Source organism: Balaenoptera ricei, chromosome 14 (assembly GCF_028023285.1).
Source record: "Balaenoptera ricei isolate mBalRic1 chromosome 14, mBalRic1.hap2, whole genome shotgun sequence".
In the NCBI taxonomy this organism is placed as follows: Eukaryota; Metazoa; Chordata; class Mammalia; order Artiodactyla; family Balaenopteridae; genus Balaenoptera; species Balaenoptera ricei.
In genome coordinates this window covers 24,395,079-24,516,974 of record NC_082652.1, presented here as the reverse complement: position 1 = coordinate 24,516,974, position 121,896 = coordinate 24,395,079, and the positions used below count along the sequence as shown (strand labels likewise).

The 121,896-nt window shown below is 50.3% G+C and overlaps 3 protein-coding genes and 1 long non-coding RNA gene across 10 annotated transcripts; 2 read left to right on the top strand and 2 right to left on the bottom strand.

The window, feature by feature from the left end:
• Nucleotides 1-264: 264 nt before the first annotated feature.
• On the bottom strand, nt 265-56,903 carry TPST2 (tyrosylprotein sulfotransferase 2). Of its 3 annotated transcripts, XM_059893755.1 has the most exons (7): nt 56,822-56,903; nt 21,272-21,343; nt 15,965-16,858; nt 11,739-11,937; nt 6,253-6,303; nt 2,333-2,381; nt 265-753 (listed from the first exon to the last, which is right to left on the bottom strand). In XM_059893755.1, exons 3-6 carry the CDS (start codon nt 16,792-16,794, stop codon nt 2,340-2,342), a joined length of 1,122 nt encoding a protein of 373 aa, XP_059749738.1. In that variant the 5' UTR covers nt 16,795-16,858; nt 21,272-21,343; nt 56,822-56,903; the 3' UTR covers nt 265-753; nt 2,333-2,339. The 3 variants fall into 3 exon arrangements, with proteins under 3 accessions (XP_059749738.1, XP_059749735.1, XP_059749736.1); XM_059893752.1 differs by lacking the exon at nt 21,272-21,343 and having other exon boundaries at nt 56,822-56,881; XM_059893753.1 differs by lacking the exons at nt 6,253-6,303; nt 56,822-56,903 and having other exon boundaries at nt 21,272-21,337.
• Nucleotides 56,904-63,860: 6,957 nt separating this feature from the next.
• CRYBB1 (crystallin beta B1) lies at nt 63,861-76,782 on the bottom strand. Of its 4 annotated transcripts, none has more exons than XM_059893678.1 (6): nt 76,537-76,782; nt 74,643-74,851; nt 72,718-72,836; nt 68,840-68,972; nt 66,150-66,292; nt 63,861-64,229 (listed from the first exon to the last, which is right to left on the bottom strand). In XM_059893678.1, the coding sequence occupies exons 1-6, from the start codon at nt 76,613-76,615 to the stop codon at nt 64,046-64,048; spliced, it is 867 nt and encodes a 288-aa protein (XP_059749661.1). In that variant the 5' UTR covers nt 76,616-76,782; the 3' UTR covers nt 63,861-64,045. The 4 variants fall into 4 exon arrangements, with proteins under 4 accessions (XP_059749661.1, XP_059749662.1, XP_059749664.1 ...); XM_059893679.1 differs by having other exon boundaries at nt 74,643-74,832; nt 76,537-76,606; XM_059893681.1 differs by having other exon boundaries at nt 74,643-74,822; nt 76,537-76,587.
• CRYBA4 (crystallin beta A4) lies at nt 74,369-86,731 on the top strand. Of its 2 annotated transcripts, XM_059893682.1 has the most exons (6): nt 74,369-74,504; nt 80,987-81,037; nt 81,696-81,814; nt 82,701-82,842; nt 84,713-84,855; nt 86,448-86,731. In XM_059893682.1, the coding sequence occupies exons 1-6, from the start codon at nt 74,493-74,495 to the stop codon at nt 86,593-86,595; spliced, it is 615 nt and encodes a 204-aa protein (XP_059749665.1). In that variant the 5' UTR covers nt 74,369-74,492; the 3' UTR covers nt 86,596-86,731. The 2 variants fall into 2 exon arrangements, with proteins under 2 accessions (XP_059749665.1, XP_059749666.1); XM_059893683.1 differs by lacking the exon at nt 80,987-81,037.
• Nucleotides 86,732-112,527: 25,796 nt separating this feature from the next.
• LOC132347465 (uncharacterized) lies at nt 112,528-113,642 on the top strand. The gene is made up of 2 exons (XR_009497200.1): nt 112,528-112,673; nt 113,123-113,642. It is a non-coding gene; the product is annotated as an uncharacterized LOC132347465 (long non-coding RNA).
• Nucleotides 113,643-121,896: the final 8,254 nt, after the last annotated feature.

The following is a 121,896-nucleotide window of genomic DNA, read 5'->3' as shown; positions in this document are numbered from 1 at the left end:
CCCTTGCTGATTTTAATCCATATCCTTTCACTGTAATAAACCATAACTCAGAAAACCACCAGGTTTTCTGAGTTCCGTGAGTCCTTGTAGCAAATTGCCAAACCCAAGGGTGGCCTTGGGGCTCCCTGACACAGGAGTTCAGCTGTGCCCTTGCGTGGACCTATTCTCCAGCCTTTGTTCGTCATCAATCCACCTGACAAAACTCTACATGGAAGAAAAAAATCTATTCACTCTGTAAAGCAAGGCACAGACAAATGAGTCCCTGTTCAGTTTATTCAAATAATATATATATATTTTTTCTCTGTGAGTAGACCCGAGGAGCAATCAAAGAAAGCCTCATATATTAAATTCTTAAATAGATTCTTTGAATTCAAAAGTAAGGGTCAACAGGAGAGGCACGGGTGGTGGGCCTTGTCCCAGAAAACAAAGCCACCAAGGCAGTCCTGCAAATTAAGGAGAATGGAAAATCCATTTCTTAAAAAAAACTTCTCGAGGGGAAAAATATAAAATACCTAAGTTTCAAAAGCAGGACTACCTCCACACTCTTGGTTCTCTACCCCAGACTATCCTAAGATAGAGTGTTTCAAGGTTAAGTTTTCAATGATTCAGCTTTTGCAAACATATGCAAATACATTCCTCGTGAGCAGTCCTGTTTTGGCGATTAATAGCAAGCAATATGCTTGGATTAGAGGTCCGATTTCCACTCAAATGCAAAGTTTCTTCTCTTCTGGCAACAAAGCCACTTGCAAAGATCTGAAAGGGGAGAAAACGGGTGTTAGGCCCAGAGTCGCAATTCTGAAACAGATCTTGTATATTTATATGTGTGATTGCAGGACAGATGGTCTTCATGCATTCATGTAAGCATGTAAGATTTTCTATAGCATCCAGATGGCTGGAGAGAATTTACCTTTAAAAATGTTTCTTGGGTCCTTACCCACATCTCAACCTGTCGCCACTTGACCTCAAAGATATCACTTTTCTGATTTATGAAGAGCAGATGGCAAAGATTAGCTAAAGTACCCTGTCTCTGGGACCTCATCTAAAGAGTAAAGCGAGAAATAGATCTGGCTTTCGTCAACGAGAAGGTTCAGGATTCTACTAATGAACCTGCAGAAAGAGACAGAGGGAAATCGAGTTGGGGAAAAACTTGGAAAAAGACTGCTTTCAACGTGAGACTTCTTAGGAATTAAATGGAAGTCCTGGATCTTAGCACAACTCAAGATGGGAATGCTGATAGTCAGGGTGACTTCGTGTCTCCAGCCTTGTGGGCTGGTGCAAAGTGGATTTCAAGAAAAACTAAAAAATATGCTGATTATTTAAAAATAAGATAAGGAAACTAAAAATAGACTCGAGGCTAGAAGCTCTTTTACAGTTTAAAAGAATAGGCCGAATACCCAGGCAAGTCGGTCCTGGCCTCTCTGACTCCCCCAGGTTTCCCTGAGCCTGATCAGAGAGGCTGGGGAGCGTAAGGAAGTGAGCTCACTCGCTGGAGCCTTAACTCCAGTGCCCACGTCCACCGCGAGGTCCCAGCACTCCCACCCGGGCCGGCCTCACTTCATCTCACGACCACCCTTGGAGGCGGACAGTGATGAATCCCCATTCTCCAGATGGGGAAAACAGAGGCCAACAGGAGTTGAACCTCGAGTGAGTTCTTAAATCTTTGACTTCCCAAGTTCAGACCCTGTTTCCCTGCCCCTTGGCAAAACGTGGATGGATAAATATGCACTTAAAATCGTTTGTTAAAAGCAAACTCTGGGGGAGATGACTTTTGGTGGCTGTGTGGCCTTAGGCAAGTCAATGCCCTTCTCTGGGCTTTGGTTTTCTCCTCCATAAAATGGGACAGTCATGTCACCTGCCTCCCAGGGATGCTGAGGGTTAAAGGAGTAACACAGGAAGAGCACTCAGCCCAGTGCAGTAGGGGTTATTCTTAGACCAGAACTGCTTGTGACTATTATTACAACGTTAATTGCTTTGGGCCAACCTGATGTTGTTTATAGAAGCTGGGTTGGCAGACAGCATTCTGTGCAAAATGGTTCTAGAATCCCCCCATCACACCTGTCCTCTGTACCCCCTCCCCAATGCCAGATAAACCTTTTTCTGGTTGGTTCAGCATTGATCCCTGCCCACACCCCTGATCCAGAGCTAGGAGACTAAGCCTTGATTCTATAAACAGCTCCCCAGGCTGGGGCCAGGGAAACCTCCTGATGGGGCTGGGTCAGCCCACCTTGGTGGCCACTCCTCGCCAGGGAGGCTCAGGAAGGACAAGCTTTTCAGAAAAGTGACTCCTGGGCTCAGAAGTGTCAGAAGATCCCGGCAAAGTCCGCAGGCCTACCTGGAAATCATGAGCTTCCTAGGTGGGAAGAGGTGCTATTCTGGTTCACCTGGAGGAAGACAACACACAGAGGAAGGGTCACAGCCAAGTGGGTGCGCCAGGGCCTCACTGCCCTGAGCTTCAGCCCTCAGCATCACTGAATCGGGCACACTCCCTCACCGAGTAGTTACCGCACACCTACTATGTGCCGGGTGCTGGGGCTACTGTGAACATGATAGACCCCATCCTATCCCCACCCAGCTCACGTTCTAGTGGGGCGAGCCTGCTCAACAAACACATCCGTAAGATACTATCAAGTCCAGGCAATGCAGTGGGCTGATATGGGTGACTGGTGTTGGGGCTCCTTCAGATAAAGTGGTTCGGAGAGGCCACTACAGGGGGATGACATTTAAGGTGGAGCGTAATGAAAAACCTACATGTGATCTCTGCCTTGGGTTCCTGGCACCAAGCTCCTAGAACCCTTGGAATCTCCCTAGTGATAAAAAGCATCTTTTGTATGCAAATGAGATGACTGATGGCTGGGGGCCCCTAGCTTCAGGATCGGGGGGCTTGGTTACCAAAAAGGCCAACGCATGATTAAAGGGTTGGAAATTTCAGCGCCCTCCACCCCAACCTCTGGGGAAGGGAGGAGGCTGGAGATTAATAACCAACAGCCAATGATTTAATCAACCATGCCTACTTAATGAAACTTCCATAAAAATCCATAAATGATAGGGTTCAGGGAGTCGGGGTGGGTGCACACAGGGAGGTGCCGGGAGGGTGGTGCACCCAGAGAGGGCACGGGGCCTCCACGCCCCTCCCCCATACCTCACCCGACACACCTCTTCCACTTGGCTGTTCCTGAGTTACAGCCTTTATGATAAACTGGTGATCTAGGAAGTAAAGTGTTTTCCTGAGTCCTGTGTGTTGTTCTAGCGAATTACCAAACCTGAGTGTGGGGGGGAGGGGGGCATGGGGACCCCGCAAATGTGTAGTTGGCTGGGCAGAAAGGTAGGTAGCCTGGGCATCTGAAGTGGGGGCAGTTTTGTGGGACTGGGCCCTTAACCTGTGGGGTCAGAGGCTATCTCCAGAAATCAGTGTCAGAATTGAACTGAATTACGCAACACCTAGTTGGTGTCCGGATAATCAGAGAATTAGTTGTTGGTGTTGGAAAACACCCCATAAGCAAAGAGCTAAAAGATGAAAATGAAGCCAGCCATGCACGGATGTGGGTAGAAAAGCATTCCCGGCAGAGGGAATAGCAAAGCCCTGGAAAGGAGAGGGTGCTTGGAGTTTAGGGATTGAGTATACATTTTTGCATGAGTTGCCATTCTAAGGTGTGAGCAGCTTTGTTTTGTTTGCTTCCTATCTTCCCATTTTTGGGGGTTTCACGATTACCATTTTGGATGACTACATAGCATTCTATACAATGTACACACCACCATTACTCAACTGTTGCCCTAAGATTGTTTCCAAGTTTTGCAATATCCTGCACGAGATCATGTGCACAGTGGGGGACAGTGGAGGAGAAGAGGGCAGAAAGTAGGGGTCTGACGTAATTTGTGGGGCAGCTCTCCAGAGGGTGGGACGGCTCACGATGACAGAGCATATGCCATTCCTCTACATATTGCTCCTAATAGAGCAAAAAACAGTCCCAGGCCAGCTTGAATACGCCACACAGTGCAGGAGAGTGTAAACTGGTCCAACTCTTCTGTAGAGCAATTTTAACCTTGTAGTTCAAGAGTCTCAAAAAAGACCCTCCCATGGGGAATTCCTTGGTGATCCAGTGGTTAAGAATCCACGATTCCGGGCTTCCCTGGTGGCGCAGTGGTTGAGAATCTGCCTGCCAATGCAGGGGACACGGGTTCGAGCCCTGGTCTGGGAAGATCCCACATGCCACGGAGTAACTGGGCCCGTGAGCCACAATTACTGAGCCTGCGCGTCTGGAGCCTGTGCTCCACAACAAGAGAGGCCGCGATGGTGAGAGGCCCGCGCACCGCGATGAAGAGTGGTCCCCACTTGCTGCAACTAGAGAAAGCCCTCGCACAGAAACGAAGACTTAACACAGCCATAAATAAATAAATAAATAAATAAATAAAAGAACGTGAATTTCTAAAAAAAAAAAAAAAGAATCCACAATTCCACTGCAAGGGGCACGGGTCTGATCCCTGGTCGAGGAACTAAGATCCCACATGCCACCCGGCCAAAAAAACCAAAAAACAAAAAAAGACCCTCCCATCCTCTGATTCCACTCCTTAAAAATGTATTTGGGGACTTCCCTGGTGGTGCAGTGGTTAAGAATCCACCTGCCAATGCAGGAGACACGGGTTTGAGCCCTGGTCTGGGAAGATCCCACATGCCGCAGAGCAACTAAGCCCATGCGCCACAACTACTGAGCCTGCGCTCTAGAGCCCGTGAGCCACAACTACAGAGCCCGAGTGCCACAACTACTGAAGCCTGTGAGCCTAGAGCCTGAGCTCCGCAACAAGAGAAGCCACCGCAATGAGAAGCCCGCGCACTGCAACGAAGAGTAGCCCCTGCTTGCCGCAACTAGAGAAAGCCCACGCGCAGCAATGAAAACCCAATACAACCAAAAATAAATAAATAAATAAATAAATTTATATTAAAAAAATTGTATTCGAAGGGAACAATTCCATAGAGGCCCCCCCAGCCCTCGCCCCACAGAAGACAGGCAAAATCAGGATGATAGGTGCATGACATCATTTGAAATATTGCAAAATATTGCAAAAATTACATAGGGCAACAGTTAAGTAATTGGTGGCACATAATGCATTCCAGAGAAAACTATGTAGCCATCCGAAATGGCCACAGTGAGACCCCCAAGATGGAAAAGCAGTAAGAAACTAAAACAAAGCAGCTCATACAATGGAATTGCAAGGAACACAAAAATGGATATCCAGGTGAGCAAAAAAAAAAGACTGTATGTAAAAATGAAAAGAGTTTCAGATTGTGGCTAATTCCCCTTACCCCACTTCTGTTTGTTGTTCTTGTTACATCCTCTTTGGGTTAAAACAAATAACAAATTAGTGCTAATTCTGGCAATATTTTTTCACAGTGGCAAGAGATGGGTTTCTGATTCCCACAAAGGGAGTGTGGACTCATCCCCAAAGAACCGAAATCTCATTGCCCGACCCATGAGAGTCCGTGAGTTTGATGATTAAACTGGGCATTAGCATAGGATGGCCCACCCTTTCCTGGCCAAGTTAAATAAAACACACACACAAACTGAAACTACTGATTGTAGCATCACCACCCTTCATTTAAAAAGGAGCACTTTGGCACCAAAAGCAGGATGCTACAACGTCAGTCCTGGGAGCGGTTCTTCTGGACAAGATTCAGGGACAGCCTCCATGGACACGCCCAGGGTGCACGGGAGGCCAGCCTGTGGGGATGCGTGCGGGGACCCAGGACCGTATTATGTCTACACCTGCACACATACCTGCATCACATGACCCTCATTTTTTGGTAGACTGATGAAATTTTTGTGCTGCGTTGGGAACTGCCACTTTATACTTTTTTTTTTTGGCCACACGGTGCAGCACGCGGAACTTCCCTGACCAGGGATCGAACCCACGCCCCCTGCAGTGAAAACACGGAATCTTAACCACTGGACCGCCAGGGAAGTCCGGGAACTGCCACTTTAAATGAAGCTGAATTTAAGGCTAGAGGCAGAAAGTTTGACAGAAAGTCCCTACTAAGTTCCTCCAACTGCTTTCAAGCCAGGGGACAAGGAAGGGGCTCAGGCTGAAGGGCTACTGAGATGTGGCCCCAGGTGGATCAGACACTTGAGAGCCTCTGACCGGAATCCCACCCCCTCTGATTTTCTGATGGGGAAACCATCAACCATATGAGAGAAGTGAAGTGGTCAAGGATACAGAGCAAGCTAGTGGTGCCGCAGAATTTCCCCTGGGGTTTCTGACCTGAAGATAGCCTTTCAGATTGGCTGGTGTTTTATAGTCCCCTTTCAAGACCTAGGAAAGAAAAAATTATCGCTATTGTAGAAATGATCAAAAAATAAAATTTAGTCCATCACTTGCACACCCACCCATCCATCCGGGTACCCACCCATCCACCTCTCCATCCACCCACACCACCCCCATCCACCCTCCCATCCATGCCCCCCATCCACCCTCCCATCCACCCCCCCATCTACCCTCCCATCCACCTACCCTCCCATCTACCCTCCCGTCCACCTACCCACCCATCCACCCTCCCATCCTTCTACCTCTCCATCCACCCACACCGCCCCCATCCACCCTCCCATCCACCCCCCCCCCATCTACCCTCCCGTCCACCTACCCACCCATCTACACACCCATCCATCCATCTATCCTCCCAACCCACCCATCCACTTATCCAACTGCTCATCCATGCATCCATCCAACAAACATGTATTAATAAGCTCCTCTTATTCCGGGCATTATTCTAAGCTCGGGGGTGGGGAGGGGGTTGGGGGCCATTACAACATTGCCCAGACAATTAGAAGTCCCATCCTCCTGGAGCTTCCATTCTGGAGTGGGGAGGGTCAGACAATCCACAAGTGACAACAAACACAATTAAACAAGAACATATCAAACCATGGGAAGTACTACAAGGAAAATATGTGATTAGGAGTGCCCAGGGGGCTTCTTCTGAATGGGTGGTCAGAAAGGGCCCCTTGGAACGCATGGCCTTTGTGCTGAGACCTGAGTGACAAGGAAATCCTGCCAGGCTAATCTCTGAAGGAGAAGCATTCCAGCCAGAGGGCACAGGGAGGGCAAAGGCCCTGAGGTGGGAACCAGAAAATTCCAGGCCTTTCCACTATATCCCGAAATACAAGGCACTGGATAGACCAGCGCTGTCCAACAGAATATAATGTGAACCGAGTCAGTAATTTAAAATTTTCTAGTAGCCACATTTAAAAAAAAAAGTGAAACAGGTGAAATTAATTCTAGTGGGTTTTTTTTTTTTTTTTTTTTTTTTGGCTGCATCGCACAGCTTCTGTGATCTTAGTTCCCCGACCAGGGATTGAACCTGGACCCTCAGCAGTGAGAGCGTGGAGTCCTAACCACTGGACCTACAGGGAATTCCCTCTAGTGGTATTTTTTATTTAACCTGATATAGCTAAAATATTAATACTTCAACATGTAATTGATGGGGTTCAGGGCAGGTCGCCCCCAAATCTACCACTTTGGCATATTCATTATTTTGAATTAAAGTTATTTAAGAAACAGCCGGTGCCAGAAGGACACTCTGACCCTCCTTTGTGCCCTTGAGAGCAGGGAATAAATCTCCCAGGTGAAAGGTACCCTCCATGCAACAGGAGGTAGAGAGCCATCCTTATCACCAGAGATGGAGAAATCAGGGCCAAGAGGGCTGTGTACACAAGCCTTGTTACTTCTTCAGTAATTTACTACCCCAAGCCCAAATGTCTTTGTCTTATCAGTACTTCACAAATGTATTGTTTCTTTGTCTAAAAGGTATGAAAGATGCCTGCTTTGGCCCCTTCTTATGAATCTCCTATTTTTATGAGTCCCTGTATGTACGATATTAAATTTTTCTCTCCTATTAATGTCTTATGTCAATTTCATTATCAGACCAGCCAAAGAACCTAGAAGGGAAAAAGGGAAAAGTTTTCCTCCCCTATGTAATCAATATAAAAATGATTAAGGAGAAGTTTTACATGCTTTTTTGGGGTATGAGGACCTCAAAATCCAGTGTGTGTTTCACACTTACACGGCACCTTTCAATTTGGACTCATCACATTTCACTGGTCACATTTCAGTGGTCACACAAGCCTAGTGGCTGTAATGGACAGCACAGGTATAGACAGTTTTATTAGCACTGGGATCCTTTCAGAACTGAGTGTACTGCCCAGGATCCAGTACAGGAACATTCTGTGCCTTCAGTACACACACACACACACACACACACACACACACACACACGTGCACACCCTTGTGGCTTTCAACGAGGGGACTTATCTTTGTAGTTACAGCAAAACCACTGTAAAGACTAAACAAGGTGTCTGGCACTTGTTAAAACTTGTGGAACCCCCAAGGAGTAAAGCTCTTTTGTTTTGTTTTTGTTTTTCCTTTTTTTGCTTTCTTGATTTTATTTTAAAAGTACACAGGGTCACAAAACTAGAGCAAGTTTTTGGCTTTTTTTAAACCAAATTTAGTTCTCACAAATGTAAAAATCTGCACCGTTGGATATTTAAGCCAGAAACTTGAAATACAAAGAATCATTTTTGAAAGTGACCCTATCAATTCTCTACTTGCATAGATAGATGAAGTGTCAAAATATTTCTCCTCAGTAGTACAAGTGTATTTGTCACAAAAATTCACAGTTAGGGATAAGAATAAGTGAATCAGGGAATTGTGGTTCTCTTAACACTTGTGTCATTAAATAAGTTAGTAGAAAACAGAGTTTTTCTTTGGGGAGTAAACCTCTTTGGCAGAAACCCAGAGACATCTTCTGTTTTAAATAAACAACAGAGCTCCAAAGAGCTGTTCTTACCCATCACTGCTCATCAGAATTTTTTTTATACAACACCCAAGGTCAGGCCTTACTCTGGGAGCTTCTGACCCATAGTCTAGGACCTGCCAGGGGTCTCTGCCTTTTAGAGAGACTTCAGACGAGCTGCTGCTGGGCCCCTGGTTAAGAAAGCAGGTAAGGAGAGGCCAGCTTTCTCTGATGCCCTCATCCTGTCCCAGCCACCCCTTCTGAGAAGCATTTGGGGGCTGGATTTCAAGGTCATCACCAGTTGCTGCTGCTTCTTTTTAATCCCGTTAATTAATTTTTTAAAAAAATAAATTTATTTATTTATTTTTGGCTGCGTTGGGTCTTCATTGCTGCGCGCGGGCTTTCTCTAGTTGCAGTGAGTGGGGGGCTACTCTTTGTTGCGGTGCGCGGGCTTCTCATTGCGGTGGCTTCTCTTGCTGTGCAGCACGTGCTCTAGGCACGCGGGCTTCAGTAGTTGTGGCGGGGGCTCAGGAGTTGTGGCTCGTGGGCTCTAGAGCGCAGGCTCAGTAGTTGTGGCACATGGGCTTAGTTGCTCCGCGGCATGTGGGATCTTCCTGCACCAGGGCTCAAACCCGTGTCCCCTGCATTGGCAGGTGGATTCTTAACCGCTGCGCCACCAGGGAAGTCCCTAATCCCGTTAATGAATTTTTTATTATGAAATATAGCATATATACAGGAAAGTATATAAAACACCTAAGTACAGTTTAAAGAATAATAACTATTATTAAATAGTAAACATTAAAATTAATAATAAATATTTAAAACAAAAATAATAAAAATAAGCCACATCCAGGTTGCCAACACCCACGCTCTCCATGCACTCTGGGTATCTACCTTGGATCCCTGAGTATTTCCACAAGTAGACGTTTACAAAATCAACTGATGTTGGGGGAAGAGGAAGTAATAAGACCTATAGATGGGCTTGCATTTCAAGGACAAGGGCAGAGCCGCCTACGCTCAGTGTTAGTAAATTCTCTCCGTTAAAAAGAAAGCTTGCAGGAATTCCCTGGTGGTCCAGTGGTTAAGACTCCTCACTTCCAATGTAGGGCACATGGGTTCGAGCCCTGATCAGGGAACTAAGATCTCACATGGCGCACGGCGTGGCCAAAAAATCGAAAAAGAAAGAGAGAGAGAGAGAGAGAGAGAGATAAAGAAAGCAAGCAAGCTTACACGTGTTAAGGACTTGTTGGCATCAAATGGAGTCTTTCTCCTTGAGTCCACTGAAGAATTAAAGGAGAATAAAGAGGAATGACTCTCTCCCTTTCTGATTCAGTACAAGAATTGTTGGGTTGGGAGGGGGGGAGGTGAAATGGGTGAAGGGGGTCAAGATAATATAAAATAAATAAGCCACAGGGATGTAATGTACAGCACGGTGATTATAGTCGGTAATATTGTACTGCATATGTTGTAAATGTGTACGGTGACAGACAGTGGGTAACTAGACTCAAATTGTGGTGATCGTTTTGCCATGTGCACAAATATCAAGTCATTCTGTTGTACACCTGAAACTACAATAATATAATACGTCAGTTATAAGGCAATAAAAAAAAGAGAAAGAAAAAAAGGAACTGTTTACTTTCTAAAATCAGCATGTGCTCAGAAATGCCAAACTCGGGCTTCCCTGGTGGTGCAGTGGTAAAGAATCCGCCTGCCAGTGCAGGGGACACGGGTTCAAGCCCTGGTCCGGGAAGATCCCACATGCCACAGAGCAACCAAGCCCGTGCGCCACAACTACTGAGCCTGCGCTCTACAGCCTGCATGCCACAACTACTGAAGCCCATGCTCCGCAACAAAACAAGCCAACAAGAGAAGCCCGCGTACCACAAGAAGAGTAGCCCCTTCTCACAACTAGAGAAAGCCTGCGCGCAGCAATGAAGACCCAATGCAGCCAAAAATAAATAAATTAAATAAATAAATTTAAGATGTGTGTCCTTTCTTCTCTAGTTCAACAGACCAAACACAAAGTAGTTCTCTGAAAGTAGAATCAGAGGACTTTAGAATTAATTTTAAAAAAAAGAAAGAAAAAAAGAAATGCCGAACTCAGCTTAAATTAAAACTCTGGCTCTCAATGACATAAGGGGTAGGAGGGCTCTTCCTCAGGCCTGGGTCCCATTTTCAGATATTTTCATTAACTTAGTGTCTCTGAGGAAGTCAGAACACAGCAACCAGAGTAAAGAAGAAGCTGTGACAGTGACATGTAAATAATATCGACTTGTTAACTGTTCCACCCAGCATTAGCCTACTTCTATGCTCCAAAATCATCTTCTCAAAGTCATTTCCCCTTGACCACCTACACTAAGGAGAACTTCAAAAGTAATTTAAACCACCCTAAACTTACATTTGTCTGAGAAGTGAACATTAAACCTTATGGGGGCAGGGACTTCCCTGGCGGTCCAGTGGTTAAGACTCTGTGCTTCCCCTGCAGGGCGCATGGTTTCGATCCCTGGTTGGGGAATTAAGATCCCGCATGCCTCGAGGCAGGGCCAAAAATAAAGAAAATTTAAAATTAAACCTTATGGGGGCAATAAAGGGACCAATCGTTGATTTATTCACACCCAGTCTCAACAGAGACTTGAAGTGCTTTACAAACAGACGAACAAACAGCCAGGAAAGCAGGGGGAAAAAGGTAAATCAAAGTAGAGACATAGGATGGAATCAGCGCACAGATGGGCCTGCCATGAGATGTTATACAGTGTGAGAGGCAGGCTACCAGTTGGTTTCGAGCTTCCTTGTGGCCCAAGCAAAAAGGGAAATACAAGCAGCCGTACGAATCACCGTGTCCCTGAGACAGAAACAAATCAGCTGCATAGGAATCAAGAAACTAAGTGTTTTCTGGGGTAGCTGGAGCCTCCACCCCCACCGCAGCCTGAGCACACATCTCCCTGTGTGCACGTGCACTCACCCGGTGTGTGTTGTTGATGACGATGGGATCGGGGTTGCCGTAGTTGGGCGGGTTTGCATAGGGGTCATAGCCGAGCCGAGCCAGCATGGGGGCGATCTGGGCCATGTCCCTCAACACATCCCCAGGGATGTGGCCAGTCCACTTGGAGAGAGCTTCCAGGTTCACGGGCTTGATGACCTGGTCTGTGGATCGCTCGATCCTGGGGAGAGAGGACGGGCTGGATGGGGCACAGGCAGACCCAGGTGGTGCTCAGGCGGGCTCCCTGCTCAGGGACTCTGGGGCAGCAGGAAAGGTTGCGGGGACTGGTCCCCAGGGCCCACTTGGCTCTTATCAAGTATAAGAATGCAGGCAAGTCATATGGCCTCATCATACCTGCTCTGTACAATGGGGATAAAAGCCCAGGGTGGGAAGCTGGGAGAAAGGGACTAGACAGTGCACACCACTTCAGTGGTGCTGAAATTCTGCTTCCTTGACCCCTCTGACTTTTTTAAAATTACTTTTTATTTATATGACTAAGATGGACATTTTGTTCTTCAGAAGTAATTCTAAGACACAAATGGTAAGGCGAATAGCCCCTGGGGTCACCACTCCGAGTCCTTTAGCTCCCTACAGGGACCTGACCGTAGCATTCTGAAGTGTACCCTATCAATCTGTTTTCTGTGCATTTAAAAATAGAGTGGGTAAGTGCAGACTCAGGGGCCAGACTGCCTGGGTGCAGATGCCAGCTGTATCAACACCGGCTGTGTGGCCTTGGGAGACTGACTAAACCTCTGAGCCTCAGTGTCCTCACCTGTAAAATGGGAATCATAATAGTACTTACCTCACGGGGCTGTTCTGGGGAGTAAATGAGTTAATAATAAAAGAGTATTTGGTACATTTTAAGGTCTCAGTGTTAGCTCTCTCTCTCTCTTTCTCTCTCTTTCCCACACGTATACATACTGAAAATCTATGGTTTTGCTTGCAGATTTAAAAACAGAAATTATATGCTATACATAGTACTGGTTTGTAGGTGGGGTTTTTTTTTTTTCCCACCCTCTCAATACCTCATTCTTTCTCCATTCCCCTAAAGATGGACATTTAGGTTGTTTTCATTTTGCTGTTAGGATGAAACAGTCATCATCTTATATGTGCTTCCTTGCTCTCCCATATAACAGGGTTACCAAGCTGTGTGAATCATGACGATCTTACCAATTATAGTTCAGAGGCTTTATAGGATAGAGGGTGGGGAACTCCTAGGATCGAGGACCTATTTCTAGATGCTTCCATCCCAACTAAGCGATAACTTGGGAACGAAGAACAGAAGCAAACAGATGGAGCAAAAGAAAGATGGGAAGGGGGGTGAGGGGAACTGGGGAGGGGAAAGGGTGTGGACTGGTGGGGAGGGCACAGATCTGGAGTCTGCAGACCCGGATTTAAATCTCAACTCTAGCCAGTGTGTCAAAAATCACAATACGGTTCTAGGTATTTTCACCATAAACAACTTTGCTGCAAGCAGTTTCACCCCACAATTGGCCATAGGCCATTCTGCCATAAAGGATAAAATCACTGGTTGACAGCTACATTACACGAGAAAATGATAACATATCAGTTTCTGCAAATCCTTCGGTGAGCTAATCTAAGCCAGATTCTGTTAGAATTTTCACCGTTTTCAAGACACATCAGGAATCAAATAACCATTCCTTTTTGAGGGGATAGGAGGAGCCTGATTCTTCTTTTGCCTCTTTTTTTTTTTTAATTGAAGTATAGTTGATTTACAATGTTGTGTTAGTTTCTGGTATACAGCAAAGTGATTCAGTTATACATACGTGTGTGTGTGTGTGTGTGTGTGTGTGTATTCTTTTTCATATTCTTTTCCATTATGGTTATTACAGGATATTGAATATAGTTACCTGTGCTATGCTGTAGATCCTTGTTGTTTACCTATTTTATATACAGTAGTGTGTATCTATTAATCCAAAACTCCCAATCCATCCCTCCCCTACACCCTATCCCCTTTGGTAATCCTAAGTTTGTTTTCTACATCTGTGAGTTTGTTTCTTTTTCATGAATTAAGTTCATCTGTGTCATATTTTAGATTCCACATATAAGTGATATCATACAGTATTTGCCTTTCTCTGTCTGACTTACTTCACTTAGTATGATAATCTCTAGGTCCAACCATGTGGCTGCAAATGGCATTATTTCATTCTTTTTTATGGCTGAGTACTATTCTATTGTATATACACCACATCTTCTTTATCCACTCATCTGTCGATGGACACTTTGGCTGCTTCCATGTCTTGGCTATTGTGAGTAGTGCTGCTATGAACATGGCCTCCAATGTCTAATACTGTGTGATAAATCTGGTAAAGATGGCAGGAGAGAGAAAGTAAGTGTATCTAAATTAGCTAAAGAATCATCATTAATGCTCTCAAAGGCTGGTGAGAATTAGCAGCTGTCCCCTTCCTATGAACCACAGCTCAGTACCCTTCTGGTTTTGACAGGTGGGAGGAGTAACTGTGCTCACTGAAGTATTTGCAGAAACTGATACGTTATCATTTCCTAGAGTAATGAAACCAGAACTGTCAATCAACCAGTTACTTCATCTTTCGTAACAAAATGCTTGCCACAAAGATGTTTACAGTGAACATACCAGACACAATCAAACATGTGCCTGGCCTTTGCCACAACCCTTGTGTCTCCAGGACTTCACAGGACAGAAATCACATAGATACATCCCAGAACTTGGATAGGAGCCAGGCTTGATACGAGTCAATAACCAAAGTGTCCAAAAATAGATGTTAAATAGAATATGGTGATTGTGTAGTGGAATATTATGCAGCCATTCAAAACGATGTCACTGCAGAGTGCTGGGGGCCATGGGCAAGTGTCCCAAATACAAGGTGAAGAAAGGTTACACAGGAACATGACCAGCAGGACCCCAGTTTTATCAATATACCCTGATCAAGGACCAGCAAGCCACAAATCAAAATCTGGGTGTTGGGATTGTGGGTGGTTTTTCTTTCCTGTTTTATGTATTTTCCCAATTTCCTGCAATCAGGATGTATTCCTTTGGTCATCTGATGTCTTGTCATGATGATTTACAAAAATCCCAGCTCCAGCACCAACTGGTGGGGGTACCCAGCCCATGGGCACTTCGCTGCCAGGAGCTGCTGAGAGCCCCCCACTCTGCTCAGGGATCAGGAGCTCTTGGGGGCAGAGCCTGGGAGGGTCCAGCCATGAAAGAAATGGGAGGCGCTGTCCCAGGAAGGACCGCCCTTCCACTGGGCTGTTAAGGATGCTTGCAACTGACCAGGATGGAGACACGGGGATGGCACACTCTGGTCTTGCACTGTCTCAGGAAAGGGACAGCCTCCTCAAAGGAGGAAGGCAGACAGCAAGGGACAGAAAGAGAGGGAGGATGGGTCCCAGCCACGGAGAGCTTGAGAACACAGGCACTGGAGTCCAACAGACCTGCGTTCAAATCCTGGCACCACCCTTTGCTAGCTGTGTGGCCTTAGGCGAGTAACTTTCCTGAGACTCAGTTTCTTCACCTGTAAAATGGGGATAAGAGCAGTTCCTATGTTCTAGGTGGCTGTGGGGATTAAAGGAATAATGATTGTTTGTGGCTTCACTCAGTGCTGGCCACACAGCAGACACTCAGTAAATGAGAGTGAAGGTGAGCCTGATGAGTATTCCAATAAAAGCAAGATCAACACTGAAACGATGATAACGGGAATAAACCACCTAATGTGTATTAACCCATTTGATGTTCACACGTGAACATAGGTAGATTCTATCCCTATGCTACAGATGAGGAAATGGAAGCACAGAGAGGGAGAATTTCTTGCTCAAGGTGACACAGCTAAAAAGTGGCAGACCTGGGATTCAAACCCAGACAGCCTGGTTCCAGAAACTATACTCTCAACCTTTACCTGCTACAGCTCAAAAGCATATTCACAGTTTGGAGAGGAGTGACTGCCCCATTTTTTGGATAATAAAGCCGAAGTTCAGAGAGGTACAGCGACTTATTCAATGCCACAGAGCTATGAGGTGGGAGATCTGGTTCAAGGCTGTGCTCTTAACCACTCGCTTCCCAGATCTTCTCCAGTACAACAGAGGAGGCTCAGAGAGGCACAGTGACTCGCCCAACGCCACACAGCTTGGAGGGGCAGAGCCGACCTTCCCACTGAGCGCTTCTGACTCCAGGACCGGGGGTCTGAGCGGAAGGCGGGGGCTCCACTCACTTGGACAGGGAGACGCCGCCGGGCTTGCCGATGAGCTCCTCATGGTGCAGGACGGCGTCGCTCCAGGCGATGCCGAGGAAGTCGAGGATGAGCTTGAGGGAGCGCCGGGGGTGCAGCACCAGCTGCTCGTAGTACACGGGCAGGCACTTGTCCTTGCCCACCTCCATGCACTGGGCGTACATCACCTCAATGGCCTTGTTCCACTTGGCGAGGCAGTCACGGTAGCTGCTGAGGTCGAAGCCGGCAATGGTGACCTTGCGGGTGATCATGGAGTGCACGGAGGCCCGGCCGTCCCGCACCATCAGCAGGAACTTGGAGTTGGGGAACAGGCGCGACAGGTAGACAGAGGACTTGAGCGTGAAGGGGTCTTTGTTGCAGAGGATGCGGGCCGGCTCTCCGTGCTTGGCGATCACCTCCAGGATGAAGGCCTGCATGGCGGCGTCCAGCACCTCGTCTGTCACACCCGCCTCGTCCAGCCGCAGCTTCTCCCGGCCCGACTTGGACCAGGCCTGGCGCATGGCCAGCACGCGGGGGATGATGCGGGTCTCCTCTCCACAGCGCACCTCGGGGTGGGCGTCCAGCATTGCACGCATGAGCGTGGTGCCACTCCGGGGCACGCCCCCCACGAAGATGAGCGGCATGGCCTTGCCGTAGCGGTACTCCACGTGGTTCGTGCCCACCATCACCAGGTCCTCCTGCTCCGGCCGCATGGCCCGCCGGGGGCCCAGCGCCGCCCGGCACTCCAGCACCTGCTGCCCCAGCTGGACCGCCAGCACCAGAGTCAGGGCGAAGCCGGCTGCCAGCAGTGCCCTCCGCACCGACAGGCGCATGCTGGGCCCGGGGCGGGGGGCGCGCTTCAGTGACAGGTGGGCGGGAGCCCCGCCGGGCTCACATCTGGGGAGAGAGAGGGACATGGGAGGTCAGGGAGGCCTGTGGCCTGCAGGCGCTTTACCATCCAGACCCCAAGAGCGGCAAGTATGAGGGTGCTGACATTCAGAGCAGAACGCTGCGGGGCACTGCATCCATCTTAACTCATGAGAGCCTCCAACAACCCTAAGCGTAGCTGCTATTATTACCTCAGGGGGCCCGATGGCCTGGGTTCAAATGCCTCCTGGCTACTTCCTAGCTGTGAGATCTTGCCCAGTTCCTTAACCACTCAATGCCTCAGTTTCCCCAACTGATAAATGGAAAGAGTAATAATTCTTTCAAAAATGGACTCTCTTGAAAAACATTTATGTGAAATTCTTTAAAATGTGAAAATAATAAAGCACTAGAACATCAGATTTCAGCAGCACACTCGTTTGATAAAGACAGGGGTTTTGCCTGTTTTGTTCATGGCTGTCTCCCCAGCTCCTAGCACAGTGCCTGGCCCCTAGTAGATGCTTAACAAATATTTACAGAACGTGCTTGGGTCCAATGAGCGGGGCCTGGCACAGAGTAAGTGCTAGGAAATGATTATGGTACAGCGAGCAGGAAAGCAAGGCACAGAGGGACTGTTCACTGCTGTCCAGCTGGAAAGGAGCCAGGCCAGGGTCCGTGATTTTGACCCAGGCCAGCAGGCCCATCAGCCGGCTCCGTGTCTGCTCTGAGTGACCACAGTCTGCCTCTGCAGGAGAGGCTTTGCAGAAGGTGCAAAATATCCTGGTCTGGGCTTCTTCCAGAATTGCCGTCCATTCATTCAGTCTTCACTCAGAAGCAATAAAAGGTGTCAGGCACCTGCTCGAGGCTGGAGACAGGACAGTGGGCGAGACAGCCAGGCCTCTGGCCTCAAGGAGCTTACAACTGAGTTGGGGATGTGGACGGTACACAAGCTACCGCCAGACCGTGATAACGGCTTGCGAAGAAATAAGCTGGACACCATGAGAGAGATCAAGAAGGGGAAGGAAGAGGGAGGTTAAGGAGGACTTCTTGGAGGAGGTGACGTCCAAGCTGAGACCTGGATGAGAGGGAGCTGGCGGTGTGAAAATGTGTGGAAAAGGTGCTCCAGGCAGAGGGAACGGAGGGTGCAAAACCCCGAGATGGAAGAGGGTTTGGCGTGTTCAAGAACCTGAGAGGAGGCTTCTGGGGCTGGAGGGGAGAGAAGGGGAAGATGGGGCGCAGCTGCCAGGCATGTCCTCAGGGGATGGGGAAGGAGCTGGACTGATTCTAAGGGCAGCCCCTGGGGAGAGGGCCTGCAGGGGTGGGAATGGAGGCGGGGAGGTCAGTCAGGAGGCTCCTGCCCGTGTCCTGCGGAGACGTGGGGATGCTGAGACTTGGGGGGGTGACGTGTGAACAGGGGGAGGGGATGACTTAGGACATGAATTATGACCCTGAGCCTAGCTCCTCACCCCTCCCAAATGTCACTAATACAGATGATGAGACCTCAAGGCCAATTCTTTAGGTAGGGGCTGGTTTCAAAAAGTAGGGGTCCACCCAGCCCAGCCACCCCTTCTCAAGTCACTCAAATGTCAGATCTGTCCTCCTCCCCAGTTTACCCTCGAGGCCCTTTGATTATGCAACCTCAGCCCAACGCAAAAGGTGCAGACTCAGATGCTGGACAGACAGCCCACCTCTGACCACCTAGCCCTTCTCTGGCTCACCTCCGCTGTGTTTCAGAACCTTCGTTTCCTCTCTCACCTCTTTCTAGAATCCAAGTGAGGGCTTGAGGTCTCTGGGCATTCAAGGAGTCAGATAGACCTGGGTTCAAATCCCAGCTCTGCCACTTCCTGTGTGGCTGTGTGAGCTTGGGCAATAGACTTCACTTCTCTGAGCCTCATCTGTAAAATGCGTCTAAGAGTGTCCACCTCAAAGGGCTATTATGAACATTAAATGACCCCCTTTAAGAACTTAAGAATGTGCCCGGCACATAGGGAGCATTTGAAAGAATATTAGCCATGATCACTGACTGGTTATTCATTTACCCCAATATTTCATGAGTTCCTACTGTGTGCGAGAGTTGGGCTATGGAGTTAAGAGACACAGCCTCAGCCCCCCGAGTCTACTCATACTGTGGACCCACACTAGGGAGGGGGTGACAGGTTCGACTTGTGTTCGTGAGGGAAGGCTTCCTGTAGAAGGTAGCCCTTGTGCTGAGTTCTGAGCAGTGGACAGGGAAGAGTTTTGAACAGCCAGGTGGAGAAGAGAGAGAAGGGAGTTCCTGGCAAAGGGAACAGCCAGTGCAAAGTCACAGGCAGGAAAGAGCCCAGCATGATGGGGGCTTCAGGTGGCTTGGCGAATGGGACAGGGTCTGGAGGGAAAGGAGTGGGAGGTGGCTTTCTTCTTTGGATGGGAGGTTCAGCTGAAACCACTAAAGGACCCAGTTGGCAGCTGGACCAATCCACCCACAAGGGCCTGGGCTGCCTGGGGCCCCTCAGGCCATAGCAAGTGGAAAATAAACATCAAAGCTGAAGAAGCACACAGCCTCGGGGCCTGGGGTCGAAACTAAGAGGCCCTGGCATTTCCTGGCCATGTATCTTTGGGAGAGTCACTTCCTCCATCTAAGCCACAGTTTCCTCAGCTGCAAAGAGGCGTGGGTCCACTGACCTCAAAGGCTGCTGTGAGGGTTCTAGAAGCAACTGACAAAGCAAAGATGCGTCTCATCCGGGGGTTGCTGGCTTCTCTGAGCATCGGAAAATAGCTGGGGACCCTCTCCCCAGAAACCTGAGCCTATCATATACTGCTGAAACTGTTGGCAGTTCATGTGTACACTGGATTCATGTCTGGGATGGGGAAATCTAATACCAGGGCTACTTTCATGGGGGAGGCAGGCTGGACAGGACACAAAGTCCCTCAGAAATCCCTCTATGGGGCCCTCGGCTTCTTTAAATGCTCACTGAAATTCTCCCCTTAGACCTGAGAGTAGAATTCTGCCAATGATTATTATTTCAGCGTCAAAACCCTGGGGGACTGTCAATCACACTTTAGCTTGAATTAGTACAATCACCCTTTCTTCCTGACACTTGGTGGGGAGTGAGAGACTGAAGCTTTGGGGAACAGATGGCGATGGGGGATGCAGAGAAAGGGAGAAAAGGGGATAATTTGGGAAAGTGGTTTCCAAAAAGGATAGACACAGTGTGCCTGCCCGTGTGTGTGTGTGTGTGTGTGTGTGTGTGTGTACGTACTCTTCGAGCTTCTGTTTGGGGTTGGAAGTGATTTGGATACTAAATACCAGGGGAAAAGGCCTGGAAGAAGGGATAGACAGAATTTTTAAAAATGTTATCAACTCATGAGTTTTGCTTAATACTGAGCATTCATCTGGCTACAGCACTTCAAAACAAAGCACTGAGTTGTGTGTTTTACATTTACAGAGCACGTCCTCTGCTAAAGCTTATTCCATGCCTCACGTAGCGGGATGCTCTCCGCCACCTCCGGGGTAGGGACGCCTCCTGCCCAGCAAGCAGCTCCGAGGGAAGAGGCAACTTGCCCGAGATGGATGGCATGGCTGGAGTGGCAGGCCTGGGTCAGGCCAGGCTGAGGCTGAACTGTCCACTGTCCTTGGACAGGACCCAGCAAAGGGCTCATCTCAGTCGCCGGGAGAAAACAGCTCAAAGCGGGCAAGTCAGCCGTGAGCAGGAGACGGCACAGACCGGGAGGATGGTTTGAGAAGCAACGCAGGGCCGCTTGGCAGAGGGAGAGCAGCTGGGAGCCGAGAGAGCAGAAGGTGGCTCCGGACCCGGAACCAGAGACTCCGCCCACTCCAGGGAGGGCCAGAGGGCCCAGCCCAGGGGCTCCAGCCTGCCCTCCGCCCCCACCACCCTGCTGGACGCTGTGGAGGGAGGTGTCCCGGCATCCTGGCAGTGAGGATGGTGGCTAAGACCCTCAGACTTGGAGTCTCACAACCCCAGGTTCAAACCCAGCCCCTGCCACTTGCCAGCTGGAGAGCCGGACAAGGGACTTCGCCTCTCTGAGCTTCTGTTTCCTCCTCCAAAAAAGGGGGGATGATAAGAACCTTTTCTCAGGGAGCTATTATGAGGTTCAGGGAGCTTTTGTGTGAAGCGCAAAGCAAGCACACCAAGAACACTGACGCTGGAAGGTGGCACGCAGAGGGTTTGATCCTGGCCGTGCCTTGAATCTGCTCACTAATGCCGGGTAAGTCCTGCCTGCTCTGGGACTCAGCCTTCTCCCATCACCAGGAGAATCATTTTCCTAAGGGATGAGGAAGAGCAGAGGCCCACCCTCTCCACGCTGCTGGGATCCAGCTTTGTCTGGCACCGGATTTCTAACAGAGGAGAGAGCTGCCTGGGGGAGTTTGCTCGGCTGCCCAATCAGGAGGCTGGGGGCTGTCCCTGGAGGGGCCGGGTCTCTGGGGGACCTTGGGGAAGCACTTACCTCCCCTGGACACTCTCATCCCTGGGATCTAGCCCTCGTGGCTGCTTGCTAAGACTCTCCACGGGTTGAGCCCTGCAGAGGCAGAAGAGACGCTGCATTAGGTGCGTTAGGGGTGGGTGCTATGGAGAGGGGCTGGGCCCCCTCGGAGGGGCAGACGGGGATGCTGGGCTTCCCAAGGGTGCCCGTCAGTGACTCTGGGGGATGAGCGGCAAGGCAGGGACAGGCCACCTCAGCCCAAGATGTTGAAGCTGGGGTCTAAATTCACTGATTCAGCCAGGGAGTGAACTGGCCCACTTCTCAGGCAGAGGGGTGTGAGCTGAGAATCTGAGCTAAGGCACTGCTGCCTTAGGAAGTAATGGGTCTCTTACAACCGGGCTCTCCCTTCTTGGCCCAGGGACCTTGGACTTCAGGAAAAGTAAATATAACAAGAAGCAACAACCACCACCACTGTACCACTAATCACCATCTGGAACTGCTGGGTATGGTTGAACAGGCTGTGCACTGCCCAACTGCAAAGGGCACTGCGTACCCAGCCTATGACAAATATGGCGCCCCCTGGAGTTGGACAATGCCGTGCCGCCACTGCCACCTAACACTGACCAAATGCCTGCTGTGAGTGCCTTGTGCCATTTAATCCCCCAACGAGGAAGGTACGATACTCCCAATTTTACAGGTGAGGAAATGACACCAAGAGGAAGAGCAACTGACCCGGGGAACCAGGATCGCCATCCACATCTGTGAGACTCGGACGCCAAGCTCTTAACCACTGCATTAAAGGAATGGGCCGTGAACTCATAGGGTCTGGCATGAAGCCTGGCTGATGTGGAACCGAGGGGATCCTGGTGTGCATGTCACTACTATGTCCTTACCATTTACTGGGGGAGGGGGTGGGTGGCAGATTTTTAGTCCAATTCTCGCCTTCTCCCATTTTACAGATGTGAAAATTGAGGCTTGGGAGCAAAAATCTCTTCACAGAGTCACAGAGTCTGAGGCTCAACTTCCCTTTGCTTCATCCCAGCCCAAGAGGTGGGGTGGGGGTGGTTTAAGGATGCAGCTCTGGAGTTGGATGATTCCCTGACTAGGTAGATTGTTGTTCTTCTGAGCCTCGGTTTTCCTATGCTGTAAAATGGGCTATTGGGAGGTTTAAACAAGACAATAGCAAATACTCAAAAATCTCAGCGATTATTTTATTTGTGCCATGATGCAAATACATTGGGCGTAGGACCATTTTTGTGGTCCTTTCTCCCTTCCTATTCGCCCTCTCCTTGCCGCTATACAGTTTTTTTTCCTCTCCCTGAAATACCAGGGATTAGTATATCTAACCCCAGGAGGAGAAGGGTTCCCAGCCCCTCCCCCTCCTCGCAGCTACAGAATACGCAGGCCTGGCATTCCCAGGGCATATGGGTGGCCAGTGAAGAGAAGCCTGGTTCTTGGAATAACAACAACAAACACAATTAGGGACCAGGGCCCTTGAAGCTTTTCCGGAGACGAGATGGCTCAGGCCCAGCTGCCCTCAGGCAGCCCTTGAAATGCCAGAGAGTTCAAGAGGCCTGCCAGGCGGGCAGCTCCCACGGCCCCTTTCGGGGTGGTGAAACGGGGCTGTCAGAGCCTTCAGTCACTCAGAGCTGCGATGCCAAGACTCCGACATGACGCATTTGCCACAGGTCAGTATTTAAATTTAAATTAAGTAAAATAGGGACCTCCCTGGTGGCGCAGTGGTTAAGAATCCACCTGCCAATGCAGGGGACACGGGTTCGAGCCCTGGTCCGGGAAGATCCCACATGCCACGGAGCAACTAAGCCCGTGCGCCACAACTACTGAGCCTGCACTCAAGAGCCTGCGAGCCATAACTACTGAGCCCATGCTCCACAACAAGAGAAGCCACCGCAATGAGAAGCCCACGCACCTCAACGAAGAGTAGCCCGCGCTCACCGCAACTAGAGAAAGCCGGTGTGCAGCAACGAAGACCCAACGCAGCCAAAATAAAATAAAATTTAAAAAATTAATTAAAAATAAATAAATAAAGTAAAATTAAATAAAATTTAAAATTCAGCTCCTCATTGGCACTGGTCACAATTCAAGAGCCCAGTGGCCCCCTGGGGGCTACCATACTGGGCAGAGCAGATTTAGGATGGAGTCAGCACATGATGGCCCTTGGGCGAAATCCACCCCTCAGCCTGTTTTGTAAGGCCTGCAAGCTAAGAATGACTTTGATATTTTTTTTTTTTAAGGGAAAGAGAAGGAAGAGGATGCGGGGCGGGGCAGGGTGGGGGAGGGGGAGGGGGAAGCAGCAGCAATAAGAAAAATTCTACGTGTTCCGCAAAACCTGAAATATTTACTATCTGGTCACTTATAGAAAAAGTTTTCAGGCCCCTGATCTAGAATATTCCCATCATTCACACAAAGTTCTATTGGATAACACAGACTTGGAAGACACATGAGAGGCATGGGGAGGGGTCATTGAGCCCTCCTTCTCTTGTAGGAGGAACATCAGCATTTATTAAGCACCACTGAATATTTAACACCAGACCAAGGGTGTTCCACACCGCTACCTCATTTTATCCTCACGACAACTCAATGGCAGGGCGGAGCGGGGAGGGGGCGCCTTGGTTCTCCAATTTACGGATGACAAAGGCCCATGGGGGTGCAGGGTAAGCACGACTATGCCAAAAAGCAAAACCACCAAGTCAACCGAACCAACCAGCAAACACAAACCCCATGTACGAAAAATGAGAAGGGAACAGACTCAAAATGCCACAGGGGTGGTAGGTGGTAATATTTTTCTCCTAAAAACACATGGTGTTGTTATATTACCTTGATCTATATAATAATAAAATGGCTAGTATTTTTTGAACTGTATGCCAGCCATAGTAGGGGGTCAGACTGCTTGGGCTCAAATCCTGGCTCCACCAGTTACTGGCTGTGTGATCTTGGCAAGTCACTTAACCTCTCTGAGCCTCAGTTTCCTTCTGTAAAATGGAGATGACAACAATACCTCCTAAGAGGCTCACGTATGGCACCAGGGCACTAGAAATGTGGCCAGTGTAAACGTGGAACTAGCCTCATATGAGTATTGGGAAGTATAAGTGTTAGAACATGTTAGAACAGAACCTGGCACATAGCAAGTGTGCCTTACTAAGAGGGAAAGCCAGTTTCCAAATCTGGTTCTGACTTAGCAATAACATCCTTGGTCTCGTGTCACCTGGCTCATAAAATGGGGGCAGCAGGAGAGGATGGGAGAGGACTTCGCTCCCTTCCCACTGACCCATGGGCTGCCCTGAATGACCACTGGAAGGAAGGGGAGGGGAGGGGGCTGGTCAGTCTTCAAGATGCCCTTAGGCCAGATTCATTCATTCCCCAAATGTTTACTGAGCATGTACTATGCTTGGAAGTAGATGCTGGAACACATCAAGGGCAGCACACCAAGGCCTCTGCCCTTACGGAGATGATGTTCTGGTGGGGACCCAGGAAACCAGCATGTCAGATAATCACAATTGTGACTGTGTAATGCCCCTGGTGGGGGGGAAGACATGCCCTAAGGGGTCAGACTCACTTGAACTTTCCAATTCTGCATGATTTCTCCAAGCTCGGCACATCAAGAGGTTCCCAAGATTGGGGGGCAGGGGTGGGGGGCTGGAGCACAGGACGCCAGCTCAGGGGGCAGGTCATGGCACTTGCAGAGGAGCCTTGGAGGGGTACCTGGTAGCCACATGCCCAAGCTCAGCTATCAGCCTTGCAAGCCCTCTCAGTGGGAACCAGCTCCCAAACATTCCATCACCATGGTGACCACCTACCCCGCTGGGCCCTGCGACCTCACTGCCCCAAGCCTCCCGAGCAGAGTAGGGGAGACCGGAGTTCCCCCTTCAGGATCCCTGGGGATCAGAGACCTCCAACCCACTCCGGAGGGAAGCCAGCCAAGAAGAGCCTGCCAGAATCCAATGGGGCAAGAGGAAGAGGCAAAAGAATAATTCCGAGATTTTGGATGAGGCTTGAGCATAAGAAGCACCATGGGGTGGCTCAAGAGGAAAGAAGAAAAGCCAGGCTACAGCGCAGCCTTCGAAATATTAGCTCATACTTACCAAGCACTTTCTGTGCACCAGGTACTGAGCTAAGGGTTTTACATGTATCACGGAATTTTGTCCTCACTACCCTGTCCATGACCCCATCTGACTCTTCCTTATTAACCATCTCTTTACTGGGGCTCAGAGAGGTAGGTTCACCTGCCCAAGGCCACACAGCTGGTAAGTGGGGGAGCTAAAAGGAAAACCCAAATCTTCCTCTCTCTCCATAGCCCATGCTCCTAGATCCAGGATCTCTCTTTCCTGACGAGCTTTGCATTTTTTTTTGACCTAAAATGATCAAAGCTGGACCCCCACGTGCCACCCTGCCTCCCTCTCAGAGGCCCAGTTCAGCACCCTGTTGGCACAAGCTCAGGGTGGGGAGTGATTAGGGCGGAGGTTACTTCTTGGCTCTTGTACTCAGAGGCTGGGTGTCCTGCGTCAATCCAGCTCTCCAAGCCTCAGTGTTGCCATCTGAGAAATGGGAGTAACACTTGGGACAAAGAGAGTCATGAGGAATTCCATAACTTCATCGTGCCCAGCACGGACGTGCAAAAACGTTAGCACTGAATATCATGATCACTGTCATCACAGCACGCAGATGAAGACCGGAAGGAACCCGAAGACGAAGAAGCCAGTGGCCCGGTGAGGTGGGGTTGGCAAACTTCTGTGAAGGGCCAGGAAGCCAACGATTTTGGCCCCGTGGGTCAGAGGGTCTGTGACAGCTACCCACTCTGCCTCTGCACCGTGAAAGCAGCCGGAAACAACACATCCAGGAACGCACATGGCTGGGTTCCAGCCGAGACTATTTACGAAATCAGGCGGCAATCTCGATGCGTCCCTCAGGCCATCGTGGGCCAGGCCCCTGCTCTGTATGAGCTCCCAGGGGAACTGGGACAAACCCACAAAACGCAAATGCTGCGGGTGACCGTGGAAGCTGGTGTATATTCGGGTTCTGGGCCCAGTCTCGGAAGGACTAGTGAGAGGACTCAGGCAGCCGGCCTCTGGTGAGAAAAATGGGCAACTCAGGAAAATATTTGATATTTTTTAGAAAAACAAATGCACGTGCGCACACGGAATCATCCGGTGCCTGGCCTGTTGCCAAGTAAAGATTTAAGGAGAGAGACTTGTGTGTGCCTGGCACTTTGCTGTGCATTTTGCCCCTAACAACCCGGGGAGTAGGGGGAGGCATGCTTATTAGCCCCGTTTGACAGAGGCGGAAGCTGAGGCTCAGAGAGGTGAAGTGTGCAGCCCGAGGTCACACAGATAGGGACAGTCTGAGCCTGAGGTGGAACCCAGCTCTGTCTGATGCCAGAAGCCAAGCTTTTAACCATCACCCCCAAACCGCTACCCTGCCCAACTCATGGATGGGGGCGATGCATGTCCAAGGTCATGCAGCTGCCCGGGGCAGTAACCAGCTCAGCCTCTTGGCTCCCATGTCCCAGCCTTGCCCCCAGCGCCTGGCACAGCCCTCCCTCTGGGCTTCCTGTTCGGGAACACACGGGCCCCTGCCTGATAAAGAGTATAAACAGGAAAGGGCCAGGGTGACCTTGCAAGGCCCGGGCTTCCTGCACCCACGCCACACAACACACACACACACACACACACACAACCTGTCTCCATTCCTCTGTCTAGAAGCTTCCAGAAGTAGGGGTGGGGGGGTGGGATGAGCACTGTAGTGGGAGCTGTACACACTGGGCTTGGAGTCCCGGTTCTGGTGGTTACTAGCAATGCAGCCTGGGTTGGAGCAGGGGAGGTAAAGAGCGATGCTACCTATCTCCTCTGTGCCTCAGTTTTCTCGTCTGTGGATGCTAATATGAACTGAGAGACAGCGCTCAGAGCTTTGTTACTGTATCCCTGTTATTTCTCCCCTTTAAGGTGGTTCGAAACCTCTGCGCACATCAGAATCACCTGAAATTCTTAAAAGGCAGATTCCTGGGTCCTGCCCCCAAATATTCTGATTTGGAAGTTCCCCGACGGAGCCCAGGGATCTGCATTTACCGAGCGCTGCCCCTCCCCCCTGAGCTATGAAACACTGCGTGGGGCACTGAATTCAGCATTTGAGGGCTATTTACTGGCCAGGCTCGGGGACTGCAGTGGTCCCAGCATGGAGGCCAAGAGCCGGACAGGCCCAGGTGCAATCTGGGCTCACCCACCCACCAGCTGTGTGACCTTGAGCCAGCGACTTCTCCTTTCTGGGCCTTACTTGCCTCCTCTCCAGAATAAGGGTGCAAAGCGCACCCGCCTGGTGGGCTGTCGTGAGGCTGGCACATGGCGGGAACTTAGTGACATCGTTTCTTAGGAGGGACACAGGTCTGCCAGTGAGGAGTGTCAGGGCAACAGACACAGGACAGACAGACAAGCCACCCAGAGGGGGATGGACCCCAGGACAGGGGGTGTACACATCCGGGTGCTAGAGCTCCCAGGGCCACACCCAACGGTCAGCCGGACGGACCCCGCACGGGGCAGCGTCCAGCACCATCACTGACTCTCCCACAACCCGGAGGGAGAAAGCACCTCTCTGATCAGGGCACAAATAAGAAATGCAGACTAGGGAAGCGGCTGCCCATGCTCTCAGGGTGGTGCCGGGCAGCGGAAGGACTTGAACGCACGCCCAATCGGGTCTTTGACCTTTCTGCTGCCATGGACCCCGTCAGCCATCTGGTGAAACCTATGGACCCCTTCCCAGAAGAGTGTTTTTAAATGGAATCAATTACGTAGGAGTAAAAGGAAACCATTTATAGTCGAGTCTGGCTAAGAACACACTGATGAAGACGCTGTGATACTGTCACCTATACGCGGCTTGATTAAAGCCATGAATAACCAGATCGAGGGGTGGGCCTCATAACGACTGTCATTTGCGTGTTGTGATGGGTAGAGGTGTCTGCGGCAACAGAAATATGATATGAAGATACATATGGTTTCTATTGGTGACCAAGGCCCAACTGCTGCTGCTACTATGATTGCAATTTGTCACCTACACTGATGCCTGGAGATGCTAATTAGTGTAAATAGAGATGTCATTTTTTTTCCTATCCAGATTCCTGGGCCCCTGGGAATCAAAGACTGTGACTCGGAGAGCCAGGAGCTGCACCCCTGCCTCAGGAGGGCCCTGGGCTCCCATTCCTCCCTCTCCCTGCCCATTTCCTCGCTCCACCATCGAACAAGAGCATGGGAAGGGTGTGTACCAGGAAAAGCTCGATGGCATATTCTGGGGTGTGGTTTAGTTGTTTTGATTTTATTTAAAAAATAAAAGGGACTTCCCTGGCGGTCCAGTGGTTAAGACTCTGCGCTTCCACTGCAGGGGGCCCAGGTTCGATCCCTGGTCGGGGAACTAAGATCCTACATGCCATGTGGCACGGGGAAAAAATAAATAAATAAATTTTAAAAATAAATAAATAAAAATCAGAGACAATAGAACTATTATGAAGGGCATGTGACGTCCACCCATGCTGGCCTCACACGCCAGCATGTGACCTTGGAGAGTAACTCCAGTCAGAAGTGGGTGGAGGACATCAGGGACCGGAGTGGGGGTGACCTTGGCCTCAGACACTGCACACAGGGCCCTGAGGGGAAGCAGAACAAGGCGTCTGCATCTCCGTCGCCAGCAGAGGACAGAGTCCCAGGTATGTGGTCAGTCGGCCCGGGTGTACACCTGCCTCTGCTCCAGGCCCCTAGCGGTGTCCTCTCCTCTCCCTGGGCCTCAGTTTCCTCATCTGTAGAACGGGTCCACCAACTCTCACTAGCAAGGCTGCGGCGAGGATTTAAGTGAGATGGAGGCTTAACTGTGAGAAAGCACAGAGGGCTGAGGCTGATGCTGTAGCTTTTGGATAAATATGGGTTCCACACGAACCTGTGAGACAGAAGTCAGCAATGGGGGGCAAGCGGGTGGGGAAAGGAGGTTGGCGGGGGCCCAGGCTGTAAGTAAGGAGCTTGGGGTTATCCTGGGGGCAGTGGGAAGTGGTGAGTGCTGGTGAGGTTGGGGCTCTGGGGGTGGACCCGGCTTTTTCTAGTGTAGGATGGCTTAGAAGGTGAGGGCTGGAGGCCAGGTGAGAGGTGCCGGGGGATCCAGGGACCACCTCAAAGGAGAGGAGACGGAGGACAGAGGGAAGAAGGTGGCCAAGAGGCCAAATGCTCTGGGCCAGAGGAGGTGACACGGAGACTCCACTCTAGCCTCAGGCCAGGCAAACTCACAGCCTTTCTTGCCATGGGCCTCACCGGCCTCATCTGTCCAATGGGAGTCGGAAGGGAGAAAGTGGCCAGGGAGCGCCTGGCGACTCAACGGAGAGCGAGAGGTTTGCCTGGCAGGGCCGGGATGATGAGGCCTTGACCGCAAAATTTAAGGGGGTGCCCCCAACTCAGTAATCAAGATCAATAACATTTTAATGCAACGTTTAAAAACGAATGCCCAAAAACAATGACGAACAAAACATCACATTTTTAAATAGGATAAATAATGGCACTATGCTAAGCTGTATTAGAGCCTGAGGCAAAAGGGAAACAAATCAGTAATACTGATCCTGTCTTTGTTTAAAATGTGGACATATTGTTCATCATGGATATTTTTTCATGGATTTAGATTTTTTTCTGCTAACGGCTTTACTGAGCTCTAATTCATATATTGTAAATTCACCTATTTAAAGTGTACAATTCCACGGTTTTTCGTGCATTCAGAGTTGTGCAAATATCACCACGATCAATTTTAGAATATCTTCATCACCCCACGGAGAAGCCCCGCACTCAAGCTACACCCCCTACCCCTCCTCCCCCCAGCGCCTGGCAACCACTAATCTATTGGGTTGGCCAAAAAGTTCGTTCTGGTTTTTCATAACATTTTAGGGAAAAACCCGAACAAACTTTATGGCCAACCCAATACTTTCTGTCTCTATGGATTTGCCTCTTCCGAACATTTCATATAAACGGAATAACATAAAACGGGGTCTTTAGCTTCTTTCCTTTAGCATAATGCTTTCAAGGTTCACCCGTTGGTTTTGATTTTTTTTTAATTTGCATTAAAACAGTATTTATCTTGATTGCTGAGCTTTGGGGCACTCCCTTAAATTCTGTACCCAAGTCAAGTGCCTCATATACCTAATCTCAGCCCTGGGTCTTGGGATCCCTCCAGACTAAACCCGGGTATCTGCAAATCCTAAATTGAGAACACAGTTCTGTTCACACTGTACCCAGGAGCTGGGGAGCTTGGGACCCCCCCCCAAACCACCCCCGGCCTTGACAGCAAAGGATGCTGGGAGTCCCTTGAGGAAATCCATGTGGAGTGGTGGAAATGGGTCCCCACAAAGCCCCACTCCTCCTGGAGTGATTCTGTCTCCACCTGCCCTGAGAAATCCTACTGCAACTTCTGCTTTGAGATGAGCATTTATTGAGCTCTGGCTGTATACATCATGTGTCACCTCTCCACACACTGGGCTCAGTGGGCAGCCACTTCATTCCCTTTCCTTGGACAGTCACAGCGCACCCACCTCAAAGACACAGGGCATCTGAGAACACGGGAGGTGAGGCACATGGCAGGGTGGCCCAGTGGTTAAGGGCCTGCATGGAGGGCTCGGGAGGGGCTGGGGCCGCATCCGGCTCTGCCAAGGACAGGCCAGGAGGCCTGGGCCTGGTTAACTTCAACAGCCTCAGTTTCCTCATCTGTAATATGGGGTTGAACTGCCCACCTCAGAGGGTTGCTGTGATGACCACTGAGGCAAGTGCTTAGGGCAGGACCCGGCAGGAGGAGGATTTCAGTAAATGCCAGCTCTTAATTTATCATCATCTCTAACTAGACACCCTAATTAAATATTCCACAGTACAACAATAACAGACCTGTTATTTTTTACGGATATGACCGTAAAAAAAGGAGGATTCATTACCCTATGGGTCATCTGGGATGTGATGTTAGGTGATAAAAAGGTTATCTGATTCCACTCTGGTAGATATTTATGTTGGGAAAATACTCCAGAAAGGTATACCCTAAACTGCTAACTGGAGCTTCATTAATTTCTCCTTTTTTCCCTCTGAATTTTCTAACTATTCTACAGTGGGTATTTATCAATGGTGTGATGTAAAATAAAAGAATGGAAAAAAGAAATTGGGTGATTTCTAGGTTTGTTGCACAATATTGAGACCTCAAGCCTCGGAATGTAGAGCTGGTCTTGGAGGAAGCCTGGTGAAAGCCCAGAGTCTGGTCAAGGTCACACAGCAAGGTCATGGTACAGCCAGGCCTGGGCCCAGCTCTCCAGACACCCGACCCAGGCTCCTCCCTGCTGGCATCATGCTGGTTCATTCTCCTAGTAAGATGAGGTAGGCTGGCCTCCTGGTTAAGAGCCTGGCTCTGGAGTCAGGCTGCAGATCCTGGCGGGGCCATGAGCTACGTGACCCTGGGCAAGACGCTTAACTTCTGTGGGCATCAGTTTCCTCCTCTGTACAATTAGAATCAGACTTGCAGCAGTGCCATAGGGCCTTTGTAAGGGTTAAGTAAGATAATGCATGAAAATGCATTGTACCATGCCTACCAAACAGTAAGTACTCTAGGCCCTATTATTATTATTATTGTTACTATTATTATTACTACCAGTATTAGTATTTGGAATCTAGCAATGTCATAGAGAAGCTATTGTAGGGCATGGAATGCTAACTCAACAGGAAGGAAAATTTCGACTTGGGTACTAGGGAGCCATGGCAGGTGTTTGAGCAGGAGAGGAGCAGTACGACTCTGCAGCTGCACAGGGCTGGCTGCCAGCGCCCACCTACAGGGACTGTCTCCGCCAAGGTCCTCATCACAGGCTCCACATCCTTGGCAGTCCTCCCAGTGCTGCTGGGCCAAACCACAGTGCAACTGCCACAGGCTACAGCCCTGCCACCTCCGGCCTTGACTGCTTCCTGGGTGCCAGTTGGGCTGCTGAACATCAAGTGATCAACAAGCTGGGGGACTTGAAGCAGCCCACACAGCCTCACATGTGATGACCAGGAGGTCCAGATGCCCGGCAGGGAACACAGGGTGGCACAGGAGAAGTGGTCCCTACATCAGAGCCATGAAGACCGATTTCCAGTCAAGCCTAGCTCCTACTTTGCTGTGTGACCTTGGGAAAGTCCCTTCCCATCTCTGAGCTCAAGTTTGCCCATATGGAAAGAAGAGCTTAACTGCTTCATATGCTTAGGGGCTGCCAGAGGGATGCAACACAATAAAACAACAATCGTTTCCTCTGACTGCGCTCCTGCTAGGTGCCAGGTGCTGTGCTGAGCACTTCAGGTGTGTACTCTCACTAAATCCCTGCACTCTAGAAGTGGGTCCCTGGACCATCCCTGTTTTTTAAATTTATTTAATTACTCAAGTCACAGTTATAACCTCCATATTTAAAAATAAGAGAAAAGGCTTAAGTCTCCTTGGAGCAAAATCTCCAGTCTTGTCCTCTTCCCTCATTTCTAAGAGGTAACCACTGTCGATCATCTTAGGGAGGAGCCCCCCACACCTGCTTTCTATGAAGTTACAGCCAAAATCATATCTGAATGGAAATTACATAGGGCCTCTCTCCCACCCTCCCAGACACCCATCCTTTGGTCCTTCCATTCACCCTTCCTCCTTCTAGCCACATACTGGGCCTGATTTTGCCCCTCTGGGGCAAACTGGCGATGTTTGGAGACAGTATGGGCTGTCACAACTAGGGGTCATCTGATGGGTAGAGGTCAGGGATGCTACAATGCCCAGCACCCACCACAAAGAATCATCCAGCCCCAAATGTCGGTAATGCTAGGGCTGAGAGGCCCTGGATCACACGTAACCTGAAACTGGCTCGGTTCACTCCACACCAGATTGGGGAGATCTTCCCATGTCAGCATACTGATTCTGTCATTCAGTAAACACTGCGTGAGCACCTACTGTATGCCAGGCCCTGTTTAGCATGGGGCCACATCAGTTAATGACACAGGCAAAGCCCTGGCACTCAGAGTACTGCCATCCTCTCCGGAGACAAGACACATCAACGTGCAGGACCCCAATGGGTCTCCCTCCCTCTTTTTAATTGCTCCAGAGCATCCCCGGCAGGGACGGCTGACCATTCATTTGGCCAAAGCCTTCCTGATGGACATTTAGGCTATTTTCATCTTTGACGCAACACGCCCCATCACAAAGGGACATGCCTCCTTGTGCTCGTGAGTGAGAGGCACCCCACGGCCTTGACAATGCATCAGCAGGCTTCCCTGGAAGCTTGCTAGTCCCACTCCAGAGGTACAGGATCAGAGTCTGCATTTTACCCAGCCCCCAGGCATCCCCACGCACATTACAACTTGAGAAGCACGGCTCCACTCTAAGTAGCCGCCTAAAAGCAGTTGGCTGACTTGGGGGCCAGGCATCCTCTACGTTTCAGCAGAAGTGCCTTCCAAAGACCCTCCTGCCAACGGTCTGCAATTCCCCCATCTGCACCAACTCTGTATTGTCAGATGTTACTGTTTTTGCCGAGCTGACGATTCCTCCCATTTTCCAGATGTGGAGACTGAGGCTAGACAACCAACACCCGGGGCTGATGACTTCTAAGGCCTCTGCCATCTCTGGCTTTTAGGATTTGGCCACATCCTGGGCATGTTCCATGCCAGCTTCCTGCCCAAGCACTCTGGCTCTCAGAAAGCAAAGCTGCTCACCTAGCAAAGGAAGACATCCTGCGGGAGAGCAGCTCTGTAGAGGGAAGGGGAGCTTCTGTAAATACCACCGGGGAGGCTGCCCTGTGCCCATTCATGTCCAGTCATCCAGGACAAAGGACCAGCTGGATCCTGGTGCCCACCTGTCCTTTAATGCACAGGAGGTGACGCCAGGACTCCGGGATAAGGGCAAGGATGGGGGAAGGAAAGGGCTCTGGAGCCAAGGAGCTGGTGCGGACCCCAGCTTTGCTCTCACTAGCTGCACATCAGTTTCCTCTCCTGAAAAATGGGCTCATGCCACTCACTTTGGAGAGCTGCCGTGAGGACTTATGTGCAGATCAGTCAACAAACAGTAGCCGCCATCTGGAGCCCTGCCTTGGGCTGGCACTGCGCTGCTGCACTCAACTTACTACCGCTACACGGCAATCAGCTGTGCTCAGCGTCGCCATCCTCCCCACTTGACAGATGAGGAAGCTGAGGCTGAGAGAGGTGCCGCACCCTGCCCTTCATCACACACTGAGCTATGGCCATGGGAGCAGTGGCCTTGGGCCTTATAGGGTCAGACTCCTCATCAGAATCCTGCCTCTGTTGTGTCGTGTGACACTGGGCAAGCTGCTTCGCCTCTCTGAGCTTCAGCTTCCAAAGCTGTGAAATGGGAACGTAGTGCAGGGATCGGAGATGGGAAACCCATGCAAACTGGAGAACGTACGAGATGTTCCTCCCCCCGGGCTCCATGCTGTCATCCCCAAGAGACCCAGCCCAGGAAGACCCGTCACCTGTCAGCACCCATAATCTCTCCTGTACTCTCCGTACAACATGGGTGAGGCCAGGCAGAGCCGGTGGCCCGCTGGGAGGGAAAGCCACCTGCTCAGGGTCGCACAACTGGTAAGCAGTGGAGAGCAGGGCCAGGCAGCAAGAGGCAGGGTATCCAACCTGAGTGGGGTGCAGGCAGCAGCCAGGGTAGGGTGCAGGCCAGGCTGGGGCTGGCAGGTGTCTGGAGCGGTGGCCACCAGGAACAGGTGGACCTGTACCGGCCGAGGTCTCTCCTACCGGCTCTTAGCAGTGAGGCCCCTCTGAAGGACTGGTCAGTCCCAGTATGTGCCCGCTTCTCCCCAAACGCTCCTCCTCCCTGGGGGCCCAGCCTGGCCACCTGTTCATGGATTGGCAGTGGACACGACCTGTCTGGGACATCACAGCTTCTCTCTGCGGCCAGAGCTCAGGCCTTCCAGGCTATTCGGTCTCCCTATGGCTGGTCTTGACCTGTCCTCTGGAATCTTCTCTCGCCACTGTGGCCAGAGGGTGTAGCTGCCACAGAAACCTGACCACGTCACCCCCTGTCTAAACCCTTCCACGAGCCCTCAGCCTCGGCACAACGCTCCAGCTCCTCCCCACGGTTTATAACAGCAACATCCAGTAGAAGTTCAAGGTCAGCTACATGTGAAAGTCAATTTTCCAGCAGCCACATTAAAAAGGTAAGAAGAAAAAGGTGAACTTAAACTTCATAATAGGTTTTATTTCACCCAGTATATCCAAAAATATTATTAATCAATATAAAAATGATTAATGAGACAATTTACTTGCTTTCTTAGTACTAATTCTTTGGAATTGGGGCTGTATCTTCTATCATCAATGCATCTCAATTTGGATGATCAACTGTCAGTAGAAATACCCAATCTGTAGCTAAGTTCATAAAATTCACAGATGGAAAAGTACATCCACATCCCCGAATAGTTCTACACATATTTAAAAGTTTTCCAAGAATGGAATGGAGTATCTGTTTTGAAATCTAAATTTAAATTATATTAATAGAAAATTCAGTGCCTCAGCTGCATTAGCCACATTTCGAGGGCTCAACAGCCACAAGTGGCTTGTGGCTCCCGAAGCAGACACACAGGTTCAGTCCTTAACTGCCTGGTCCCCACAGCCCTCTCACACCTCCTTTCCAGGCCTGGCCTAGACACGAGTGGAATCTCCAAGCACGCCCTGAGCTCCCACCACCGTGATTCATCCGTGTCCTTCCTCAGCATCCCCCATCTCCTGCCAATTCCACTTCCTTCATCCGTGTCCTTCCTCAGCATCCCCCACTTCAAGCCCTCTCTGACATCCAAGATCACATTCCTGGTCCCTCTGTTCATCCCCCTTATAATAATTTCACATGGCATTGGCATGGTCCATCTAGAGGTTCCCCAACCTCAGCGCTATCGACATTTGGGCCAGATATTTCTTGTTATGCGGCTGTCCTGTGCACTGTTCAGCAGCATCCCTGGCCTCTACTTACCAGATGCCAATAGCATCCCCTCCCCAACTGGTGACGGCCAAAACTATCTCCAAGTGTCCCCTGGGGACACAATCATTCCTGACTGGAAACCAGTGCCTGGTACACAGAAGGCACCCAAGCGTGCACCTAAACAGAAGAGGCTTACCCAAGTATACTCTACTATGAAGCTCGCCTACTCTGGGAAGCCTTCCATGATGCCCTAGCCCGGTTCGTGTTCTTCTGGGCTCCCACAGCCCACTGCACTCACCCCGGTGCAACCTCCTCCAAGGGCAGGAACTGGGTCTTGTTCACTGCCATATTTTCAATCCCTAGCTCGGCGACTGGTATAGAGTAGATGCTTAATAGATATTTATAGAACTGACCCAAGAAACAGGGATGACTTATGCTGAAAAGCCCCACGGGGCTAGTTTTGCCTGTTTTAGTTCAGGGCTTTCATCCCTGCAAAGATGCTAATAACAGTGCCAGCTCCGTTTACACACCAAGCACTAGGCTAAACACTCTAGCCTAGCAGAGTGTTGAGAGAGGGAAACTGAGGCTCAGACAGGTGAGGGCTTGACCTGTGTTCAAATCAATGACTTGGAGGCTCAAAACTCCTGGTTCTACCCCTTACTGATCAAAAGAAGTTACACGTGGAAGAAGATATTTGCAATATATATGGCAAACAAGATATCTGTATCCAGAATATATAAAGAACTCTGGGAAAGCAATAAGAACAGGAGAGGCAACCCATTAGGAAAAGGGGCAAATTTTAAGAGACATGTCATCCAAGACGTTATCTATATAGTTAATAAGCATGTGAAAAGGCGCTCAATCTCATTATCCAGCAGGGAAATAAATGCAAAATAAAGGTACAACGTGGGGCCACTATACCTCTGAATGGTTTAAAAAAAGAAAAAAAAAGAGGATAATACCAAGCGTTAGCAAGGATGTGATTCGATCAGAACTTTCAAGTTCCACGGGTGGGAGAGTAACCTGGCACAATCTCTTTGGAAAAACTCTTTGGCATAAGACACAAAAGCTGACCTTGCACCTACCCTATGACCAGCAATTCCACCGTTAAGTGTATATCATCAGAAATGCATCTAACTGTTCACCGCAGAGCACATGTCATGTTCCTGGCAACATTATTTGCAACCGCCCTCAACTGGAAACTACTCAAATGCTCATTAACAAGAAGATGGATAAATAAGCAAATACAAATAAGTCCATCCATACTGAACAGCCAGGAGAGAAAACGAGCCAGAACTTCACAAAATATGGGTAAATCGCTCAGATAGTATGCTGAGATATTAGCCCCAAAAGCCAGTACAAAAGAGAACATAAGTTTTTATGTATGTAAAGCATTTTTATGTATGTAAAGTACTTTGTATGTAAATAAAGTACAAAGACAGGTGAAATTAATCTCTAGTAGGAGACTTTGGGATGGTGGTCACCCTTTGTGGAGCCTGGAGGGGGCATAGGTGTCTTGGGGGGCGGGTGCTGGGCATGTGTTTTTCTTGATCTGGGTACTGTCACAGGGGCATGTTTATCTTTTGAAAATTCATCGAGTGGTCCACTTATGATGTGTGCACCTTTCTGTATGTCTGCTTGACTTCAATAAAAATAGTCTTAAAGAATCACACTTCGCCAAATGCAGCTGGGCACCCTCCCACCCACACACCTTTGCTGTCCGTTCCAGAGGAACACACAGGACTCCATTCATTCATTCAAGGACCTCTGGCTGCCAGGCACTCTCCCAGGGCCCGGCTTGGTGCCAGGTGCCAGGGACAGAAAAGTGGATTGAGCCTCGGCCCCCGATTTTGCCACTCACATCCCAGTGCCTGGCACACGTACCCCCCAAACCCACATGCAAAAAAAATGAGCCACCAGGCTGGGGTGGCTTCTGATCAGGGGCCAAGGAGGTGATGTCTGCTTGTTTTGCTCTCTCTCTCCCGCTTGGTGTGAGAAAGTTTTCCGCTTTTTCCTTATGCTGGACCAATCCCGGCCATTCTGGCACAGGTAGAAAAGGTTTCGTACTCTGCTACTTGTCTGCCACCGTCTTCCCTCCCGCCTGCCAGGCTTTCCTCTGCTCCCCACAGGCTGATGACTCCTGTGTTGTCATCTCCAGCCCAAATCTCTCTCCTCGACACCAGACTTGGCCATCAACTGTCTCCGCGTCACCTCCACTTGGCGTTGAGCTGGGACCTCAAACTTAAACGTATCCAAAGCTAATCTCCTCGTTTCTCCCCCTAACTCACTCCAGTTGTGCGCAGCTCATTATGCCCGCGCCAAAAGCCTCAGAGGCAGCAAGAAGCCCTGACCCCTCTCTGTCTCTTCCACCCCAACCCAACCTTGCAGCCAATCCTGTCAACTGCACCTTCAAAACAGAGCCAGGCAATGATTTCTTGGATCTGACACCAAAGGCATAGGTAATAAAAGAAACGAAATAAACAAACTGGACTTCATGAAAATGAAAACATTCTGTGCTTCAAAAGACACTACCCACAGAGTAATAAGGCAAACCACAGAACGGGAAAATAATATTTGCAAATCACAGAACTGATAAGGGATTCATATCCAGAATCTGTAGAGAACTCCTAAAACTCAACAACCAAAACCAAGCAACCCGATTCAAAAATTGCTAAAGGACTTGAAAGAGCATTTCTCCAAAGAAGATACACAAATGGCCAACAAGCACATGGAAAGATGCTCAGCATCACTAATCATCAGGGAAATGCAAATCAAAACTACAGTGAGATGCCGCCTCACACGGATTAGGATGGCTAGTGTTAAAAACAAACAAAACCCAGAAAAACAGAAAATAACAAGTATTGGTCAGGATGTTGAAAAACTGGAACCCTTGTGCACTGTTGGTGGGGATGTAAAATGGTACAGCCGCTGTGAAAAACAGTATGGAGGGTCCGCAAAAAATTAAAAATATAATTACCATATGATCCAGCAATTCCAGGTCTGGGTATCTACCCAAAAGAATTGAAAGGAGGGTCTCAAAGAGGTATTTTTACTCACAGCATTACTCACGATAGCTAAAATGTGGAAGCAACCCAAGTGTCCATCGATAGATGAATATATCAACAAAATGTGGTAGTTTATACAACGGAATATTATTCAGCATTAAAAAGGAAGGCAATCCTGATACGTGTTACAACATGGATGAGCCTTGAGGACATGATGCTCAATGAAATGAGCCAGTCACAGAAAGACAAATACTGGATGATTCCACTTATATGAGGTCCCTAGAGCAGCCAAGTTCATAGAGACAGAAAGTAGAATGGTGGCTGCCAGGGGCTGGGGGACGGAGGATGCGGAGCCAGTGTTTGATGAGTACAGAGCTTCAGTTTACAAGACGGATGAAAGAGTTACTGGGGTGATGGATGCTGGTGATGGTTGAACAGCAATGTGAAGACATTTAATACCACTGAACTGCACACTTAAAGATGGTTAAGATGATAAATTTTATGTTGTGCGTATTCTAACACAATAAAAAAAGAGAAAAAAACCCCCACCAAACCAGAGCCAGAAGCCACTTGCTCCACATCACTCACACTTGCTGGGCGTTTGTATTTTGTGTATCCACGTCTCATCACCCTGGACCAAGGTACCCAGGTCTCTTGCCTGCCTAATTGCTAACTGGCCTCGCTGATTCTGCCTTAGTCTCCTCCGTCCATTGTCAGCGAGCAGCCAGAGTGACTGGATGAAGATGGAAGTCAGGTCTCGGCCCTCCTCTGCTCTGAATCTTCCCGTGGCTCCCACTTCACTCGGGAGAAGCCAGTCCCCACACAGCCCACAGGCTCTAGAGGCTCAACCCTGCCCACTGCCTTCTGTCCTCATTCCGCACCTGCCCTGCCTCGCTCTCCTCCAGCCACACGGCCCCTTTGCTGGTCCGTACACGCACGCGCATGCGCGCGCGCGCACACACACACACACACACACGCACACTGCCTGGACGCCCTTTCCCCAGACATCCACTTGGCCTTCCTGTCCTCGTTCACGCCCCCTCCCCAGCACCCATTTCACACTGCACCCTGCCCCCACCAACACAGCACCCCAGACCCCCCTAACCTGCACCATTTGTCTTTTCTCCCCAGCACTTCCCAGTAGCTAACACGGCCCGTAACTGACTTCCTGTACTTACTGTCTGGGGTCCTTGAGTGCTTTGCTCGCCAGAGTGGAGCATAGTGCATACTTAGCACTAAATGCTTACTGAACAGAATTCTCGCCCTGGGCCCCTCTCCGGGCCCCTCTCTGCACAGCAACCATGAAAATACCTGACTTCCCAGGGCGACCTCAACTCACCACGTTATCTCCTGACCTTGGTTCCCTTCCAGGCTTCCCTGTCGTACAAGCCAGAGAATCCAGATCCCTGTGAACCCCCTCCCCTCCATGAGCCTGATCCAGCTCACCACTCAGCCCTGTCCAGCACCCCAAACCGCCATCACCTCCGACCTGGCCCCCTGCTCTTGCCCCTCTCTGCACAGCGGGCCTGTCACTTTCTGCTTGTACGACACTGCTGAGACTCTCCAAGGCTCACCACTACCTTCAGGAGGTAATTCTTCACATGGCTTATGGGGGGCCTTGCAATCTGACCCCGAGCTCTGGCCAAACAGAACTACTATCAGCCTGGAGGGTGCCACGCACCCCTGATTTTCCTATCCACATTCTCAGGCTACCTTAGACTCCAGGTGCGGACACCTGACCCAGGCCTGGATAATGATAGCATTCTGCTCCCAGGTCACAGTACTGGTTCAGGGATGGATACATGACTCAATCTAGGTCAATGGCACTTGGCTAGAGACTCTTGCAAGATCCTCTGGGGAGGCGAAACAAGTAGGGTACGGGGCCATTTCTAGTCACCACTTCAGAGCCTTCCTGAGACTGAAGCCAACCCAAGAATGTGGAGCTGAGAGATAGAGACATGAATCTCTGATATTAGTTGGGCTCCTGGATCCAGCCATGCCTGAAGCCATCACTACCCCTCAACTTTTTACATGAGCCTATAAATTTACTTTTTTGCTTAATTCCATGGAACTGGGTTTCTGTCTCTGTTACTCAAGAGCCCCAACTAACTGGTACCTACATACCCTCTCCTCATCCTTACCTTGGCCTGTTTGTTATTGCCTTTGCTTAAGCATCACCTTTTCCAGGAAATCTTCCCTGAACACCCAGCCTGTAGTAAGCACTCCACTATGTCTCCCGGTCCCTTGTCTACCCCTTACCATTCTCTATGATAACTGCTGTTTGCACCTCCTTGAATGTCGGGAGCTCAAGGGCTGAGGGGTCTTGCAGTCTTAAAAAAATTTTTTTTTCTCTTCCCAACCTTAACACAGAGCTTGGCCCACCCAAAGGCATTCATATTTTATTTTTTGAGCTCACTTTGCAGGTTACTAAGTTTCCCCAGGTATCAGGGAGCTGTGGAAAAAAATGGGTTTTGCAGAAAGATGGAGGTGAGTTTGAATTCTTCACCTGTCAGCTTTGTGACCTTAGGTGAGTCACTTAACCTCTCTGAGCCTCATTTTCTTACCTGTGAAAGAGGAGAGCAGCTAAATACACATAAAGGCTTTCATACCATATTGGAGCAGATTAAATACTCCATTAAGGGCAGTGCCTGCTTCCATTTTCTCCCCCAGGACATAAACCCTGCCTTTCCCTTTCATTGCTGCTCCACCACTGGTGTGGGCATCTGTCAACCTGCCTGCTGAGAATGCATTCTCGTCTTCTGGGATCTGTCCTTGTGACTGGGGTAGGGCTGACCCCATGCCCAAGACCAGCAGCTGAGGTCTGGTCAGTAAGAGGGTACAGATGCTCATGGATGGGTAAGAGACTCCAGGTGGATGAATAGGAATCAATCCCAGGATTTGCAAGAATTATTAGAGAAATAGTTCTCTTATAGCTGAGATAGCTAAATTAGCAGGATGTATGCCTGGAGATGTTACTGGGGAGAGCATGCCTGAGAAAGAAGCCGTCACAGAAGAAAGCCCATCTGAGAGACAGAGAGCAAAAGAGAGAGCGTTCTGAGACAGTGGAGCACCTGGATACAGCTGTACCTGAAGGCAGTCTACCTTTGGACTTAACCATTTACCTAACTCAATAAATTCCCTTATTTTCCACCTTAACTATTTTAAATTCGGATTTTACCACTCAAAGCCAACTGATTCAGACACATAATAGACTCTTTTTGACCTTTGCACACTTACCTCTCAAGTGGTCTTCTCCCAGGCCCCAGCATGACTTTTTAAAAAATTTGTTTTGACAATCTAAGCAACACTGATTTCCAAAGTCTTATTTGAAGACTCACAGTGATGGCTGGAGCCAGCTAACCACTCTCACTTCTGCCCCAAGGGTGTGGATCTGAGTTTTCCTCAAGCGAAACTAACCGGAGAATATCCTTACCAGAGGCCAGAAGGTTGTTCTGATACTTTATGCTTAGAAAGTCTTTGATTAACTTCCCCCTTCCCCTGCCCCTTAATTGTAGTTTATGGCTTTTCTGATTGCACTTCTTTGGTGTAGAGGTTTTGCAGTGGCGGACAGCCAAAAAGGTAGAAAGGCTTGACCAAGAACAAAGCAAGCAGGTAATAAATACTTGCTGATGTAATGTTCCCAGATAAGACAGGTCTTTCGTCCAGGTGATCTTTAGGACATCTGAGCGGGGGACAGGGGTGGGATTTGGGTGGGGGTCTTAAGAGCACAATTTGCAAGCAGCACATCCCTGGGAATCTAGTTTCCTGGGACATCAACCTGCCCTGCTGCTTCCCTCTTGGACAAACACAGCCCAGGACTGGGAGACCCTCCTCCCTCTCACGTGCTCCTGAAGCAGGTGGAAGAGAAAGAATTTCAAAGAGCTTCACGAGCTGCTCAGAACAAGAACACTTAAAAAATCAAAGGGAGGAACCCATGAGGAGAACCGTCTCCTCACAGTTCACTGACTTCTGGAAGCCAGATTCAGAGTGAGTGAATGGCCTTTCTTTAAAGGAAAATGGTTTGGGGCTCTGAGAGGGCCTGGGACCTTGTTGGAGAGTATCTGAATCTGCAGACTTGCCCAGACATCAGTAGGAACAGAGCCAGGGAGCAAGATGCTGTGGAGAGAGTCCCAGAACTTCTCTGAGCCTCAGTTTCCTCATCTATAAAGTGGGTGAACAACACAATCCTCATCACTGTGAATTACTGAGCAAGTCTATGCATCAGGCACCACATAACCTATCTATAATCGTGCCAGGAACTCAAGAGATGGTCACTAATATGATCGCCATTTTACAGGTGAGGAAACTGAGGCCCAGAGAGGGGAAGGGGCTGGCCCAAGGTTTCACAGCTTGTGCACGAGCCAACTCAAGTGCGTCTGACCCCAAATCCCCATCTTTCCACCAAGTAAGGGCTCCTCTTGATGCCTGCCTCATGGGTCATTGTGAGGTGTCAATGACATCACACACAAAAAGATAAAGATGCAGCTGTTTGCTCAGAAACTGGCAAGACATAGGGATTTAGGTATTTGAGAAATGAATGGATGGAGACACAGAGAAATCTCTTGAGTCCTCATTACTCGCTTCATCTGGGCTCCTGATGTCCTTAGTCCTAAGTGGAGAAGGTCCCAGACAGCGGAGCTGGGAGACAGTGACAGTAAGCAATCACATCCTTTCAGTAAAGGTGCACACACCTGGGTGTCCTCACCCTCCACAGTGTGGGCTTTCCGCCATGGGTCTGGCTGTGCCCACCACTTCCTGCCACACCCCCGGCCCAAGGGGAACTTGCCACCCACCAGCCGACCTCATCAGAAGCGGGCCAGGGAAGAGCCATCCCTTCTCACCCATCCGTGTGGGGCTTTACCCCACACTGGTTTTTCTGGACCATAAGGTGAGAAGATGATGTGCTGTGGACCTCCCCACGCCATGCAGCCCAGGACCGCCCAGGGTCTCCAGCAGGAAGACATGCTAAACGACCTCTGGGGTCCAAGGCGAGAGTCCAGCCTTCCCCACCTGCCCCGGCCCCACCAGTTTCACCTCCCACCACTCACCTATGGAGCCCGCAGGCCCCCCGAAGAAGGGCCAGGTTCAAATCCCATCCCTCCACTTCCCCAGATAAGAGGCCCAATTCCCCTCATCTGAAAATGGGGATAAAAATGCACCTCCCTGGGGAGGGTGGGAGGGAGGGAGATGCAAGAGGGAAGAGATATGGGAACATATTGTATATGTATAACTGATTCACTTGGTTATAAAGCAGACGCTAACACACCATTGTAAGGCAATTATACTTCAATAAAGATGTTTAAAAAAAAAAAAAAAAATGCACCTCCCTGGAGGGTGAGATGACTTTTGTCCCTAGGAGGCCCTTAGCGGAATACCTGGCACACACTGGGGCATCAGTAAACACTGGCTACGAATATCATGATTGTGACACCAAATGCCTTCTTGTCCCTATACTGTCACTGACACTATAACTTCTTCCTATGACACCTCCCTTCCCTTCTCATCCCCTCTCTCTAATAGTTACGGTAATAACAATAGTAATAATCACAATTACCAATTGCTGAGGGCCTCTTATTTGCCAGACTGTGCCCAGAGTTCTTCACACGGACCACCTCCTTCCCAGCACATCCTCCTGGAACAATGCCACTGTGATTCCTGTACTTCTCCTGTGATGGTTAATTGTATGTGTCAACCTGTTAACTGTATGGGCAACCTAAGGGATGCCCACATAGCTGGTCAAACATTCTGGGTGTGTCTGTGAGGGTGCTTCTGGAAAGGATTAATGTCTGAATTGTTAGACAGAGTAAAGATCGCCCCCAGCAATGTGGGTGGGAATCGTCCAATCCATTGAGAACAAAAGCATGGAGGAAGGAATCTGCTCTTTTCCTGCTGGAGACGCATGCTTAACATCCATCTCCTGCCCTCACACACAGATGCTCCTGGTTCTCAGGCCTTCAGACTCAGACTGAATTACACCAGCAGCGTTCCTCGGTCTCCAGCCTGCAGATGGCAGATCATGGGATTTCTCAGCCCCCATAACTGGGTGAGCTAATTCCTGCAATAAATCTCTTAAAATACATCTGTCTCTCTATCTATGTCCCATTGGTTCTGTTTCTCTGGCGAACCCTAATACGTCTCCCTGTGCGTCCGTCTTTCCCCCTAAAACGTCAGTGCCCCAAGGACAGGGATGGTGTGTCTCGCTCACTGCTGGATCCCCAGTGCCTAGCACGGAGTCTGGCATACAGAAGGTGCTCAATATTCGCTGCGTAAATGAGACCCCATTGAATCCTCACAAAAACCTACTGACATCAATGATGGTAGATAGTGTCACTTTAAACTGAAGATGTGAAGCGTACAAATAACTAAGAAAATTACCCAAGGCGGCACAGCACTAAATGGTAAAACTCAGATTTGAACTGGGGCTTTCAGACGCCAAGCTCATGCTCTTACGAATTAGGGAAATCCCACATCCCAAACAGGGCTCCACCTCGCAACCCGCAACCCGGGAGGCTGCCGATGGGGCCGGCCTTCTTGAAACACATCAAGGCTGTACTTTGGGGGTAACGTTTCCAAGGGGACCTTCCTTGTGCCATCAAAGCCTGGAGAAGTTGGATCTGAAGGAACTTGTGGGTCACCACGGGAGACTGATGCCCAAGTAACTGGATGATGGGCTGAATGAAGTGAGAGCTGGATTAGGGAAGTAAGTCATGTGATCAGGGAAGTCAGAAGGCTGTGGATTCTGGCTGGGGTAGGGCGGGGGGGGCGTGGTGAGGCCCAAGCAGGAATCTGTGCTGAGTCTAAAAGGATGGGCAGAGGGGAGGGGAAGCACCCCAGGGGGAGGGCAGAGCTTGATCAGAGAGTCCTGGAGGTGTGAATGTGCGCTGGAAATTAGGAGACCAGCAAAGGATTCCTTGTAAGCAGAACAGTCTGGGGGTGGGGGTGGGTGAGAAAGGAAATTATAATGGTAATAAAAATAACAACAACAGTAATGGTAATAACAGCAAACACAGATATAGCGCTTACTCCGTGCCCGGGCACTGTTCTAGGCAGTATACATGTATTAGCTCATTTAATTCTCACAGCTAATCTACGAGACCAGTGCTGTTATTATCCCATTTTACAGACGAGGAAGCCGAGGCACAGAGAGGTAAAGTCCTCGCCTGAGAGCTCAAGGCAGGGAGATAGTGGAGCAGGGTCTTAAGCCTACACTGCCTGGTTTTAGAGCATGCACTACTATGGTGGTTCTCAAACTGGGTTCCCAGACAGCTGCATCCTGTAGCACCTGAGAACCGGTAAGAAATGCAAATTCTCGGGCCCCTTGCAGACCTGCTGGATGGGGGATTCTGGGTATGGGGTGCAGCAAGCTGTGTAGAACAAGCCCTCCAGGGGGAGCTGCTGCTTGTTCAAAGGCACTGCACTACCAGGAACCCTCTCACAAGGGGTGGGGAGGCGAGAGGCAGGCGGGGGCCGATCTCGGGGCCTGGAGTTGGGGGAGGAGGAGTACCCCTCCATCCTCTGCAGGCAATAGGGAGTTATGTCTTCTCCTTCTGGGTTTCCCCAGCGAACCCACAATAGGCCTGTGATTACAACAGCATCCTCCGTGTGACCCAGACCAGGCAACATATAACCAGAGGACTGAGGTTCCCAAGGCCACGGCAGCCACAGCCCCTGCTGAGAACAAGCACGCTGTCCACCCGCTGTGAGGTCAGCGGCCTCCGACCCCAGAGACCTGACCCCGTCTGCAATCCTCAGGACTGTGCATCATCACCTAGAGGGTATGTAGAGACCGACAGGACGTCCAGGGAGGAAAAGCTTACCCAGGGTCCCCCAGCAGGAGGGCAAGGTGGCCTCAAACCCGAGTCTCCCGCCTCCTAAGAGGTGGTTTTCACAGGACACCTACGGAGGGCCACTAGAGCACCCACCTGCTCTCCCTGTCTTGCTGGGGGTCGGGGACCCAGACTCTGCTCTGTGCTCCAAACCTGTTTGCACGATCCTCAGCAAATCACCTCCACTCTCTAGACATCAGTTTCCGCACTGGCGAAAGGAAGGGGCTGGACTCTATGCTCCTTGGCTATGCTCCCCCAAACTCTCAGCCCTTAAATATGCACTGCTGGCCTACTGTGTGCTCAAGGGGAGCCAAGGACACACTGCGTGGTGCCTGCCCGTGGAGCTCACAGCCTCTCGGTGGCCCAAGGAAGGGCGACGGCGACATCCCGTGGGCCTCGCACCTACTCCTGGGAGCCAGGATCCTCGATCAAACCCAAAGCGGCGCTCAGCCCTCTTGCTGTCAACCCAGGCTTCCTCTCCGCACCCCTGGGCCCCACGGCCCTGGGGCCAGCTGGGCCGGGCGAGGGGCCCGGGGCCAGGGCTGGATTCCAAACCCTGGACTACGGCATGGCCTCTGCAGACCTCCTAATCTCCCTCTCTTCACTGGGGAAGTGGCCCACACCAAGTCTCCCACACCTCCACTGGGGATGCTTAGCCGGGTCCCCGGGCTCTGCAAGGGCTCTGGTGATTCTGAGGCAGGATGTCACTCACAGCCAAAGGAAGTGGGATGGAGATGAAGAAAGGGAAAGCAAGGAAGAGAGGTGTTAGGGTGTGTGCGTGGAGGGAGGAGAAGGGGAAGTAGTGCAGGTGGGGGAGGGAGACAACAGACAGACAGACAGGGATAGAGATGGGGGAACCAGGGATGTGGAGAGACAGAGGTGGGAGAGAGACGTGGGGAGAGAGAAACAAGGAGAGACAGAGATGAAGGGAGACAGAGACAGGGGAGACAGAGTCAGGGGAGAGACATACACAAGAGGGAGACAGGGATGGGAAAGAGAGACAGACAGGGAGCAACAAAACTAGAGACCAAGACAGACACAGGGCGTGGGGGAGGAGGAGCAAGACGGGGAGAGGAAGTAGCCTGGAACAGGAACCTCAGCTGCCCAGCGAGAACCAGGACCCACGCCTGCACCACCATGGCTAACGGAGTCCTTCCCCACCCCCACCCCAGGTCAGGGCCCCTGGGGCTTCAGAGAAAGAGCAGAATATTAAGAGGAAGGCTGCTGCTGGTCTGGCCCCCTCCTGCCACGGGGCTCCCCAAATTCCCACCTGCTGAAGACCACCTTCATGACGCTGGCTACAGCCAGAACCCTCTTTACTCTCACCTACTTAATATTTTTGTTAAATGGATTCAATATCGTTAAAACATTTTCAAAGGAAACTCTAACCCCCCCAGCTTAAATTAAAAACACACCCTAATTAAAAAGTAACTGCAAAAACACACGCAAAGGAAGCGATCCTTCTGCCTCCTAGCTGGAGACTGCCGCCTGCCCAAGGACCCCAGGGGGGCCCAGTGGGGGTCTGCTCTTTGTTAATCCACAGGACTCTGGAGAGAAACACTGAGGTAGCACCTAGTGAAGACTCTGTCCAGGAAGTCATCAGAGGGTAGAAGGGGACTTGGAGAGGAAAACTCTTTCATTCTCCAGGGTAAAATCCAGGTTCTCTGACCTGGCCAATTTTAACACCCTCCCACCCCCAACAAACACACGCAAACATACTAAAATCTCAGTGCCATGAACTCTAACCTACAAAGCCCCCAGTTTTGTGGATGTGGTTCCCTTCCCCTAGAAAACCTTTCCTGCCTTCTTCTACCCAGCTAACTCCTATTGGTATAATTTATACCCCCTCCTCCAGGAAGCCTTCCCTGACTGCCTCCCATCCCTGTGTCAATGTCCCTCAAAGCGCTTAGCAGCCTGTATGGCCTCCTCCACCGGAAGGCAAAGGGCTGGGCATCCCCCACATCTTCTCAGGACTCAGCAAGGCCCCCAACTCCCAGCATGGGCTGCGAGGATATTTGTTGACTCAACGGAAGAACAGACAAATAAAGAAATGAAGGTACCTGAGCACCCTTGGACGGGTTGAAATCAAAACAAAAGCTTCTCTGTGCTCCGTGAAAAATGTCCAGGCAGAAGCTCTCATGTAAAAAGAATGAGCTGACCTGGTTCCAACCGGCCTCACCCAGCTCCTGGCCCCCCCGTCTCTGCGCCAGCGACCCAATCCCTATGAGCCTCAGTTTTCTCACCTATAAAATGGATACAGCAGTGAACTAACTACCCGTAAAGAGCTAAGTACCCAGGAGGCCCTCAAATGTTAACTGCAATCATTCTTTTTATTACCACCTTACACTCACCAAATCACAAAATATTATTACTTGAAGGAACCCAAGAGATGAGTAGATTGAGATGGCCAGACTTTCTGTAAAGGGCCCAATAATTGTTGTATTTTCAGTCCTGTGGACCACAGGGTCTCTGTTGGAACTACTCTACTCTGCCGTTGTAGCACGGAAGCAGCCAGACAAAATGTAAGTAAAAGCGTGGCTGTGTTCCAATAAAACTTTACTTACAAAAACAAGCAAATGGGCCGGATTTGGCCCAGGGGCTGTAGTTTCCTGACCTCTGACACAGGCTGTCACTGCTCCAAGTGTGGTCTTTAGGCAAGCAGCACTGGAGTCTGCTAGGAGCTGGCTAGAAAGGCAGTCACAGGCCCTGTCCCCACCCCACTCAATCAGAATCTACACTTTGGCAAGAGCTCTAGGGGATTCGTGAAAGTGTTTGAGAGGTGTGGTCCCCAATTTCCCAGCTCGGCACCTCGGGTCAGAGATGTGATTTACCCTTTTTCTTGTTTGCTGCCTCCACCAGAAGGTGCACTCTGGAAAAAGTGGGACCTGGTGGCTTCCTGAATCCTGCACTCAGCCTCTAGCTGAGAACCTGTAGCATGTCCCTATTCAGCAAGTTACTGAGTGCCCAGTATGACCCAAGCCCAGGGCCAGGTGCAGGGGACACGCCAATGACTGCAGACATCACTCCGTGGCTCTCTGTGCAGTGATGGGATGGATGGATGACTCCCTCGGGCAGCCACTGGAGTTGGGCAGATCTGGGTTCGAATCCCGGTGCTGTCACTTCAGGCCTGTGTGACCTTGGGAAAGTGACTCGAGTCTCAGTTTCCAGGAAATGGAGTTGTCAATAACAAAAAATGTCTCCCTGGTACCCTGTGAGGACAGGGAGAGGGAGTGGGATGGTGTCCCAGCAGCTGTGCAGGCGGTGTGGATGTGCTGGTACACAGACACACACCCGCCAGTGCTCACGGCGGAGGGGCCTCGGCTGGCCCCGAATACCTCTGTGGGTTAACCAGGGACCTGGACCAGGTAAGGCGGGACCCTGGGGCCCAGAGACAGGGGCTCCTCACCCGGGGAGTGTGGGATGGGGACAAGGGTGTGTTAAAAGCCTTGAGGGTTTACAGTGGCAGAAGAGGTATCAGAGGCCTCAGACAGCCTCCAATGACCTAGAAAAGCAGAGCTGGAAAGACTCTTGGAGAACATCGAAACCAGTGGTTTAAAAGATATATCAATTTTTTTTAAACTTTCTTTTTTTAAATAATTAATTGATATATATTTTGGCTGTGTTGGGTCTTTGTTGCTGCGTGTGGGCTTTCACTAGTTGCGGCAAGTGGCGGCTACCCTTCACTGCGGTGTGTGCGCTTCTCATTGCGGTGGCTTCTCTTGTTGCGGAGCACGGGCTCTAGGGCGCTCGGGCTTCAGTAGCTGTAGTGAGTGGGCTTCAGTAGTTGTGGCTCTCAGGCTCTAGAGCGCAGGCTCAGTAGTTGTGGCACACGGGCTTAGTTGCTCTGCGGCATGTGGGATCTTCCCGGACCAGGGCTCGAACCCGTGTCCCCTGCATTGGCAGGCGGATTCTTAACCACTGCACCACCAGGGAAGCCCTATATTATTTTTTAAAGCAATGGATCTGCTTGTTCAAGTGACACCCAGGCAGGTCCCTGGTGTCCTCAGAGCCCTGAAGGCGTGCACTGGGCCAGGGGGCTCTCGGGGCCAGGGGACCGTGGGGAGCGACCAGGACAGCCCAGGCCATCGATGGGGCAGCTTCAGGCCACTCTAGTTTGGCTCAAGCTCTTGAGTTTCCATAAGAAGTGAGACACTGGAATTATTCTCTAAAAATATTTGAATGTTTTCTCGTTTTAAAATACAGCACTAGATTGGGATTGACACATATACACTATTGATACTATGTATAAAATAGACAACTGATGGGAACATACTGTATAGCACAGGGAACTCTATTTAATGCACTGGTAGTGTCCTAAATGGAGGGGATATATGTATATGTATGGCTGATTCATTTTGCTGTGCAGCAAAAGCTAACACAACATTGTAAAGCAACTACACTCCAATAAAAATTAATTAAAATAAAATAAAATACAGCACTGTGGGAGCTACACAAAAACCAACCTGCAGGGTGAAGCCATTGACTGGCAGCTTGTTACAGCACTACCTGCCCATTTCACAGGTGGGGAAACTGAGTCTCAGAGAGGGGAAGCACCTTGCCCAATGTCACACAGCAATGTGGAGGCAGAGCTGGGACTCAGTTGCCTCCAAGCTCTTGTCCAGCCCCCAACTGCTCATGAGAGTGAGGAGAGTGGGGGGACATTGGGGAGGGGGGTAGGAATCTAGTCTTCACAAGCCAAGAGCCCTGCTTGTTCTGTCCGTCCAGGAAAGAATGTGGACAAAGAGGCAGGAAAAGGGATGAACAATTATTAGTAACATAATTTTACAATCATATAATATGTAAGAATAATTCTATAATAATGTAATAATAGCAACTGACATTTTCTGAGCGTTTTCTGTGTGCTAGGCATTAAGACAGGGTATCAAGAAGGGGGTAAGATGAAAATTAAGAGTGTAGACTCTGGATTCAAACCCTGTCTCTCCCACTTCCTAGCTGGGTGACCTTATGCAAATTACTTCACCTCTCTGTGCCTCAGTGTGTACATCTCAGAGGGCCGCTGGGAGAATTAAATGAGTTCAAGTACATGAAGTACCTAGAACATTGCCTGGAACCCAGTAAGCCCTGTTGACATTTTATTTATAATTATTGCCTCTGGACAGATGGGGAAGCCGAGGCTCACAAAGGGACACGTTCAAGTGTCTCCGAAGGTCCTGTCTGACCTTGGGGCCTTGCATTTTGCCTGGTAGAAGGGTAGGTATTAGGTTGGCGAAAAAGTTCATTTGGGTTTTTCCATAAGATGTTACGGAAAGGGACTTCCCTGGTAGCGCAGTGGTTAAGAATCCGCCTGCCAATGCAGGGGACATGGGTTCAAGCCCTGGTCTGGGAAGATCCCACATGCCACGGAGCAACTAAGCCTGTGCACCACAACTACTGAGCCTGTGCTATAGAGTCCGTGAGCCACAACTACGGAGCCTGAGTGCCACAGCTACTGAAGCCTGTGCACCTACAGCCCAAGCTCCGCAACAAGAGAAGCCACAGCAATGAGAAGCCTGTGCACCGCAACGAAGAGTAGCCCCCGCTCGCCACAACTAGAGAAAGCCTGTGCGCAGCAACGAAGACCCAACGCAGCCAAAAATAAAAATAAATAAAATAAAATTAAGAAAAAAAAAAAAGTTATGGAAAAACCCGAACGAATATTTTGGCCAACCCCAATACTTTATCCCCGATCCCTCCCATCAACAACTGCAGGAGGTAGGTCCCATTTGTGCTTCTATTCTACAGATGAGAAAACTGAGGCATAGGAAGGCAGCTAGGGAACCCAGACCCATCACCCCTAAGGGGACTGGCCGGATTCTAACACAGGGCTGGGCCCTGGAGGATGCTATCACCCAGCCCGCTTTCTGGCAACCTGCCCACCTTCTGGCTACAGCCACGTGGGTCAAAAGTCTGGTTGATGCAAAATTCACTTGGCAGCCAGGGCAGCTGCCCTGCCCTTGCTGCCCACCTTCTGAGCACGCAGGATAACAAGCAGCTTCTCCGGGCGGCAGTCCCAGATGCTCCCCAGGGCACGTGGGCGCTGCCCTCTTCGGTCCTTCCCTGCAATTTCTGGGGCCTGCCCCAGCTCTCGGGCTGCTCTGAATGAATCATTCCCACAAATCCTCCTCAGGCCGCGGCAGCCCAGGATGGAGGAGACCCAAGCAGGGGCACGGGAAGGGGCAGGCATCCCAGAACCTTCCCTGGAGCAGCCCCATTCAGGGTGGATATGTCTGCAGAGAGCAAGGGGCTTTGCAGGCAGTAGGAACGGGCGGTAAGTGGGGAGGCCAGGAGCCAGCTACCCAGACAAGCTTCCGCCGCCACATGGCAAATCAAAGCCACGCAGGCTACACCCGGGCTTTCAAGTCATCAATACCAGCCACTTCTGACCTGCCACTCCTGCTACAAATTGATCCACGAAGTCACGTCGATAAAGCATCTGAACACTTTATGATTCCCAAGGTGGTACTGCATTCAGTCCATGCCCATTCCCCAGCAGGGTACACTGAGGCCCAGCAAGGGGCAGCCCCTTGACTAGCCTCCTCAACCCTGTTTCCGTTTCCCCAGGCTGCCTTCTTCGTGCACAGGAAATCAGGACTTTAAAAGGCCAAGAGAGGGAAAGTACGCACAAGTGAATAAAAGCAGGAGGGGCTGGAAACGGCCACCAGAAGGCCTCGTCTCCACGGCCCTCCCAAAGAGCAGCTGCCCAGGTAGGAGGAGGCCGGTGGCTGGGACCCGGGAACACAGAGCCCAAGGCTGGTTGAAGTTCCCGAACCAGCAGGTTACAGGTTGAACCTCGGGAAGAACAGATGACCTTCAAGCCCCTTTGTTATCCTGTGATGCTGCCACCCTCTGACCTAGGATCTTCCCTGCAGCCTGGCCTCATGGAAGGCAAAGAGCATGTGGGAAGAGGTGGGCGTCCCAGGTGGGGGGACAACACCCGAGAGGAGGGACGGGGGTGTCTGTGTGTCCAGCGTGTCACGGGTGGGGCATCTGTCGCTCAGGACTGCTGGCCTCAGGCCTAGGGGTGGCATCTCTGGAAATAAGCAGTGGCTCACTTAGGGTATATCTAAGGGAACCACGTGGCCACCAGGGGAGGTCACCTTCAGAATGAGCATAGTGGTAGCGGGTGGAACACAGGCAGGACCAGACCCCACTTCCGAGCCAAGGGACAGGCCTTCTCTTAGGGCTGCAGTCTAGGAAACCCGCCAAGCGTCTCCCTGGCCTCCACATGGAGCCTCAGCTGTCAAGGGACCCCCGCTGGCCTGGTGTGGGAAGGTCTGAGCTGTCCCCCTCGCTTTACCTTCATCCCATGCAGAGGTCCCTAAAGGCACCACCAGATCCTGTGCTGGGTTCTGGGTTGGGCACTGCGAGCCCCTGGGTTCCTCATGGCCTCCCCTGGTCCCGCTCAGGAACAGAAGGGACACAGTGCACACGTACCTCGGCTAAGAGGCCCACAGGCTTGATCTGTTTCCCTAACTGATGGTCCCAGAGGCATTCCCAGTTACTCTGCTAAGGAGGAGCTTAATTTCATGTACGTTAATTTCATGTGTGTTAATTTCTAACTAGCACATCAAAGCCAGTGATTTCAAAGATTAGGACTGCTGAAGACTAAATTTGTTTAAGATTATATCCCAACCCTCAACTGCTGCTGGTGGGATTGTAAAATGGTGAAGCTGCTTTGGAAAATGTTTTAGCGGTTCCTCAAAAGGTGGAACACAGAATTACCATATGACCCCACAATTCCACTCCTAAGGCTGTACCCCAGAGAACTGAAAACATACGCCACACAAAGTCTTGTACATGAATGCTCACAGCAGCACTACTCGTAACAGCCCCATAAGTGGCAACAACCCAAATGCCCAACTGATAAATGGATAAATAAAGTGTGTTATAACCATACAATGGAATATTATTCAGCCATTAAAAAGAATGAAATGCTGAAATAAAACAGTAATGAAGTACTGCATACTAGCATATGGACAAACCTTGGAAACATTCTAAGTGAAAAGCACCAATCACAAAAGGCCATAGTGCATGATTCCATTTATAGGAAATGTCCAGAACAGGCAAATCCACAGAGGTGGAAAGTAGATTAGTGGTTGCCAGGGGCTGGGGTAGGGGTGTGGGGGAATTTGGAGTGACCACTGATGGGCCCAGGGTTTTCTTTTGGGTGATGACAATGTTCTAGAATTAGACAGTGGTGACAGTTGCACAACTCTGAAAATCCTAAAAACCACTAAATTGAATACTTTAAAAGGGTGAATTGTATGGCATATGAGTTACATCTCAATAAGGTTACTATAAAAAAATTACATGATTTTAAAAAAGAAGGTGATATATACATTAAGTAAATAATAGTATCAATATTATACAATTGGGATTCAATGGGTTAAAACGGTTCATTTATAAATGACACAATAAACCCGATTTCACGGTCATGGAAACTGAGGCTGAGTGAGGGGGAATGACTCGCCCAGGCCACATCACTACTAAACCAGAGTGAGTCACACCAAAATTTGTCCAAACACAGAAGCTTGGCCTAACCATCTAGACACACAGCTGAATGAAGGGATTTGAGATGGGATATGGGGAGATATGCCCACAGCCCAGAATGGGGGACAGACCTGCAAAGAGGTTAATAAGTGAGGGAAAGGGCCAGATACCTCTGTGGGATTCAAAACACGAAGCACCCAACAATGCCTGGGGAGTGCCAGGGAAGGCTTCCAGGAAGAGGTGCTGCCCAAGGAGGCTTCTGAAGGATGAGTAGGAGTTTATCAGCCCTCCCTCCCCAACACCTCTATAAGATGCATGAAGTCAGGGGGCCTAAGGGTGAGTTTCAGCTCTGCCACATAAGGGTGAGTTTCAGCTCTGCCACATCCTAGCTGTTGGACCTAGGGCCGTGGGCACAAGACCTCTCTGAGCCTCAGTTTCCCCATCTGTAAAAGGGGAAGCAGACAAGGTGATCAGCCCTTCTAACTACTGCACTCAATCGGATGGTTCCCACCCTTCCTCCCGAGGGGACCAGCCTTTGTGTGGAAAAGCAAGACCTCGACCTCTGTCCCACATAATAATAACAGGTTTTGCCAGGTCAGGCATGCCCAACCTTGGTGACCATGCCCCCTTTCCCTTGCTGCCACTCACGTCCCAGCTTTACGAGGCCCCTCCCGTTCAGCTCACACTGAGAAGGGGAGGTTACTGGGCGGTGGGATCCTCTGGTCAAATTCGGCCCCCTCTCCTTGCGGGTGACCCCCAAGTTCACCAGGGCTGCCCCTATCCCATGCTCTCGGCGCCCCCCTCCCCAGGCAGCGATTTCCGCCCCCCAACCCCTTCACTTCAGATACGCCTCGTAACTCCACGGCGGCTGCAAGTTAACTTCAACGCGCCCCCCGCGCGTCCAGGCGCCCGCGTGTGGGGCGCGCCGGGGAGGGGTCGGGGGCTCAGACAGCGGAGACACGCCGCCTCCCCCCCAAAACACACACACAAACACACACAGACAGACACACACACGCTGAGCGTCTCCCCCGCGCAGGGTCCGAAGCGAGAATCGCGGTCACGGGGGCCGGGTCTCCGCCGCACCCGGGGGAAAGCGCTCGCAGCGCCGGGCGGGTGCGAATCCGCGAACCTCCCGCCCGCCCGCGCCGCCTCCCTCCCAGCACCCAGCCGCGGAACCCGAGCAGCTGCGCCGGGCCCGGGAAGAAGCCGCGAGGGCCGAGGGCTCCCCGCCGCCCGAGGCCGACCTGCAGGCGGCCCCCTGCCGACAGCTGCAGCCCAGGCCCCCCCCTCGCCGCCCCGGAGCCACCTACCACGAGAGGCGCGCCGCGGCAGCCCCGCGTGCCCAGCGACTCAGTGCTCGCCAGCCGCCCCGGCCGGGGGAGGCGGGGCCATGGCGCCGTGACGTCGCGCGGGGGCGGTCCGGGACGTGGCCCCGCCCACGGCCTCTCCCCGCCCCCCCCGTCCCGCCTCCAGACCGCGCTGTGGGGCGGGGCGTCCCTGGTAGCTGACTGCCCGCCCCGGAAACTCTGGTCTGCCGGCCGGCTTACCCACAGGGCGGGCAGCTCACCGCTTCCCCTACCCCCTGCTACTGCTCTGCTTAAGAGAAGTTCCCTCTGTCTACAAGTAGGGGAGTGGGATGATCGCCAAGAAGTGGTGTAAAAGAAGAAAACTAGACCCTGAGCAGAGAGTTTTAATGCTGCTGTCTGTAGAAAGCAAAGAGAAAACTGGGAAGGGCTATCATACAATTCATATACATCAGTGGTTCTCAAGGAGGGTGTGATTTCGCCCTGCAGGCCACCACCCTCCCAGGAAGACATTTGGCAATGTCTGAAGACATTTTGGGTTGTCACAACTGGGGGGTTGGAGGGGATACGTTTCTACTGGAATCTAGTGGATAGAGGCCTAGGATGCTGCTAAACATCCTACAGTGCTCAGGACAGCCCTCCACCCTGCCAACCGAGAGCCGTCCAGCCTAAAATGTCAGTAGTGCAGGGTTGAGAAACCCTGTTAGATACGAATAAAATAAAACTCCAGGCTGGTAGAGCTCAACTCAGTCTAACCTCTCTGTGCCTCTGTTTTTCCATCTGTAAACCTGGGAAGATAATAGATCTATCTACGCATCATATGCATATGCATTGAATACCTGAAGGAAGGGGAGGAAAGGATGCAGGCTTACTTTCCACTGTGAACCTTTGTTCTTTGTTCTGTTTGAATTTTTTTTTTTTTTTTTTTTACCATTTGTATATATTACCTATTTAAAATAAATTTCTAGGATTTCCCTGGTGGTGCAGTGGTTAAGAATCCGCCTGCCAATGCAGGGGACATGGGTTCGAGCCCTGGTCCGGGAAGATCCGACATGCGGAGCAACTAAGCCCGTGTGCCACAACTACTGAGGCTGTGCTCTAGAGCCCGCGAGCCACAACTACTGAGGCCACGTGCCTAGAGCCCGTGCTCTACAACAAGAGAAGCCACCGTGCTCCACAACAAGAGAAGACACTGCAATGAGAAGCCCGCGCACCACAACAAAGAGTAGCCTCTGCTCACCGCAACTAGAGAAATGCCACATGCAGCAACAAAGACCCAACACAGCCAAAAATAAATTAATTTTAAAAAATTAAAACAAAAAAGAAAATAAATTTCTATAGTAGTTACCACCATAACAACAAATGCATATATATATTATATCTATATACTTACCTTTATAGTATATCTATATAATTACATACTATTTAGGCATTGCTCTAAGCACTCTATCTACATTTACACACTTAAACCTTTAATATCCTTGTGAGAGGTCTATTATCATCCCCATCTTACAGATAAGGAAAAGATGACATACAGATATTAAGTATTTTGTCCATGGCCAACCATGTGTTTATTCATAGCTCATTAATTCATTCATTTGTATGTCTAATAAATAGTACCTGCCATGTACAAAGTGCTGGAAGTGACAAAGTGAAATCTCCTGCTATCATGGAGCCAGCTATTACTGGCCTGGAAACAATGGAATAACGTTATATAGTGTTTATTGTGCACATATCACAGGCTTTGTATGACTCACTACGGGGTAGCCCTGCTGGGTGTTTTATAATGTCCCTTTCTGGGTGGAGAAATGGAGATCAAAGGAAGAGGTCTGAATGGGGCATGTGTTTAAGAACATTCTAGAAACATGCATTTCCTGAGCGCCCTGTGCTGGGCGTTGGGAGTCAGCAGGTAACAGGAGGACTAGTGTCCTGCATCCAGTTGGGGTAATCTGGACCCTCCAACAAGCATCGTGGAGTTGGGAACAGGGTGATCAACCTGGTCCAAGGAGGGAGGGCCGGGGGTGTTTACACTGAAGCCTGAAGCACGGCTGAGGGTTCATAGGAGATTGTGCTAATCACAGGGACCCGCAGGTGCAAAGGTCTGGCAGGAAGGACCTTTGTTAAGGGGCCCTGCATGAAGTGCAGAGTGGACAGGATGTGGGGCGGGTGAGAGGAGGTTGCGGGGGTCTGCAGGGGCTGGATGCTGCAGGGCTTTGTGGGCTAGAAGGAGTCAGGACTTTATCTTGCAGAGGTGGAGAGATATGGAAGGCGTTCAGTGGGGGAAAGACATGCCAGCTTTGCTTTCTGCAGAGATCCTCTGGCTATTGTGCAGAAGAGGACAGGCAGGGAGACTGGTTTGGAGGCTATTAAAATTCTCCAGGGGAAGCTGGTCAACCCAGGTGGGGCTGCGGACATAGCGGTGTGTTCAGGTTCCAGAGATATCTGGAAGACAAAACTGGCAGATCTCAGCGGTGGCGCTAAAGAAGGGGACCAGAATGATCACCTGGTTTCTAGGTTGGACCTCTCCTCTCAGCACCCCAACTCAGCGAAACCCTTCAGGTCTCAAGCTGGCTGTCCCCTCCTTGAGGAAGCCTAACCCCACCTCCCCACCCCTGGCGAATGTCCTGATGAGACGGGCACTGGACCAGGCAGCCGGGGAAATTGATGTGACTCTGTAGGCAGATGAACGAGCTCATTACTGTTTGCTCCTCCAGCCTGCGAACAACTGGGGCAGGGGCCTCTTCTCTCTTCCAGAACCTGTCTCCCCAGCTTCTAGACAAAGCCTGGCATATGGGAGTCCCTCAGTCAATATTCATCGAAAGCAGGAAGAATAAATGTAGCATAAAGCACGTGGATTCTGGGACTTCCTGGTGATCCAGCGGTTAAGACTCCGAGCTCTCAATGCAGGGGACACAGGTTCGATCCCTGGTCAGGGAACTAAGATCCTGCATGCTGCACGGTGTGGCTAAATCAATCAATCAATCAATCACGTGGATTGTAAACCCCTTTCCATCTCTGACATTCAAGGAGATGATGCCGATGATGATTCAGATGCTTGCTATGCTCTAAGCACCTTTTAAGAATTACATTCAAGCTAATCATTTTCTCCTTCCAACAACCTCTAAGATTTTATTACCATTACTCCCATTTTACAGATGAGGAAACAGAGCCTCCATCAGGTAACTGGGCTCGACCAAGGGCAAGAGCTAGTAAATGTCAGAGCTGAGATGCAAACTCAGGACAGTGGGGGGAGGAGGTGGTCCAGCAGCAGGCAGGAAGCTAGGAGAGAGGGGCAGGTTCCCTCCTCTTGCTGGAAGGATGTGGGGTTATCCTTCCTAGTTGGGTACCCAGGCTTCACAAAGTACCCTGATCTTGGGTTCTTGATCCCGATGACTGGCTGTCATGGCAACATGGCCCTAAAAATATGCTCATCTCTCTAGAACCTCCTCAGGGCACCCTGGCACCATGCTCTTTTTCCAAAACTCAGTTGCTGTGTATCCATCACCATCTAGCACTGGCACAAAAGGGATCACGCCTCAGGTGGTCCTCCCGTCCCCATCCTGCTCTTGCACACACATCGCTGACTTTGTGTCGATGTCTCTATGCCCAAAAGGCTGTGGGCTGCCTCCGGTCACTGTGGGTGGGAGATGATGTTCCATAACCAAGGTGCTTTATTTTCCCAAAGGCCTGAGACTCAAAGATTCATGAGCTGAGATCTAGCGTGGAAACATGGTGATGTCCCAGCTTGCCCAGGCATTGCATCCTGAAGCCAGCGTTTACAGCAAAACTCATGCAGAATCAAAACAGCGCTGAGAAGCCCCCGAGAAGGCTGTGGGCACCACGGCCACTCAGTCAAGTCCAGCTCTACTGCTATCCTCCAGCATCGTACCCATCATCACTTCTGCTAAGCACCTGATGAAGTCGAAACTGAAAGTTTCTGTTCTGAGGCAAATATGTGACATCTTTAAGCTCTGAAATTCTGTTCCAGGTGTTGAGATGCTCACATTTCAAGAGACGTTTTGGAACTAGGACCCACGGAAGGAACAATAGGTTTATAACTCTCATGTCACACTCCTGGCCCTTTTAGATGTTCTTTTCTTTTACTTGTTTCTTTTTATCTTTGTTACTTATTTTTGCTTGTAATTTTTATTTGTTCTCTGTTTTCTATTACCGTGTTTTGTTTATTCATAAATTCAGTAGCAAAAGCTACATAAATGTATGGATAAAACAAATTAAATATAAAATAATTGCTTTGTTATTTACTTCCAAGTTATGTTGGTTTGTTTTGCCAAGTGTGTATATTGTTTCAGCAATCCTAACATGCATATTTTTTAAATAACACCTGTGAGAAAATAAGGACATCAACAGCTTTGAGTTGAAAGCAGTCTGGAAGGTCTAGACTATGACTGCAAAGAAATTTAAGGACTCACTTCATTGATGGATGTCTATTGTGTTTTTCTTTTTTTAAAAAATATTTATTTATTTATTTATGGCTGCATTGGGTCTTAGTTGTGGCGCGTGGGCTCTTCGTTGTGGCGCACGGGCTCCAGAGCACGTGGGCTTTGTAGCTGTGACACGTGGGCTCTCTAGTTGTGGCACACAGGCTCAGTAGTTGACTGAGGCCCGCGTGCAGGCCCCGCGGCATGTGGGATCTTAGTTCCCAGACCAGGGATCGAACCTGCGTCCCCTGCTTTGGAAGGCAGATCCTTAACCACTGGACCACCAGGGAAGTCCCCTATTGTGTTTTTCTTTTATAGGACTCACAAGATTGATACACTGAAAAAGTTATGTCTAAATAAGTTTAAAATAGTTCTTTCGGGCTTCCCTGGTGGCGCAGTGGTTGAGAATCTGCCTGCCAATGCAGGGGACATGGGTTCGAGCCCTGGTCTGGGAAGATCCCACATGCCGCGGAGCAACTGGGCCCATGAGCCACAATTGCTGAGCCTGCGCGTCTGGAGCCTGTGCTCCACAACAGGAGAGGCCACGACAGTGAGAGGCCCGCGCACCGCGATGAAGAGTGGCCCCCGCTTGCCACAACTAGGGAAAGCCCTCGTACAGAAACGAAGACCCAACACAGCCAAAAATAAGTAAATAAATAAATATAAAAAGCAAAAAAATAAATAAATAAATAAAATAAAATAGTTCTTTCAATAAGGATGAAATAAAAATTCTAAGTGATCAGAAAGCAGCTGTGTTATATTTGAATGGATAGTAATTCTCTTTTTCTTTCTCAAATCATAAAATCATAGGGCATCTTGCCATCGATGAAGTCTTAGCATTGAAGAAATGTGAAAGTTGGTTTTGTGTGATTCCACCACAGTAGAATTTTAGAGCTGCACTCACACGCCTTAGGAACCAAGGATGGGAATCTATGTAGCTTGACACTGGAATCAGAGAATAGTGGACACTTAGACATAAATTACAGAATTTTGGAGAATCACAGAACTTTGGAACCATAGAATCCCAGCATCAGAATCTTGAGGCTGGATGGACATTGGAGCTGTCATTTTACAGATGAGAAGAATAAGTCCCTGGGAATGGAAATGATTTGCCCAACACTTGGTAGCTTCTAGCAGTAGAGCAGGGCTGACACCCATATCTCCTGATTCCTACCCAGGAATCCTATCTTCTGGTCCAAGACAAGACAGCCTGTCTTCTAACACAAGATGCTGGTCAAATTGGAGGGTGGAGGTTGGGAGAACTAGGGTGGGAGGAAGATGGAAAATGCATGTCCCAGAGGGTAAGAAAGATCTGAGGTGGTGCTTCAACTTTGAAGCTCAGCAAAACCACGGAGCGGGGTGTCACAAGGCCCCACTTTTCTTTCCGGCTTCCTCTTCTGCCACATTTAGCATTCCCTTCCCACCCCCGACATCCACCCACACAACCACCAAACTACTCCTCCCATCTTAATAAGCTTGGACCCACCACAGGCTCTCTCAGCCTCTGTGCCTTTGCACATGGTGCTCCACGGCTGCCAAGTACAGCTGTGCAGGTTGGGCACTGCACAAGGGTACCATAATGACATCGTAGACATCACAGATTTATATCAATACTTTCTGGCAGATGGCAGTCAAATGTCCTGAGGAAGTAGCATCTTTTTATCATTTTCACAAAGGTGCCATATGGGGTAGCAGGGACCATACTGTTTGCTCTGCCTGGGATGTCATCTCCCTCATTCACCACCAAGCAAGCTCCTGCTCCATCCTTCAAGGCCCTCTTCAAATATCCCTTCCTCCAGGAAGATATCCATGGCAACACCTCCCCTAGGCTTCCTGCATAGATTAATGGTTAATAACATCAATCAATGCTACTTGTTGATTCAGGAGTCAATACTGCCTGATGTAGATTTCCAGGGCAGGGCATGTGCCATTTGTAGCAGGAGAGATGATTCTAGGTGGAACTTGGACCCAGGATTAAATAACACTAAATCAGATACAAGAAAATAAACCTCTTTTTACTCTTCTTTGATTAAATCAGGGAGAAACATCTCAGTTTGGGCAAGCGTGCCTTTCAGACCTCTCTCTGACTCTTGCTAATCACCCATTTTGTCAAAGAGCGAGCAGGTTGCAGGCTAAAACCTTCAGCAAGCGGTGGTGTCTGCTGAGAATTCAATACTTGGCCTTTTTAAAATTGTATTTACTTATATGACTGCTTTCTATCTATGCCATATGATACCTGTTTTCCACATCCTGCAGTGTTATCAAGTTTTATTTACAAGTCAGTGCATTTAAGCACACAATATTATTTATTTAAATAAAAATATTAAGTAACTAACAAAACAGGTGGTAAGCAGAGAAGGCAAAGATCAGGAGAGTGGTACCTGAAGGAGTAGAATTTGAAAACACAGATTTGTTTAAGAGCGCGGCTCTGGAACCAGACTGCCTGGGTTCAGATTTTGACTTGACACCTGTGCGACCTTGGGCAAGTCACTTTCCCTCTCTGAGCCTCAATGTCCTCACTTGTTAAATAGGAATAATTATATAATACCGGCCTCCTAGCGTAGTCCAAAATATACACTAAGAGAATGTAAAGAACTTAGCAGTGCTCACTGTTTTGATTATTATTATAATTATCAAGACAGAGGAAGTCACATGCCAGCAATGACAGGGGACCTTGAGGCATCCCTCTGTTCACAGACCCAGGAGACATTTTGGCTTCAGGAACTTTTATTTGCATGGGGAAGATGAGCCTCCGGAAGGGTGGGCCACGAGAGAAGAGTGGTGTGTAGACTCACTTGGGGGGCTCAGCAGCCAGCGCGGGGAAGCAGCCTTCACGGTGCCACTGTCTGTCACGCAGGCGGCGCACAGCCTGCATCTGTGGCTGGAAGGCTCCCCACTCATTCCAGTGCCGGAAGTCACCAGGCTCCAGGAGATACTGGTACCCGCGGTAGCCAGGATACTGATAGCCGACCCAGCTGGTAGGAAAGCAAGGACAGCGTGGAGATGGTTAGCCTCACTACCTGGCACTTGGACCCCCACCTGGACCAGTCAGTTCTCCATCCATCCATCCATCCCTGCAGTCTGCTCTCCATCCCTCACCTGTGAGGGTTTGGGCTTGGGTTCACCGGGGGCTCCTCTGTCCTGGCTTTGCCCCTTCCTGCTGACTTCCTGCTGGCTTTGGCCAGTGATCTCACCTCTCTGACAGATCTCAGTTTTCTCCTCTAGAAAGTGGGGATGGTCATGGGAGCTGGTTTATTAGGGTGTTTGGGGGCCAAATGGGAAAATGCATCTAAAGTACTTACTAAGTGGGTTACATGTACATGGTAGGGAGACTGATACACATCCCACTGAAAGTGGTGACCCAGAGCTCAGAGAACAGGATAAAAGGGGGTGAAGATAGGGCTTGGGGACTGGTTAGCAATGAGGCAGATAAGAAGGGGGAGTTTTGTTTCAAAAAATGGTTTCCTTTGTATGAAAGTGAATTTGCGTGTAGTGGTTGGGAACACACATTCTGGTATCGTATATAATTGGTTCAAATCCTAGCTCTGCCATTTACTAGATAGATGACTTATCAGAACACCAGCTTGCTACCTGTGAAGTGGGCATGATGACATACCTGCCTCATTGGTGTGTTGTAAAGACTCAATAACTATTCATTGAAAAAGTAGTTAGTGCAGTGCTTGGTCCACAGTAAGCACTTAATACCAGTTATTATCCATGATTTATTTCTAATTCTGTCCTTGCCTCTGCTGGGAGGGTCTTTCCAGGCCTCTCCCAGACCCTCTGCCCATCTTTCAAAGTCTGATTTAAGTTCCAGCCTTGCCAGATAAGCCTCGGACCCGCCCTCCACTCCAGCACACATACCCCGGTCCCAGAAACCTTCCTTCCTCCTCTGACCTCCTGTGGGGACCATCTCTTAACTATTATTGTTGGACATCATCTCACAGGTGTACTGACATCTCCCTGCTAGACTGAGTAAGCCCCCCTGAAGGCAGGAACTGGCCCTTCTTCATCTCTGCCTCCCCCAGTGTGCTGAGCGCAGAGCCTGGCTCCCAAGCAATGTCTAGTAAATTTCCGATTGCTTGAATGCAGGGATACTGGGTTTCAGGGAAGGAGAAAAGAGCAAGAAAAAGGTCAGGGCCCTGACAGTGTTACAGGAGCTCAGAAAGGGTCTGGGGTGGAGAGGCAGACACCTTACATTTGCCTAGAGGAGACCAGGGGTGTCTGGCATGGTTGTTTGGAGGCAGGGGGATGGATAAAGTGACCTCCTTCGGGTATCCGGCCCTTCCCTGTGTTCTCATGGACATGGGGCTCTGTTTTGAAAGCTTCAAATCCTGAGAGTTCAGAGCAGAAGGAGTCCTTCGGAATAAGGAGTCTGCTGAGCCCATTGCATAGATGGCAACACTGAGTCACAGAGAGAGCATGTGGCTCACCCAGGTCCCACAGCGCATCAGTGATGGGGTTAAGGCCCTTTCATTACACAGTCTCACCTCTCAGATGTCATTCTACTCATGCCCCCAGAGGCTCCGATTTCCCTGAATATTCCCTTTCCCTAGACACATCCAGACTCATCTACTCACGTCAACTCTGCCCCTTGTACTTAATTATTCCTCCAACCCAAATACAGGGTTAGAAGCCCCTATTCGCTCCATCTTCCCACTTTTTAGAACAACTTGCTAGGTCTGTTTACATTGACATGTAGTTCGGCAACAAATGACTCCACTCCCCAGAGGGATGAAGCTCTCTTTGTGGAATCCCAGCCACTGGCACAGAGAGAATTTAGGAGGAGCCGGAGCCTTTCCTGTATGTCTGATGTCACATCCTGTAAGGGGAACGGCGTCCGAATCTGTCTGAGCTTGAAGCAGGGGATGAGGGCCCGCAGGAGGGACGCTTACGTTCCGCTGGCGACCTTCACACTGCCCACGCGGTCACAGAAGCCGTAGACCCAGAGACTGGGCACATCGTCCTCCTGGATCTCCATGGTGTTGCCTTTGAAGTTGGCACCTTCATACAGGCAGAGCTTGTGCTCCTGGGCGTCCTGGGGAAGGAGAGACTGGGTCAGGGCTGTGAAGTATGAATGGGGCAAAGAGAAGTGACTTAGCAGGGCCTTCTGGGTATGGAAAGAGAGAGCGGAGTCTGCTCAGGCCACCATGGGACTCGCCCAGGATTGCAGTTGTCCAGCCTCGAAGCGCCCTCCTCATCTGGGAAAAGGGGGCGTCAGCCTCTACTTCCTGGAGTTAATCCATACAGAGCACTTAGCATGATGTCTGGCATACATACACCAAGTGCTCCAGGCAAATTTATTATTTTTATGATGATGATCAGGGATGCAGAGGCTCAGAGAAGTCAAGGTTCTTGATCAATGTCACACAGCCAGCGAAGGGCAGAACCTTCCAGAGAAGCATTTCATTCCTCCCATCCCATCTTGCACCCTGTTCCCTTCCACTCCCTCTGCTGCAGCCACAATGGCCCTATTTTAGTTCCTTGGTCCCACCCACTCCATGTTCATTCCTGGAACTCTTCCCTAACTGTTCCCTGGGAGGCTGTTCACATGGCTGACTCAGTTCCCATCCTTTGCAAGCTGTCTCTCCTGATCACCCCTGACCACTCCCAACCCCTCTTTCCCAGCATCAGAGCCCTGGTTTCCTCTTCCCCTCTGCTAGCGCACTGCATGGCCCCCGTGCAGCCCGTGCAACAGTTGTTCGCCGTTACAGATTGACTTTTGTGATTAGGTTTTCAGTAGCTGCCTCCCACGAGGGCAGGGACCTTGCCTCTCCCAAGCACAGCTGCACACCCAGAGCCTATGACACAGCCTGGCAGAAACACATCAGTGTGTTTGTGGTTGAATGAATGACTGTAGGTGGAAGATGGTGGAGACAGAGATCCCCCTAACTTCCCAGGAGAGAGGGCTGGAAAGGAGTCAGGGAACCAGCTGGCAGGGAGTTGGAGCCACCCAGGTATGAGAGGAGATGGGCCACATTAGGCTGGTGGCAGGGATACAGAGGAGGAATTAGACCAGTGGCGCTCAGCCCTGGCTACCCAGAGACTACCTAGGAGGCACGAAAAGATATCAGTGCCTGCGACTTAGCCCCAGAGATGTGGATTTAATTGGTCTGGGGTGGGGTCCAGGCACTGGGAATTTTTTCTTTTTTCTTTTTTTTAATATTTTACTTTTATTAGAGTATAGCTGATTTACAATGTTGTGTTAGTTTCAGGTATTCAGTTATACATACATATATTCACTCTTTTTTAGATTCTTTTCTCATATAGGTTATCACAGAAGAGTGGGTAGAGTTCCCTGTGCTACACAGTAGGTCCCCGTCAGTCAACTATCTTATATATAGTAGTGTGCGTGTGTCCATCCCAAGCTCCTGATTTTTCCCTCCCCCTCGGGGATTTTTTTCTAATAATATATTTTATTTAAGCAAATGTGTCTAAATTATGATGATTTCAATATGTAGCCAACATGGCAATATTAATGAGGTATTTTACATTCTTATTCTTCTTTTTTACTATGTATTCAAAGCCTGGCATGTATGTTACACACCTCCATTCAGACTAGCCAAGATTCAAGTGTTTAATAGCCATATATGGCTACTATATTGGACAGCAAGGCTCTAGAAGCTACTGGAAATGCCCTAGCTGATCGCTCTTCCAAACAAGGTCCGTTGACACAGACTGCCTTATAAGGACCATTGACTGAGAGATTTCTACGAATTCTTGCAAAGGGTCCATTATTAAGGCTGATAATTCAGCCTCAATTTGAGAAAAACACTAGGAATGATCGGAATGGATAATCCATTAAGATAAGTTTGGTGATGCCAAAACAGCTGGCTGTGGGCACGTGATAGCCTCAGATGGACATGCATGAAAACTCTTCAAGAAAATTCCCATCTCAGAAGGCAAAAGTTGGTTACCATCAGACACTAACATTGGTGAGTGAAGATGTGGCTGGTTCATGAATCGTCATCAACCATAATTCTAGAGAAAACCTGTGACTGGCTTGGAGATAACTCCACCTATTTTGGCTTCGAGTCTTCTTGAAGTTATGCTACTTACTTTAGTTAAACATTATAAAGGGGCTAATTCAGTATATAGTCTTATCATCAGGATAAGGTGCCTTTCATGGTGCCTTTCTACAATATCCCTCTTTTCAGCTATCACACGAGCTTCAACCTGCATGTCTGATGATTTGGATGGACCTTGGGATTTTTCGAAGCTCCCCAGGGGTGTCTAATGTGCAGTCAGCAATTAGAAACATTCCACAAAGAGAGTCAAGGAAGATAACAACTGGGAATTCAGTCCACTCTTGATAGCAGCAGAGAAGGAAGAAACTAGGTTCTATTTGCCCTGGGCTCCTAGTAGGAGCTGGACACACGATGAGTGTATCAGGGATGCCTTATGAATCGTTGAGCACAAGAGCCATTGCCCTTGGACAACTCAGAGGTCGCTGCGCCTCCCTGCCCACCATTCCTTCTTTATTTTTCTTGCTCACCTGACTCCTCTGCTCTCCTGGCCATCAGACCTCACGCTTGCTCCTGCCCTGCCGCACTAATCCCCCAGGCCTGGTCCAGGAGCCACTCACCATCCTGATGGGCCGGAAGGACATGAGCCGGTCGCTGCGGTAGCTGCTGGACCATGTGTCCCATCGCGGGTACTCGCCCTTCTCCAGGATGAACATCTCCCCCCGGAAGTTGGACTGCTCAAAGGCAACCCAGCTGGACATGAGAGAGATGGGGAGGGCAGGGGTAGTCAGGAGGGGCAAAGGCAGAGAGGAGAGGAATCGTTAGCAGAAGCCCCTCCCTCCACTTGCCTTCCAATCTTCCCCTTGCAAGGCAGCCCCAAGGCCGGTGGGTTTGATCCCAGGCTATGCCACTGACTGGCTGTGTGACCACAGGCAAGTTGCTTCACTTCTCTGAGCCTCGGTTTCCTCATCTAATACGCCTATTTTCTTGAAGTTGGTGAAGGATTAAATGAGACAATCTGTGTAATTATACGAGCAAAATGTTTCCCCAGATGTAAGATTTACACATAATTTAAGTATTATAAGGACTTGGGAGAAATAACACATAAGAAGACATTTTTTAAAAAACGGATTCCAGCTAGGAGGAAGTCTTTGTTGGATACTAATGTGTCTTTAACACTTACTAATCTCTCTTTGTAGCAAAGGAAGAACAGGCCACCAGCCCAGAGCCTTGAGCAGGCTATTATACTGTGTTCATTGTATAAATTTGTTTATGGATACCTTTTACTTATAGCAGATGATGTTAGCTGTCCGTTTGTGAAAGTGATGCAAAGGTTCTTTTGATATATGTTTACTTGTGTCAAAAAAGGCTCATTTAAAATGAAATATATTAAATAAATAATAGTCCTGGAGGTACGGGGGTAGGGGAAAATTGATACAGGTGCTTGAATCATCTGTATTTTTGGTAAAGACTGGCCTGGCATACAGAAGACAGTAATCAGTATGAGGGCAGTGGGAGGGAAATGATAGTAATACTCACCTCTCAGATACCTAGGAGAATTAAATGTGATTGTACATATGCAGGTGTTCAGTTCTCTAAAAGGACTAACTAAGCTTGATGTCAGATGGGGGCTTTCTCAGTGCAGCCTGATTGAGGATGGCAGTGAGCTTGTGTTAGAGGGACTGGGGATTCTGGGGGAGATAAGATGATCCCCATTTCATAGATGAGAAGGCTGAGACTACGGAGCCCCTTGAACTTTGCTCTCTATGTGTTCAGGAGTTCTGAGGGAACATGAGAGGGCTGAGGGGTCACTGACATTAGTCTTATCTCCCTGGGGGCTGCTGGCACCTTCCTCTACCCAGAAGGAGATGGGGCAGATGGGGGGGATGGGCTACCACCACAGACTGAAACAGAATGTGTCCCAGGAGCCTCAAGTCTTGTCTGAGGAATGCGCCAACCCACACTGGAGTGACAGAATTGAAGATGCAGACTTATTCTTCCAGAATAGGGGTGAATCTGCCTCAGTCCTCCCTGGTCTAGAGTAGAGGAGAAGAGGGAGGGAGGGAGGGAGGAAGGAAGGAAAGAAGGAAGGAAGGGAGGGAGGGAGTGAGGTTGAATGGATGGGTAGATAAGTGGATGGACAGGCGGATGGGTAGCTGGATAGATGGATAGATGGCTGGGTCTCTGGATGAGTGTATTGATGGATGGATGCATGATGGAGAATGGATGGATGGAGGGAGGGGTAAATAGAGGGATAAAGAAATGGGTGGAGAATGAATGGACAAATGGATGGATGGATGGGTTGATCTACAGATGGATGAACGGGTGGATGGGAAGGGAGTCTTGGAAGATGGTGCCTTGTAGGAGTTAAGAACATAGACTTTGGAAACAGATGGACCTGAGTTCTAATCCCAGTTCATCATTTATTTTCTGTGTGACTTTCAGCAAGTCACCTAAACTCATTAAGCCCCCGTAAAGGAGAAGAAATGATTGCATCTACCTTGTCAGGAGGTTATGAGAGTCTAAAAGAGAAAGCACAATCAGTAATATCTTTCATGACTAAAGAGGAAGGGAAGCTGCTGGAGATCTGAGCTTATGGAAAGACAGACACTGATGTGGTCCTGCCACCCTGCCACCCTCCCCCAAAACTGTCTTATTCAGGAGTCATAATGCCCAGTGAGGACCTGTTATATGAGTGAGGAATTGTCAATATTTATTTCAGTGCCTTTTCTCATGTCCTAGGTTCATTTGAGTCTTACAAGCAAGGAGAGAGGTAGGGCAGGAATCTTAATTCCCAGATATGGAAATTGAGGCTCAGAGGGGCTAAGTCACTGGTCTAAAGTCACATGATGGTGTCAGGTGTCAGTTGAGGCCTCCGAGGTTTCAGGCAGGCATGCCTCCCCTCCCCATCTATGTGAGGGCACACCTCTCCTCCCCTCCCCCTGCCCACCTCATACCCTCATTTTTTTTTTTTCCACCACTGTTTTTCCCATGACCCTGCTGGTCCTGACACAGACCCAGGGCCCTGGAACACAGGATCTTTTCTCTCCCATCAGGTGCAGTCCCAGAGCACACACCAAAGGCCAGCTGCATCTTTGTCTGAGGAGACATCCTCTGGGTTTGAGTCACAGACAATGAAAAAAGCCTGAAAACCCAAACTGGCCACATCCGGCAGCTTCTGCTCCCTGCTGGGCAGTCTGAGGGTGGGGCTGAAGTTACCAGCCTACCCTAGCCCAGGGTAACTTGGCTAAACTCACAGGGCAACGGGGAGGGTAAATAATCCTCACTGCCACCTGCCATGTTTGGGCACCCCCAAAGTGCCAGGCCCATGCTGCATTATCACCTTCAGACCTTAGAATAATCCAGTGGAGGGTAGTGGGGACCATTACTCTGCCCATTTCGGAGATGAGGAAACTGAGGCTTGGACACTGAACAAGGCAAACAGGAGAGCTGGGACTCAAACCCAGACCTGTCTGACCTCAAAGCTTATCTCTGCTCTTTGTATGCTGGGTGTACAGGCTGATCATACTCCTTGAGGGCTTTTTTGCTGGAGAGACAAGAGGCAAGGGGGCCCTGTGGGTCTTACCCAGGGGCTGGCCCTGCGCCCTGAGCTTAGTGCACAGGGGCTGAAATTGGTGCAGCCACTGTGTCCAAGGGACAATTATTCTTGTTTTATATGGGGGTCACTAAGGCCCAGAGAAGCCCATAGAGTTAGGGGCAGGCTGTGGAGCATGGTGATTAAAGCTCTAGAGATGAAACTGATCAACCTGAGTTGAACCCAAGCTCTAACATTTACCACGAGGTGACTTTGGCCAAGGGACTTAACCTCTCTGAGCCTCAGTTTCCTCATCTGTCAAATGGGAATAAGAATCGCCCCTACCTCATACAGCACTGTAGGATCATCTAGGTAAAGCCCCCAGTCAGTGCCTGGCACTAATGAGTACTCAACAGATGCTTATTATTACCTTTAAGGCTGCTTGATGCCCAGGAGAGGGGACAGCTAATGGACACCTGGCTCTTTGGCCTCCTCCTGCCATCAGTGATGGGCAGGGTTCCTTCTATAGCAGAAAAAACATCTCTCTGGAGCCTGGAATCATGACTTACTGTCAGTGTGACCTTATGCCAATCAAATCACCTCTCAGAGTCTCAGTTTCCTCACCTGTAAAATGGGAAGGAGAATCATACCTCTCTTTCCTCCCTCTTGGGTTTGAAAGAAGTACTGGAAATAATATACAGTTGGTCCCAGTATCCATGCATCCTTCATCTGTGGATATGGAGGTTCGGCTGAACTACGGGGACTTGAGCATCCGAGGATTTTGGTATCCACTGGGTATCCTGGAACCAATCCACCTCGGGTACTGAGGGATGACTCTATGTGTCTCTAATAGCTCGGTGATAGGCATGGAGTGGAGCGGGTGGCCAGCAAATGGCAGCTACGGTCGTTTTCTCATTACTTTACTAGGGCTGTGGGAGTGCCCTTCCACTGCCCAACACTCACGGTCCTGAGGTGACAATGAGGCTGCGCACTCGGTCGAAGCCGCGGTCTCCCAGGTTCAAGCACTCCCCGGAGAATTCCACCCGCCGGCCCTGGAAGTTCTCCTGCTCAAAGACCACCAGCTGCAGGAGAGAAGCCCCCATGCCAAGGGGGCAGAGTGAGCAGGGAGTACCTCCAAACTGGAGAGGCTCCAGGTCAAATATGCATTAAGTACCTATGTAAATAAGAGCAGGCTGTGCCCAGATCATACGAGAGTTTGCCATGAGCCAAGGTCTGTGAACTTAATATCTGTACCATCTTTGGGAACTGATGGATCTTCCTTCCAGGCCTTTATCTGTGCTCTTCCTCCTGTCTGGAATGCCTTCTTCATCACATATCCCCATCCTGGAGCTCATGTCCCCTGTCCTGTTCTAGGCTCAGATGTCACCTCCTCCAGGAAGCCCTCCCTGATACCCTCTCCCTGGTGAGCTTGGTTGAGTGCCCCCCCCCCACCACTGTGCTCAGCCCATCGGCAGCACAAGTAACACACTACACAGTCACTGCTGCTTTGCTTCTGGGTATCTCTATGCACCCCTCTCCGGTTTCACTCAACCCTTCCAAAGACCAATGGGGCGGATCCATTTCTTTATCTCTAAGCCCCAGCCCCTGCCACAGAGCTGATGCTCAGGAAACATTCACCAGTCTACCCACCAAACCATAGGGGAGGCCAGAAGCAGGGGCCCCTGTGTAAACGTGGGCTAATCCCCTCCTCTCACTAAGCATCCAATTTTGGTTTTTATCTGTTTGTTGTCCCAAGTTGGGAAAACGTTGCCATTCACTTGAACCGAGGCAAGTGGGTGCCTTCTCTTGAGCCTCAGTTTCTCCAGCTGTAAAAGGGAGAGAGGTTCACATACCCTTGACCCAGCCCTTCCACTCCTACACTTATCTGCCCAAGAGAAACTCTTGCAGGTGACATGGCTAAGAACACCCTGACCAAGCCGTTCACGATAGCAAAGCTACCAATCACCCAGGAGTGACAATCACACTCTGAAATATCAGACAGCAACCAAAACGAATGACCCACAGCAATGCACAACAGTATCAGTGACTATTAGAAATCTCATAGGAAGTAAAAAGAAATCTCATAGGAAGAAAAAAGAAAAACGAAAAATCCAGAAAGATTACATACGGTATATTTCAGTAAGTTAAAAACAAATAAAATACACATATATACTTTTAAAGGAACAATGCATCAAAGTACATAAAAAAGCAAGCAAGCTGATGGTGGACGGGGTGAGGATGGCAGTTGCCTCGCGTAGGGGAGGAGGGAGGTGGGCTCACGGGACGGTGGGGGGCGGGTAGGGGGCTGGAGGGGTGGGAACGGAGTGGGGCGGGGACACTTTGAAGTTAGTTTGAGGATGTTTACCAAGTCCTGGCTTTTCACACAAGTGGTGGGTTTGCAGGTGCGTATTGTATTATTAAAAATTAAATTGAAATTAACTATTAAATAAGCGACTACATAAATAAAAGCTGGCCAGGGGTGGACTGCATGACAGCCTGTCATGAACCAAGGGTGGTGAAATGACCCAGTTCCGTGCACCCGAGGTTGAAACCCAACCCAACCCAATCCGAGGGGACCGGATGCCTCGCTTTCCAGGAGCCCTTTCAGCCTGACCGACCGCTTGGAACACTTTTCAAGAGGGTCTGAGGCCGGCCTTCTGCCCTGGAGGACCTCCTGGGACAGCCGTTTCCTGCTGCTAAGCCAGCCCGCTTTCTCTCCTTCTCCATCTGTTTCTTGCATGCGACAAACTGTAAGCAGGTGCAAGCCGGTTGGGCAGAGTGGCGGGGAGGGGAGCGGAGGAGGGGGAGGAAGAGGGAGGGGAGGGGTAAGGGGAGGAGGGAGAGGAAGCGCGGGGTGGAGACCAGCCGCCCCGCCCCCCGGTCCTCACCTTGTAGTTCCCGGGAGGCAGGTCCCCTTTGGCAGCGGGCACCCGCTGGGCTGGGGCCTGGGCGGGGCCGGAGCCTGGGGCTGATCCTGGGGGCGGGGCCCCCTTCTCCTTCCCATCAGGCCCTGGGTTCACCGCAGCTGTGGCCGAGGCCTTGGCCGCTGGCTGAGACATGGTTCCCAGCTGCAAAAATCTGTAAAGAACCCTTCGGCCTGGGTTCAGTCAGGGATGGCACCCCCAAGCTGTCTCCCCGGCTCTGATCCCCCATCACCCTGTGTGCTCAGGCTTCTCCGAATTCATCTAGTCTGTTTCTCCTTCTAAAACAGAAGCCTGGAAGTTTTCTGTCCCCATCTCCCTTTGCCGTCAAGGATTTCCTGTCTGGGGACCACTCATCCCTGTATGCTTTTCTCCAGGCTTCAGACCCTGCCGGTGCTTCCACCAGCCGTGTCCTCGCTGTCCCCCTGCTATGTCCTTCCTCTGCACCCCCGGAGTCACTTATCATGCTTCTCAACACTTATCATGCTTCTTGGCTTGGGCAACCTCAACTTGGCTCAGCAGATTCATAACAAGAAGTCCCGTTTGGGAAAGCCTAAGGGAGGCCAGGCTCTGTTACATTCATGAATGAACGCATCCGTCCCTCACCGTAACCTCTTATCTCCTCTGAGCAATCTGAGGCTCAGAGAGAGGGGTGTGACCTGCCCAAGGCCACATAGCTACTAAGTGGTAGGACTCCAATTTCAGTGCAAGCAGACAAACCCAGCAACTGGGCTTTGCCATTTACTTATTCTGATTGATTCATCCTTCCATCCCCAGCACCTGGCTCAGCACCTGGCACACAGGAGATGCTCAATTAACATCTATTCAGAGATTGCATGAATGCATGTTCCTCTCTCCTTTCCCAGTCAAACTGCTGCCTCTGGCACTGCCTGGGAACGGGTGTGTGGGTGCAGACACAGGCCTGGGACTGGGGCGTAAAGGAGGCTCCAGGAGGACGTGTTTAGCCCATGGCAGGGTTCTAAAAGGAGGCTGTGGCTGTGTAGGCTTTGGGTGGAGAGGACTTTGGTCAGTTCCAGTGGTTCCTCATTACTTTGGGGTCATGGACGCCTTTGAGTGTTTGAAGAACGCCTTGTCCTTGTCCCCAGGGAAAAAAAATGCCCCCTTTAATTTTGGAGACAATTTCCAGGAGGCTCCAGGACCCCCTGATGGCGCAGATCAGCAAGACCCTCTGGCAGTGGATTCCTGAACACTTTCCATAAGAAAGAGCTGGTTGGGGCAAGCAGATCCCTCCCTGCGTCTCCCCCTGAGAAAGACTGTGGTGACTCTGGGGTGCTCTTGCCCACAATGGGCAAGGCCACACATCTGGGCCACATCTGTGGCTTCCAGGCGCTTGCTTACCCCCACCCTGACCCCGGCCAAGTCAGTCTATGAATCAACATTCCCCTCGGCTGGTAGCTGGGTTCCTTCCTTTCTGGAGATGTGCTCATTCCTTCAGTATTCTCTCTCTCCCCTCCCCCTCCCTCCCCGCCCCACCTCCTCCCTTCCCCTCCCCCTCCCTCTTGCTGCCTTCCTGTTTATTTCTGTTTTTAACTTCTCTCTCTCTCTGCCTATGCTTCTGTCTCTCTGTTTCTCTCCCCAATATCTTGCTCTCTTTATACCTCTGCATCTCTCTCTCTATCTGTTCTTTGTCTTTCTTTTCCTCCCTCCCTCTCTTCCTCTCTCTGCCTGTCTCTATTTTTATCTTTTCTCTCTCTCTTTCTCTCTCTCTCTGCCTTTCTCCTGATTACTCCGTCTCCCTGACTCTCTTCTGTTCCTGCTCTCTCTGCCTCCCCCTCTCTCTGCCTCTGTCCTCTCCCCTCCCCTCCCCTGGGGCTCTTAGCTGCCGTGGGTCCCCTCTTACCTGGGGCCCTGCTACTTCCTGCTGGAGGGCAGGCAGGAGGGCAGGCTGGTGCAGTGGGTGACAGGGGCCGACCCCCCATTTTATAGTCTGGCAGACACCAGACCCTGTGGTCTGTGGCACAAAGGGGGAGCTGGCTCAGCAGGCCCCAGGCAGAGAGTCAGGGGCCTCAGAGCCCCGACCCTGCCGGGTTCCTGCGAAGAGAAGCACTTTCCATTGTGAGCCCGGCAGGCACAGCAGAAACCCTGGCCGGGAGCCACATCGCCGGGCCTCTGCCCAGCCCCTGCCCGGATGCCGCTCTCACAAACCCCAGCCGGGGGTGGGCCCACAGCGTCCCCGCTGGCTGCCAATCCTGGGGCAGGGAAAGGGGGAGCCCCCAGAAGGTAGGGGATCTGGGTTTGAGTCCAGGCTCAGCCACTCTGCACTCTGGCATTTGGCAAGTCTCTATCCCTCGGGGCCTCTGTGTCTGCAGTTACCAGTGGCACAGGTATCCCTATGGGGTGCTGCACGGGAAAGAAGGGGACCGTGAGTAGCGCTAAATGCGTTACGCCTGCCATCTGGTCAGTTCCCAGGACAACCCACCTTATTTGGCACTTTCATTATACCCATTTGGCAGATGAGCAAAACTAGGGTACAGAGAGGTCAGAGTCAGGAACTGGCCCGGGTAAGGGGGAGCTAGGGAAACCAGGTCGGGAGAGAGAAATAGGGAGACAGATTGGGAGAAGTGGAGAGCGACAGAGAAAGAGAGATGATGGAGATGGACATACAGAGGGGCAGATGGACGGTGATGGGGAGAGAGACAGACAGAGAGAGAGAGAGACAGATGTCAGGTAGAGCAATAAAGAGTCAGAGCAATGGAACAGATGCCAGAAGTCACATCATTCAATCCCCCCATGTCACAAATGGAGAAACCGAGGCCCGGGTAGAACAATGGACTTCAACAAGGTCACACAGGGCGAACTCATAGTAGAGCCAGGGCTGGAGGGACCCAGGGGCGCTGCTGGGCCAGGCCAGCCTGCAGTCTGACTCCCTGGCCCCAGGTGGTGGTGGGGCAGGGAGAAGGGGATTCTGCATAGGTTTTTGCTTCTTCTATGGGGGTCCAGGAACTCAGATTCCCCGCGGAGCCCAGCTGTGCCTTGAGGTCACCGTGGCCTGGGGCCAGCTCTGCCTTCTGCCCTTCCACCCCCGCCTCACTTCCTGGCCTCCCCCTCAGCCTTTCATCCTGGGCCAAGGCCTGGGAGGGGGCCAGCGACCGCAGGATGGGGCAGCCACTGTAATGGGGGCCAAGATGCCTGTGGTAGGGGCCACCCACAGGTCTGGGTTTCAAGGTCAAGATGTCTGGGGCAGTTCCATGATCCCCGTGGTAATGGGCTGCCAGCCAAACAGTGGGGGCAGAGGTAGGGGGTGCACGGCCCCATGCTGGATGGCTCCACTGGGAGCATTTGACTGACGTGGCTCCTATAATCCTCATTATGATGGTGGGGACTCTGAGATTAATCCTCTTTGCAGATGAGGAAACCGAGGCAAATCCCTTTCCCCTCTTTCAGCCTGTTTCCTCATCTGTAAAATGGAATTGGGAGTCACATCTTTTTTTTTAAGTTTTTTTTTTTTTTTGATGTGGACCATTTTTTTTAAAGTCTTTATTGAATTTGTTACAATATTGTTTCTGTTTTATTTATTTATTTATTATTTATTTATTTTGCTTTTTGGCCACGAGGCATGTGGGATCTTAGCTCCCCGATCAGGGATCGAACCCACACCCCCTGCATTGGAAGGCGAAGTCTGAACCTCTGAACCGCCAGGGAGGTCCCAGTCACATCTTTTTAACTCCTGAACCCAAGCTCTTAAAAACGATGCCCTCCTGTATTTAAGAGTAATCATGTTCCCCAGCTTTACTGAAATATAAATGACACACAACATAGTGTAAGTGTAAGGTGTGCCATATGTTGATTTGATACATTTACAAATTGCAAAATGATTGCTACCTCCATCCCATCACATAGTTACCATTTATTTTGTTGTGGGGAAAACATGTGAGATCTGGTCTCTAAGCAATATTCAAGTATATGATACATATTAGCTATAATCACCATGTTGTACATTAGGTCCCCAAACTTGTTATTCTTATAACTGGAAGTTTATACCCTTTGAGCACCATCTCCCTGTTTCCCCCACCCCCCAGCCCCTGGCAGCCACCATTTTACTCTCCACTTCTCTGATTTTGTCTTTTTAAGATGCCATATGTAAGTGAAATCATACAGTATTTGTCTTTCTCTGTCTGACTTATTTCACTTAGCATAATGCCCTCGAGGTCTATCCATGCTGTCACAAATGGCAGGATTTCCTTCTTTTTCAAGGCTGAATAATATTCCATTATATCTATATACCACCTCTTCTTTATCCACTCATCCATTGATGGATAATTAGGTTATTTTCACTTCTTGGCTATTGTGAATAATGCTGTAACAAACATGGGAGTGCAGATGTGTCAATAGTAGTTTTTTTTTATTAGCAATGATGACGACAATGATGATGGAGACACATGATGAATGTTATGTTCCAGGCGAAGTTCCGGAACAGCAATTGCTGTTCATGTGTAATTCACACTTACCCTCACAATATCCCTATCTCTTACGCTAAACCCAATTTACCTTGTTATACCCATTTTACATATGAGGAAACTGAGGCTCAGAGAGATTAAGTAACATACTCAAGGTTACCCAGCCAGCAAGAGTGGGACACAACCCCGGGCAGTCTGGCTACAGAGCCTACATTCTTAGGCTTTAATCTTCATGGCAACCTAATATTAAAGTTATGCATTTGATAGGGCTACATTTAACCCTCCCAGGAGGGAACTAATATTGCCATTTTAAGTGCCATGAGCTGACATTGGACATCCTCCAGGTCACCCAGAGCGATCTGGTTTCCAGACATGCTCTTTCCCATGCTGTGAAAGGCCCCTCTTAGGCCAACTCAGAGGGTGGGAGTGTGGGGAGAGGGCGCACAAAGCGAATTCTACAAACCCTGGATATTCAGCAGGTGCGGTACAGTTTGCAAAGCATGTTCACACCCACCAGCTCCTTCATTCTGCCCACAGAGCCCTCTGGACTCCTCTCTGAGCTTTGTGGGCCCTGGAGGCCCTGGCCCAGCCACCTTTCCTGCCTGTGTCCCTCTGCTCTCCTTCAGGGTCCCAGGACTCCAGCACCATCAGGCCACCAGCCCCATATTCCTACCTCTGCAGCTTTGCCTAGCAAAAGCATTTCCTTCCATCTCACTTTGTACAAATCCTCCTCACCCTTTAGAGCCTAGTTTCAATGCCACCTCCACCATGAAGCCTACCCTGATTGCCCCCACCGGAAGAGGAAGGGACCTGGGAGGGGGAAACGTATAGGCATTTGTTGAATGTCTGTTCCAGGCATGTTACATAATCTCACACCAGCCCTGTGATATAGCTTATTCTTGTCCCATTTTCCAGGAAGAAATAGGGGAAACGACCTGCCCCAGGTCACACAGCTAGGAAGGACGAGGTTTTTAGATTCTGTGTCCACCGCTCGTTATCCTTCTCCAGTCAGGAGTCCCATGGAGCTGATTAAGGCGGACCTTCCTCCTCTTGCCTTCTTCATGGGTAATCCCTGACTGGGGGCAACCTGACCTTTCCCTCCCAGCCGAAGCCAATGCTGCTGACACCTCTCTATTGGAGTTCCAGCCAGGACTGGCTTTTGTTCCCGTCACTCACTTGCTGAGTCAGGGCTCTGTCCCCCAGGGGCCCTCTCTCTTCCCTGCCTATAAGAGCCTGACCTCCGCTGGTGCGAGGTCTGGCATGTTCTCTGGGTCCATCTCGGTAAGTCCCAGGCTCGGAGAAGGGGTGGGATCTGAGCTCTGGGTGAGCATCCTGGGAGGGAGGGGAGCCCAGGTCCCCAGTCCTGGGGACATCACTGTGCCATCCTGAATAACATCCTCATCCTAACCAACACATCCTAACTAGGATCCAGACATCAAGACCAGTACCTGCAACCCCCATTTAAAAGCCGAATTATTCCTGCAATCCTGTTGCCTCAACTTCCACTATTAGAGTTCTGTTTTTGGGTCAGATGCTGTCTTTGGGAGGCCCTCTTAAGCTGAGCACCTTGGTTCTTGCCTGGGGTGAAACATCCGCCCACCAGCAGCCACGGAAAATTTCCCACAGTGATCAGATAAAACAATACAGAGCAGGGCTTAGAGGAATGGGACCCAGAATGGGTACATTTTGAGATAGCGGTAGGATGGAAGAAAAGGAGATGGTATTGGTCACAGATGGAAAGGGTAGGAGAGGGACAGGCCAAAGCTGCACTTTGCCCCCAACCTCAGGCGCATCTGGACCCCATCTGGATCCCAATCAGCCCAAACTAGACTTCAGCCTCAAGGAGGGGAGCAGAGTCAGGGCAGAAGCTTATCACGTTCTTCTCTTGTGTAGGAAACAAGCAACATGTCTCTGCAGTGCACCAAGTCAGCGGGACACTGGAAGGTAGGAGGAGGCATGGGAGGGGGGCGATGTCTGGGAAGTGGGAGGGCACAGGTCGAACCCAGGTCCTGGGGACCACCGCCCCCACCTTCATTGAATCCCCACCTCACCCCTGGTGGGCGGTAATGAGGGCCCATTTCACAGAGGATGCAATCAAGGCTCCAAGAGGGAGAGGGTCTTGCCCAAGTTCACACACTGGGGTCTTGATTTGAACTTGTGTCTTATGGTCCCAAATTCAACAGTCTCTCTGGCAGAGATGGCAAACTGGTAATTGCACATAGTCTCTGGGCATGATTTCTTTGACTTCCTCTGTGTTAGAAAAGAAAAAAAAAAAAAAAACACGCAAGCTTTGAATTTGTCATCAGCCTTTGAAAACATGGAAGGTCCACAGAAAAGTCCAGATATAGGGGTTGTCTTGGGAAATTGAACAGTTGGTCGCATTATCATGTGGCAACAGTAGGTGGCGCTGAGCAGACGCCACCCACTTCCACAGGGCCTGTGCTCCTGTGTTCTCAGCCCTCACGCTCCTTTCCTGGCCCCTGGAGGCATCTGAGTTTGCAAACCCTGCTTTACCTGATCTGCCCCACCCTGAGTCCTGGGGTGAAGCCCTAACCCCTCACGGGACTCTGATGCGCGTCTCCACCTTTTCTCTCCGGCATAGATCGTGGTGTGGGATGAGGAGGGCTTCCAAGGCCGGCGGCATGAGTTCACAGCTGAGTGCCCCAGTGTGCTGGAGCTTGGTTTTGAGACTGTGCGATCTTTGAAAGTGCTGAGTGGAGCGTGAGTCCAGGGGGGTTGGAATCAGGGTGGGGGAGACAGGAAGTGATCTAGAGAGGGGTGCTGGGACTTTTAGATGTTCTAGGTGTTATCTTCCCAGGCTCTAACTGTACCGGTGTGCCTTCCTTGGGTTTGAGATGCTGGGAAGTGTGCAGGATGGCAGTGTAAGGTTGTGCAGGTTGTGCACTGCTCAAATGTAAGGGGTGCCATTCACACAGAGCCTTCCCACTGGATGAGGCAGCCCTGCGGGGGCAGAGCTTTAAAACCCAGTGTTGGGTCTGAAATGTCCCTCTTAGGGACAAAGCAAAAGCCAATATCACTCACCAAAAGTAGAAGGTAACTATAACTAAATATAGTAAAAAAAAAATAATACTAGCATTTCGTAGTTGAACATTGTTGCCTGACTGAGGCTCTGAGCATGAGATATGTTTTGTTAAGAGAGAGAGAGAGAGATTAATGAGATGGCCAAGGCTTAAGTCAGCATGTGGTCAAGCCTCATCTACATGGCCTAGAGGGACACATGCAAGAGTGCCAGGTACCTGCACGGAGCCGGTCCCCTACCTACAGGATGCACAGCGAGGCAGTGGGCTACTAGGTCTAGATTGGACTTCTCCATGTCGACAGGTTGGATGTTCGGGGCCGGGTAATTCTGTGCTGGGGGGCTGTCCTGTGCATTGGAAGATGTTTAGCAGCGTCCCTGGCCTCCACTCACTAAATGCCAGCTGCAAAACCCTCTGCTCCCTTCTCCCAGCATGACGACTCAAAATGCCTGCAGACATTGTTAAATGCCTCCTTGGGGGACAAAGTCACCCCTGCGTGATAACCACTGGTCTAGAACTCAGGGTGGGGGGCCTCTTAACCTCTTGTACTCTCTACCCTCTGTCCGCAGGTGGGTGGGTTTTGAGCACGCCGGTTTCCAAGGGCAGCAGTATGTGCTGGAGCGGGGTGAGTACCCGTCCTGGGATGCCTGGAGTGGCAACACGTCCTACCCCGCCGAGAGGCTCACCTCCTTCCGGCCCGTGGCCTGCGCTGTGAGTCCTGCCACTGCCTGGGCCTGGGGGGGCCTGAGCCCCTCCAGTGGGGGTTTGGGAACCAGATGTCCCAGAGTTCAAATTCTCATGTCACTGCTTCAAGCTGTGTGAGGTGGCAGTCCCTCCCCTGAGCCTCCGTCTCTTCATCTTGAAATGGGGCCATAGTACCTATGTTGTGGGGTAAAAGGATGTACGTATAGCATCTGGACAGAGCCCTCCATAAACATTCTGCCCATTGCAACTTTGGTTATAATATGAGCTCCTCCGTGTTTTGTGTCCTTCTTTTCATGACTGAGGGATAGCGGGAAAGGCTGGGTGCCAGAGACGGCAGGGCAAGTGAGGAAGAAGCGTTCTATTTCTTGTTCCTAATTCATTGTCAGTGTTCTTGATTTTATATTTTTGCTACTGTTAGAGTATGGGTGGAGGTGGGCATTATTACTCCCATCTTACAGATGAAAAAACTGAGGCTTGGAAAGGTGTACTTTTGTCCCTTCAAAAACAACTTTTATGGGTTTTAAATCACATATGGCACACATATTTATCACCTAAAGTTCAGGGGAAAACGTGATATGGCCGAATAAGAAAATAAAAGTCAATTATACCCACACCTCTGAGACAGAAGCTCACTGTTATCAGTGCTGGAGATTTCCTTGGTCTTATATGCTACCCACAGATTATACCTGCAGTGATTGATATCAGTATCTATGTCTAGATCTGTATATCCATCTATATCTATATATCTATACATGCGTATCACTCGGTTATAAAAATTGAATCATAACAAACCTAAAGTTTGGAAACCAGCTTTTCTCTCTCTCTGCAAGTATATCACAATCACCCTCCCAGATGATTAAATCTCACCTATGGCATCATTTTCCATAGCGCCCCGGTATATCATTTGGTGAATGTTCATTTGTTTCACAAACGGCCCAGGCGTTGCGCCAATACGCGGACTCGGAAGGACTCTCACAGACGCAATCCTTGACTTTACCCAGTTTACAACTTCTGGTTTCATTTAGTTCTCAAAACAATCCTGAAAAGCAGATGTGGTTAGTTTCATTTTAGAGATGCGGAAACTGGCTCAGAAATGCTGTGTGACGTGTTTTTGTTTTTTTTAAAATAAATGTATTTATTTATTTATTTTTGGCTGCGTTGGGTCTTTGTCGCTGCGCGCGGGCTTTCTCTAGTTGCGGCGAGCAGGGGCTGCTCTTCGTTGCGGTGCGTGGGCTTCTCATTGCGGTGGCTTCTCTTGTTGCAGAGCACGGGCTCTAGGCGCTCGGGCTTCAGTAGTTGTGGCACGCGGGCTCAGTAGTTGTGGCACATGGGCTTAGTTGCTCCGTGGCATGTGGGATCTTCCCGGACCAGAGCTCGAACCCGTGTCCCCTGCATTGGCAGGAGGATTCTTAACCACTGCACCACCAGGGAAGTCCCCATACTTTTTTTCTTTAGATGATTACGCTCAGTCAGCTGCTAAGTGGAGAGTCAGAATTCGAACCCAGATCTCCACACCCTTCTCTTAACTGTAGTGCAATATCCCAGTGTACCATCTGATCCCCTGTTATCGGGTATTCAGGTTGTTTTTTTCCCTTCTCTTCCCTCTTCCCTTCCCTCCCCCGCCCCCTCCTGTTATCAACAAGGCTTCTTTTTTCCTTGATTATCTTCTTTGTGTAAATTTCTGAAACAGGAATTTCTGGAAGGACAAGCAGTACACCTCTTGTAAGGTTTCTGGTGCCTGTTGCCTTACTGTCCTTCCAGAAAGTTTCAAGGAAGGCTGATTTTGGAGACAAGAACAGGGGTGTAGGGGCCAGCAGAGGCTCCTGGGTTTCCGACTGAGGACCTGATGCTCTGACTCTGTTCCCTGTACCTGCAGAACCACCGCGACTCGAGGCTGACCATCTTTGAGCAAGAGAACTTCCTGGGCAAGAAAGGAGAGCTGAGCGACGACTATCCCTCCCTCCAGGCCATGGGCTGGGATGGCAATGAAGTGGGCTCCTTCCACGTCCACTCGGGGGCGTAAGTGGATGCAAGGCTCTGCTTGGCAGGGACAGAGAGGATGTTGAGAGGGATGGGAACACCTCCTGTGAAAACAGTATGCTGGGGACTTTGGGGATCTGATGCCCACATTCCAGAGGAGGATACTGAGGCACAGGGAACTATCAGGCAAAGTTTCTGGGATTGCAAGTAGTGGACACCCAGATCACACTGATATTAAGCTTAAAGTTTATTTATTGGCCCCTGTAACTAGCTTCAGGCACAGCTGGATCCAGCTGCGACAGTAGGGATCTGTCTTTCTCCCCCTCTTGCTCTGCCTGCCTCACTGTGGCTATATTATTAGGCAAGCTCTTCCCATGTGAAGATAAGATGGCAGTTTCATCCTTATATTCCAGCCAGCCCCAGGGAAAGAGAGTGTCTTTTTCTCAGTGATTCCACAAAAGGTTCCAGGAAAGGCTCTCATTGGTCCAGCTTGGGTCACGGGCTCAACTCTAAACCAATCACCATGCCCACAGGAATGGGGTGCTCTGGTTGGCTAGACCTGGTCACATGCTCATTGCTAGAGTGAGGATTTTCCCACACTGACTGAGGCAGGTGGATGTGACAGGGTCTGTCACCAGAAGAGGAGACGATGGATGCCCAGGAGTAAACAAACAGATGTGGGTTAAGCAACTTGCTCCACATCCAACAGCAGGTAGGTAACTGAATCCAGCTTCAAGCCCAGGACGCACGGACCCTTCCCACCCTTTTCACGCAGGGGATGGCTGAGGTGTGAGATCCTCAGTTATATAGGATATGAGAGTCACCTTCTGAGGTACCCCTTGGCTCCTGGCTGGCAGGGGCAAAGGTGGGAGGTAGGGTTACTTTATTTTTTTAATTTTCTCGGGAAGCACCAGAGGATCTTGTTTCAGAGTAGGATGGACCTCTTGGGATTCTTGAGTCCACTTCCCTCTCACAGAAAGGGAAAGGGAAGCTCAGAAAACGAGACACCAATCCTTATCTAGTCCTGAACAATGCAGGGGTCGATGAATCGAAAGAATAGCCTTTTCCTTGGAAGTACCCCTGAATAAGGCAGGAGGGGGAAAGAATAAGACTCCCCGCTTCTTCCTCCCTCTGTCCTTTCCTTCCTTCCTTCCTCCCTCCCTCCCTTTCTTCATCAAATATTTATTGAGCTCCTCTGTGCTGGGCATCGTGTTAGGCACTAGATAAGGATGAACCAGGCACACACACCCCTACACCCAGGAGCTTCCTGTTGGCAGAGGAGCCTGACATTTTTACAAATCACCTGTTAATTACCTAATTACATGAGTGCTACAAAGGCACAGTAGGGGACTGTCAGGCGGCCCTGATGAAGTGATGACTGAGCTGAGACCTGAAGGATAAATCCAACTTAACCAGGCAAAGAAGGGTTGGAATGGTGTTACTGGCAGAGGGAACAGCGTGATCAAAAGGGCCCAGTGGTGGGGAGAGCAGGGCACACTCTGGGCAGGAATGCCAGGGAAGGAAGTCCAGGATGGCTGGAGTGTGTTTGCAGCATGGGGTCCCCTTGTCCCTGTCTTGATCACCATGCTGGTGCCTCTTCAGGGTAACAGTCTGCCTCTTCCCTTTTCCAGCTGGGTTGGCTCCCAGTTTCCTGGCTACCGAGGTTTTCAGTATGTGCTGGAGTGTGATCACCACTCAGGCGACTACAAGCATTTCCGGGAGTGGGGCTCTCACGCCCAGACCTTCCAGGTGCAGAGCATCAGGAGGATCCAGCAGTGAGCAGGCGGGCCAGCGCTGAGCAGTGAACGTGTGCTTGTCTGGAACAGAGGCGCTTTGGAGGCTGTTACATGCTCTCTCCTCTGTCCCCCCCGTAACCCGTACGACCCCAGCACCCATGTGGGCCAGTCCATGCACAGTCAGCACGAAAAACTAAAAGTAATAAAAAAAAAAAAAAAAAAGGTCTAGGGTTAGCCTGTGGTTTTCAATTGCATTAATCCCTTCAAAGAACCAACTTTTAGCTTTGTTGATTCTTCTCTATCATTTGTGTTTTATTTTACTGAGCTTTGCTCTCATCCTTAGCGTTTCCTTTCTTCTGTTTACTTTGGGTTTACTTTATTCTTCTTTTTTCCAGCTTTTAAAGGTAGACTCTTGGGTCATTAATTTTGGCCCCTCTTTTCTTTCCCCCCAGTATAGTCGTTGAGAGCTATAAATTTCCCTGCCAGTACTACATTAGCTGCTTCCCAGAAATTTTGACTTGATGTGTTTTCATTATCATTCAGTTTGATATTTTCTAGTCTCCCTTGATTTTTTTCTTTGACCCATGGGTTAAAGGTGTGGTATATAAATATTTATTTTCTAGATATTTTATTGGGATTTTCTAGATATTTTACTGTCATTGATTTGTTATTCAAGTCCATTGTGGTCAGAGAGCATACTCAAGACTTCAATATTCTAAGGAATGGAAACTTATTTTATGGCCCAGCTTATGGTCTATTTTTGATAGACTTGAAAACTGTTTAAATCCTGCAGTTGTTAGCTACAGTAAGTCCTCTACATACAAACCTTCAAGTTGCAAACTTTCAAAGATGCGAACGTGCGTTCATATGTCCAATCACATCAGTTAGTTCACGTGTCTGGCGTACATTGTCACATGCGTGCATCCTCTACAAGTGGTTGTGCTTCTGTATACTTTACTGTACAGTACTGTATAGAGTACAGTAGTACAGTATCTTTATTTTAAGCCTAGGATGTCCAGAAGCAAGAGTAAAAGCAGCGGTATATAGCTGATTGTATTAGTTGGGTACCTAGGCTAACTTTGTGGGACTTACGAACAAATTGGACTCACGAACACACTTTCGGAACGGAACTCGTTCGTATGTAGGGGGCTTACTATATAGTGTTCTATAAATGTTGATTAAGTTGAGTTGGTTCACAATGTTGGTTAAATTTTTCTATATCCTTGCCAATTTTTTAAAAAGTCAGTTTTTCATCAATCACTCAGAGGGGGCTGTTAGTATCTCCTACTATGATTTGGCTTTATCTGCCTCTCCCTTTAGTTTTGTCCAGTTTTGCTTCCTGATTGGTTTTTTGCTTCAAGAATTTTGATGCTCTGTTATTAGGTGCACATATATTTATCATTGCTGTCTTCCTGATAAATTGTCCCAAGCTTGTGTTTTTTAAAGCCATGCATGGAGGGAGCCAGTTCTCTCCCCTAAAGCTTCTCACATTCCTTTTCTTTCTCCCCAGTTCTTTCTCACACATACTACCCTGGAGTCTCATTTAACATCTTCCACCTTAAAAGTTTTTAAAACAAAGAAATAAACTCCTATTCCATTTGCAGCCTGAGTGGCAAGATCTACACATACATTCCCCACCCCCACCCTTCCTTACTCTCTCTCCTGGTTCTGTACATATAGATTGTCTTAATAATCATAAGCCATCTGGCTATTTTTCTAGACACTCTTCCTCTGTCATAAGTAAGTCTGATAGAATCAGGAAGGGGTGGGGTTCTGAACAGCCGGCTGGAAAAGATAACATTATCTGGCTCAGGAAGGGGAGGGAAGTGTTTGGGAACATTTGCACTTCAGTAATTTTTAACCCCTCTTTGTGGCATCCCATTCATTCAAACGATCATTTGCTTGGGACCTACTGTGCGCCAGGCCCTGGGAAATGGTAAACAAGATACACAAAGTCCTTTCTCTCATTCAGTTGGATGGGGAAGACAGACAAGTCTACAGTGGACTATAGTATCCTGTGATACGTGCTGTGCTGGGGAAGCACGGGTTTGTAGGGTAGATAAGAATGGGCCTGGGGCAGTTGATAGGAGAGGGATGGGGAGGCAGTTCTTCCTTGGAGTTTGTCTCTACTCAGACCTCTCCTCTTAACTCCATACCTGAATATCAACTGCCTCCTTGACACCTCCGAGTGGATGTCTAATGCACATCTCAAACAGAATCCATCCAAAACCAAAGCTACACTTTTCCAGCTGTCTGGGCCAAACCTTTGGAATAATCCAAAAACTCTCACACCCACAATCCAATCCATTGGCAAATCGTGATGTCTGCACCTTCAAAATGTAACAGAACCCAATCCCTTATCACCATCCCCGTTGTTCCCACCCTGGTCCAAGCCATCCTCCCGTCTCTCCTCCTCAGTCTCCCTGGTCCCACCTTTGCCTCTGAACAACCTGTTCTCCACCCAGCAGCCAGAGTGGTCCTGTTAAAAATGTAAGGCAGATCTTCGCTCCCCTGCTCAAAACCCTCCCACTCTTCCCATTCCACTCCAAGAACAAAACAAAACATTTCCTAGTCCTACAAGGCTGGCCATCATTTGCCTCCCCTGTGGTCTCTCTGACCTCATGTCCCCATAGCGATGCTTCTTTAAACATCCAAGGTGTATTCGTTCGCTATGTTTGCCAAGACCAAATAGCACAGACTGGATGGCTTCAACAACAGAAATTTACTTTCTCACAGTTCTGGAGTCTAGAAGTTCAAGATCAACATGCCATCAGGGTTGGTTTCTGGTAAGAGCTCTCGCCTTGGCTTGCAGACGGCCACCTTCTCCCTGTGTCCTCACGTGGCCTTGCCTCTGTGCTTCAACCCCTGGTGCTTCTTTCTCTTTTTATAAGGACCCCAGTCCTCTTGGATTAGGGCCCCACCCTAAAAGCCTAACTTAACTACCTCTTAAAAGACCTTTTCTCCAAATACCCTTATATTCTGAGGTATTGGGGGTTGGACGTCAACTTGTGAATTTTGGGAGGAAACACTTCAGTCCATAACACCAGGTTTATTCCTGCCTGAGGTTTTTGATTCTTGCTGTTCCCTGTTCCCTCAGACATTTCCCACCAGTCCTTTCACTTAGAATCAGGGATTCATAGACTGTCAGACCTAGAAGGAACCTTCTAGATCAAGTCTAGTGTTTCTCAAGCTTTTTTTCATTATTGCCACCCTCCGGAGTCTTTTTAGACATTGTTTTCCAAACTGCCACCCCTCTCCTCCATGGAATTTTAATACCACCGATATAATGTATGTCCGTGTATGTCCAATATGTGTATCTGTGCTTTATACATAAAAAGAATAAGGTTTGGGGGGTTTCTTTGGTTTGTTTGCTCCTCAAGAACCAATTTTTGCCTCTTTGGGGGCACTATTGCCCCCACTGTAAATGTGTAATATAGCCTCATCCCTTTTTTACATGTAGGGAAATGGAAACCAGGGAGGGATGGGGACTTGCCCAAGGACATACTGTGAGTTAGAGGCAAAGTCAGGATTAGAACACAGACCTCCTGACATTCTCCAACTCACCTCCATTCATTCATTCATTTATTCATTCAACAAACTTTTATCAAACTTCTACTATGTACCAAACACTATTAAAGGCACTGAGGATCTAAAAGGGAACAAATCAGATACAAATCCCTTCCCTTGAAGGATGTACATTCTAGTTGGAGGGACACTGATGTTATCCCCACACTCCAGGGTTCCTCAGTTAGGATTTATCAATGGCCATTTGGGGATATTGTTACTTTGTTCCTTGAAAAAAAATTATGTCCTATAGCTTTGGGTACCATTGGTGTCGACACTGCAGGAGTTGTTCCAGCTTACAAGAGTTTAATGTGTATTATACTCTGGAAGGGAGAATAGAGTATTGAGTTTCCCAAACTTATTTGACCACACAACTATTATTATCTTTTATTTTTTGGTGGAGCATCTTGCATCATGAGTGACCTGAGGAATATAGGTGGGAAAATGGGCAGTTAGCTGTGATAGTCATTCACAGCCTAGTATGAATTAGTTTGGGGGCGTTTAGGTGCTGGCATTCACCAGGGCTTTAGGAAAGGCACTGTGGAAATGCTAAGTGCTGCTATGGGAGCAGGGATACTATCCAGGAAGTGGTTTCATGGTCAGTCCTAGGGAATGGGCATTAGAAAGACATAGGGATGAGGACAATTTAGAGAGAGGGTCCTGAAGTCAATCTCTGTGGATTCTGAGGTTTTGCTGAGGCCTAGGATGGAGGTTGGGCCTGGTCACCATCTTCCAAACAGAAGTGTCTTCACCCTGAGCCCCTGAGACCCTAGAAGGCACTGGATGTAGGGAGGTTGTACCCCTAAAGCTGTACCAACCATACAGGGGCAGCTGTCTGACCCTGACAGCTCTGAGTTGGTACCACCCTCTGGGGCAGAGGCCATCACAGCCCTGGATTTGCATCCTGGGCTTACCAGCTTCTCACCTCAGTTTCCTCATCTGTTACTGGGGGAAACACGATACCCACCTCTTTGTTTGTGAAAAGCTAAATGACATATTATACATGCCTGTGCCCAGAACATATACAAGGTACTTGGTAAGCTCTCAGGAAAAGTTGGTGGAAGTTGTTGGTATCATTCTCAGTATTGTTATTAGTATTAGTCTACCTTTCTCTGTCTTTTTGCTTTCATAGCCCCCATCTCCACCCCAACCCCCTTACCTGGGGCATGCCTTCCTCATAATAATGATGATGATGGTGACATTGATGATACATGTTGCGTTGGTTTCTTTCACATGGGATATAATTTAAACCTCACAATAACTCCTTGACATTATTATTATCCCTATAAAACTCATCAAGAACTTGAGGCTCAGAGAGGTCAAGCAACTTACCTGAGGCCACCCAGCCTGTAAGAGCATTGAGCTCATTATGGGTTGTATAAGGTTTCATGGAGTATTAAAGAGATACTAGGCACGAATAGGATTTATAAACAGTAAATTGCTAGGTCCATGTCCTCCTTTAAAATAGTTAAGAAAGTAGCCCCTCACACTTCAGTATGAATAACTAGGGACCTTCTCATCTACCATAGGAAAGCTGTGGATCCCTGGGGTCAAAGCAGGCAATATTTGCTTAATGAATGAATGAATGGGGGGAGCCTTATTGGCATTTGATGGCGGCCCTATTAAGAGTCAGCCCCAGTCAGAGCCAAGAGTGAGACTGGCAACTACAAAAAATGGGACCCCAGATGTGAGATGACGGCTGGAGAGACAGGCAATAAAGAGACAATTTTTCAGGGGTGATCTTGGGAGAGAAGGAAAGAGAGCGTGAAATTATTTTTCATATCTTGCTGGGAGACAAATTCTCCTAGGTTATAAAGGAAGGGGAATTTGAATTATTGATGCTATTTGTTCAGAAGTAAGTGGTAAGAACACCCATCATCCAGAATTCCACACTTGGAGAACATGACCGACCAAAGGGTCTGGGACTGCGGATCTCAAACCAGCGTCCTCTTAGCCCAGAGAGGGAAAGGGACTTGTCTAAGACCACACAGCAAGCACTATCCACGTGGCTGCTCCTAAGCCTCATCACCCAGATACTCCCACCCCACGTGGGTGGCATGGCACAAAGGATGGCAACACATTTGGGACTGCACACACTTAGGTCTCAATCCTGGATCCTGAGTTTTCCAGACAGGATGACCTTTGGTGTGGGAGGGGGAGGGTGCTTTGCCTCACTGAGCCTCAATTTCCTTATCTCATAAAGTGGGAATTGACACTTGAGAAAGTGCTGTGAGACATAGAAAGCAAACTTATGGTTACCAAAGGGGAAAGGGGAGGGACAAATTAGAAGTTTGGGATTAACAGGTACACACTATTGTATATAAAATAGATAAACAACAAGGACCTACTGTGTAGCACAGGTAACTATATCCAATATCTTATAATAACCTATAATGAAAAACAATGTAAAAAATATATACACACACACATATATATGTATAACTAAATAACTTTGCTGTACACCTGAAACTAACACAACATTGTAAATCAACTACACTTCAATTAAAAAAAAAAAAAACAGTGACAATACCAAAAAAAAAAGTGCTGTAAAAAATGAGATGGGACGTTGTGTGACATTTCTCTTTCTTATTCTTCACTTGCTCTGCACACCCGCCCCCGCCCTTCCGGTTCTTTCTCTGGTCTACAGGGTCCTCACACTACTGTCTTACCGAGTAAAGAAACCACCTAGAATGAAAGGAGGTGAGAAGTGGAAGATCGAGAGAGAGAGAGAGAGAGAGAGAGAGAGAGAGAGAGAGAGAGAGAGAGAGAGGGAGGGGGGGGGAGAGAGAGAGAGAGGGAGATATTGGGCTTTTTCCTGCAAATCCTGCCATAAGCGGCTGGGTGGAACACCTATTCATCACTAACAAGGACCAAAGCAATGATGATTACAGTAACAAGCTCATCACCGCAGCCCTTTGTAAAGAAACAGCATCTATTGAGGTTTGCGTCAAGCTGGGCACAGGGCCAGGCACTCAACCATTTCCTACCCCGCCCACTCCCCCAAGCAGGCCATCGCCCCCAGCTCACCAGCTGAGGGACTTGAGTTTGGGAAGCCGCCACCCAGCCACAGCACCCGGGGTCGGGTGAGGAGTCTGGCACAAGCCCACTCGGTGGGAGATGACCGGCCCCCCATCCCTACTTCCTGGGGCTGTTTACCTGTCGCTTAATTACAAGACTAATGGAGGTGAAATATCTCAAGGTGCAGAGGCTCTTTTCCTGCCTCACGCTCCTGAATCTTCTCTTGACACAAAACCTGGGGGAGGCAGGCCAGCAGGTCATGACCGTTTCCTCCCTGAGGTGGCAGTCTGCCCTTTTCACCCCAGTTTCGGTTTAGAGAATTGCCCATCCTCCTCTCCGAATCAACGCATCCAGTGAGGTTGACTCACCTGATTGCAGAGGTGAAGAAGACACCAGCGACCCGGGTAACAGTCACCGTGATTGGGCCAAGGGTTGGGCACGTGACCCAGTGGGAGCCAATGACAGTTCTCTCTGGAACTTTGGTTGGAACCTTTTGGAAAGAGACGCTTTCTACGTGCTGGGCTTGTGAAGTTTACAGGTGTAAGCTTGCGACCTGCCTTCGAAGGCAGTCCTGAAAGCAAAACCGAGGTGGGGAAAGCCCTAGAGGCCAGAAACGGAGAGAATGAGTCCAACCCTCCTGTTACGCAAACGCCGCATGTGCTCTTCGTCACATGAACCGAAAAACACCTTCTCCCCGTTTTTTTTTTTTTTTTTCTTAAGACATTTTAAGATGGGTTTCTGTAATTTACACTTGAAAAAGTCCTGGCTCTTCCAAACCCACCAGAGGGGAAACAGAGAGGAGTTGACCACTTCCCCCCCTTGTCCCTAACAAGGGACCCTGGTGGCTTTTCTTTCGGGGAATGTGGGCCCCCTTTTTTTCTCAGCCGTAGCTCAGAAGCTTTCGGTCTTTCACCCTCTGGCCTTTCTCGACCTTAGTGACCACGATCATTCTCCATCCCGGTCTCAGTCTCCTCTTCCCCCAACAGGCACTATTCACACCCTTGCTCCGGTGAGAAGACTGAGGCTGAGACGTGCAAGTTAATGTGCTCGTTTGCACAGAGAACCGGAAGCAGAGCTGGGACTCGAACTGGGGACTGACACTCTGGCCAGGGCTCTTCCTCCTTCCCCCTGTGGGGAAGCAGTGCAGCCTGATTCTGCCGAGTATGAGACCGATTTCTTCGTTGAGGTTCAACCAAAGTCTCGGCACCAACTCATGGAGGTCCCTCAGGCACCGCCCGGCCTCTTCAGCCCACCAGGCTGCCTCCGGATCCACACAAACGTCCACCCAAGACCTGCGCCGCACCGCCACCTGGTGGTCACATATAAAAACACACGCTCCAAGGGGCTGTCAGGAGATTGTTCTGCTCTGGAGCGGATGGGATAGGGAAAGGGGTGGTGGGATAGGGATCGATGGGGCATTTTCTAGGAATTTTGGAATCTGAGATTTGATCAGGGGCCTGAGATTCCTTCTCCGTTTCTCTGTCACACCTGTGTCTCTATACATCTTTTTTTCTCCTTGTAGTCCTTGGACACCTTTGAAACGAATTGCATTCCCTCTTTGCCTTGGCTGCCAGGATGCTCAGACCAATGTACAATCCACTACTGGCAACTAAATTACCATGTGGCAGGCATTTGGAAGAGGAGCTTAATCCCTGACTCCATATTCCTTTCTCTGAGCCTCATTTTTCTATCTTATTTTATATTTAGTTTTCTGCTTGGGCTGAGGGCATCCTTATAAACCACCTTAATTCCCCTCTTTGTGGGGAAGAGGGATGACAAAGCAGGGTTAAAAATTCAGAAAGCACTTCCTACCTTCTGCAAGCCTCAGTTTCCTCCCCTATAAAGTGGGCACAAGAATCCCTGCCCTATAGGGTTTTGTGTGGGTTTGGGGAGATGCCGGGTAAATATTAGTGCCTGCCTTATTTCCCATCTCTCCAGCCCCCTGCCCTGGGCTCTCTGCTGCCTGCCTAGGGCAGGCCAGGATGCAAAGGGGATCCAAAGCACAGATCACTTTGCCTGCAGACCCACTCTGTGCTCTGTAGACCTACTGGGTGCCCCTGCCTGAGCCTGGTGCCCTGAGACCAGTCCCTGTCTACATCCTGGAAGACTTTTGGCCTCCAGAACCTTCTGCCTCCTGCCTGCAGATGCTGCGGCATTCCCAGCTGATTTGCAGAGAGTCCAGGTACATCTCATAAATAAAGTATGTACTGTTCCTGCAGAAAGGCTGCGGTGTGGCTGCGCGGGGGTGGGAAGCCTGGGTTAGAAGGAGCCACGGGAGGTGGGGAGGACCGTATGCACTGCTTGTCCCATACCAGCGGTGGCTCGGGGGTGGCTGAGAGCCTAGGAAGGCGTAATGGGGCCGGGGTGGGGAAGAGGCTCCATGAGGGCAGGAGCTGGATGTAGCCTGTTGAGGCTGAATCTTGGTTCAGACACCTTCTAACTGTGTCCCTTAGCTTCAATTTCCTTATCTGTAAAATGGGGATAATATCAGTACCAGTGCCATTGGGCTGCTATAGCCATTGCACTTAAAGCGTTTAACTCAGGAGCTGGAACACAGTAAATGCTCAGTAAGTGTTATTATTTGTCCCGAATTTCCTTAGTCTCTTCTCCAAGAGCTTTGCATTGCTTCTGCTCTGGGGAGCAATGAGGACAGGGTTCACACTGCATCTGAGTGTGGGGAGAGGATTACAGGCCATAGGAAGGGTAGGAAACAGAAGGAGAGGCTCAAGGCGACAGGAGCAGGTGTTTGGAGCAAGAGATGAAGACACAACCACCAACGCACAAGAGCCAGACCGTTTCCGGAAAGGGGACAGCATTTCTGCAGCCATTTCTGCGTAGGTGCTTGAACTGCTTGATTGGCTTCTAAAGGAGAGTGTGATCTTTGGAAGACAGAAGGAGCTGGGGACCCTGGGGACATAGATTACACAGTTAGCATGGCTGCATTGGAACAGAGGCCTTGGGTAAGTCACTTTCCTTCTCTGGGTCTCTGTTTGTCCATCTATAAAATGGTTTCTGAGAGGCATTCCAGAACTGTAGCATTTACACTTCAAGGTTCAGATGTACTTCCGACAAACATACATGGAAGTCCACCTGTGAGTCAGACCCTGGGCCAACCTCTGGTGATGTGATGGTCGAAAAACAGCAGGTTCCTCCCATGAAGGATCTTATGAGCTGGTGTGTGTGTGTTGTGTGTGTGTGCATGCGTGTACACAACAGACAAGCAAATGAATATATAATCTCAAACTGAAATCAGCCCTGAAGGAGCGGGACATGGGTCAATCAAGGAGTGTGTATAACTAATGGCCTTGACTTTGACCAGGAGGCTGGAGAAGGTTTCACTGGAGACAAGGATGCTTGGGCAGGGCTGGGGGGGCCGGGCGGCGCATGGCTGGAGCAGGAGCTTGGTGAGGGATGGACGTGGAGCTGTCAGCCAAGGCAGGGCCTTGCTGGTAAATGTAAAGAGCTTCCTCTTCATCCTGAGACCCTGAAGGGCTGTGGGCAGGGGGAGCGATGAGGTCAGCTTTGCATTTGGAGAATCTTCTGGCTGGAGTGGGGGGAACAGATTGGAGGGCCCTGGGGTGGAAGCTGGAGGTCCCAGCTGGGGACGATGGAGGGAGAGACCCTGGTGGCAGTTGGGGGGGTGAGGAGGATTTGGTGAAATGACAAGAGGATGCACTGATGGGGCTGCAGGGGCACTGGATCTGGGAGCGAGGCTCTGCAGGGCTCATCTCCCCCTTTCCAGTTCCTTCCAGGCCCCATCTCTGGCTCTGCCAGCGTCTGCCCTTACCGCAAAAGAGCTGAGGTGGGAGGGGCGGGGAGGATGGGGAGGCAGCGGCTGTGCTGGAGGCTGCAGGCTGCAGGCGGCGCCGGGCTCTCCACAGCCGCAGGAGAGGCTGGCTGCAGCACCTGCCGGAGCGGCTGGGGAGCAGGTGCGGGGCGTCTGGAGGGGCTCTGTTTGCAGATGGATCACGAGATGGGATGGATGAGAATGGCACACACGCTGTCCGCCTTCTCTGTTGTCTGGACACAAAAGCCCAGACAAAGAAGCAGCAGGGACACAGGGCACAGCCCCGCAAGGAGGCAGGCCCACACGGCACGCACACGCCAGGGACAAAGGAGAGGAGGGCAGAGGCAGGTCTGCGCAGAACAAGGAGCGAGGGAGGGGGGAAGGCTCGCGTGACCTCGGGCAAGGCCGCCTGGTCTCTGAGCCTTGCTCTGGGCACCGTAAACAAAGAGGCTGGGGGACACCAGTGGGCCCCGGACCTCGCCAGTCCGATGGTCTCTTCCTCAAAGGAAAACTGATCATGGACTCCATAAATCTGAGAGTACACTTTCAGGTCCTGTGGTTGGTGATGATAAAGAAAGTGACCATGAATGCGGTGTGGGGTCCACATCAACCCGCATTTAGTTAAACCAACAGCTTGGACACACGCATGTAAAAGAGCAAGTGATTTGTGGATAGGACTTGCTACTTATACACTCTGCAGACAGGGTTGGTGTCTGTGGTGTTTGTAAGACCCACTTATAATAATTTCCCAGGGCTAAGAACTCCAAGTCTTGGATAGTCTGTAATGGTCCTTCCAACTGAGAGAGGGAGAGAAAGAGAGAGAGAGAGAGAGACAGAGAGAGAGAGACAGAGAGAGAGGATATTTACTGATCCCATAACCATGCCATGTGTTTTCTGCAATCAAATCACTTAATTCTTTGGAAAGCCCTGCAAGACAGGTTGTGTTATGCCCATTTTACAGAAGAGGAAACTGAGACCCAGAGGGACGTCGCATACTGAGTAAAGGGCAGATTCAAACTCAAGTCTGCCTGACTCCCGCGTCTATGTCTTAGCTGCCAACCGAGCTGAGAGGAAGGCAGAGAAAGGAAATAAGACAAAGACCCCGGTGGCAGAGAGCCTGGCAGTCTTTGGTGAGTGCCTCCCCACTGCTGGAGAAAGATGGATGCCTGGTAATGTTGTTTGGACACCTGGATACAGCTGTGCCTGAAACCATTATAGTGGTAGACTTATTTCTGCCACTCGAAACTGAAAAGGTCCTGAAAAAGAATAGTTATACTTTTTGTGACTTTCAATTCTCAGTCCCTGGTACAGCATCTGGCACTCAGTAGGCCTTTTCTTGACTTCAAAGACAAGTTGGGTCACTAATGTATATTTCCATAAGCTCCCTGAACTTCTTTCATGATGGTTTGCTCACAGTGACTTCTGCTCCCTCCTTGACTAGGGTGGGAGCTTCTAAAGGGCAGGACTCTGTGTTACTCACCATCCTATGCCAGGTTGGCACATAGAGGGTGGAAGCTCCTCAAACTGGGGAGACCTTGGATTCATGGAGCCCAGGGTGGGCTCTGCTGAGTGGCATGGGGCCGTGGTGGGTGATGGGAGTATGCATGATCCATTGACCCCATGGGATGTGCCCTGGACACTCACTGTGCCCAGGCACACCAGTGGCTTCATACTGCAGGCCCCTGTGTCTCCCTGCTGACGGTTTTCTCTGGCCAAGGGCATGTGTTTGGTCTGCACCAAGGGCAGCCTGGAGGTGGCAAGGGGTTGATGCACGGGGAGCATTCTTCAACCATGACAGATAAGAGTTGGTGAGTAAGTACCCTGGTTTCCTGGACCTCAGGTGGGACAACTCCGGCTTGTCCCACCCAGTCTCCTAGAGGGACCTCAGCAGGACTGTGTCCTAGTTGCCACAACAACTTGGTTCTTGTTATGGACTGAATTATGTCTTCCTAAATTCATAGGATGAATTGAATAGGACCCCGATGTGACTGTATTTGGAGATAGGGCCTTTATGGAGGTCATGAAGATTAAATGAGGTCAGAGAATGGGGCCCTAATCCAACAGGACTGGGGTTCTTATAAGATGAGGAAGAGACACCAGGGGTGTACACACAGAGGAACGGCCAGGTGAGGACACAGGGTGAAGCTGGCTGTCTGCAAGCCCAGGAGAGCGGCCTCAGGAGAAACCAGCCCTGCTGGCACCTTGATCTTGGACTTCCAGCCTCCAGAACTGTGAGAAAATAGTGGCTGTGGCTGAAGCCCCCTAACCTGTGGCATTCTGCTACAGCCCTAGCAGAGTGATGCACTCACTAATCCACCTAGTCCGGCTTTTTTCTCTTCCTTGCCTCACTACCTTACTCCACTCTCAATGCTTCCTGGGATCACCTCCCAAATAAACTACACGCACTTGAATCCTTGTCTCGGAGTCTGTATCTACGACAGTCCAGGCTCACGCTCCTGTCCACGCCTTATCTAGCGGGACTGCTGGCCTTTGCACAGGAAGGCAGCCACTGGGGGCAGGACAGAGATAAAACTGGAAAACATGAACTCTACTCGTCCATGGCAATGATCCTGAACCAATGATGTGCTTCTTGGACGGATATTAACCGCTGCTGTGCATGCCCAGGGCAGGACAATGAATGGACCCCAGCAAGGTGGTGGGGTTGAGCTGACTGTGGGCCATTGCATCCTTCCTAGGGGAAGGATCGGGTGAGCGTGAATGCAGATGGTTTTTTCAGAGATCTGAGCGCAGCTTTTGGAAACAATGCTGAGTTTGAATCTCAACTTCAACACTTTCTAGCTGGCTGACCTTGGGTAAGTCACTCCCCCTCTCTGAGCCTCTCTCTCCTTATCAGATGGAGTTGATGTTGACATTTCCTCAGACAATGCCCGGGGCAGGGGATGTGGGTAAAGCCCTCTGAATAGTGTCAAGTAAGTGGGTCAGGGGTTAAGTTCATTGCTTCTGAAGGTGATGACAAGGGAAGGCAGAGGTCACGGGGGAACTGTTGAAAAGCATATGCTTTTTGGGGCCACACCAAATGCGCCTCTCCTCTGCTGTACAAGCACCTTCCCCTGAATTTAGGGAGCTCCACCCTCCCCCCAGTGAGGATGAGTCAAAATGAAATTTCTATCTGAGTGAGCCTGGGAGCTGCTGGCTCGGGGAACAGCCCTCAGAGAGAAGCTCCCCTGAGGCCCTGATGGATGCACACAGGCTTGGTTAATAGCTTGGCTGGAGGGCAGATGAAATCTGGCTTTTCTCAGAGCCCTTCCTTAGAGGGTACGGCAGGTGTGGCCAGGAAGAGAGGTGGTGCTGGGGAGGCTGAGGGGGGTCTGTGTGATTAGTTTAGGTAACAAGGTGATGAAGCCCATCTTGTCACCTTTCCAGAATGCCCTGACCAGGTGCAGGGTCGGGGGGTATAAAAGGAAATGAAGCACAGAGAGGCATGTACCCAAAAGACTTGAAAAGAGGGACTCAAACAAATCCTTGTCCACACATGTTCACAGCAGCATGATCCACAATTGCCAAAAGGTGGAAATAACCCGCACGTTCATCAACGGATGGATGGACACACAGATATCCTATATCCATATGATGGAATATGATTCATCCATAACAAGGAACACAGTGCTGGTATGTGTGACAATGTGGATAAACCCCAAAAACATTATGCTTGGTGAAATAAGCCGGAATCAAAAGAACACATATTATATGATTCCATTTATAGGAAATAACCAGAATAGGTAAATCCATAAGAGACGGAAAGCAGATTCAGGGTTGCCAGGGCCTGGCGGGAGGGGAGAATGGGGAACGACTGCTTAGTGGGTGTGGGGTGGTGTTTGGAGGGGACGAACATGTTTTGGAACTAGATCGAGGTTGTGGCTGCGCAACACTGGGACTGTGCTAAATGCCGCTGAACTGCTTGCTTTAAAGTGGTTGGTTTTACATTGTGTGAAATTCACCTACATCTTTTTTTAGGTGCAGCCACTATGGAAAACAGTATGAAGGTTTCTCAAAAAACTAAAACTAGAGTTGCCACATGATCCAGCAATCCCACTCTTGGGCATATACCCAGACAAAACTATAATTCGGAAAGATATGTGCACCCCTATGTTCAGAGCAGCACTATTCACAATAGCCAAGACACGGAAGCAACCTAAATGGCCATCGACACATGAATGCATAAAGAAGATGTGGTACATATCTACAGTGGAATACTACTCAGCCATTAAAATGAATGAAATAATGCCATTTGCAGCAACATGGATGGACCTAGAGATTATTATACTAAGCGAAGCCAGAAAGAGGAAGACAAATACCATATGATATCACTTATGTGTGGAATCTAAAATACGACACAAATGAACCTATCTACGAAACAGAAACAGACTCACAGATGTAGAGAACAGACTGTGGTTGCCAAGGTGGATGTGGGGGAGGGATGGATTGGGAGTTTGGGATTAGCAGATGCAAACTAGTATATATAGGATGGAGAAACAACAAGGTCCTGCTGTATAGCACAGGGAACTATATTCAATATCGTGTGATGATCTATAATGGAAAAGAATATGAAAAAGAATATATAGATCTATAACTGAGTCACTTTGCTGTATAGCAAAAATTAACACAACATTGTAAATCAACTATACTTCAATAAAATCAAAAAATTAAAAAAAATTTTTGAAAGGAGGCACAGTGGGGTAAGTGAGTACTCAGAGGCACCGGGCAGGCTGATGACAGAGTTGTAATTGGAACCCTGGACTCCTGGACCACCTGAATGTCTCCAGGGGCTGCTCTAGGGATAAAGAGAAACCAGAGTCCCCTCTCCTGGACATGTTACCAGCGTCAGAATTCCCTTGAAAATCTTGGGCTGCGGGGTGGGGGGTGCAGGTGTAATGAGCCCCAGACTACCTAGGCTCGCAGAGCCTCATGTGAATAGGTGAGGTAACCACCTGGTCCAGCTTACAGGAGTAAACTTTATTTTGGAATAGATCTCCAGAATGATGGCGCCTCTTCCTGTTGCCATGGCAACCCGCACTCCATTATAAGCAGCTCAAGCCACTTTCAAGAGAGGCAGAAGAGAAGACATTGACACTTCCCTTTGGGGTGCCATCTGAGGCTCTTATCCACTTGTGGGTTGCCCGGGGCCCAGGTTAGCCCCGTAAATGTCCCCTGGAGGATGGGGTTCTTGGTGAGTTGTGGTGAGAATGACATCTACCATCTTGGGGATGTACTCTGCCATGTCATGGGTCTACCCGCAGGATAAGGTAAGGGTTAGAGACAAGAAGGATGCCAACTCTCGATATGAGACGAGGCGTGGATCCCAGAGGAGGCGGCAGCAGTGCCTGGAGCGTAAAGGGGATGAAGGAGACCACCGTGGGTCCCTCCCCTTCCCAAGATAATGGAGAATTCAAGGGAAGGTTTTGTTCACTGCAAAAGTACTCAGCAGGTGGACAGAGGAAAGGCAAGGGACCACCTGAATCCCTCAGGAGAACCAGTTTGAGCTACCTGTGATAAAGAAATTAGAGAACTAGGGACAGAGGGCAGCAGGCAGGACCACACCTCACTGGTTTCGGTACCCGCTGGACATGGGGTCTGCCCTCTCCTTGCATCATTCGGTTTATGGATCATGCTGAATCCACCTGTATTAGACGCGGTGACTTCACAGCAAATCCACAGTAGCTTCTGATGATTTTTTTGCTCCTCTCTTCCTCCCGCTGCTCTCCTTGAAAAGAAATCCCTAGAACCAAGGATGCTTGGGAATAGGATCACAGGATCATTATTGTTCATCTTTGAGAAGCCCCAGAGAACAGGAGAAGCATTGAAAATTTGGGAGCGGCAAGTGCCTGCCTTGATTTTTTTTTTTTTTCTTTAAAGCTGGATTCAAACCCAGGCTTTTTTTTTTTTTTTTTTTTTTTTTAAATTTAATTTATTTATTTTTGGCTGTGTTGGGTCTTCGTTTCTGTGCGAGGGCTTTCTCTAGTTGTGGCAAGCGGGGGCCACTCTTCATCGCGGTGCGCGGGCCTCTCACTATCGCGGCCTCTCTTGTTGCGGAGCACAGGCTCCAGACGCGCAGGCTCAGTAGTTGTGGCTCACGGGCCTAGTTGCTCCGCGGCATGTGGGATCTTCCCAGACCAGGGCTCGAACCCGCGTCCCCTGCATTAGCAGGCAGATTCTCAACCACTGCGCCACCAGGGAAGCCCTTGATTTTTTTTTTCTCCAAATGGATATTGGAAATGACGGGTGGATCCTCAGGAGGATTTGGGAACTGATTATGAAATAGGTGGTTTGGGAATACTTAACAAAGAAAGGAGTGATCCCTATGCATCCCTTGTGTTCATTTAGAACCTGTCACGCTGAACCCCATTTCCTTTTTTGTTTGTGGTCTGGTGATAGAGGGGAAAGTCGTAGACCTGTAATGACAGCAGTTTGGCTGTGGACTCTGGGCTATGCTGTGACCAGACCCCATCTTGCCTGTTCTCTCACTGTTCCATGTGAGTCTTACTTCTCTGGCAGGACTGCCAGGTCTGGCCGGGTGGAGGCAGTATCTCTGGCCTCCCTGGGATCTTTGTGGTTCCTGCAATGGCCTTGGGCTGTGCACATTGGAAATGTGCTATAGGTTTGTTGAATTGGGTCTGGATTTTCTGAAGATCAAGGCTGGGGGTCCCAGCAAGAGATGTGTAGTAGAGTGAATAGCTAGTAAACTTGGAACCTGAAATGGTGGGTTCAAATCCCACCTGAATCCCTTACCAGGGACCTGGGCAGCTCTGGTTGCCTCTCTGAGCCTTAATGTCCTTTTCGGAGCAGAGGAGATGATAAATAATATACACAGAGGGGTGAAAATTAAAGGAGATGTCATAGTATTATAGGAATAAAAATATGTTTTGAGCCCTTACTAAGTGCCAGGCACTGTGGTAAGCACCCCTCACCCCATGTATTCCGGCATTTAACCCACACAACACTATGAGGTGGACTCCATTATTATCCCTACTTTGTGGACTAGGAAACTGAGGCTCAGAGATGGAGTGAATCTTGCCTAGGGTCATCCGCTAAGGGGCATGGACAGAGCTGAAATTTAAAACCCAGGATAGCCTGGTTGTAGAGGCCACTGGAATTGTCTAGCCACAGTAGTTCTCAAGCATCAGCATCCCCCGGAGGGCTTGTTAAAACACAGATCTCTGGGCCCCCCACGCTAGCGTTTTTGATCCAGTCGCTCTGCGGAGAGGCCTGAGTATCTCCATTCCTAGTGATGTAATGGCGCTTGTCTAGGACCCGGTCTAGAACGACTGCTCTAGGACCATTTCCTAACATTGCTACTCTAGAAAAATAGTAGGTACAAAGGAGAGGGCAGTTTGGAAAAAAAAAAAAAGCCACATCTATAAGAGTTGTTAGGCCAAGCGGTATAGTGGCAAGAACATGGCCATGAGGTCTCAGACATGGGTTCGGATCTTGACTCCACCATAACCACGTGCAGGGTTAATTGAGAGGCATACACCCAAGCCGTGCTGGTTAAGCACCTGGTACTCCGGCACCAGCCTCTTCGTCCTCCTATGCCCGGCTCCAGGTTTCTGCTCCCCGTGTCCGCAGTCATGCGCCGCTCGCCTCTCGTCTCTCCATCCCTGCGCGTTCGCGCTCCGCTGTCGAGTCCAGCCTGGCAAGCGTTGCCATGGCATCGCTGCTGGCTGGGACGCTGGAGGCAGAGCGCGCTGCCCGGCTCGCCCCTTTGTGCCGCGGGGGTGGCTGTGCGCTCCCCCCACGCCCGGCCGCACCCCGCCTCCCCGGCCCCGACCCCCCGGAGGGGGTAAAGGGTAGGGCGTAGGGTTGCAGGGGCGCGGTGAGGCGGGAGGAGGGCCGAGGCGAGGGCCGGGGGTGGGGCGCCTCCGCCCGCCAGCCGCTCCCGCATTAAAATTTCATGGGCGCTGCAGCAGCTACAAAGACGACGCCGGCTGCGCTCGGGGGACCAGAGGGAGGGAGGCTGCGGACGAGTGCGGGGAGGAGTTTGCGATGGGAGGCGCTTGCAGGGGCTCCCCCAGTTCTGCGCTGTGAGCTGGGGCACAAAGAGCCCTCTGCACTGGCGCCGCAGGACCGCGGACCCGAGGTAAGCCGCCGCCCCATTCTAACAGCCCTCCCTTCCCAAGCATCCTTGTCTGCACGCTGGGAACAGCCTAATTCCCCGAGCTTGGGGTCCCGGGCGGGTGCAGGGTCCCGGGCAGGGTTCAGGGGTGGCAAACACTGCCTGAAGTGCCCCTCATTTGTTGGACGAAGAGTCTCTCCAGCTCGCAGTTGTCAATTGAAGCCAGGACTCCGGCCTGGGTGGGGCACAGGGGAAGAGGCGGGGAGGTCCGCAATGGAGTCTGGTGCCCATGGGGGTCTTGCAGTCATGATCTGAGGGGGAACAAAGACCCTCCCCTCCCCCCGCTACCAGACAGAACAGGAGGGGTCCCCCTGGACCTTTTCCGCCCACCGGAACTGGCCAAGCCTTGGAGGGACCCTCAATGGTCTCAGAACTGGAGATGGGGGATGGGATGGTGAAGCAGGGTTCCTGAGTCCCTGTTGTTTCACACTAAGCCTCCCTCCCCCCGCCCCCCCGCCCAGCACCTGCCCATGCTCCACTTCTGGGACTCAATTTCCAGATGTCCAGCTTCCAAAGGAATGGAGAGGGTCGGAAAACCTCTTCACTGAGAAGAATAATGATATTGACAATGATAATAATAATACATCAGTTTATGGAGAGCTTTCTGTATGCCAGCAACACGCTTAGTGGTTTGCATGCATTGTCACAACAGTCCCAGGAGATGGTAAGAACCCCATTTTAAAGATGAAGAAATTGAGCTCCGGAGAAGGTTAGCTACACGTCCAAGGTCACACAGACAGTGATTTTGAATCCAGATATGTCCAACTCTAAAGCCTATGTTACATCCTTAAAACGGTCTGGGGAGACCTCAGAACCCACCAGCTGCCCACCTACTCCTCCCCAATACACTCTCTAGAGAGGCTGGGAATTTAGGAGTGAGGGGGCCAGATCTCTCCTCTCCACCACTGGAGGCTCGGCTAGAGAAATTGCTTCTCTGCAGTGAAAGGGGAGGCCAGGGGCCTAGATTCCCCACCCTCATCCCAGACTCCAGACCAGTGGCTGCCCTGCTCCGGGATTGCTGGGGCGCACACCCCACTGCAGTGCCGCGGCGGGAAGCGGGGGCGGGGAGGGGGAAGGTGGTAGTGCGGGGAGAGGTGGGGAGAGAACGGCTTTGTTTTTCTCGGTGCCAGCCTCAGTCTGAGTGAGGCCCGGAGCCAAACGCTCATTCAGGCTACGGTGCTCTACCTTCCAAAGCGCAGTGCCATTTGGGAGCGCCTGGGAGCTTCGCAATTGCCTGGGCTGGTGGGGGAGGGTAGGGATGAGTAATTCCTCTTGACAGACTGGGAAACCTGAGGACAGTGGTTCTCAGACTTTAGGGGCGTTGCTTCAGATACGCAGATGTCCAGGCCACGTGGCCAGGGGGATGAGCCAGCAGGACTGGGGTGGGGCTGGGCATCTGGATGTTTACTCAGATCCCCTCCTCCCCTTCATCACGCAGATGATCAGACCTCTTCCCTCACCCCAGCCCAGAACCATGTAGCACTCTGGGCAAAAAGGTATCCTCGGGGACACTTTGGCAGCGGTTAGCTTTGAGTTTGGTTAATTTCACGATGAAAGAATTTTAAGGGTAACATCTTCTATGCCTCCCTTGCCCACCTATTTTATTATTTAATGACCGTTGCCATTGAGTAAGTTTCTGAAATCTACCCTATATCCTTCTTGCTGCATTTTGGGCCCATCTCTCCACTCCTTCAGGGAGGAGAGGGGTGAAGTCTTCGGAGTCCCCCAAAAGGAAGCATAACTTCGTACCACGAACTTTAGAAGAAACACTCTCTATGCTGGCATTCAAAATGAATTCAAAAATGTAATTTTTTGGTGATCTTTAAAACGAACATAGTAAGTTTAATAGAATGCATGATAACTGTAGAAGATTTGCAAATGACTGAAAAAAAAAAAGAGATGAAAACTCCATAATTTCGTTACCCAAGAATAACTACTGTATTTACTATTTTCACATATTCCCCTGCAGTATATTTTCTATTCCTGAAGATACTAATTGAAATTGTGCTCTATGTATACTACTTTTAAAAAGTTACATCAGAGGTGTTTCTCTGTGTTTTTATGCCCTTGGCAGAAATCATTGTAAGCGGGTTGGTGTTTCCTTATTATTGGTCCTGCCAGTTGTTTTTAACATCTCTGCGTTTAAGATCCTTTCTCTGGACCTGATCCCTGCTTCCACCCAGGGCAGGATTCTGCTCTTTGAATTGATCCCTCCTGGATGCATTGCGGCGTGGTAGAAAGAGAAGGCATTGAGTTACACGGATCTCTGTGTGAATCCTCCTCCCCACCTACACTGTGTCAATTTCAGGAGGAAGTAATTTCCCTTCTCTGAGCCTCAGTCTCCTCATCTGTCAAGTGAGAATCATAATCCCTGCTTTAAAAGGCTGTTGTGAGGCTCTGAACCAGTGTGTGTAAAGTGCCCGACACTCAGTAAAGACATTGCTGCTTTAGTGCATCAACTATCAGCTCAGGTCACTTTTACCGCCCCTGAATCTTGTAGAGAAAACTTCGTTATTTGCTTTTATTTGTACTGGGCTGTTGGTTCCTCTCCTGGGTGAAACTCAGGCTGTTCGAGCAGCAGTGTTTCTGGGGCATTGGGGCCGTCGTGCAGGTTCATTGGCTTGGTGAATAACTTACAGGCTAGTCCTTTGTTTGGAAAGGATCCTTCCCCGTGTCTCTGAGGCCTGGTTCATCTGTCAGCTGGAGCTCCGTGGAACAATAGCCAGCGATACTCAGGGGCAGAGGCAAAGGCCGGCTGAGGGTGACATGTCTCCTCATCCGTCTCCAGGCTGATTGGATCAGATGAGGCAGGTGTCCCTTGCTCCCTTGTTGTGCCAGGTGGGCCGCTCTGGAAGCTACCAGGTGAGTCATGGAGGGGAGGGAGGGGCTGAGCTATCCTGTACTCAGGGGTGTGGAGTGGATGATTAATGGTAACTGACTCCAGCTACCATTTATTAACCGTTTACCAAGGTTCTTGCTGGGTGCTGCCTCTTGAAGACCCCACGATAAGGCTGGGAATTGGGCATTACGGATGGGAAACTGAGACTCAGAGATGTGAAGTGACTAACTCAGGGTCACACAGCATGTTAGTTGTAGAGTCAGGATTTGAACCTGGAGCTAGTATGGCTGTGAAATGTGTCTGTGTACCTATTACACTATGCCACCTCCTCTCCTAAAACTGAACATAATCAGGTGCCTCAAGACCACAGAAGCCACTGGAATAAACTGACCCAGATGGTTTAGCAATCATCAGGGATTCCCTCACAGTAACACTAACACTGATGACTATTGTTTTCATTTGATACATCCCTTCCTCAGGTCTTTTCTCCTTTAACCCCCACCTCCATATCTGAACAGGAGCCTTCTGCCCCTTAGGGGTTCAACAGGCCTGGTTAGAATCCAGAGGCATCATTTTCTAGCTGGGTAATCATGGAGCAAGGCACTGGACTCTGAACCTCAGTTTCCTCATCTGTAAAATGGGAATAAAAACCCCACTCATTGTTTTGTCACGTAAAGGCATCCCCCACCCGCAGTTCGGGGGTTCCCTTGTTTGAGGAAGAGGTGAATACTGAAGCTCCTCTTTTATGTAGGTTGTATTTGAATACTTTGTGAAACAGTGCGTTCTGCGCATGCGCAGAAGCCTCTTCCTGCGCAAGTCTCCTGCAAGGCGCCCTGCACATCCGCTTATTCCCAGGAACTTCCGTTGTGTCTCAGCACTCACTCGTCCAAAGCAATTTAGGCCAACGTCTTTCCTATGCTTCAGCTCTCTGAGCAGCTATTTTATTCCAGAGTCAGGGGAAAAAAACAACCCCAAACCCAGAGGGATCCTAAAATGCGACCAAATGCATGTTTCCCTGGCAGCTGGTCGTCTTTTACCAGGAACAGCGCAGATTTTAGGGGAAAAAAATGAGTATCCATGGATGGTCTTAATGAGCACTGTGGACAACAGTAGTCATAATAATATAAGATCATGAGAGAATGCAAGCTAATAAATAATAGTTATCATCTCATGTAATCCTCACAACAGCCCTGTGGGGTGGGCACCATCATTATCCCCATTGCGTGGATAGGAAGACCAGCCCAGGGAAGCAACGGATTTGCTCGAGGTGGCAGAGCAGGATGGGAAGCCACACCGTAAAGCCTAAGTCCTTTCCAACGCATTTGGATGTTTTGGTTGGCATTGGCCCCACCAAGATACCTCCTAGTTTCTCATTTCACTTCTGATCTGTACCCGAGGAGATCAGTTTTGGCAAATGCTGTGATTTCAGAACAGGACCCTGGCATCTATTGTCCGATGTGCCCATGGCTACATCTTTATCCCCCCATCCCTCTTTCTTTCTCTCTCAATGACAGATGGAGGCATCTCCCTGCCCACCCATGTGGTACCAGACACATTCACGTGGCCACCAGGACCATAACAGCATCAAAGGAGTAACCAAGGTGACCCTTCCTCTCCTTCTGTGCACCCCTGGGGGTGATGGAGACCAGCCTCATGCTGTGTGGTCAGGTCCACCACGAAATCCACACACACAGGAGACCTTGTGGATTTCAGCAGTAGGAGGGACCTCTAGGATTCTCTGGTGTCCAATCCCTGGATCAAAGCTTTCCTGATGGGGCCCCCGACCTTGGCTTGAAGTAGGGGTGGGGTGGAGTCTGTGTGGGCTAGTGGGAACTGAGATGCTGGGACCCGGGAGCCCACCACCAGGTCCCTGTGTGGCCTTTGATCTGACCCTTCTTGATTCTTGCCCTCTGTCATCACACCTAAGTGAGTTTTGAAAAGCGAACTATATTGAGGTATAATTTACGTGCAGTAAAAATGCACCCATTTAAAGCATCAATGTGTTTCGATAAATGTATACACCTGTGTAGCCACCACGACAATCAAGATATGGAACATTTTCATCACCCTAAAATGTCCCCCTGCCAATCCCCTCCCAGCTCCTGCCCCAGGAAACCACTGACCTGCTTTCTATGCCTATAGATTTGACGTTTTTCCTAACGTTTCATTGTTAGGGAATCTTTTGTTCTTGGCTTTTTTTGCTCAGCATAATGTTTTTGAGGTTCATACTGTTATCACCTGTGTCAGTAATTCACCTCTTTTTTGTCTAACTTCATGGAGGCATATCATATAACTTACCCATTTCAAGTGCACAATTCAATGTTTCTTTTTCGTAAATTTACCAAGTTCTGTACCCATCACTACACATCAGTTTTAGAACATTTCCACAGGCCCAGTAAGATCCCTCAGCCCCATTTACCGTTAAACCCAGCCCACTCCTAATCCCTGGCAGCTGGTAATCTGCTTTCTGTCTGTATAGGTTTGCCTTTTCTGGACATTTCATATAAATGGACTCATACAGCATGTAGTCTCTTGGGCCTGGCTTCTTTCACCCTGCATAATATTTTCGAAGTTTATCCTTGTCATAGTATGTAGCAATAGTTTGTTCCTTTTTATTGGTGAGTAGATTTCATTATATGAGTGTACTACAGCTTATTTATCCATTCACCAAGACAGGGGATTTAAATTTACCCCATGCCTCCTAAGTGGGGTGTATACAGCCCCCGCCCCCAGAGACATATAATCCTGCAGGATAAATATGGCCCATATTTCTGGGACATCAGTGTTACACAAAGATTTACTCAAAGTTTAAATCATTAACTGGGGAAAATAATTTTTAGAGCACGCACTGTGTGCCAGGCACTGGCTAAGCCTTTGAGAATAATTAACTTTGAGTCATACATCGGGTACGTGGGGTTTGGAAGCCATAATCTCACCCATGTTTTGTTTGACCTCAGACCCCTTTATACCCTCCTAGACAGCTGTCAGCTTGATGCAGGAGCTAAAGTTCCCCTTGAAACCTCTATTGCCTTATTCATAACAGGGATTCTGGGTCCACAGGGTCAGGGGAAAGGGTTATTGTGTTTAAACAATGTTCCTCTGAGCAATGCAGGGTCTATTCACAGATTGCAGCAAGTTCCTGGGATAGAGGAGAAAGAAAGGAATTTCCGCGTTCTTCGGGACCACACTGGGAAGCAGCCTTGCAGATAAGTATTCAGACTTACCAGCCCACAGCCTACCAGCCTGCCCTCTCCTGGTCTGTACAGGAAAGTACAGCATCCCTGAATCCCCAAGGCGGGGGAGAAATCAGTGCTGCGGCTCATTCACTTCTATTCCACAAAGAAAGAGCTTGTCCCCGTTTTATGGGGCCCCAGAAAGTAATTTTCTTACCCCACTTTTGGCATCAAGGCTAGTATCTCACAAACTCCACCATCGGGAACTTCTGAGGAACTGAGTTTAATGACTTCATCTTGAGCACCTGTAGATCTGGTGTCAGAAGGAGGCTGGGGACTCCTGGTGATTTGGGCTGGCCCTTCCCTTCTCAGTTCTGACCCTTTGTCATCATGTTTATAAAACTTGGCTAGGACTCCTTTGCCTGGCAGTCAAGAGGGGACCTTGACACTGTGACCCTATGGCACGTGCTTCGCAGTGTAAGGTTCTGAGTACATCTCCAGCTCTGGACCCATGCCCTAAGTCCAGGTGCTGACAGCAAGCTCTGAAAATATGCCAAGAGGGCCCCTGACTCTCCTGGCCCAGGTCTGCTAGTGGATGAAGACAGCTTAGCTGTCACTGAAAGCAAAGCCTGGGAGATGGTCCTGGCTCATGATTCATGGGCATTCTCTGGTACTCTCCAGACTGGAGACCTGGGGTAGTCATCAAAGAGCCCCAGCCCACCATCTGACTCCTCAAGCTTTTCTTTTTCTGGGGCATCAGAAGAGAGAATGGGAGATGAGGGCGGGGGGCATAAAGATAACTGAGGCTGAGCAGAAGGGCGCTTCCTATGTCCCATCCACTGCCTCAAACTACGGGTTATTACTGTGCGCTTTGGGTGAGTGTCCGGACGGGATGGGCTCCACAACTCAGAGAGAGGGGCAGACTTCCTACGGCTACAACGGGATGACAGAGCTGGGACCACATCTCCAGATTCCCGGCTCTGTTTGCTGCTCTCACTCAAGCTGTTTCCCCTTTCTCTGGGGTCACATCCCGCTGCCGGCAGGGAACAGGGAGGCGGCAGGGAACAGGGAGGCGGCTGAAGGGAGCCAGGGGTGTTCTGGGCTGGGAGGAAGGGAGGTGGGGGGCGCGGTGCCTGGGCCCGGCCTCCCTGGCTCCTGGGGCGGGGCCGTCTTGTTAGCAGAGACTTCTGGCCCGGCCCGGGCTGGGGAGGGGGCCTGGGTGCGGTTTTCTCCTGTGTCGTGGTTGTCTCTTTTGTCTTCCAGGATGGACCTGTAGGGTCTACGTGGGGTAGGAGCTGGGAGCTGCACGCTGCCAGGTGAGCCCGGGTAGGTGTTAGGGAGGGGGTTCCGCTGCGCTTCGTTTCTTGGAGGCTGATTCTCCTCCCGTCCAGGCCCAGGTACCCAGGTCTGGCCCAAACACTCCTGCCGTTGTGCGTGGTCTTGGTGGAGGTGGTGGGACTGAATCAAGAGCGCTGCGGGTAGGTCCACGGCAGAGGTTTCAGCACACGCCTTCATCCAGCGCAGACATGGACCGAGCGCCTTCTCCCGCCTAGAAGCTGAGGATCCGGAGGTCAACACGAGGTGCGGTCCCGCCCTCTCAGGTCTTCACGTAAGAACGTGCTTTATCACAGTCTCTGTGAGGGAATGAGCTCCCCGTCCTGGGAGGGGTGTGTGTGTACATGTGTGTGTTGGGGGAGGGGTGTACCGAGGTCCCCTCAGCGGGAATGTTGTAAAGGGAAGCCGAGCCTCCCTAGGACTCTGAAGGCCCTTTCTGCCCACCTGGACACTTGCTTATCGTCCGCCCGTGAAGCCTGTGGGCCGGCTCCGGGGCCCCTTTATTGCTTTTACACCCCTTATGCGAGCGCTGCCAAGATGGGGCACCCTCTGTATGCATTATCAGCATCCGAAGCCCTCACCCCGCCCTGTCTCAGTCTTGGTGGCACAGGAGGGAGACTGGGGGTCTTTGAAGGGGCCCCTGAGAGGTGCGGCTGTGGGGAGCCGGGGTGGAGGCTAGGCCCCCATCCTCACTTGCTGTGCCTGCTCCGGCTGCCTCTCCAGGACTCCCGGGTGACCCTGGACTCTGGCCACGGTGACACAGGGAGCAGCCTTTGGTGGTTTTCTGGAACCCTGGACAATTCCCCGGAGACCTCATCCTTCCCAACTCCTGGGCTGGAGCCCCCCGGGGATAAAGGCCCCTCCTGGTTGGTGCTCAGCCGAGGACAGGACCTGGCTCTGGAGGACAGCGCGAGGGCTGTGAGGGAGGCTGGCAGCCCACAGTCCCCTCCGCTTCTGTCCGGACCTGCCTGCTGGGCTCTACGGTCCAGGCCTGGAGGCCCTTCCTGACCCCGTGAGGACGTGATTTCTCCTTGAATCCCTGCCAGCGACCGGGCAGAGCTGGGCCTGGGCCAAGGCCCTACTGACCACACCCTCGCCAAGGCTGGGTCTCCAAAGACCCTACAGGACAGGAGTCGGGGAGGAGCTCCCAGTGGGATGGAGGGCAGATGCCGCCCCTGGGGCGCCACTGGCTGGAGGCTGTCTTGCGCCGTTTGCTGTGTGAGTGATTCTCGTTTTTGTGGGAGCTTCTTGGAGCTTTTCCTTGCTTCTCTCCCTGATGGTGACCAGGAGGAGGCAGTTGGGCCTGGGGGGAGCTTGGGCCTTTCCCTAGTGTTACGGAGCTCTGGGAGGGGCTATCCTGAAAGGAGAGAGTTTCCAAGAGATGCGGAGACCCAGGCTGGAGGGGGAGAGGGGTGTGCGTGGTGGCGCTCACCAGAAGGAGACAGACACGGGGCCTTGCTCCTGACATCCAAAGGGAATGGTCTGGAATCAGCCTCACCCCAGCCCAATCTCAGACCCTGCCCCCTGCCACACCCCTGTCCCTGGGGAGCAAAGGCAGGCAGGGCAGGCTCCCCATCACGCGGGCAGACTCACTTACACGCCCCCCTCCTCGTTCTCCACTCCCTCCAGCCCCCGCAGCGGGGCCAGTCCCAGTGCTTGCACAAGAGCTGCCTCGGCTTTCCTTAGGCAAGTTTAAGAGCCCCAACGTCCTTTTCCCAGGGTGGGGAGGGGACCTGTTTTAGTCAGCTTGGGCTGCCATAACAGAGTACCACACTGGGATGGCTGAAGCCACAGAAATGCATTTTCTTATAGTTCTGGAGGCTGGAAGTCCGAGATCAAGGTGGCAGGGATGGTTTGTGGTGAGGCCTGCCTCCTTGGCTTGCAGATAGAAACTTATTGCTGTGTTCTCACATGGCCTTTTCTCTGTGCATACAGAGAGAGAGAGAGAGAGAGAGAGAGACAGACAGAGACAGAGACAGAGAGAGACAGAGACAGAGAGAGAGAAATAGATATCTGGTGTCTCTTCCACTTTTTATAAGGGCACCTGTCCTATGGGATTAGGGCCTCATCCTAATGACCTCATTTAAATTTAATTACCTACATAAAAGCCCTGTCTCCAAATATAGTCACATTGGGGGTTACAGCTTCAACCTATGAATTTGGGGGGAGACACAATTCAGTCCACAGCAGGTGGTCACCACAAACATGGACAGCTGGAGCCAACTCCCCTTTAGAATTCCCACCCCCAGTAGGGAGGAGGAGGAGGAATAGAGGCATGGGAAGTAGAAGCATTGGGAGATTCTGTGCTAGGGCGGCCCTGGAGGCCTCGGGGAGACACCGGACCCAGTGCAGCGAGGAGGAGCCCCCAGCAGAGGGCTGTTATGGGAAGAGCTTGGGCTTTGGAGTCTGAGGGTGCGCAGTCTGCCGTACAACCTTGGGCAACTCACCTCACCCCTGTGAGTCCAATTTCCACTCTGAAACTGGAGCCATCTGCTCACCTGGGCACGGGGGGCGGGGCACAGGGAGAAGTCAGTGAGATCATGCACCTGGCACAGCACCTGACTCTTAGTAGGTGCTCAATAAACACTCCCATCCATCTTGGAGTTTAGATTTAGGGCTTCTCTCTTTTTGGCACTCTGGACTGTAAACTCCTCATCTTTGATCCAGAGGCATTTCTGACTAGGGCTTCCCCTCTTGTGTTTTTAATATCCCTCGCTGATCAGGTTGAGGAATTGGCTGCATTGCACGGCCTCCCTACTAGCTCCAAATGCTTCCTGGGGAATTTAATACCTACCCTCGCATCCGAATTGAGCACCTACTGTGAGCCCTTCCCTGTGCTACTCGCTTGAGGGGAATGTAAGTGGAGATATGGCCATGATTCAAGCCTGCAGGATTTCACAGCCATGCCGAGTGGGAGAAAACCAGCTCACACAGAGAATTAGAGGATGGGGCAGAAAACAGTCTACTGAGGCACAGGTTCTCGGTGCTTGAGTGGGTGGGAGTAAGACCCCAGAGTAGGCTGAAAAGGCTTCCCAGCGAGGCTGAACTAATCAGGACCTTGGAGGATGAGAAAGATGTGGTTTAGTTGAGAGTTTCCAAGGGAAAATTAGAGCAGAGATGCCCAAAGTGAATTCTAGGAGACGTCATTGCTCTTTAAAAAAAAAAAAAAAGTTCAAATTCAGTAGGTTTCTGTAGTGCAGGGCTTATCAGAGCCTTTGAAAGTGCTGATGGGAATTGTGAATACGCAAGGACAGGTGGAAGATTAGGTGTTTCCCCCCAAACTTTCCTGGCAACAGAACCCTTTTCTTACAGAGCATCAGTTAGAACCATGGAGAGTCTCCATGGGGGTTTACGTGGGAAAATTACAACTGTGATAGGAGATGACAAAACCAGGGCACACTCCAGTGCTCTGTAGCAGCGGCTGGAAAGTCAGCCCTTCCCCTGGGGCTGGGAAGTCTGAACTTGGTTCCAGGAGCCAGGTGAGCTCTATGCAGTTTTAGTATTTGGGGGAGGGCAGGCCATTGGTTGGAGTAGCTAGAGGCCTGGCAGTAGGGGACGGAGAAGCTGTCCACTGGACCCGGTGGCTCTAGGGCAACAGACCTTCTGTGGGAAGATGCTGGTGTGTGCGCGCGTGCGTGTGCGTGTGCGCGTGCCTGAGCGTGACAGGATCCGGCCCTCTGGGAAGGGGATGACCAGAACCAGGCAGGGGGTTTCCAGCCAGAACCAGCAGGGTCCATTTGCAGGGGAACTGCAGTGTGTGTGGGAGGGCCCCTGAGGCCCAGAGCTGAGAAGTAGGGAAGCCAAATTCTTCTGGGCAGGGTCTACGTGGATAGCCTTGATTCTGGTGGGGCTGAGGAGCTGGGAGGCAGACCCCCTGCCCTGGTCAGGCCCGGCTCCCTGGCTGGTGGGGGCGGGAGGCCTCTGGAGCTGCAGCTGGAGGGGCTGGGGCAGTGTTGCATGGTGTGATTAACCTACTAACCCAGGGCTCGGCCGGGACGCTGTGGTGTGTGACGAGGTGCCCGGCCTTCTGCCGACCGACTAACCCACTAACCAGGCCCGAGCATGCCCTACTAACCCCCTGCAGCCACACCCTACTAACCTTGCGGCTCGTGGGCCTTTCCAGGGGCTAGGATGCGGGGCAGACGAGGCTCCGGAAGCCCCTGCCCGGGCCTGGGATCTCTGTGCAGACCCACGTTCCAGGAGAGGGCGCGCAAACAGGACTCGCCAACTCTGCTGCTTCCTGCTGGGTGACTCTGAGCAATTCACCTCACCTCTCTGAACCCCCGTTTCCTCGGCAGTAGAATGGGAGGCCTGCTCCTCACCTCACAGGTGGTAGTGAGGATTCCCAGGAATATAAAGCTCTTGACACATGGCAGATACTTAATACATATATAGGAGGGCAGGGGTGGGAGACCCAGAAAACCTGACCCATCATGCACCCTGGCAGACCCTGGTCCCTCTGGGTGGTCTGCACACAGACCCCTCTGCCTGGGGCTGGACACTTGCTTTGAACCCCTAACCGTCTCTTCCCCACACTCTTCCTCCTCTTCAGCTTTCTTTCCGTAGACAGCTCTTTTGTTCAATTACTAACCCGTCTAACCCCAGGGGGCCTCAACTGCACCCCGACCACCCCTTAACAAACTAATGGACCTGCGTGTGTTCTTCCTTTTCTCCTAGCGGCTCCCAGTGTGTGTCTGCTGAGGTGCCCCTGTCCGCTAGTGCTGTGCTCTGACTTACTAACCCAGCCCCTACTAACTCTGTTTTCTCTTCTTACTAACCCCAGCCCTGCCGAGCTCTGGGCCCCCCCTCGGGGCTGGTCCCCCTCCTTTTGGCAAGCAGATGTCCTGACAGATGCCCCACTTTGCTGCCCCGATTGGCTGTGAGTTCAGAGTCCACTGGGCCGGTTCTACTAACCACACCAGTGGCCCAGAGGAAGAGGTGGTCCTGTGGGTGTGGGAGGGAGGCCGACCTCTGAGCACAGCATCCCTCCTCTGTGCACAAGGCTGGTTGCCACTGGGAGTGGACGGGAGCAGGGCAACTTCTGGGGTGTGAGTGTGGAGGCCTGTGGGTCTAGAATGCGGAGCTCTGGGCTCCTCCCAGCCAAGGGAGCAGAGAGAAGGTGCCTGTGTGTCCTTCTCTGGAGGGAAGCGAGGGTAGAATCTTCTCCATTGGCAAGTGGCCGGTAGAGGCGCGGTGCAATTAATGAAAGGCGTGTCCTGCACAGGAAGTCAGCAAAGGGGCGTGTCTTGCACAGGAGGTTAGTAAAGGGGCGTGTCACACACCGGAAGTCAGTAAGTGAAGACTTCCCCACATTGGAAGTCGCTGAAAGGGTCTTAACCGCATTGGAAATCACTGAGTGGAGCATTTAGTACTGGAAAGTCAGCCAGAGGGGGCATTTCCCACATTTGGAGGATGGGAAGAGGGGTATCTTTTACACCAGAAGTCAGTGAGAGGGGACTTTTGGCCTTATCACAAGGTGCTGAGAAGGAATGGCCAAGAGATCAGTGAGAGGGGCCTTTCCTAGAACGAGAAGTTGGCTAGAGGGGCCCTTCCCATCCCTGGAGCTGGGAGACCCGGGTTTCCCACACTGGAAGTAGATGTGGGCCTTTCTTCCTACCGAAGTCATTGAGAAGGGCAGTCCACAAGGGGAAGTTTGAGAAACCAGGCAAGAAAGCAGATCTTGGGTTCGGGGTTTGCAGGAGAAAGTGGGAAGCAACAAATGAACCCCAGGCGCCCACGGAGCCCTGCAGACCATCGGGCCAGCCAGAAATTCATCCCTGGCTCCCTGTCCTGTTCACACCCATGTCCCTACACCAGTCTGCCTCCCCAGAGCCCGCCAGCCGCTAAGCCAGGGCCACACCTGGGGGTGATTTTATGCCTCACCTCCAGTGGGCACCTTGGTCTCTTTGGGCTAATCTCTGGCTCCTTTGCACTAACTCTTGCTCTCACCCAGCTAATCCCTGTCTCGCCCTGGCTGCCCCAGAGGGCTGAGCACTAACAGCCAACCCTGCCCATCTGGGGGCTCCAGCCTCCTGGCCTGGCTCTGACCTGCTCTTAATTAACCTCTCCTTCACCTGACTAACTCCTACCCTCCTGATCTGTTCCTTTCAGCAGAAACTAACGGCTTGTGGATTTCTTTCTGACTAACAACAGGTCTAACCCTCCTCGTCACTATTACTATTAACAGCTTGGATGTCGGCATGGCTGGGACTGGGCTAACACAGGTTTGGGACTTGACTAACACAGGGAGAGGCGGAGCTAGTCGTGTTGGACGTGGTCACTGCTCTGGGGAAGAGCCATCTGAAGTCAGGAAAGTTCTCAGTACTCTAAAGGAGGGGCTGGGCTGTGGCTCAGGCCTGATGGAGGAGTGGTGTCTGCTGAGGTGGGGTCAGAAACAAAGTCAGCCTCCCAAGATTTTGGCCACTGGACACACGCTATTAACCCCTTATAACCTGCATTTGGGCTCTGATTCTTATAAACAATAGCCTGATAGTTGCAATAGTGGATGCAGCGTTTGTGGCCCTAAAAATGCCTGTCTGGTGTGTACAGAGGATATGCCATTGTGTATGGAATTATCAATCATCAGGAGAGGGCCTAGAGTCCTTGATTTGGGGACTTTAGAGCTTTGGAAGCTCTAGGACATAAAACTTTAGATTGGAATAGTCAGACCGGTTGTAAATCTATCACCCATTTACACCTTGGTGTAAATTAGCTCAGCTTTCTCTTCTAACTTCTGTGCAATTTAGCTGCCCTGAGATGATGAGAGTTTGGCTGGGAGTTTGGATCTCTTCAGTGCTGGGGGAGGGTCCTCTGGGAGCAGAGAGGAGAAGCAACGAGTCCAGGGGTTCTTGGGTGGGGGTAAGAGGGGGCACCAGGTTGGGGGGAGGATGGGAAGAGGGGGCAGTTTTGCTGGCTCAGTCTGGTAGTCAGGGTCTGTGGGAGAGGACAGCTCAAGGCAGGGCCTGGAGGACTGGATCAGCTCAGGGGCACGGTCAGAGGCCTGCCTGGAGGCCTTGCAGGCAAGTTGCTTGGGTCATTGCATACTGCTCTGGGGTTGAAAGCTTCTCTGATAGTCAGGGACTCAGAGCTAATTTGGCAGAGCTGGTGGTGAGGCCTGAAGGGCGATCCAGAGGCCTGAGCTGCAAAAGGCAGGAGAGGAGAATGCATCCGAAGGAGCCTGCAGAACCGGGGGTGGGGTGGAGCCTGCACTGGGGAAAGCACGTGCCTGCTGCCCTCTAGTGGCTGCCTTGCCCCATTTCACTCGAAGCATTTCCCATTCCGGGGGCCTTTTTATTCAACCACAAAGACTTGATGCTGCTGAGGACCTACTATGTGCCCAGCACTGCTCTGGGTCTGGGACCCACGCACGGGCTTTTCCACAGTGCTCGTCTGGCTCAGTGGGGGAGATGGAGAAAATAAACAGGTAATGCAGTAAGATGGGTGCCATGATAGGGATGGTGGGGCTGTGAAAGCACCCAGGAGACAGACAAGGATGAGAAGCACCTACTGTGTGCCAGGCACGGTGCTAGGCGTTGGGGATGAGTGGTGATTAAACATCACACAATCTTCAGGAACTTTAATGCTAGCGTATTTAGTGGGGGTGGGGTAGAGTGAGGTGTGGGCAGTCAGGGTAAATTTTCTAAGAGGAAGACATCTAAGCCGAGCCCTGGCTGGGCAGAGTGTAGTGGGGATGAGTTCCAGGAAGCGGGAATGGCGGACACAGAGTTCTGGGGATCAGAGAGGATTGAAGAAATTCTGGAAAGGTCGTGGAGAGCGCAGCAGGAGGCAGGTGGGAAATGGACGGATACCAGATGGTGCTGCCAGAGAGTTTATCCCAGGGGCACAGGCGGAGCGCTGCGGACGTGACTGAGGAGGCGACAGGTTAGATTTGAGTTCTAGGCTGACCGTGTGACTGTTTCAGCCCAGGTGGAATTCTGAGGAGCTTCTAATACGTTCTGGCCAAATTTCAGAAAACTGGTTCTAAGTTCTTGAAAGGAGGAGGACCCTCAAATCCACCTCAGGATAAATAAGGTGGGCCATGTTCCTGCCAGGCAGGGGCCTGGTTGGAGGGAGCAATGACGGCTTGGAAGAAGAACAGCCTTAAAAGCACATCATCCCCAGCCCCTGGTGTCATGCCACTCCGGGAGAAGATCCGAGGGCATGTGGGCACTGGCTGGGAGAATCTCACTGGAGAGGGACCCCGTTAGTCCCTTGTGGCTGCAAAGCGGGGGCAGGCAGGCGCGGAGGAAGCTTCCGAGAGGCCGGTCCCAGGGAGGGAAAGATGTGTCTTGGTGGGTAACGAACCTTCTGGAGGCAGAAGGATTGGGACTAGGCCACCTTTGAGACTGATGATGGTGGTGGGATTCTCGGATTCTGTGTGAGTGTGTGTGTCCTCGACTTAATAGTAGAGGAAGCTGAGCCGAAGAAGGCAACTCTGTTCCCCACCCGCTGACCTGGGCGTGCCGATGCTCACTCTGGCCTTGACTCCACTGAACATCCAGCTCGTTAGGAGCAGGACCTCAGCAGCTGGGGAGCTGGCCTCGCAGCTGGAAGAGGAGGCTTAATGCTTTAATAGGCAGTGTGGAGGGACTGGCGACTGCGGTCCCTGCCGGGGGGCTGTGCTTGTGTAGATATTGATATCGTACATATTGAGCTGGAGGGATATGTTGCAGGGGATGGGGCTGGTCCCATCCCTACAAAACACCCCAAAGGCCCTCTTGAGAATCTACCCAGGGACCCACCGTTTTACTTGAATAGACCAGAGAGGACATTTTCCACGTCATTGCCTCCGGGGATGCTGAATGTGGGGACAGAAATTCTGCTGTCGATTAAAAACAATATTTTTATGTGGATCCAGCAATGGAGTTTGAACTTGGCATTTTGTTTTCACCCATGAATGTAGTTTCTTTTGTTGAAAATACCATTTTGATATTAAAACTAACTCACACCCAAAGGATGACTGTGGCTTAAGAGGCAGGTGGCTGCATGATTTGGAGGCGGGGTGGGTGGGTAGGGGAGAGCCAGTGGCATTTTCAAGGAATAGGAGTGGGCTCTGCCAGCCTTTTCTCAAGACCATGACCTTAAACGTCAATACAATAGGGTATAGATTTCATTTGTAATTGTGGGAAAACACACAAAAGTTACCATCTTAAATAAATTTATTTTAAAAATGGTTATTTAATTTTATTTATTTGTGGCTGCATTGGGTCTTCGTTGCTGCGCGTGGGCTTTACTCTAGTTGCGGCGAGCGGGGGCTACTCTTCATTGTGGTGCGTGGGCTTCTCGTTGCAAAGCACGGGCTCTAGGCACATGGGCTTCAGTAGTTGTGGCTCGCGGGCTCTAGAGCGCAGGCTCAGTAGTTATGGTGCATGGGCCTAGTTGCTCCGCAGCATGTGGGACCTCCCCGGACCAGGGCTTGAACCCACATCTCCTGCACTGGCAGGCGGATTCTTAACCACTGTGCTACCACGGAAGCCCTACCATCTTAATCATTTTTA

Coding starts and splice junctions, on each gene's coding strand:
- CRYBB1 (XM_059893678.1), bottom strand. CDS start 76,615: ATGGGGGGTCGGCCCCTGTCACCCACTGCACCAGCCTGCCCTCCTGCC. Junction 74,852..76,536: donor AGGAAGTAGCAGGGCCCCAG/GTAAGAGGGGAC, acceptor GACTGAACCCAG/GCCGAAGGGTTCTTTACAGA. Junction 64,230..66,149: donor GTGAAGGTCGCCAGCGGAAC/GTAAGCGTCCCT, acceptor CTTTCCTACCAG/CTGGGTCGGCTATCAGTATC.
- CRYBA4 (XM_059893682.1), top strand. Junction 81,815..82,700: donor TTGAAAGTGCTGAGTGGAGC/GTGAGTCCAGGG, acceptor CTCTGTCCGCAG/GTGGGTGGGTTTTGAGCACG. Junction 84,856..86,447: donor TTCCACGTCCACTCGGGGGC/GTAAGTGGATGC, acceptor TCCCTTTTCCAG/CTGGGTTGGCTCCCAGTTTC.
- TPST2 (XM_059893755.1), bottom strand. CDS start 16,794: ATGCGCCTGTCGGTGCGGAGGGCACTGCTGGCAGCCGGCTTCGCCCTG. Junction 6,304..11,738: donor TCATCAACAACACACACCGG/GTGAGTGCACGT, acceptor TTTCTTTCCTAG/GTCTTGAAAGGGGACTATAA. Junction 2,382..6,252: donor ATCTGAAAGGCTATCTTCAG/GTCAGAAACCCC, acceptor GTCTTCCTCCAG/GTGAACCAGAATAGCACCTC.